The following is a 144179-nucleotide window of genomic DNA, read 5'->3' on the forward strand; positions in this document are numbered from 1 at the left end:
ACACTCATAGGACATTATGTTATACAATACATGCATTTTTAGTTCCATCAAGTTCATATTTATATTCAAAAACAGCATTTACAGTCGCGGTGAAATTCAGAATTTTTTTTGGCTCAAATGCTCCCAGTGAATCCAGCGTTACAAATCACGGAATTACTATTCGAAAACATTGGTAAATTATAATATTGTCATTCAAAGAATAATATATTATCATCTCGTAATTGCTACCGAATGGCCAGATCTCAAAATAACTTTACTGGGAAATTACATTTTGCAATAAACGGGGTACTATGCTAATAACAACATGCTAGGCTATACAGTTAGCAGCATCTAATATCATAATAACATTGTAAATATCCCCTTACCTTTGATTATCTCCATCAGAAGGCACTGCCAGGAATCCCAGGTCCAGAACAAATGTGGTTTCTTTTGACAAAGTTCATCATTTATGTCCAAATAACACCATGTAGTTAGCGTTCAGTAGGCTCCCACAAAACGTGGTGGGTGGGGGTGTAAAATCACGCCGAAAAGCTAAAAAAACCTAGTAAATAATCTATTTACGTTCGTTCAAACATGTCAAACGTTGTTTAGCATCAATCTTTTGGTCCATTTTTAACGTGAAACATTAGTAAACATCAGTAATATTTTCACACGACCTATTCTTTGTCTAGAAAAACGATTATGACAAATGCACTCTTCTCAGATTTATGCGCGGGCGCAAAAAAATGAAGTGACGACATGTCAACTTCCCTGCATTCTAATTTGCTCCCTGTTAATCATAGACGCTTCAAACAACTTTATAAAGATCGTTGACATCTAGTGGAAGCCGTAGGAGTTGCGAAATGAATCCTTTCTCACTGTGGTATCTATAAAACAATGACACTAAATAGTACAGTCACAAAATTCACATTTTTTTTAAATCTATTTTTCACAGGTTTTTGCCTGCAATATGAGTTTTGTTATACTTACAGACACCATTCAAACTGTTTTAGAAAATTCAGAGTGTTTTCTATCCAAATCTGGTAATAATATGCATATCCTAGCTTCTGAGTTGGTGTAGGTGGCAGTTAAAAATGGGCACATATTTTTTCCAAAATTCTCAATACTGCCCCCGTAGCCCGTAGAGGTTTTAACCTGTTAGGGCTAGGGGGCAGTATTTACACGGCCGGATAAAAAACGTACCCGATTTAATCTGGTTACTACTCCTACCCAGTAACTAGAATATGCATATAATTATTGGCTATGGATAGAAAACACCCTAGAGTTTCTAAAACTGTTTGAATGGTGTCTGTGAGTATAACAGAACTCATATGGCAGGCAAAAACCTGAGAAGATTCCTTAAAGGAAGTGCCCTCTCTGACAAGATCTTGTTCTTCTTGTCTCTGTTTATTGAAGACTGAGGATCTTTGCTGTAACGTGACACTTCCTACGGCTCCCATAGGCTCTCAGAGCCCGGGAAAAAGCTGAATGATGTCATTCCAGCCCCAGGCTGAAACACATTTGCGCTTTTGGCAAGTGGCCGATAAGAGGATAATGGGCTTAGACGCGTGCACGAGTCGATCCCGTGCTTCATTTTCTTTCGTCTATTTACCTAAACGCAGATTCCCGGTCGGAATATTATCGCTTTTTTACGAGAAAAATGGCATAAAAATTGATTTTAAACAGCGGTTGACATGCTTCAAAGTACGGTAATGGAATATTTAGAATTTTTTTGTCACGAAATGCACCGTGCTCGTAACCCTTATTTACCATTCGGATAGTGTCTTGAACGCACGAACAAAACGCCGCTGTTTGAACATAACTATGGATTATTTGGGACCAAACCAACATTTGTTATTGAAATAGAAGTCCTGGGAGTGCATTCTGACGAAGAACACCAAAGGTAATCAAACTTTTCTAATAGTAAATCGGAGTTTGACGAAGGCTAAACTTGCTGGGTGTCTAAATAGCTAGCCCTGTGATGCCGGGCTATCTACTTAGAATATTGCAAAATGTGCTTTCACCGAAAAGCTATTTTAAAATCGGACATATCGAGTGCATAGAGGAGTTCTGTATCTATAATTCTTAAAATAATTGTTATGCTTTTTGTGAACATTTATCGTGAGTAATTTAGTAAATTGTGAGTAAATTCGCCGGAAGTTTGCGGGGGGTATGCTAGTTCTGAACGTCACATGCCAATGTAAAAAGCTGGTTTTTGATATAAATATGAACTTGATTGAACAAAACATGCATGTATTGTATAACATAATGTCCTAGGTGTGTCATCTGATGAAGATCATCAAAGGTTAGTGCTGCATTTAGCTGTCTTCTGGGTTTTTGTGACATTATATGCTAGCTTGAAAAATGGGTGTCTGATTATTTCTGGCTGGGTACTCTGCTGACATAATCTAATGTTTTGCTTTCGTTGTAAAGCCTTTTTGAAATCGGACAGTGTGGTTAGATTAACGAGAGTCTTGTCTTTAAAACATTGAACCACTGTAGTTTACATCAATTATAATTTCTAAAGTGGAAGTTGGAAAAGTTATATTTGAATGTTTCAGTGAATGGTTAGTGAGGGAGGCCCTGCTCTCTCACTTCCCCAGTTGTTTAGTTCATTTTCATTCCAATCTCCTTTGCATTAGCGTAGCCTCTCAACTATGTGTCTGTCTATCCCTGTTCTCTCTTCTCTGCACAGGCGATACAAAAGCTTCACACCGCGTGGCCGCTGCCACTCTAACCTGGTGGTCCCAGCGCGCACGACCCATGTGGAGTTCCAGGTCTCCGGCAGCCTCTGGAACTGCCGGTCTGCGGCCAACAAGGCAGAGTTCATCTCAGCCTATGCTACCCTCCAGTCCCTCAACTTCTTGGCGCTACAGGAAACATTGATTACCACAGAAAAAACTGCTACTCCTACTGCTCTCTCCTCGTCTGACCACATGTTCTCGCATACCCCGAGGGCATCTGGTCAGCGGGGTGGTGGCACTGGAATCCTCATCTCTCCCAAGTGGACATTCTCCCTGACCCATGTGTCTATCTCCTCCTTTGAATTCCATGCTGTCACAGTCACTAGCCCATTCAAGCTTAACATCCTAATCATTTATCGCCCTCCAGGTTCCCTTGGAGAGTTCATCAATGAGCTTGACGCCTTGATAAGTTCCTTTCCTGAGGATGGCTCACCCCTCACAGTTCTGGGTGACTTTAACCTCCCTACTTCTACCTTTGACTCATTTCTCTCTGCCTCCTCCTTTCCACTCCTTTCCTTTTTTGACCTCACCCTCTCACCGTCCCCCCCTACTCACAAGGCAGGCAATACGCTTGACCTCATCTTTACTAGATGCTGTTCTTCTACTAATCTCACTGCAACTCCCCTCCAAGTCTCCAACCACTACCATATATCCTTTTCCATCTCGCTCTCCTCCAACACTACTCACTCTGCCCCTACTCAGATGGTATTGCGCCGTCGCAACCTTCGCTCTCTCTCTCCTGCTACTCTCTCCTCTTCCATCCTATCATCTCTTCCCTCTGCTCAATCCTTCTCCAACCAATCTCCTGATTCTGCCTCCTCAACCCTCCTCTCCTCCCTTTCTGCATCCTTTGACTCTCTATGTCCCCTATCCTCCCGGCCGGCTCGATCCTCCCCTCCTGCTCCGTGGCTTGACGACTCATTGCGAGCTCACAGAACAGGGCTCCGGGCAGCCGAGCGGAAATGGAGGAAAGTAGCCTCCCTGCGGACCTGGCATCTTTTCACTCCCTCCTCTCTACATTTTCTTCCTCTGTTTCTGCTGCTAAAGCCACTTCCTACCACTTTAAATTCCAAGCATCTGCCTCTAACCCTAGGAAGTTCTTTGCCACCATCTCGTCCCTCCTGAATCCTCCTCCCCCTCCCCCCTCCCTCTCTGCGGATGACTTCGTCAACCATCTTGAAAAAAAGGTTGACGACATCCGATCCTCGTTTGTTAAGTCAAACGACCCAGCTGGTCCTGCTCACATTGCTCTACCCTATGCTTTGACCTCTTTCTCCCCTCTCTCTCCAGATGAAATCTTGCGACTTGTGACAGCCGGCCGCCCAACAACCTGCCCGCTTGACCCTATCCCCTCCTCTCTTCTCCAGACCATTTCCGGAGACCTTCTCCCTTACCTCACCTCGCTCATCAACTCATCCTTGACTGCTGGCTACGTCCCTTCCGTCTTCAAGAGAGCGAGAGTTGCACCCCTTCTCAAAAAACCTACACTTGATCCATCCGATGTCAACAACTACAGACCAGTATCCCTTCTTTCTTTTCTCTCCAAAACTCTTGAGCGTGCCGTCCTTGGCCAGCTCTCTTGATATCTCTCTCAGAATTACCTTCTTGATCCAAATCAGTCAGGTTTCAAGACTGGTCATTCAACTAAGACTGCTCTTCTCTGTGTCACGGAGGCTCTCCGCACTGCTAAAGCTAACTCTCTCTCCTCTGCTCTCATCCTTCTAGACCTATCTGCTGCCTTTGATACTGTGAGCCATCAGATCCTCCTCTCCACCCTCTCCGAGTTGGGCATCTCCGGCGCTGCTCACTCTTGGATTGCGTCCTACCTGACAGGTCGCTCCTACCAGGTGGCGTGGCGAGAATCCGTCTCCGCACCACGTGCTCTCACCACTGGTGTCCCCCAGGGCTCAGTTCTAGGCCCTCTCCTATTCTCACTATACACCAAGTCACTTGGCTCTGTCATATCCTCAGATGGTCTCTCCTATCATTGCTACGCAGACGACACACAATTCATCTTCTCCTTTCCCCCTTCTGATAACCAGGTGGCGAATCGCATCTCTGCATGTCTGGCAGACATATCATTGTGGATGACGGATCACCACCTCAAGCTGAACCTCGGCAAGACGGAGCTGCTCTTCCTCCCGTGGAAGGACTGCCTATTCCATGATCTCACCATCACGGTTGACAACTCCCTTGTGTCCTCCTCCCAGTGCTGAGAGCCTTGGCATGACCCTGGACAACACCCTGTCATTCTCCGCTAACATCAAAGTGGTGACCCGATCCTGTAGGTTCATGCTCTACAACATTCACAGAGTACGACCCTGCCTCACACAGGAAGCGGCGCAGGTCCTAATCCAGGCACTTGTCATCTCCCGTCTGGATTACTGCAACTCGCTGTTGGCGGGGCTCCCTGCCTGTGCCATTAACTTCTTGGGGCCATGTGGGACGTTAGCGTGCCACCCGTGGCGCACCCTATCAACAGCAGGTGCATTTCAAGAGCGGCAAATTTGAAACCAAATAAATGTCAAAATTCAAGTTTTTCAAACATACAACTATCTGGCACCCTTTGAAAGATAAACATCTCCTTAATCTAACCACGTTTTCCCATTTCAAAAAGGTTTTACGGCGAAAGCATAAAGTTAGGTTATGTTAGGAGAGTACATTGACAATAGCTGTGTGTATTGTATTGTCAATTCAAAGACAGGCGTCACCAAAACCATAAAATCAGCTAAAATTATGCACTAACCTTTTACAATCTCCATCAGATGACACTCCTAGGACATTATGTTAGACAATGCATGCATTTTTAGTTCTATCAAGTTCATATTTATATCTAAAAACAGTGTTTTACTATGGCGTTGATGTTCAGGAAATCGTTTCCCTCCAATACCGGCAGTCAAGTCATCACAACAAAATAATTAATTAATATTAGAAAACATTGGTAAAATATTATATTGTCATTCAAAGAATTATAGATTTCCATCTCTTGAACGCAATGGACTTGCCAGATTTAAAATTAACCTTACTGGGAAATCACACTTTGCAATAATCTGAGCACTGCGCCCAGAAAAATACGCACTGCGATACAGACTAACCGCCATGTTGGAGAGATCTAAAATCGAAAATACTATGTAAATAATCCATTACCTTTGATTCTCTTCATCAGATGTCACTTCCAAAGAATCCCAGGTCCATAACGAATGTAGTTTTGTTCAAAAAAGCTCATCATTTATGTCCAAAAACCTCCGTGTTGTAGCAAATGATCTAAGCCAGCCGGACTTCACTTCACTTCAAGAACGGAAAAAATATATTTTCGTTCGTTCAAACATGTCAAACGTTGTATCGCATAAATCATTAGGGCCTTTTTTAACCAGAACATGAATAAAATTCAAGGCGGACCATTGGGTTCTCTTTTAAAACGTTTCGGAATGAGAGTACCCACCATCAACTCGCGCGCCAGGTGTCTAATGGGCCACCGCCGTTCCAACGCTCTTCTTCAGTCAGATCTCACTGTAGAAGACAAAACACTTTGTAAAGGCTGGGGACATCTTGTGGAAGCAATAGGAAGTGCCAAAATATTCCTCCTTCCCTTTGTTTTTCAATGGTATAGGCTTAAAGTCAATTCAACACATCAGGTATCCACTTCCTGTCAGAATCTGTCTCAGGGTTTTGCCTGCCATATGAGTTCTGTTATACTCACAGACACCATTCAAACAGTTTTTGAAACTTTAGGGTGTTTTCTATCCATATATAATAAGTATATGCATATTGTAGTTACTGGGTAGGATTAGTAACCAGATTAAATCGGGTACATTTTTTTATCCAGCCGTGAAAATACTGCCCCCTATACCCTAACAGGTTAAACCCCTACAACTCATCCAGAACGCCGCAGCCCATCTGGTGTTCAACCTTCCCAAGTTCTCTCACGTCACCCCGCTCCTCCGCACACTCCACTGGCTTCCAGTTGAAGCTCGCATCTGCTACAAGACCATGGTGCTTGCCTACAGAGCTGTGAGGGGAACGGCACCTCCGTACCTTCAGGCTCTGATCAGGTCCTACACCCAAACAAGGGCACTGCGTTCATCCACCTCTGGCCTGCTGGCCCCCCTTCCTCTGCGGAAGCACAGTTCCCGCTCAGCCCAGTCAAAACTGTAAATGTAATCTCTTACACTCCCTGGGGAGTTCTTTGTCTCTGCATCTCTTTTATCTTTTAGGCTCTTCTCACAGACACCCTGAACTCACACAATTCTCAGACAATTTCTTTATAAGAGGCAGAGAGATTAGAAAAGTACTGTGGAACAATATTAAAGCTCATAATGTGTATATATATTGTTAATCTGTAGTCAAATGTAAGGAGGGAGGGGTCTTATAACCCCTCCCCTTCTATTAATACAACATAAGCATAATCAATTATTATAATACATCAAACATTTGGTACAGCCCCTATCATGACCCCAAGGTGAACCCCCGACATAGATGTAGCCCATCATGCAAATGTTTCCTATTAGCAGGACAAAATACTTTTTATAGCTCGGCTACTATTGTGAAAATCCCTCAACTTGCAATGTATTCAATGCTTAAGTACTCTAACGTGTTACATTTCTAACTCAAAACAGCAGTACAGTATTTCTTCATCAACATCTTTATGCTTTTGTTTATAAAATAACGAGAAAGATATTGAAATGCGCTTGTTTATTTCAACTACATTTTAGTCGCACTTTCACCCAAATCCACGACCACAGGTAAAACCTTGCTGAGATGATCAATGTATTTGTTGCTGTTGTATTCTTCAACTTCTCTAGCCAAAACATCTTGATGGCCTTGACCAGAGTTATGGATTAATGTTTTCAGTTGACGCCAAACAAGTTTGATCGGGTTTAAATCAGGAGAACTACATGTAGAGATTAAAAATATATTTTTTAGATATACTGTAGGTCTACTGTAGGTATTGTAGGTCTTTTATTTTATTTTTTTACCTTTATTTTATCTATTTACTCTGCTGGCGTCTTGACCCAGTTTATGCCATCATTTGCAATGCCAACCCGGGCGGCAGTTTGTTTTGGGTCATTGTCTCCATTTGGAGAAGAAAAAAATACATTTTGCCTAACAGCCAACATTAGGTGCAATAATAGAACATGCAAATATACATGTAAATAGGCCTAAACGAAACAAAATATTGCAATAATCCGATGTGGTCCCAGAAACACCTCTCTGACATAGGGTCCAGCATATCTGTTGATGATTTCTTCCTCAAAGAAATCTCGAGCAATGATAACTGAAAAAGGAGGCAAGAGTGAATTATTGTGGTACACAACAGTCCGTGAGGTGTAGGCTACAATATTTTATGTACCTTTTGCTTTGTAAATAGCCAAACTTACCATCAAAAATCAAATATGGGCCTGGTCCCTGGAGAGAACTTGCCCCCCATATATGAAGTTTGAGCGGATGCTTGGGACTCGGCTTGCTTGATCTGTTTTCTGTAGCAATTTTGAACAAATTACTCAAGGGCCACGGTTGATTCGTCTGTGAAGATGACGTCTTTGAATGTCTTGCCAGCTTTGATCCATGCCTGGGCCTGAAGGACACAAAGTTCTTCGTCAGACAAATCATTGGGTCGAAACTACAGAACAGGACAAAACAAGAGAACACACATGGTTAAAGTTCTGAGAATTAAAAAAAAAGATAGTGTACACAAACACATGTTCAAATGTTTGGGGTCACTTAAATGTCCTTGTTTTTGAAAAAAATGGTGTCCATTAAAATAACATCAAATTGATCAGAAATACAGTGTAGACATTGTTAATGTTGTAAATGGTTATTGTAGCTGGAAACAGCTGACTTTTAATGGAATATCTACATAGGCGTACAGAGGCCCATTATCAGCAACCATCACTCCTGTGTTCCAATGGATTTTAAAAGGCTAATTGAATTGATCAATAGAAAACCCTTTTGCAATTACGTTAGCACAGCTGAAAACTGTTGTTCTGATTAAAGACGCAATAAAACTGACTTTCTTTAGACTAGTTGAGTATTTGGAGCATCAGCATTTGTGGGTTCGATTACAGGCTCAAAATGGCCAGAAACAAATACCTTTCTTCTGAAACTCGTCAGTCTAATCTTGTTCTGAGAAATTAAGACTACTTACTCCATGTGAGAAATTGCCAAGAAACTGAAGATCTCGTACAACGCTGTGTACTACTCCCGTCACAGAACAGCGCAAACTGGCTCTAACCAGAATAGAAAGAATGGGTGGCCCCGGTGCACAGCTGAATAAGAGGACAAGTACATTAATGTGTCTAGTTTGAGAACAGACGCCTCACAAATCCTCAACTGGTAGCTTCATTAAATAGTACCCGCAAAACATCAGTCTCAAAGTCAACAGTGAAGAGGCGACTCCAGGATGCTGGCCTTCTAGGCATATAGTATTTCTTCATCAGCATCTTTAAGCTTTCATTAATAAAATAATGATGAACATCAGCATTTTGGAAGAGTATTTTTATCTAGTAATGGATCCATTATTATTTTGGCCTTTATTCAGATTACAATCGCTCACTGTCGTTTAAGAGACTAGTCAGACTATCCACTATAAATCAAATTGGGGAGTGGATATTTACTGCTAAGCTTTTAGGTAACACTGAAACTCTATGTTTGTGTAGCTGTGGATGCATGGGCTTGGTCTCATGAGTAGAAGGTATTGACGTAGGCAGTGACATCACTAAGGCTGGACATCGTGTTTAATAAAATAACTTGGACCCTTGACTATTTTGCAGAACCTACTCAGAAACATGTGTTATGTTCCTGTTGTCAACTTCTGTCTGCAATTGCATTAATAAAGGTTTTTGAATGATTTAATTAAAGATATTGTCATAATGATAATTTCCCCAATGAGCCAATGATTGACAAGGAACAAGGAAACGAACCCCAACACCTGCTACGATAGTACAGAACACTTGTGAAAAACAAATATTTGAAAACCTGCTTTCAAAATGCCTCCAGTTGTCCATCACTACTGTAAATAAAAACACAGCATCTTGTTTACATTCTTTACTGTCAGCTCAATGTCACAAATAATTGTATCTACCTTTCCAATTACGTTTAGAGTTTGGGATTTACAAATGTGCTATTTTCATTATTAGTTACATTGTTTTAGTTTGAACGTGCAGACTTTTTTCTTTAACCCTCCTGTTGTGTTTGTCTTATGTTAATTAACTGTGTCCCCGGTCCAAAATGACCACCCCATTATAGCTGATTATAAATACATATATTATCACCTAATGTGTTACATCTTTTTATCAATTTAAGTTCTTGTGAACATTACAAGTTTTTAACTTATATTTACTATTTATGGCCTGTAGGACTCATTGACCTGAGCTCATACAACTCGTTTTTGAGATTAAAAAAAGCATAATGTATGGATTATTTTGACTATACTAAATACTCAAATGAAACATATTGTGCCATTTATCACAGACTATTTTGTGTCAAAGTTTAACAAGGACTTTGTCCTCACCAGTGTCATGATCAAAGATGTGATCAAGAGCCTCAAATACAGAATATTGTTTGGTCATTGTGCTGCTGTAGAATTAATTGTGAGCAAGGCCTCAAAAAAGCTTTATATACCAGAGCTGCAAGAAGTTCTATATATTATTGAAACAATGTTGTGATTGTTTGTGAGAATGCCAACAGGTGTGGTTCCCGTGGGGGAAAGATTCTATTGGGGAAAGGTCCGGGGGTTGCCATGGAAGCAAAGAAGGGGAGTGAGGTGTGTGTGTATGTGCTCAAACACACATGCATGTGGGGGTCTGGGAGAGGAAGTGTGTCCATCTGATGAATAGGCATGTGCCTGAACTCAATGTTATACACTAATTGTAGTCTCACCCATTAATTTCTAATGACCAGTCATTTTTGACCGGGAACACCACAGGAGTACAAAAGTTAAATAAAACACCCAAAATGTTATGAAAATCATCAAAATATATTTGGTGTGTTCAGATGCCCTGTGTGGACAAAGTCATGGAACCTTATGACAATCAGATTAAATGAACTACATTTTTCAGCGCTAACTTGTAAATCGGTCCAATTCGACCGGAACACAGCAGGAGGGTTAAATTATTTTATATAGCTCTCGGCTACGAAGAAATAGACTCCAATTAAGCCCTCTTGTTGTTTGTAAAGTCAAATTAAAATGAAGATTATTGTTGAAATGAATTGCTTGACTGGTGTAGGTTTTCTCAATCTGTTGGTGTGCAACAATTGCATAACAAGTTAGCTATATTTTCAGCACCAGCCACTGTTCACCTCCTATTGAGTACGCTGCGGTTGCTGGCAGTTGTTTTTAAAATGTAACTTTTTTTAAACTAAGCAAGACATGTAAGAACAAATTCTTATTTACAATCACGGCCTACCCCGGCCAAACCTGGCTACGCTGGGCCAATTGTGCACAGCCTTATGGCACTCCCAATCACGGCTGGATGTGAAACAGTCTGTATTCGAACCAGGGACTGTAGTACCGAGATGTAGTGCCTTAGACCGCTGGGCCATTCAGGAGCCATGACCAATATATACTGCTCAAAAAAATAAAGGGAACACTTAAACAACACATCCTAGATCTGAATGAAAGAAATAATTTTATTAAATACTTTTTTCTTTACATAGTTGAATGTGCTGACAACAAAATCACACAAAAATAATCAATGGAAATCCAATTTATCAACCCATGGAGGTCTGGATTTGGAGTCACACTCAAAATTAAAGTGGAAAACCACACTACAGGCTGATCCAACTTTGATGTAATGTCCTTAAAACAAGTCAAAATGAGGCTCAGTAGTGTGTGTGGCCTCCACGTGCCTGTATGACCTCCCTACAATGCCTGGGCATGCTCCTGATGAGGTGGCAAATGGTCTCCTGAGGGATCTCCTCCCAGACCTGGACTAAAGCATCCGCCAACTCCTGGACAGTCTGTGGTGCAACGTGGCGTTGGTGGATGGAGCGAGACATGATGTCCCAGATGTGCTCAATTGGATTCAGGTCTGGGGAATGGGCGGGCCAGTCCATAGGATCAATGCCTTCCTCTTGCAGGAACTGCTGACACACTCCAGCAACATGAGGTCTAGCATTGTCTTGCATTAGGAGGAACACAGGGCCAACCGCACCAGCATATGGTCTCACAAGGGGTCTGAGGATCTCATCTCGGTACCTAATGGCAGTCAGGCTACCTCTGGCGAGCACATGGAGGGCTGTGCGGCCCCCCAAAGAAATGCCACCCCACACCATGACTGACCCACCGCCAAACCGGTCATGCTGGAGGATGTTGCAGGCAGCAGAACGTTCTCCACGGCATCTCCGGACTCTGTCACGTCTGTCACGTGTGCTCAGTGTGAACCTGCTTTCATCTGTGAAGAGCACAGGGCGCCAGTGGCGAATTTGCCAATCTTGGTGTTCTCTGGCAAATGCCAAACGTCCTGCACGGTGTTGGGCTGTAAGCACAACCCCCACCTGTGGACGTCAGGCCCTCATACCACCCTCATGGAGTCTGTTTCTGACCGTTTGAGCAGACACATGCACATTTGTGGCCTGCTGGAGGTCATTTTGCAGGGCTCTGGCAGTGCTTCTCCTGCTCCTCCTTGCACAAAGGCGGAGGTAGCGGTCCTGCTGCTGGGTTGTTGTCTCCTGATGTACTGGCCTGTCTCCTGGTAGCGCCTCCATGCTCTGGACACTACGCTGACAGACACAGCAAACCTTCTTGCCACAGCTCGCATTGATGTGCCATCCTGGATGAGCTGCACTACCTGAGCCACTTGTGTGGGTTGTAGACTCCGTCTCATGCTACCACACGAGTGAAAGCACCGCTAGCATTCAAAAGTGACCAAAACATCAGCCAGGAAGCATAGGAACTGAGAAGTGGTCTGTGGTCCCCACCTGCAGAACCACTCCTTTATTGGGGGTGTCTTGCTAATTGCCTATAATTTCCACCTGTTGTCTATTCCATTTGCACAACAGCATGTGAAATGTATTGTCAATCAGTGTTGCTTCCTAATTGGACAGTTTGATTTCACAGAAGTGTGATTGACTTGGAGTTACATTGTGTTGTTTATGTGTTCCCTTTATTTTTTTGAGCAGTATATATATATATATATATTTTCTCTTTTTCTGAACATCAACCATGTGTAGGTGGATACGTGTGTAGGTAGATGTGGAAAGGTAGATACAAATGATTTGTTGCAAGTTGGGGGGTTCACACCTAGCTCAAGTTGGGGAGGGGGGGGGGGGGTTTACACCTAACTCAGCTATTAGACAATTCTTTAGTAAAGGTTGAATATTCTTTTGTTCAGCTAATAGCCCATCCCACTACGGTTGTGAAAAACTAATGATAATACTTTTTTCCCCTTTCCACATGTTAAAGATTCCAATGGATAAAGTGTTTTTAGCCACAAATGGCCCCAACCCCAATTAATACATTTGGGCACAGTCGATAGCGTGCTGGACTTCGGGCTAGAATGTTGAGTGTTCAAAACCTGCTCCCTGCTTGTTTCATTACATTATTATACCGGTCTCAGAGCAAATAGCCTGGATTTTTACTCCCATCTCGTTCCTCGCCCTCTTCCATGCGTCATTCTCCACCTGAGTGGCTCGCTTGTGGGCATGCTGGCAGGATATGGCAGAATCTTCAGTTGTGCGTCAAGAATTCATCATAGCAAATTTGTATGAAGGTCTGGTTATTCACAGGCAAATAGTAATATGCTCTAAACCGCTCAGGTGACAAACTTTGCTTCCCTGTTTTCAATCGTCCACATGGCTGGGAGAACCTCCTCAGATTAATGCAGATGAAGGGAGTTAGATATGCACAGGAAGTGTAGTGTACTGTTTTTTTCTGTGTATATGAATTACATATCAGTCTTTACTTAAATCAAGTTTCTAGTCTATTTCATTGTTACAATGTGTAATCATTGATGTCCCAGGAGCAGGAGTGGTAAACACTGTTGAAGTGTATAACTGTAATACATACATGCAGTCACAGCATCATTTAAATAATGGAGTTTGATACACCTGGTATTGGATATGACTGAAAAACAACTTCCTAAATAGCGATTTTCGTAAATTAACTTTATGACAAAAAAACTGGCACAATTGTTTGTCTCTACATGAACTAACAAATTCCTCTCAATTGAACATTTTTGCTTGACTCGTTATGACGTTATAATTACTTGCATTTGCTTCCACTGTAATGTTTTGTCAGCCATGAGGACAGCATAGATGAACTGTCTTGTTTCTTAACAATCAAATTTAGGAACAGTGAATGCATTTTGACATCACGTGCATAAAAAAACTCACGCTGGTGTGACCGTTAGAGATATTTGGAACTCACACGTGAAAAGGTTAAAATTGTCTCGGAACAGTTGTGTTTTGTATCTTCTCTCTTTATCTGTCTCTATCTAATACTTATCATTCACTGAATTGTTGTCAAAGCAGGTTACTATTTCTACATATTGTGTCAGGCCTATTCTGTACTAAATCTTATTGAGAAAGGTTATCTACATTTTGAAATAGTCTCTGAATAGTTGTTTGCATTTTTACAAAGGTAAGAATCGTTGTCAATCAAATAGCCTACTTTGTGTGGGTTTTGAAATAATTTCAGAATACTGTCCTCTGGTCACATTTTGGCATTTTTTTTAAATTTGGTACATTTTGAGAGAGTAATTTAGTCAAATGTACTACAATTTAAATACTCCAGTGTTTTTTGTTGTGTTGAGTGTTAATCGTTTTTTTTTTAAGTGAGTGTCTTTACACAATGGAAGACAAGATGAGTGTTATTCCTATTGACATGAATGTAGTGTCATATCAAAAAAGAGATTGTGCTCTTTGGTAAATTAGCTTTATCTGGAAAATTACCAGTAATCTACAGCAGCATTCTAGAATTATTTTGGGGTCTAAAAGGGTTAACACACCATGACTTATGACCGTCATGACTATATTACCCAAATTGCCATTCCAAACCAGGCAGTCTTTGTGAGTGTGCCAGAAGGAGCAACTGTCCACATAGATTGATCTAGCTTTTTACCACCTCTCCGAGGACAGACTGGACACTGAGATCAATATTCCTGATTCCTTTGCAAAATGCACTCATGTATCTAAACAACAAACTTGTATGCCATCTGTAAATACGAATACAATTGTTAAATAATGAGCCGTTGGTTTAGCCACAGAAAAATACAGGTACTTTCCCGCTAGCAATGATTGGCTGAGATTATGAATGGGCTGGACATGCCGATAGATGAGTTCGGATTGGTTTGCCATGCAGGATGCGACTGTCTATATCATGAGCTGCTAAGTATGTGTGGATAATCCTGTCTACCACAACTTTTTTTTGAAAGATATCATGAAGAACTGAAAAAGTTTTGCAATTTCTCTCCACATTGCTGCCCTGAAGTGAATAGCGCTATCAACAAAGATCAGTGGGAAAACATTATGATGGTCTACTTTCTGGAGGGTGATTGTGCCATGCTGACTCTGAAAATGAATCAGACAATGAGGAAATCCCTGCTTTAAGTAAAACATTTTAATTGAACCAGCCATTGTAGAGTCTTCTGATAGCAATGATGTGGAAGAAATGGTGTTGTTGTCATGGAAGAAGTTTACCGAGTTTTGAAATCAGTGTACTGCCCAGTGGAAGCAGAGAGATGACTGCCAAATGTGGAGAGAGTCCAAAAAGAGAACACATAAATAAGGCTGTTGTATAAAATACCTGTCTTCATATTACATCTTCCAACTAAGGGCATCCATGGCATCCATGAGAGAGGAAGAAGCGTTCATACATGTATACAGGTAAGATTCTACATTTCCAGATATTATACGTTTCACATTTTTTTCATTGCAAGTTAAAACGTACTGTTAGCTAGCTAACGTTAGCTGGCTGGCTTGCTAGCTAACGTTAAGTGTATGATCTGTGTAGGAACTCTAGAAAGAGGCCCGAGTTCCTGAGTTGGAATTCCTCAATTTCTTTTCTTTGAGTTCCCAGTTGTTTTGAACGCGGCATTAGTGTTGGGATTATGGTTCATTGTTTAGCTAGCTAGCTAGCTAACAGCTTGTAGCCCCACTTGGCCAGGTTGGCTTTGATATACTGTTCAAGCTGGTCCTGGCCTTGGATGCCACCATATGCTCATCGATGCAGATCTTCTGTGATGGCTGATATTAGGCCTGGCACACAGTGATGAGCTGGTGAAGGAGGGGTACCTTTCTTCTGATCATTCTCTACGTCTTGCTGTGGGTTACTCATGTGTAGGCTCCACAGGATGTTTAGGAACCTGTACGAGGGCAAGATGGAGGGAGGGAACTGGAAGCGGTAAAACCGAGAGTCGAGAGGTGTTCTAAAACATTCAGTATCTGGATAATATGTGTGAAATGCTTGATAATGTATATGATAGAGAAGTATATTTTCTGGGTGATTTAAATATTGACTGGCTATCATCAAGCTGCCCACTCAAGAAAAAATGTCAAACTATAACCAGTGCTTGCAACCTGGTTCAGGATGTCAGTCAAACTACCAGGGGAGTTACAAACAGCAAAGGAATTAAATCATCAACATGTATTGGTCACATCTTTACGCTGCAGAAATTTGCATTAAAGCAGTATCCACATCCATGTAGTGATGTAGTGATCACAATATAATAGCCATATCTATTGGTCGGCAGGTAGCTTAGTGGTTAGAGCGATGGACTAGTAACCGGAAGGTTACAAGATCGAATCCCCAAGCCGACAAGGTTAAAATCTGTCATTCTGCCACTGTTCCTAGGCCGACATTGAAAATAAGAATTTGTTCTTAACTGACTTGCCTAGTTAAATAAAGGTAGGAAAATCAAAGTTCCAAAGTCTGGGCCTAATATAGTGTATGAGAGGTCATACAATAAGTTTAGTAGTGATTCATATGTTAATGATGTAAAGAATATTTGCTGATCTGTCGTGTGTAATGAGCAACCAGATGCTGCACTTGACACATTTAGGAAATTGCTTTTCCCGTTACTAATAAGCACGCACCCATTAAGAAAATTACTGTAAAAACTGTTAAATCCCCTTGGATTGATGAGGAATTTAACAATTGTATGGTTGAGAGGGATGAGGCAAAAGGTATGGCAAATACGTCTGGCAGCCCAATTGATTGGTACACGTACTGCAAATTAAGAAATCATGTGACTAAACTAAATAAAAATAAACTATACTATTGTCGGGGTAGATTCCTTGTTCCTTGTCATTCATTGGCTTATTGGTGAAATCAGCAATCAGACAATAACTTCTTTAAGTAAATCAATCAAACCTTTACTAGTACAATTGCAGGCAGAAGTTGACAATGGAAACACAGCACGTATGTTTCAGAGTAAGTTCTGCAAAATAAAACAGGTCAAAGTTGCTTTAATATACTTGCAGTCAACCCCTAGTGGCGTAACTGCCTATGTCAACACCTTCTACTCATGAGACCAAGCCAATGCATATACAGTTATACAAACTTGCAGGAGAAAACAATACTCCAGTGTTTTCTAAGGGCTCAGCAGTAATTTTCCATTCACGTGTGGCTTACAGTGGTGTGTCTGACTTACAGTGGTGTGTCTGTCTCTTATCTATTTACTCCCCTGCAGGGATCTGTGTCTATGTATCTCTTTTAGCCTTGAGGCGCTTTCTCACAACATCCTGTTTTGACTGCAATGGCTCACACATCTGCTCAGACCATTTCTTATAAGAGGCAGAGACTAGAAAAGAACTGTGGAACAGTATTAAAACTTATAATGCATATATTGCTAATCTGTGGTCCAGGACCCTTTAAATGTAGTTGGGGAGGGTCTTATAGCCCTTCCCCTTCTATTAATACAACATAAGCATAATCAATTATTATAATACATCAAATATTTGGTGCAGCCCCTATCATGACCCCAAGGTGACCCCCATCATTCCCCCCTTTGAGACTAAATAGTCTCACAGTTTAAATCATAATATTCTCCTCTGAAATCAAACAGATTTGGCAAATCCCCCGGATCCATTTGATCCCAGGGATGGCCTGCTAAAGGGAGAAACAACTCCTGAGATTCCTGGAATGCTGGTGGGGTGGGGTGAGTCTGTCTATATTCCCATTCCTCCTGAGTCCTGGGAAGAACCTCACGAGTTGGAAAGACAATGGGATTAAGAGAAACCAGACATGTACCTGTCTCACCTTCAGCATGATTTGTATCAGCTTCCACCAACACCATCACTCCAGCATGTTCAAGAGCAGTTAGTCCTTTTCTTACAAATATAAACAGTAGGCAAAATCACCAAACCTCCTAGGAGTAAACAATGAAAACAAAATTAACATAACTTTCCCCATTACATTTCCAAATTTAGCATTAAACCAGTTACCAATTTTGTCAAAGACAGATTTTTAGAGAGTTTTACTAAGATCAGCAATCTTATCAATTATCACAGTCATATTCTCAGAGGAGTCAGGGAGGAGCAAAAAATACAATTTTCATGATCAATAATACCTAGTACGTTACAGTGTCCTCCTTCCTTCGCCAAAAGATAATCTAAAGCCTGTAAAGAGTAGGTTAAATTGTTTACCCACTTTTCCAGGACAGCCACACCCCAGGAGGGTATGACTGACATACCAAAAATCTCACCCGGGTGTAGGACATGACCATAGGCTTCCTGGTTGTCTGGGATGAGTCATTTGGCGCGCTTCAGTTCCCCAGAGTTGGTTTGACCTGTCTCGTTGAAAAGATCGGTGACCAGAATTCTTAACATGTACATTTCTGTTCTCCCAAAACAACAACACCTCCCCCCATCCAGGAGGTAAAGTGAGGTACCCCTTGTCACTGCATACCATCACCCATCCAAAAGGTGCACCCATGCCTTCCTCTAACCCGGAGAGGTTTACACCTGTCACCTGTTGCTATAAGTCTAACACACTAAAATCCCTTTAGCATAGTTTCTGCTATCACTATACTCTTCTCTCAGTTGACCCATATATACACGACAAGCTCTAGTATCGCCCATATCTTCCTTCCCATCATTACAAAGACAAAGGGCAGGGGTTGACTTCGGGCTTAGGGAGGTCAGTATGGGATTGATGCTCAAGCTTCCATTTCCTAACAATTCTATCCACGGGTGCCTGCTGGGATAATTACGCCGTACAGAATGGGTAGTTCTTACCGTGAAGACTGACTCACGGATTACAATCAAGGATTACTGCCCCTTTATTTAGCCCTCAGTAGCCTCAGTCTTCAGGCAGTATTGGTTTTGTTTACGTACAGTACGCTTCTCCTGTTTTGTTTATCTGCTTATTCTCATTATTAAACTCACCTTCTGATTGTGCCCACATTTTTAGACAGTTGTAGACAAATCAAAAGACACATTGTGATCAGATCATCCTGCCCACCTCCAGAGGTAGTCAGACACGCATTGTGTCTGGATATCTTACGTGTAGACAGATCTGGACATAGAAACCATTTGAACCATCATTATTCCACCCTCTAAAATCATTGACTGATTACATCAAAATAAATATTATTTTGATTTAATATCTGGGAAATTATTTGAGTAAAGGAAGGAACCAGAAAATCTTTTCACAATGCAGACAGTGGATGGATAACAGACATTAAAATACCATGTGTAGATACATTTCTGTAAATATGGGCAAAATCAGTGTAGACAAGCTCAGGACCAAGGACCCATGTTAGAAAGGGGCTAAAATGGAGCAATAATAAATAATAATAATAAACACTTCACTTTGATTGACATCTCCAGATGTCTTTATTATTCCCATGATGTTAGTCCAGACACGCCGATGCCAGAAACTGATTGCCTCGCACTTTGCACACTTTGGCTGATGCAGCAATCTGGTGCGTTGCGCTTGTTTGCTTGCCAGCCACCTGGGTCAAAGACGCATAATCAACCGCTTTGTCAATCACTTCTCAAACAGCCTTTAGACTAGAAGTGTCAGTGGGAGTAGGATACACACGTGCTGGCTGTATCTTGGACAGAAACACTTCACTGCCTTCTCACATCACACGGAGTTGCTTATTGACAAGGAAATGTAATTCAGTGAGTGGGTTGGGATTCATTGGACACTGCACATCAAAACAGAGGTCTTATGCATTATGTAGGTTAAGCGTGGCTACTCATCTTGTGTAGTTATAAGTTAGCAACGGTTTTTAACATGCTCCACCATTTGTGGTGGACTCTGGGGGTACTGTTGCAGCAGAGCTATGAGTAATCCATATGATAGGGCTCAAACAAGGTAGTGACACAGTAGACAACATTGATGTACTCAAGATGTAGAAAGATGAAAACTTGGTGTACAGTAAGTGGGCAAACCAGACTGCCCTGGCTGGTACTCGAAATACCTAAATTAATTGGCACATGGTAACAATCCAAGACGGCTCCAGATACAGTATGTATCAGCAAACCTAATAATATGCCTTTAACAAACTTCCGCAAGTCACTGGTTAGTCAGAAATTAGAATAGATGGGCAATGCCAGGCCAGTTGACTTGTCACTAAGGCCTATATGGATGAAAGAATAAAGAGACGTTGCATGTGCTGAACCTAACTGGGAATGCACTGAACATTGTTAGGAGCTATCCTTGGTCCTAATCCTGATGCACTACTGCAGCTTCTTCAGGTGCTGAAGTTGTTTTCCGTCATTCATATTGCGTCAGCTAAAAAGCCACTCGAGCAGGCCTGCACTCAGGAAGAGGAATAAAGAAAAGAACAATGAAGAAAGACTTAAAGAAAAAGGAAGCATTTACAGAAAATGATTTGTAGTCCAAAGTTTCCATGTCCACCTTATAAAACGTCCTATTCTGCCTGATGCAAGGCTTTTTCAGCAAGTTGAAGTGAGCTGCCGTGGCCCACGTCCCTGCGGTATAAGGATTGATACTAGCGCAGAACTGCAGAAGTACGGAAACAAAATACTCTGATAAGACTTTCATTTTCTCAAAAGTACATTTGATCTCTGTCACTTCATTAAGAGTAACATTTGATATATAGTATGTGTGTGCTGTATTATATACTGTTACACTGGTATGCACAATATCCTGTTGGCAGCAGATGTACATTTTAAGCTTGATCAATGACCTAGACTAGAGAAAGAGGCCTGAGGAGAAACAGAAAGATAGAAGGCTTCCAGGATACATAGGACCAAATAAACCTTCACCCAAACTACAAATTCACCAGCATCCAAGCAGCCTCCTTCCAATCTCATGCCTTTCTCACCAGAGTGTGAAACGCATACAAGTGCGTAGGTGCTAATCAAGAGCCACTCCTAGCACTAGCATTCTTTATTCCCCACCATAAAAACGTTTCAGGAGTTATGTTCATAGAGTGTCTTAAAATGGCGTAACTCAGCAGCAGTATCAAGGATTAAAGTCGGCCCTAGGAGACACCTGCAGAAGATTGATCAATACAATTAGATTGCCTGTCTAGAATTGATGGGCCAATAACCCAGGAAAAGCAAAGCCCTACAGTAGACCTTAAACACACTAAACATATGTTCAGAAGAGTGCATGTGGTTGTTCAGGTGTTACATCAAGAAAAAAGTTGACAACTCTTCCTCTTAGGTATCGCTATTAGGGTTCACTTAGATCTGACAATTGGCAACAGATTATGGATTCAGCATTAGAAGAACTTGGCTACTGTTGGGCACTGATAATTGATTTGGCGACAGTACCGTGGCAACTTTGAAGAGTCTCAAATGTAAAATATATTTTGATTTGTGTAACACTTTTTTTGTCACTTCATGATTACATGCGTGTTATTTCATAGCTTTGACGTCTTCACTATTCTAAAATGTAGAAAATAGTAAAAATAAATAAAAACCCTTGAATGAGTAGGTGTGTCCAAACTTTTGACTGGTACTGTATATCAGATCACACAATTGACAGCGCATGTCAGAGTAAAAACCAAGCCATGAGGTTGAAGGAATTTTCCATAGAGCTCCGAGACAGGATTGTGTCAAGGCACAGATCTGGAGAAGGGTACCAATCAATGTCTGCAGCATTGAAGGTCCCCAAGAAAACATTCTTAAATGGAAGAAGTTTGGAACCACCAAGACACTTCCTAGAGCTTGCCGCCCGACCAAACTGAGCAATTGGGAGAGAAGAGCCTCTGTTAGGGAGGTGACCAAGAACCCGATGGGATTGTGTCAAGGCACTCTGACGGAGCTCCAGAGTTCCTCTGTGGAGATGGGAGAACCTTCCAGAAGGACAACCATCTCTGCAGCACTCCATCAATCAGGCCTTTATGGTAGAGTGGCCAAACGGAATCCACTCCTCCATAGAAGGCACATGACAGCCCACTTGGAGTTTGCCAAAGCCACCTAGATGAGTCTCAGACCATGAGAAACAAGATTCTCTGGTCTGATGAAACCAAGATTGAGCTCTTTGGCCTGAATGCCAAGCGCCACGCCTGGAGGAAACCTTGCACCATCCCTACGGTGAAGCATGGCGTGGCAGCATCATGCTGTGGGATGTTTTTCAGTGACGAAGATGAACAGAGCAAAGTACAGAGAGATCCTTGATGAAAACCTGCTCCAGAGTGCTCAGGACCTCAGACTGGGGTGATGGTTCCCCTTCCAACAGCACACAGCCAAGACAACGCAGGAGTGTCTTCGGGGAAAGTCTCTGAATGTCCTTGAGTGGCCCAGCCAAAGCCCGGTCTTGAACCCGATTGAACATCTCAGGAGAGACCTGAAAATAACTATGCAGCAACGCTCCCAATCCAACCTGACAAGTGTTTGAGACGATCTGAAGAGAACGGGAGAAACTCCCCAAAAACACGTGTGCCAAGCTTGTAGCGTCATACCCAAGAAGACTTTAGGCTGTAATCACTGCCAAATGTGCTTTAACAAAGTACTGAGTAAAGGGTCTGAATACTTATGTAAATGTTATCTTTCTGTTCTGTTTCTGTTTTTGCTTTGTCATTATGGGGTATTGTGTGTAGATTGATGAGGGAAAAAAACGAATCAATTTTAAAATCAGGCTGTAACGTAACAAAATGTGGGAAAAAATCAAGGGGTCTGAATACTTTCCAAATGCACTGTATTATTATTAGTGTATTGACATATACAATTCATCGTGTACCCATGAATATTCAATGTTATAGAGCCATATTAACGGACTAGCCATGTGATCAATATATATATTTTACATGGGGACCAATATCTTGGACTATATAAATAATGCCTTTGCTCTGAGTGTCTCAGGTCTCTTTGAAGTTATGCTCAATACAACAACTATGAACCCCCTCCATAATGTTAAAATGTGTGTTATGACTCATTGGGTTTTCACTAATGTGCTTTCAAGTTGAAGTGGGTATTCTATTTGTAACATACTGTCATGTGAAAGAGATACATCTTACAATAGTTGAAATCATCAGAGATTCAATTTAATATAATCTATCACATATATCATATATTTTAACGGTTATTCCTTGGAAAGGGAGATTTTGAACAAGGCAACAGAAGGCAGTGTGGTTGCAGAGGTGCTGCTGATTGAAACATAAGGATCGATAAAGGTCATTCCTGTATCATCCCTAAAAAGATCACCCTTTACTGTATCATGTCACAAAAACATCTGGGAGATTATAGCTAGACCCAGTATTTAGATAACAGGTTAATAAAGTATTCCACTGAAAAAAATATTGTATATTGTCTTTAGACCAATAAGAAATAGTATTTTTCAATGAATTAATCAAATAAACTAGTTGGGGATACGGTCACTAAAACCATCTGTACCTACTCCTGTACCTACTCTTCAAACTATGACAAAGTGATATTTCACAATAATACCAATTGATTTCTTAGATGTAGTTATTAGATGTTTGGCTGAAGAGGTCTATGTGGTAGCGTGTCCCTTAAAAATAGTTTGGAATCAAACATGAGACAAATGAATGCAATACAGAAATCATTAATTTGCAAGTAAGTTGATTTACTTTAAGGTGAATGAGCAATAACTAACATTCATTAAAAAAAACTATTCTTATGCTCTGAAGAAAATGTGCAAACAAAGCATTAAATGAAGCTTAATCATGCTCTCTGATGCTGGGAAAATATACAGTTAAAAATATATACACATCTAAAAGTAGCAGTATTACTTACTCAGTGTGGACATTAGCAAGAGTTGCTTGTATAATTTAGTGCATGCATAAGCAATTTCATGCAAAGACTACTGCTATACATTTCATCATGGTGATCAATTTTCTGAATCTACATCAGTGGATTCGACGAGGAAATCTGCTTGGTGGAGCATAAGCCAAAATGTGCACAGGCACAAGCTGTGATGTCACAGAAAAAAACAGAAGTGGATAGGGCAGATCCAAACACACCATTTATGGTGCTCATATAAAGACGTCCCCCATGTATTACCTTTTTAATGTCTTTGATGTGTAGCTTTTTACATAGACCCTGTGTTCGTCTATAGGAATGTTTATTGACGTTTGGCAGTCTGAATGTGGTCCCCCGTAAGGCCTTGACCACCCACAGTGGCAGTGGCCGGAGATGAGGTGAGAGGGGTTGTTGGACACTCTGGGGGGCTATGTCGTCACGCTATGATGTCACTACTCTTCCAAAATCAGTACAACCAGAGGGAGAGCGGAGAATCACACAGTCCCAACCTTCCAAAATCACTGGGCGATGTCACTTAATTTCTTGTATAATTCTAATGGGTCCCTTTAATGCTTTTTGGCAGGTATACACACACCTCTAGTCCTGGATGCATATAAGGCTCTATTTTCGGCTGGCGCTAGACAAGTGTCAAACGCACGTTAGTTTGCAATTTCCTCATGTAAAAACTGGCGCACTGGCATTTTCCAACCCTAACGCAAGGTTTACCTGTCTAACATCAGCTCGCTTGCGAGGAGGTGGAAAAGTGACAATTTCATGCAGCGCTAAGGGGAAGTTTTAAGACCCACAAAAAGCAGGTCTTAACGGTAACGCAGTTGATAATGGGATGCATTTTGAGAGAGGAAGCACAGCCTATCCAGCCATGCCACACAGTGAACTTGGAAGGAGAGATCTGCCTTTAGTGCCAGTGAATCTCGCATTTAGTTTAATTTGTTCATTTAAAAAAAAAATTGTAATAAAACCAAGCTAGCCTACCCTCCCATCACCAAGGCTGGTTTAGCAGCATTGCATAGGTGTGTCTTTTTATCCTGACCATTAGCCAAAAGTAGCCTATATATAAAGGGATTTTAAATGGTCTAGTGAGAGTGCTTTGAAATATTTGAGTTTTTTGCACTATGGAATCACATATGGAATCATGTAGTAACCAAAAAAGTGTTAATCAAATCAAAATGTATTTATTATTTGAAATTCTTCAAATAGCCACCCTTTGCCTTGATGACATCTTTGCACACTCTTGGCATTCTGTCAACCAGCTTCATGAGGTAGTCACCTGGAATGCATTTCAATTAACAGGTGTGCCTTCTTAAAAGTACATTTCTGGAATTTCTTTCCTTCTTAATGCATTTGAGCAAATCAGTTGTGTTGTGACAAGGAGGGGGGGATACAGAAGATAGCCCTATTTGGTAAAAGACAAAGTCCATATTACGGCAAGAACAGCTCAAAAAAGCAAAAGAGAAATGACAGTCCATCATTACTTTAAGACATGAAGGTCAGTCAATACGGAAAATGTCAATAACTTGCAGTCGCAAAAACCATCAAGCGCTATGATGAAACTGGCTCTCATGAGGACTGCCACGGGAATGGAATACCCAGAGTTAACTCTGCTGCAGAGGATAAATTCATTAGAGTTACCAGCCTCAAAAATTCCAGCCCAAATATATGCTCCACAGAGTTGAAGTAACAGACACATCTCAACAGCAACTGTTCAGAGGAGACTGTGAATCAGGCCTTCATGGTAGAATTGCTGCAAAGAAACTACTAAAGGACACCAATAATAAGAAGAGACTTGCTTAGGCCAAGAAACACGAGCAATGGACCTTAGACCGGTGGAAATTTGTCCAAATTGGAGATTTTTGGTTCCAACCACCGTGTCTTTGTGAGACGCAGTGTTGGTGAACGGATGATCTCCGCATGTGTATCTCCCACCGTAAAGCATTGAGGATGAGGTGTTATGGTGTGGGGGTGCTTTGCTGGTGACACTGTCTGGGATTTATTTTGAATTCAAGGTACACAGCATTCTGCAGCAATACGCCATCCCATCTGGTTTGGGCTTAGTGGGACTATCATTTGTTTATCAACAGGACAATGACCCAACACACCTCCGGGCTGTGTAAGGGATAGTTTACCAAGGAGAGTAATGCATCAGATGACCTGGCCTCCACAATCACCCGAACTCAACCCAATTGAGATGGTTTGGGATGAGTGCTCAGCATATATGGAAACTCCTTCAAGACTGTTGGAAAAACATTCCAGGTGAAGCAGGTTGAGATAATGCCAAGAGTGTGCAAAGCTGTCATCAAGGCAAAGGGTGGCTATTTGAAGAATCTCAAATAGAAAATATATTTTGATTTGTTTAACACTTTTTTGGTTACTATATGATTCCATATCTGTTATTGTTATTTCATAGTTTTGATGTCTTCACTATTATTCTACAATGTATAAAATAGTAAAAACAAAGAAAAACGTTTGAATGAGTAGGTGTAGTAAAACGTTTGACCGGTAGTGTATACTTGCAAAATGTTGTTACAGAATCACTATTGTTAAATCGGGATTATTTTATCATAGTAGAAGTTTAAATACCATGACAACCAAGAGTTGTTAAACTGGAATTATTAATGATGTAAATCTGTAAATGGAGCTGCTCTATTGAGATGATCAGTCCTGGACAACTAATACCAGTTAATTTGGGATTATAAATCTACATGCATTGATAGCTCTAATTAACTAAACTGTATCTAATTAGGGATTATGACAGGTACTGCTGTTTGTTTCATGGTTCCATGTATTAAAATACTCTGCCTGGTGTGGAATGTTTTGAACTATTTGAAAGTGGACCCCTATACGGTAGTTCTGAAAAGTACAAAGAAGCCAGAGATGTAAACACTGCCCGTTAACTAGCTCTGGTTACTGAGTAGTAATCCATGTTCGATCTATTGTGTGATTCACAGGGTTTGTCATCATTTCACTGCTTAACAAACGTACTTGCATCTAGCTACACAAGTTAATTTCAACGTCTGCCCAAGGCGAACTTCCTTAAAGTATGCTGCAGAACCAGGTAAAAATGTAATTACATGTGCAGTTCATACATTTATATAATACTATATAATAATCCATTTGATTAATATAATTTTTCAAAAAAATAATTAACAAGAAATCCATACAAAGTGCTTTTCAATCCATTTCTAAATAACTATATAATAAAGTGGACAGTGACAGACTGTCAGATATGGCAGCTTTCAATCATCTGGGGCCAATGAAAAGCTAGAGGTGCTTTTCAAAAGTCTCTCCTAAAGAGGAGATCTAGTTCGATGTTTGAGACACCTTAGAGCTGCACTATAGAGAACGTTTTTGGGTCCCCGAGGATATTTCACTTGGGTTTCTGGGTGGTTCGTGTCGAATTGATGGGGATCTTTCGGGATGGCAGCAACTTCTTTTCCGGAGGTTTTTTCCCATTGGCAGAGGATTTCTCTGCTACGCCCATCTCCGATCCGGATGACTTGGACTTGGCGGAGGACAGTATGGAGTGCTTGGCTGGGGTCAACGTCTTGGAGGATTCCTTGTCTTTGGCTGTGGGCGTGTTCATCTGGGCCTTTGGGTTCCCCTGCTGGGCCCTCTTGGTTGCTCCATCGCCCGCCCCCTCTCCAGTCCCCCTCCCAGGCCCCTCCTCCAGGCTGCCTTTAGCCTCACCTGTCCCTGCTTTGGCTGTTGTGGTGGGTTTCCCCCTGTCCGTGGACTTGCGTGTCTCTTTCTGCCTCAGGGCACTCTTGAAGAAGTTGACCCCCTTTTCCTCAGTCTTGCTGTTCCTTTGAGATCCCCTGGAGGGCTCTGCTGCTGGTGCCACGCCCAAACTGGATGATCGCAGGCTGGTCATGGAGGAGATACTGCTGGTGCTCCTCCCTCCAGCCCTGCACTCCGGCCCTTGCCCCGCCCTGCTTTCGCCCCGGCCAGCGACACCTCGCTCCCCTCCCCGGGACACACCACTTGCTGTGGAGGAGGAACCGCCGTTGTTCAACCCTCTCTCTGACACTGAGGTATTCCGTGAAGTCTCCCGGCTGGCGCTCCTCTCGGCTGCTCTGGTTCTCACTGATGCAGAGCTCCTCTCCGCCGTCCCTCTGGGCGACGTCTTCCTCAGCGTGTGTGCCGAGCAACTGTGGGACCCAGGGGAGCCGCCCTTCGTTTGTTTTGCGGTTTCGGGGTGCAACGTCTCTGGGGTCTGCAAGGGCTCCTTTTTGGAGGGGGTGGCTGTTTTGGCGGAGGAGGTCTTGCTGGTTTTGGTGACTGCATCCTCGCTTTTTTCTTTGGGGTCGGATGCTGTGGCCGCCATGCTCTTGGCTTGGGTTCGAGAAGGCGACGATGCGTGGGTAGCAGAGGAGGTGTGGGATGGGGTAGGTGAGGGGGTGGACGGTTCTTCGGGCTCTTCTCGGTCTCAACAGTTTTGGCAGAGCTTCTCCTGGCCCCAGTGCCCTCCCCTCCCCCCACTACTCGTTGTTTGGGCTCCTTAGTGACCGCTCCTTGACCCGGGTTGCCTGGCTCCACGATCGTGGACCTGTTGTTGTTACCCCCTGCCAGGCTGGAGCTCCTCGGCTTAGCCTGGGGAACAGGCTTGGAGAGCACCTGCTCCAGGAGCCTTTTAGCCCCTGCATTACCCTCCACCACCACTAGGGGTGTCTTACCTCCGAACTTTACCTCGGGTTTCGTAGAGCCGCTGAAGCAGGAGGTGGAGACCTTGTCATCAGCTGCCTCGCCTATCCTCTCCAGGGTGGGCGAGGAGGAGTGAGAATCCAGGGAGAAGTGCGAGGGCAAGTTGGAACGCAGATGGAGCTTGGCTGAGAGGGACCAGGAGGGCTTGGAGCTGTTCTCACTGATGGCCAGAGGGCTGGCCATGTTGGAGCGCAAAGAGAAGGTCTGTCTCTGGATGCTCCGCATCGCCGGGCGGGTGGTGAAGCCTCCTCGAACAGAAGAGGAAAGAGAGATAAAACTAAAGCGCTGGTACTAGACTGAGTGGACTCAGAACCTGCATGTTCATCACCTCCTTTATCAGCAGGTTTTAAGCTAGTAAAGGCTGATATTAAAGAATTATATTAAAGAATTATACATTTTTTTTCTGCTATTCAAAAATGACTGAAAGTAAGTTACTGTATAAATAGGGCCTACACCATCATCATGTTGATATACAGTGCATTTGGAAAGTATTCAGACCCCTTGACTTTTTCCACATTTTCTTTTGTTACAGCCTTGTTCTAAAATTGATTAAATTAATTGTTTTATTCATCAATCAGCACGCAGTACTCCATAATGACCAAGCAAAACAGGTTTGGAGATTTTTTAGCAAATTTATAAATAAATAAAATAATTAATACCTTATTTACGTAAGTATTCAGACCCTTTGCAATGAAAATCTAATTTGAGCTCAGGTGCATCCTGTTTCATTGATCATCCAACTTGATTGGAGTCCAATTTAATTTATTGAACATGACTGAAAAGGCACGCACCTGTCTGTATAAGATCCCACAGTTGACAGTGCATGTAAGAGCAAAAACCAAGCCATGAGGTCGAAGGAATTGTCCGTAGAGCGCCGAGATAGGATTGTGTCGAGGCACAGATCTGGGGAAGGGTACCAAAAAATGTCTGCAGCATGAAGGTCCCCAAGAACACAGTTGCCTGCATCATTCTTAAATGGAAGAAGTTTGGAACCACCAAGACTCTTCCTAGAGCTGGCCGCCTGGCCAAACTGAGCAATTGGGGAAGAAGAGCCTTGGTCAGGGAGGTGACCAAGAACCAAGTGGTCACTCTGATAGAGCTCCAAAGTTCCTCTGTCGAGATGGGAGAATCTTCCAGGACAACCATCTCTGCAGCACTCCACCAATCAGGCCTTTATGGTAGAGTGGCCAGACAGAAGCTACTTGTCAGTAAAAGGTCCGCTTGAAGTTTGCAAAAGGCACCCAAAGACTCTCAGACCATGAGAAACAAGATTCTCTGGTCTGATGAAACCAAGATTGAACGCTTTTGCCTGAATGCCAAGCCTCACGTCTGGAGGAAACCTGGCACCATCCCTACGGTGAAGCATGGTGGTGGCAGCATCATGCTGTGGGGATGTTTTTCAGCGGAAGAGACTGGGAGACTCGTCAGGATCGAGGGAAAGATGAATGGAGCAAAGTACTGAGAGATCCTTGATGAAAACCTGCTCCCGAGTGCTCAGGACCTCAGACTGGGTCAACGGTTCACCTTCCAAAAGGACAACAACCCTAAGCACACAGCCAAGACAACGCAGGAGTGGCTTTGGGGCAAGTCTCAATGTCCTTGAGTGGCCCAGCCATATCCCGGACTTGAACCTCATCGAACATCTCTGGAGAGACCTGAAAATGGCTGTTCAGTGACACTCCATCCAAACTGACAGAGCTTGAGAGGATCTGTAGAGAAGAATGGGAGAAACTCCCCAAATACAGGTGTGCCAAGCTTATAGTGTCAAACCCAAGAAGACTCGAGGCTGTAATCACTGCCAAAGGTGCTTCACCAAAGTCCTGACTGTCTGAATACTTTTGTAAATGTGATATTTCCATTTTCTTACATTACAGCCTTATTCTAAAAATCCTCGCCAATCTACACACAATACCCCATAATGACAGAGCAAAACAGGATTTTAGAAATGTTTGCAATGTTTGAAATGTTTGCATATATATATATATATATTTTCAAACATTTCTAAAAACCTGTTTTTGCTCTGTCATTATGGGGCATTGTGTGTAGATTGGTGAGGATTTTTAGAATAAGGCTGTAATGTAACAAAATGAGGAAAAAGTCAACAGGTCTGAAAACTTTCTTAATGGACTGTTTTGTATAAATTTTACTGTGTTTGTGCAAACATACTTGATATCGCAGAAATGTAACATCTTGACAAATATGGATGAGTGGCTGTCTCTCACCGTCGTCTTCGCTGCGTTCTCCAGTGTACTCGGTCGACTCGGAGAGGGAGGCCAGCGAGGTGCGTCTGGATGAGCCGGAAGAGGCCTGGCTGGGAGGATGACTCCCCATCAGCCTGCTGATCCAGTGTTCACACAGAGACGAGCTGGTCGAACCTGGGAGGAGCCAACAAAGGGCATATATGTTTATCAGTATATATATACACACTAGGGCTGCACAGTTAATCGAATTCACATCGAAATTGCAATATTGACATGCACAATATCCATATCGCAAGAGATCCGTATCGTATCCAATATTTTGAAATGCCAATCAGCCGCATGTAACGTCCGTTTTTATAATTTACTCCGTTTGTCATGTCTTACTCTCTCCTCTCGCTGCTACTTCCCATGCACAAAGCCCTACCCCCTGCCACTCAAGCATGGCAATTCCTCCTCGTCGGTGTTAAATTCGCTATAAAGCTTGCATGCTGTTCTGTTAGGTTAGATTCGCTATAAAGCTTGCATGCTGTTCTGTTAGGTTAGATTCGCTATAAAGCTTGCATGCTGTTCTGTTAGGTCAAATGCAGCTAACAGATTCTTCCAAACAAGGACAATGCTGATTTCCACTTTTCTTTCTTAATATAACTCATTCTATTTCTATGCTTTCAGTCTTTTGACCTTTGGACCTTCATCGCAAGTCAGATCACAATAGCAATATTTGTTAAAAAAATATACTATTATATTTTTTGCCCATATCATGCAGTCCTAATATACACTATATAAATCATGTGTACACATATAGGTAACTGACAAAATAAAGGAAACACCAACAAAGTTTCTTAATAGGCGTTGGGCCACCACGAGCCGCCAGAACAACTTCAATGCACCTTGGCATAGATTCTACAAGTGTCTGGAACCTTATTGGAGGGATGCGATACCATTCTTCCATGAGAAGATTTGGTGTTTTGTTGATGGTGGTGGAAAACGCTGTCTCAGGCACCACTCCAGAATCTCCCATGAGTGTACAATTGGGTTGAGACCTGGAGACATACACACATTTTAAAACCCTTATGCTCCTTTGAGTCCTCTCTTACAAAGTCACTGAGATCTCTTCTTCTAGCCATGGTAGCCAAAATAATGGGCAACTGGGCATTTTTATACATGACCCTAAGCATGTTGGGATGTATTAATTGTTTAACCCTCCTGTTGTGTTTGTCTCATGTTAATTAACTGTGTCCCCGGTCCAAAGTGACCACCCCATTATAGCTGATTATAAATACATATATTAACACCTAATGTTGTGTTAGATCTTTTTATCAACTTAAGTTCTTGTGAACATTACAAGTTTTGAACTTCTATTTACTATTTATGGCCTGTAGGCCTCATTGACCTGTGCTCATACAACTCGTTTTTTAGATTAAAAAAAAGCATAATGAATGGATTATTTGACTATAACAAATACTCAGATAAAACATATTGTGCTATTTATCACAGACTACTTTGTGTCAAGGTTTAACAAGGACTCTCTCTTCCTCACCAGTGTCATGATGAAAGATATGATCAAGAGCCTCACATACAGTGTATCGTTTGGTCATTGTGCTGTCACAGAATGAATTGTGAGAAAGGCCTCAAAAAAGCTTTATACACCAGAGCTGCAAGAAAAGTTCTATATACTATTGAAACAATGTTGCGATTGTTTGTGAGGATGCCAACAGGTGTGGTTCCAGTGGGGGAAAGATTCACCTTAAGAGGGTGATTCTATTAGGGAAAGGTTCCCGTGGGGGTTGCCATGGAAGCCAAGAAGGGGAGTGAGGTGTGTGTGTGTGTGTGTATGTGCTCAAACACACATGCATGTGGGGGTCTGGGAGAGGAAGTGTACCCATCTGATGATTGGGCATGTGCCTGAACTAAATTTTATACATTAATTGTAGTCTCACCCATTAATTTCTAATGATTGGTCATTTTTGACCGGGAACACCACAGGTGTACAAAAGTTAAATAAAACACCCAAAATGTAATGAAAATCATCAACATGTATTTTGTGTGTTCAGATGCCCTGTGTGGACAAAGTCATGGAACCTTATGACAATCAGATTAAATGAAGTACATTTTCAGAGAGAAAACTAGTAAATCAATCCAATTTGACCGGAACACAGCAGGACGGGTAATTATCTCAGGAACCACACCCACACCTTTCAATATACTTTTTATCCCTCATTATTTTGGCAGTTACCTCTATGTACTGTATGTGTCTATGCTTAACTCATGTGTCTCAGTCAGGGAGGACATGAATTCTACAGGGAGATTGGATGTGAGATAAAAAAACAAATGAGACAGATATTCTACTACAGGGCTCCAGACTGCGACCATTTAGTCTCATTATACGACACTTTGACTTGGCGTTGCGAGTTTTTCAGTAGTGTATTACACTTCTTAATAAAGCACTGTGAATTACCATATGTGAATCGTTTCAGGAAACTAGGTGCATGTCACACATACCTACTTCACAGGAGAGGCATTTGAACGTAAACATGTATTTTTTATCAAAATGTGTTTTTTGGCAGAAACGCTTTTGGGAACACGTGAACTTTCATGTGCCTTAATAACAAACGTATATTCCATCCATAAATATGAATAAAACTGTTAAATTATGAGCCTAGTTGGTTTAGCCACGGAAAAAGTAAGGAACCTTCCCACTAGCCATGATTGGAAATAATCATGGCCTCTAAACCTTCAAGCTGCATACTGGACCCTATTCCAACTAAACTACTGAAAGAGCTGCTTTCTGTGCTTGGCCCTCCTATGTTAAACATAATAAACGGCTCTCTATCCACCGGATGTGTACCAAACTCCCTAAAAGTGGCAGTAATAAAGCCTCTCTTGAAAAAGCCAAGAAATTATAAAAAAAACTAATCGGCCTATATCGAATCTTCCATTCCTCTCAAAAATGTTAGAAAAAGTTGTTGCGCAGCAACTCACTGTCTTCCTGAAGACAAACAATGTATACGAAATGCTTCAGTCTGGTTTTAGACCCCATCATAGCACTGAGACTGCACTTGTGAAGGTGGTAAATGACCTTTTAATGATGTCAGACCGAGGCTCTGTGTCTGTCCTCGTGCTCCTAGATCTTAGTGCTGCTTTTGATACCATCGATCACCACATTCTTTTGGAGAGATTGGAAACCCAAATTGGTCTACATGGACAAGTTCTGGCCTGGTTTAGGTCTTATCTGTCGGAAAGATATCAATTTGTCTCTCTGAATGGTTTGTCCTCTGACAAATCAACTGTAAATGTCGGTGTTCCTCAAGGTTCCGTTTTAGGACCACTATTGTTTTCACTATATATTTTACCTCTTGGGGATGTCATTCGAAAACATAATGTTAAATTTCACTGCTATGCGGATGACACACAGCTGTACATTTCAATGAAACATTGTGAAGCCCCAAAATTGCCCTCACTAGAAGCCTGTGTCTCAGACATAAGGAAGTGGATGGCTGCAAACTTTCTACTCTTAAGCTCGGACAAAACAGAGATGCTTGTTCTAGGTCCCAAGAAACAAAGAGATCTTCTGTTGAATCTGACAATTAATCTGGATGGTTGTACAGTCGTCTCAAATAAAACTGTGAAGGACCTCGGCGTTACTCTGGACCCTGATCTCTCTTTTGAAGAACATATCAAGACTGTTTAAAGGACAGCTTTTTTCCATCTACGTAACATTGCAAAAATCAGAAACTCTCTGTCCAAAAATGACGCAGAAAAATGTATCCATGCCTTTGTTACTTCTAGGTTGGACTACTGCAATGCTCTACATTCCGGCTACCCGGATAAAGCACTAAATAAACTTCAGTTAGTGCTAAATACGGCTGCTAGAATCCTGACTAGAACCCAAAATTTGTATCATATTACTCCAGTGCTAGCTTCCCTACACTGGCTTCCTGTTAAGGCAAGGGCTGATTACATTGCATTACATGGTCTTGCTCCTACCCATCTTTCCGATTTGGTCCTGCCGTACATACCTACACGTACGCTATGGTCACAAGACGCGGGCCTCCTAATTGTTCCTAGAATTTATAAGCAAACAGCTGGAGGCAGGGCTTTCTCCTATAGAGCTCCATTTTTATGGAAAAGTCTGCCTACCCATGTGAGAGACGCAGACTCAGTCTCAACCTTTAAGTCTTTACTGAAGACATATCTCTTCAGTAGGTCCTATGATTAAGTGTAGTCTGGCCCAGAGGTGTGAAGGTGAACGGAAAGGCTGGAGCAACAAACCGCCCTTGCTGTCTCTGCCTGGCCGGTTTCCCCTCTTTCCACTGGGATTCTCTGCCTCTACCCCTATTACGGGGGCTGAGTCACTGGCTTGCTGGTGTTCTTCCATGCCGTCCCTGGGAGGGGTGCGTCACTTGAGTGGGTTGAGTCACTGACGTGGTCTTCCTGTCTGGGTTGGCGCCCCCCCTTGGGCTGTGCCGTGGCGGAGATCTTTGTGGGCTATACTCGGCCTTGTCCTGGGATGGTATGTTGGTGGTTGGAGATATTCCGCCAGTGGTGTGGAGGCTGTGCTTTGGCAAAGTGGGTGGGGTTATATCTTACCTGTTTGGCCCTGTCCGGGGGTTTCATCGGATGGGGCCACAGTGTCTCCTGACCCCTCCTGTCTCAGCCTCCAGTATTTTTGCTGCAGTAGTTTATGTGTCGGGGGGCTAGGGTCAGTCTGTCACATCTGGAGTATTTCTCTTGTCTTTTCCGGTGTCCTGTGTGAATTTAAATATGCTCTCTCTAATTCTCTCTTTCTTTCTTTCTTTCTTTCTTTCTCTCTCTCGGAGGACCTGAACCCTAGGACCATACCTCAGGACTACCTGGCTTGATGACTCCTTGCTGTCCCCAGTTCACCTGGCCATGCTGCTGCTCCAGTTCCAACGGTTCTGCCCGCAGCTATAGAACCCTGACCTGTTCACCGGACGTGCTACCTGTCCCAGACCTGCTGTCCCAGACCTGCTGGAACCCTGACCTATTCACCGGACGTGCTACCTGTCCCGGACCTGCTGTTTTCAACTCTCTAGAGACAGCAGGAGCGGTAGAGATACTCTCAAAGATCAGCTATGAAAAAGCCAACTGACACTTACTCTTGTGTTACTGACTTGTTGCACCCTCGACAACTACTATGAATATTATTATTTGACCATGCTGGTCATTTATGAACATTTGAACATCTAGGCCATGTGCTGTTATAATCTCCACCCGGCACAGCCAGAAGAGGACTGGCCACCCCTCATAGCCTGGTTCATCTCTAGGTTTCTTCCTAGGTTTTGGCCTTTCTAGGGAGTTTTTCCTAGCCACCGTGCTTCTACACCTGCATTGCTTGCTGTTTGGGGTTTTAGGCTGGGTTTCTGTACAGCACTTTGAGATATCAGATGATGTAAGAAGGGCTATATAATTACATTTGATTTGGTTTGATTTGATTGGCTGAGATAATGAATGGGCTGGACATGCCGGGAGATGAGTTCGGATTGGTCTGCCATGTAGCATGCTTCTGTCTATAACGTGAGCTGTTCAGTATGTGTTGATAGTCCATTCTACAGTGCTGTTTTTGAAAGATATAACGTTAGCCATCGAGAACTACGAAAGTTTTGGTACTTTTCTCAATAACATTGATGCCCTGAATTTAGCAGGTGCTATCAACAGATCAGTTGGAAAAAGTGATGAGCCACTTTCTGCACATGCCACGGTCAGTGTGAACCAGAGTGACTTGACACAACACTGTCCAAACAAGATGTAGCTACAAACAAAATGGAGTGAAATGGTTCCAGTCTGCCGTGAAGCATTCATCCAAGTATACGGGTAAGAGTCTAGCTATATTTTCAGATATAAGTCTCTAATTTTGTCAGAAAGTTATTTTTATTGCAAGCTAAAGCATACTGTTAGTTAGCTAGTGAACGTTAGCTTGCTGGCTCGCTAGCTAACGTTACGTGTATGATCTGTGTAGCAATATTATTCGAATCAGAAATCCATTTGCACTGCGTTATTGCCTAATGTTAGCTAGCTAACATTGAACCTAGTTTGTTAGCTTTAGCTTCCTGCAGATTCATATTACAGCTATGACAATGTTTGTATTGGTAGTAGTATGAGTTGGGATTATGCCGGTTCATTGTTTAGCTAGCTAGCTAAATGTCTAAACAAAAGACTGCACTTTGGCCGGTTTATTACATGAACATGTGTACATGTCTCGACAATAGAGACACATCCACTTAGATAGATGTGGCTAGGGGGGTGGTTATAGCATTTCTTTCACATGCCCCATCAATTTAGACAAGTGTGTCTGGTAAGCATCATCTAATAATTATAAAATATTTAAACAATATTATTATTTGGACACTTTCTGTTTTTGATATTGCTACTATGCAAGTAACCATTTCAGTGTACCGTTAAACACCTTCTGTATAAACTGCGCATGTGACAAATAAACATACATTTTATTTCATATACCGTGTGTTTACCATATGGGCTCACATGTGAATCCTTAAAGAGATGGGAGGGGCTAAGGCTTTAAGAGGGTGTGAATGATCCTGAATGGTTGTAGAGAAAGAAAAGCTCTCCAGTAGGTGTACCAAAACATTCAAGGGCCATTTTCTCAAATGTGGGGTTACAAGTTTATCAACTTTCAAAGCAGAATTTACTTTCCCATTGTTCCTCAACTGCAGTGTATGATATACCATTTTCTAGCTCTAAGTCTTTACTTTTATCCAATGTTAAAAACACAATTACAAAGTTTGCTACATAAGACTGAATCGAGGATGCTTACAAATGTTTTCTATTGCGTGGCGCCGTATTTTTGGGAGGGTGCGACCATATCATGGGCTGGTGCCACCATGGAAAAAGTTTGTCTGGAGCCATGTAGTATCCATCTATGACAATGTTGCATCTTGTTGTTTGTAAAACTTTGCAATCAATAGAATTGTGAATGAAATTGTTTTTTTTAACAAATGCATATTCTTACCTGCAACAGAGCTGTTAGCAGACCATGATGGGATGGTGGCCCGTCTTTGATAAAACAGTATGTAGGCGTTCTGCTTGCAGACTTCATCGTCAGATATGGCTTGGACATCACTGTCGTCAAAGCAGTACCACATTCCATCGATGGAATTTTTACAGTGAGCTGCAGAATAAGGATGGGATAAAGAGTCATTGGTCATGTTACCTAGATAATTCAGTGGATTTGAACTATTTGAGTTTCTAAAAAGAGCAGGGATATGGATGAGCCAATTGGAAGCTGGGGATGATTAGGTGGCCATGATTGGTAACCAGGGTTAACACTACGTTGACAATAAGTGCCATGGGATCTTTAGCGACCACTGAGAGTCAGGACACCCATTTAACATCCCATCCGAAAGACAGCACCATACACAGGGAAATGTCCCCAATCACTGCCCTGTGGAATTGGGATATCATCATTTTGGGGGGGAGAAGAGTGCCTCCAACTGACCCTCCAACACCACTGCCAGCAGCATCTGGTCTCCCATCCAGGGACCAACCAGGACCAACCCTGCTTAATATCAGAGGCAAGCCAGTAGTGGGATGAAGGGTGGTATGCTGCTTGTAACCCCATTGGGATTTGAGTCAGCAACCCTGTCAACAGCTATCCCTATTGCTGCCGGAACATATTAGAGTGTGTGTGCATATGTGTGTGTTGTTAGCTAACCTGTGTAATGACCTCCCGCCATTGTCCCGTGGTGGTTACACACAGCATACAGGTCATACAGGTAGTCCTCTGGGTCGCGGCCCATCCCGTAAGGTCGTCTCCATGGCGACCAGTGCGAGGGCAGGCTCCAGCTGCTCTGGCTCCGCTTGACCATATGGGGCGCCATGTCCATCCCGATCACAGGGAACTTCACCATGTTCTGCATCTTCATCCTCCGGTCCCCATCCTGAGAGGACACCATACACACACACAAGAGCAACAAATTGGATTATGTTGGTTAAGTGTGGAATGCTAACTATGCTAATGCAGATTGGTTGAGTTTGCAATGCTGACTGAGCTTGTAAGAATGAACAAATATTAGTGTTGACATACACTAGTAATAGGATTTATATAAGTGTACTTTGAATTAAAAACAATTTTTACTTGATTCCTTAGGGAATATAATGCTAACTGCACTTATACTGTACACTTTGATTAGGGCAGATTGACATTTACTAGGGGGGAGGAGCTGGTCAAACTCAAGGTGCCCCCTATAAAATATATGCAACACATTTTCCACCAAGAGGTTTCTGTGTCAAAACCAATAAAAAAAGCATACCGACTTTGGGCACTTCAATATCATGGTTTGCGTTTTCAACACCACAATAAATAGAAAATACATCCCTCCCTACCTTGTAGGCTTACCCAGTAACGAAGGCAATCTCTGAACGTCATTAAACTTTTTTGTGACAAATATCTCTTTCCATTCATCAATTGGCCGCTGCACAGTTTGGATAGATTGATTGATTTATCTGTCAGTTAAAAAATAACATATATACACACAAATATTTATTTAAGTGACCGGGTTGCACAATAAAGTCGAGGACTTATTTCCATTGTTGCCCCTATTTTTTTTTTTACATAAATACATAGATACAGATACATTACAGAGAGAGAAGAAAAACAATTCTCAACCTCCAGATGACTATGAAGAGAGAGTTCAATTCTTACAAGCTTGTTTGGCTGGTAGTTTATTCTTTAGATGTTTAGGGCTGCTGGTGAACCATGATGTGCAGGCATAATCAAAGTGACACTGGACTATCGCACTTGCCAGTCTTAAGGGTGTCTATAGCTAGGTTTCGATCCAATTGGCGACAGATTTTCATGTGAAAATTCAAAAATGTTCATAAAAAATTAAGCCATTTCACTGGACACAATGACAGGGAAGATTATAATTAATAGGACATTTGTGAAATTTTAAAAGGCCTATTGAATTAGGTGTCCACCGTATGATATTCATATTTTAATAAATATACATTACCGGTCAAAAGTTTCAGAATACCTATTCATTCAAGGGTTTTTAGTTATTTTACTAAAAACCATCAAGCGCTATGATGAAACTGGCTCTCATGAGGACCGCCACAGGAATGGAAGACCCAGAGTTACCTCTGCTGCAGAGGATAAATTCATTAGAGTTACCAGCCTCAGAAATTGCAGCCCAAATAAATGCTTCACAGACTTCAATTAACAGACACATCTTAACATCAACTGTTCAGAGGAGACTGCGTGAATCTGGCCTTCATGGTCATATTGCTGCAAAGAAACCACTACAAAAGGACACCAATAAAAAGAAGAGACTTGCTTTGGCCAAGAAACACGAACAATGGACATTAGACCGATGGAAATTTGTCCTTTGGTCTGGAGTCCAAATTGAGATTTTTTGTTCCAACCACCGTGTCTTTGTGAGACACGTGAGCTGTGGGTGAACAGATGATCTCCGCATGTGTATTTCCCACCGTAAAGCATGGAGGAGGAGGTGTTATGGTGTGGGGGTGCTTTGCTGGTGACACTGTCTGGGATATATTTATAATTCAAGGCACACTTAACCAGCATTCTGCAGCGATACACCATCCCATCTGGTTTGGGCTTAGTGGGACTATCATTTGTTTTTCAACAGGGCAATGAGCCAACACACCTCCAGGCTGTGTAAGGGCTATTTGACCAAGAAGGAGAGGGATGGAGTGCTGCATCAGATGACCTGGCCTCCACAATCCCCCGACCTCAACCAAATTGATATGGTTTGGGATGAGTCAGACCGGAGAGTGAAGGAAAAGCAGCCAACAAGAGCTCAGCCTATGTCAAATCAAAATCAAATCAAATTTTAGTTGTCACATGTGCCTTACCGTGAAATGCTTACTTACTTAACCAACAGTGCAGTTCAAGAAGAGTTTTGAAAATATTTACCAAATAAACTAAAGTAAAAAATAACACAATAAAATAACAACAACGAGGCTATAACAGGGGGTACCGGTACCGAGTCTATGTGCGGGGGTACAGGTTAGTGAAGGTAATTTGTACATGTAGGTAAGGGTGAAGTGACCATGCATAGATAGTAAACAGCGAGTAGCAACAGTGTACAAAACAAATGGGGGGGGGGGGGGGGGGTCATTGTAAATAGTCAGCTAGCCATTTGATTAATTGTTCAGCAGTCTTATGGCTTGGGGGTAGACGCTGTTAAGGAGCCTTTTGGTCCTAGACATGGCGCTCTGGTACCGCTTGCCGTGCAGTAGCAGAGAAAACAGTCTATGAATTGGGTGACTGGAGTGTCTGACCATTTTTGGACCTTTCCTCTGACACTGCCTATTATATAGGTCCTGGATCTGTCATAAGAAACTAGCTCCCTGGTATACAGAAAATACACGAGCTCTGAAGCAAGCTTCCAGAAAATTGGAACGGAAATGGCGCCACACTAAACTGGAAGTCTTCCGACTAGCTTGGAAAGACAGTACCGTGCAGTATCGAAGAGCCCTCACTGCTGCACGATCATCCTATTTTTCCAACTTAATTGAGGAAAATAAGAACAATCCGAAATTTCTTTTTGACACTGTCGCAAAGCTAACTAAAAAGCAGCATTCGCAAATGGAGGATGGCTTTCACTTCAGCAGTAATAAATTTATGAACTTTTTTGAGGAAAAGATCATGATCATTAGAAAGCAAATTACGGACTCCTCTTTAAATCTGGGTATTCCTCCAGGGCTTCATTGTCCAGAGTCTGCACAACTCTGCCAGGACCTTGGCTCAAGGGAGATACTAAAGTGTTTTAGTACTATATCTCTTGACACAATGATGAAAATAATCATGGCCTCCAAACCTTCAAGCTGCATACTGGACCCTATTCCAACTAAACTACTGAAAGAGCTGCTTCCTGTGCTTGGCCCTCCTATGTTGAACATAATAAACGGCTCTCTATCCACCGGATGTGTACCAAGCTCACTAAAAGTGGCAGTAATAAAGCCTCTCTTGAAAAAGCCGAATCTTGACCCAGAAATTATAAAAAACTATCGGCCTATATCGAATCTTCCATTCCTCTCAAAAATTTTAGAAAAAGTTGTTGCGCAGCAACTCACTGCCTTCCTGAAGACAAACAATGTATACGAAACGCTTCAGTCTGGTTTTAGACCCCATCATAGCACTGAGACTGCACTTGTGAAGGTGGTAAATGACCTTTTAATGACGTCAGACCGAGGCTCTGCATCTGTCCTCATGCTCCTAGATCTTAGTGCCGCTTTTGATACCATCGATCACCACATTCTTTTGGAGAGATTGGAAACCCAAATTGGTCTACATGGACAAGTTCTGGCCTGGTTTAGATCTTATCTGTCGGAAAGATATCAGTTTGTCTCTGTGAATGGTTCGTCCTCTGACAAATCAATTGTAAATTTCGGTGTTCCTCAAGGTTCCGTTCTAGGACCACTATTGTTTTCACTATATATTTTACCTCTTGGGGATGTCATTCGAAAACATAATGTTAAATTTCACTGCTATGCGGACGACACACAGCTGTACATTTCAATGAAACATGGTGAAGCCCCAAAATTGCTCTCGCTAGAAGCCTGTGTTTCAGACATAAGGAAGTGGATGGCTGCAAATTTTCTACTTTTAAACTCGGACAAAACAGAGATGCTTGTCCTAGGTCCCAAGAAACAAAGAGATCTTCTGTTGAATCTGACAATTAATCTGGATGGTTGTACAGTCGTCTCAAATAAAACTGTGAAGGACCTCGGCGTTACTCTGGACCCTGATCTCTCTTTTGAAGAACATATCAAGACTGCTTCAAGGACAGCTTTTTTCCATCTACGTAACATTGCAAAAATCAGAAACTTTCTGTCCAAAAATGACGCAGAAAAATTAATCCATGCTTTTGTTACTTCTAGGCTCGACTACTGCAATGCTCTACTTTCCGGCTACCCGGATAAAGCACTAAACAAACTTCAGTTAGTGCTAAATACGGCTGCTAGAATCCTGACTAGAACCAAAAAATGTGATCATATTACTCCAGTGCTAGCTTCCCTACACTGGCTTCCTGTTAAGGCAAGGGCTGATTTCAAGGTTTTACTGCTAACCTACAAAGCATTACATGGGCTTGCTCCTACCTATCTTTCCGACTTGGTCCTGCCGTACATACCTACACGTACGCTACGGTCACAAGACGCAGGCCTCCTAATTGTCCCTAGAATTTCTAAGCAAACGGCTGGAGGTAGGGCTTTCTCCTATAGAGCTCCATTTTTATGGAATGGTCTGCCTACCCATGTGAGAGACGCAGACTCAGTCTCAACCTTTAAGTCTTTACTGAAGACTTATCTCTTCAGTAGGTCCTATGATTAAGTATAGTCTGGCCCAGGAGTGTGAAGGTGAACGGAAAGGCTGGAGCAACGAACCGCCCTTGCTGTCTCTGCCTTGTCGGTTCCCCTCTTCCCACTGGGATTCTCTGCCTCTAACCCTTTTACAGGGGCTGAGTCACTGACTTACTGGTGTTCTTCCATGCCGTCCATGGGAGGGGTGCGTCACTTGAGTGGGTTGAGCCACTGACGTGGTCTTCCTGTCTGGGTTGGCGCCCCCCCCTTGGGTTGTGCCGTGGCGGACATCTTTGTGGGCTATACTCGGCCTTGTCTTCGGACGGTAAGTTGGTGGTTGTAGATATCCCTCTAGTGGTGTGGGGGCTGTGCTTTGGCAAAGTGGGTGGGGTTATATCCTGCCTGTTTGGCCCTGTCCGGGGGTATCATCGGATGGGGCCACAGTGTCTTCTGATCCCTCCTGTCTCAGCCTCCAGTATTTATGCTGCAGTAGTTTATGTGTCGGGGGGCTAGGGTCAGTCTGTTACATCTGGAGTATTCTCTTGTCTTATCCGGTGTCCTGTGTGAATGTAAATATGCTCTCTCTAATTCTCTCTTTGTTTCTTTCTTTCTCTCGGAGGACCTGAGCCCTAGGACTACCTGGCATGATGACTCCTTGCTGTCCCCAGTCCACCTGGCCATGCTGCTGCTCCAGTTTCAACTGTTCTGCCTGCGGCTACGGAACCCTGACCTGTTCACCGGACGTGCTTGTTGCACCCTCGACAATTACTATGATTATTATTATTTGACCATGCTGGTCATTTACGAACATTTTAACATCTTGACCATGTTCTGTTATAATATCCACCCGGCACAGCCAGAAGAGGACTGGCCACCCCTCATAGCCTGGTTCCTCTCTAGGTTTCTTCCTAGGTTTTTGGCCTTTCTCAGGAGTTTTTCCTAGGGAGTTTTTCCCAGCCACCGTGCTTCTTTCACATGCATTGCTTGCTGTTTGGGGTTTTAGGCTGGGTTTCTGTACAGCACTTTGAGATTTCAGCTGATGTACGAAGGGCTATATAAATAAATTTGATTTGATTTGATTTGATTTGGATGGCAGGAAGCTTGGCCCCAGTGATGTACTGGGCCATATGCACTACCCTCTGTAGTGACTTACGGTCAGAAGCCGAGCAGTTGCCATAGCAGGCGGTGATGCAACCGCTCAGTATGCTCTCGATGGTGCAGCTGTAGAACTTTTTGAGGATCTGGGGACCCATGCAAAATCTTTTCAGTCTCCTGAGGGGGAAAAGGTGTTGTCATGTCCTCTTCACAACTGTCTTGGTGAGTTTGGACCATGATAGTTCATTGGTGATGTGGACACATCTCAACTTGAAACTCTCAACCCGCTCCACTACAGCCGCGTCGATGTTCGGCCTTTTCCTGTAGTCCACGCTCAGCTCCTTTGTCTTGCTCACATTGAGGGAGAGGTTGTTGTCCTGGCACCACACTGCCAGGTCTCTGACCTCCTCCCTGTAGGCTGTCTCATCGTTGTCGGTGATCAGTCCTACCACTGCTGTGTTATCAGCAAACTTAATGATGGTATTGGAGTCGTGTTTCGCCATGCAGTCGTGGGTGAACAGAGAGTACAGTAGGTGACTAAGTACACACTCCTGAGGGGCCCCAGTGTTGAGGATCAGCGTGGCAGACGTGTTGTTACCTACCCTTACCACCTGGGGGTGGCCCTTCAGGAAGTCCAGGATCCAGTTTCAGAGGGAGGTGTTTAGTCCCAGGGTCCTTAACTTAGTGATGAACTTCGTGAGCACTATGGTGTTGAACGCTGAGCTGTAGTCAATGAACAGTATTCTCACATAGGTATTCCTTTTGTCCAGGTGGGAAAGGGCAGTGTAGAGTGCGATTGAGATTGCGTCATCTGTGGATCTGTTGGGACAGTATGCGAATTGGAGTGGGTCTAGGGTATCCGGGAGGATGCTGTTGATGTGAGCCATGACCAGCCTTTCAAAGCACTTCATGGCTACCGACGTGAGTGCTATGGGGCGGTAATAATTATAGGCAGATTACCTTCACTTCCTTGGGCACAGGGACTATGGTGGTCTGCTTCAAACATGTAGGTATTACAGACAGGTATTACAGGTCAGGGAGAGGTTGAAAATGTCAATGTAGACACTTGCCAGTTGGTCCGCGCATGCTTTGAGTACACGTCCTGGTAAGCCGTCTGGCCCCGCAGCTTTGTGAATGCTGACCTGTTTAACCTCTACGGGCTAGGGGGCAGCATTGAGAATTTTGGAAAAAATATGTGCCTATTTTTAACTGCCTCCTACACCAACTCAGAAGCTAGAATATGCATATTATTGTTCAGGTTTGGATAGAAAACACCCTAAAGTTTCTAAAACTGTTTGAATGGTGTCTGTGAGTATAACAGAACTCCTATGGCAGGCAAAAACCTGAGAAGGTTTCATGCAGGAAGTACCCTGTCTGACAAGGTGTTGTTGTTCTTGCTTCTGTTTATTGAAGAGTCAGGATCTTAGCTGTAACGTGACAATTCCTAGGGCTCCAATAGGCTCTCAGAACCCGGGAAAAACCTGAACGATGACGAGGCAGCCTCAGGCTGAAACACAGAATCCCCTTTTCCAAGTGTCCCATCAGAGGACAATAGAATTAGGCGCGTGCGTGATTCGACCCCGTGGAGTATTTACCTTTGGCTGTTTAGCTAATTGCAGATTCCCGGTCGGAATATTATCGCTTTTCTACGAGATAAATTGCATAAAAATTGATTTTAAACAGCGGTTGACATGCTTCGAAGTACGGTAATGGAATATTTAGAATTTTTTGGTCACGTTCTGCGCCATGCGCGCGACCGTGATTTAGCATTCTGATAGTGTCTAGAACGCACGAACAAAACGCCGCTGTTTGGATATAACTATGGATTATTTGGGACCAAACCTACATTTGTTATTGAAGTAGAAGTCCTGGGAGTGCATTCTGATGAAGAACAGGAAAGGTAAGACCATTTTTCTTATAGGAAATGTGATTTTGGTGAAGGCTAAACTTGCCGGGTGTCTAAATAGCTAGCCCGTGATGGCTGGGCTATGTACTTAGAATATTGCAAAATGTGCTTCATCCGAAAAGCTATTTTAAAATCGGAAATATCGAGTGCATAGAGGAGTAATGTATCTATAATTCTTAAAATAATTGTTATGCTTTTTGTGAACGTTTATCGTGAGTAATTTAGCAAATTGTTAGTAAATTCCCCGGAAGTTTGCGGGGGGTATGCTTTTTCTGAACGTCACATGCTAATGTAAAAAGCTGGTTTTTGATATAAATATGAACTTGATTGAACAGACATGCATGTATTGTATAACATAATGTCCTAGGTGTGTCATCTGATGAAGATCATAAAAGGTTAGTGCTGCATTTAGCTGTGGTTTTTGTTTTTGTGACATTATATGCTAGCTTGAAAAATGGGTGTCTGATTATTTCTGTCTGGGCACTCTGCTGACATAATCTAATGTTTTGCTTTCGTTGTAAAGCCTTTTTGAATTCGGACAGTGTGGTTAGATTAACGAGAGTCTTGTCTTTAAATAGCTGTAAAATAGTCATATGTTTGAGAAATTGAAGTAATAGTATTTCAAACGTTTTAAAAATCGCGCCACTGGATTCAACTGGCTGTTACGTAGGTGGGACGAATTCGTCCCGCCGGTCCCATAGAGGTTAAAGGTCTTGCTCACATCGGCTACCGAGAGCGTTATCACAAAGTCGTCCAGAACAGCTGGTACTCTCGTGCATGCTTCAGTGTTGCTTGCCTCGAAGCGAGCATTAAAGGCATTTAGCTTGTCTGGTAGACTCGCGTCACTGGTCAGCTCGCGTCTGGGTTTTGATGTGTGGAGTAAAGGTGGTCTAGAGTTTTTTTCCTCTGGTTGCACATGTGACATGCTGGTAAAAATCGGGTAAAACTGAATTTAAGTTTGCCTGCATTAAAGTCCCCGGCCACTAGGAGCGCCACTTCTGGATGAGCATTTTCTTATTTGCTTATGGCCTTATAGAGTTGGTTGAGTGAGTTCTTAGTGCCAGCATCGGTCTGTGGTGGTAAATAGAGGGCTACGAATAATATAGATGAGAACTCTTGGTAGGTAGTGTGGTCTATATCTTATCATAAGGTACAATACCTCAGGCGAGCAATACCTCGAGCTTTCTTTAATATTAGACATCGTGCACCAGCTGATATTGACAAATACTCATACACCCCCACCCCTCGTCTTACCAGACGTAGCTTCTCTGTTCTGCCGGTGCATGGAAAATCCCGCCAGCTCTATATTATCCGTGTCGTCGTTTAGCCACGACTCGGTGAAACATAAGATATTACAGTTTTTAATGTCCTGTTGGTAGGATAATCTTGATCATAGGTCAGCGATTTTATTTTCCAATGATTGCACGCTAGCCAATCGAACGGATGGCAGTGGAAGTTTACTCGCCCGCCTACGAATTCTCAGAAGGCAGCCCGACCTCCACCCCCTTTTTCTACATATTTTCATCACGCAAATGACGGGGGATTTGGGCCTGTTACAGGGAAAGCAGTATATCCTTCCCGTTAGACTCGTTAAAGAAAAATTATTCTTCCAGTTCGAGCTAAGTAATCGCTGTTCTGATGTCCAGAAGTTACTTTCGGTCATAAGAGATGGTAAAGGCAACATTATGTACAAAATAAGTAAAAAAGTAAGTTACAAACAACTCGAAAAAATGAACAAAATAGCAGTTGGTTAGGAGCACGTAAAATGTTGGCCATCCCCTCCGGCACCATTATACGAAAAGCCTCCTTCAAGGCTGTTGGAAAAGTATTCCAGGTGAAGCCTGTTGAGACAATGCAAAGATGTCATCAAGGCAAAGGGTGACTATTTGAAGAATCTCAAATATATTTTGATTTGTTTAACACTTTTTTGGTTACATGATTCCATATGTTATTTGATAGTTTTGATGTCTTCACTATTATTCAAATATGTAGAAAATTGTAAAAATAAAGAAAAACCCTTGAATGAGTAGGTGTTCTAAAACTTTTGACCGGTAATGTATATGTATAAAGGAAGAGAAGCTTATGCCTAACCCCAGAGAGATAGAGATATGATGGTGGCATGCTACGACTGCGTCTGCTACAGAGGTTTATACAGCCAGTGTGTCTAATCCTGAATGATAATTGGATTAAACTGCATTCCAGCAGTGTTTATTCCACAAGTTACCACTGGCTAAATCTATGACATTAAAATGCCTATTTACTCTGTTCCATCTGACTGCGCAATGCACTGTCTCATCAGCCCAGCCAGGCACATTATAAACTTGATCTCCACTATAAAAAGTGACATTATCTCATTTTTCTTTTAGACTAACAATTCATTTATTTTTCAGCGGAGATTATATAACCCTTGCTGTCTATCTCTCTGACATTTGCAACATTGTTTCAATATTCAAATTCAATCTCCAGATGTCCAATAGTAATGAACGTGTCGGGGCTTTTCCCAGCGAGTCGAAATCATGAATCAGCATAATTTGTATGGATATATACAAAGAAACATCAATAGAAAACAGATAAAAACGAAACAAAGTGCAGCTAGTTTGCTGTCTTTCTAGCTTCAGTTTGAAGTGATTGTGTTAGCTGTGTTGTTGGCTAGCTCCTCTGAACAACAGTGTCCTGACAAGTGAGCACATTTCCTATGCCAGGCGAAATCGCTCATCATTAGCTCATTGTTATGGATGTATCCAAATAAATGTCACTAGAATACAGCTTAAACAAACGCAAACGCAGCTACTTTGCTGTTATTCTAGCTGCACTGTTTGACGTGACTGTAAGTTAGCCGTAGTTGGCTAGCTAGCAAGCAAGGGATAAGAACGTTGCCAGCCGGTATGGCAATGGAACATTTAGAACGAACGACTGGGTCGTGTCCATAGATACAGAACAAAAAGACTGAATGATTTGGTCTCTGGCAACTCAACCAATAGAACGAACAACCATTTTTGTGGAAGGATGAAATAGTATGAATAAATTAATCAAAAGAACATATTTAATGAAAATATATAAATCAATATTTGAATATGTTGGTAACCCGTTGTATAAAAGCAATAATGCCCTCGAAGTCAGTGTTTGGAGGATATAGTGGCACGATTTGACAACACCCATGCCAATATATCCTCCAAACACCGGCTTCGAGGGCATTGTCACATAATTAGACGTACAAAAGTAGAGTTATTTGTAGATTTTCAACTCTAATATTTTGAATAAAGATAAGCATTATATTGTTAGACTACAGGAATAACTCTGGTAGGCCTGAAACATTCTTCCTCACCTCAAGTTCAACTGTCGGAATCAGTTGGAGAGCCGGGGCTCACTGCCTTCACATCATAGGCCTGCAGTAGCTAAAGCTTAATAACAGTCATACCATACCAAACCTTCACAAACGTTTCTAAACTTTATTATGGTACTATCCAAAGTAAGTCAAGCCACTGTTTATATGGAAAATACGAGCAGTAGTTGTACGAATGATGTTGATGTATAGTGCAGTGCCCTGTACCTGTCTGAAGCGTTTGAGGTGCAGTATGAGGATGTCAGGCAGGGTCCAGAGGCTCAACTTGATGCTGCCCTGCTGTAGCTGCTTGCAGTGTGGGCAGCGCCAGGCATCATCTGGAGCTAGCTGAAACACACAGAGCAGAGCTCTCAAACACACACACACACACACACACAAACATACATTAATGTGCGCGCACGCGCACGCACACGCGCACGCACACACACACCTGTTCCTCTCTGGTGTAGAGCTGAAAGCACTGGGCGAGGGAGCATGACTGAGGCTGCAGGTGTCCGTCTTTCTGTTGGCGTACACTCTCAGCATCTGGGATGTACTCATCCTCAGTGCGCTTGAACAGACTGTAGTCAGACACAACAAATAAACAGCACAAGTCAACACAGAGGTCACACAACAAGCTTTAAAGGAAACCATGAAAGCCATATTAAATTGTGCTGACAAACAGAAACAAGGAAAACTTCTGAGACCTGAGTCACAACAATAGCTTTGAATTTACATTCTCTTCAAACAGCAAAATAATTGTTCTTTAATTATGAATGTCTGCTAGTCATTGCTGAATGTGTGCACTGTATCAAGATGACAGAGGTGAGCATCTTTCCCTCTCAGCATAGTGGGTTTTGCCCAGGGGTTGGAACCGGTTCAGGGAACAGAACTGAAAACCGAAAAATATAGACATTTTTGGAGGAACAGAAACAGAACCTGGAACGAAAGTGATCTATACTGTTCCAGAACAGAGAAGAATGGATTAACTTTTCCAATGCTAGTTAAAGATACTAAGTATCACATTTCACATTGGAGTTATGAACTACAAAAAGGTAAGAAGTATTTTAAATGTTTTGTATTTTACCCCCTTTTCCTCCCCAATTTCAACCTTGTCTCATCGCTGCAACTCCCCAACAGGCTTGGGAGGCGAAGGTCGAGTCATGCGTCTTCCGAAACATAACCCGCCAAACCACGCTTCTTAATACCCGCCCGCTTAACCCGGAAGGCAGCCGCACCAATGTGTTGGAGGAAACACCGTTCACGTGACGACCGAGGTCAGCCTGCAGGCGCAAGGAGTTGCAAGCGCGTGATGAGCCAAGTAAAGCTCCCCCGGCCCAACCCTCCCCTAACCCAGACGATGCTGGGCAAATTGTGCGCTGCCCTATGGGCCTCCCGATCACAGCCGGTTGTGATACAGCACGGGATCGAACCCGGGTATGTAGTGATGCCTCTAGCACTGCGATGCAATGCCTTTGACCTCTGCGGCACTCGGGAGGCCCTGGTAAGAAGTATTTTTAATTCTGGTGCAGCTCTGCACAAACATTCAAAGTTCCTCCATAGAAGCCACTCCTCCGTAGGTAGCGTATAATTCTGTGGGCCTAATTCAAATAATGCATGTCATAACAAGATGCACAGCGCTTCAAGCCAACTGTCCTCCTCCACCCTCTCTCGCTCTCTCCCCACCCGCAAAATTTCTGTCACATCTCTCGCCCTACCTACACTTGTCTATCCATCGCACGAGTAAACAATTAGCTTGCCCTCTGCATAGCAAGCTGCTCTATTAGCACTGACCTGTGAAGTAATTTACTGAGCTAAATGTAAAAAAAAAAAGCGCTTTCACAGGTTAAAAAAATCTAACTTTATTTTGCTGGTCAGAACAGTTCAATGGAACACATTTTTGGGGGGGTTCTGTTCAGAACAAAACGATTGGGAAATTATTTTGGTTCCAACCTACGGTTTTTCCCCATTACACTTACTAGTCTTTTGTCTCTTTGTCCCACTCCACCACAATCTTGACATGTGGGGGGCCTCCCGGACCGCAAGATTTGTACGCTCTGCAGACAAACAGTGGATCAATAGGAAGTCAATGCAACATTATCTTTCAGCCCTATGACAGCTCAATGTGGAAAACAGGGCATGCAACGTATTGAACAACAACCCAGAAGGTTTAGAACATTTCAAAAACCATGGAAGGTTTGAACAAAAGGATAAACACACTGAAAGATGGAACACGTCATTGAATGTTTGACCACTAGGCTAACGGTAACATTTGCTAACAGTCCTCTATCTGTGAGAGACAAGGTCCCTCTGGTGGCATTGGGTGACATTACCTCTCCACAGAAGGGTGGCATAGTGGTTGCTCCTCTTGAGGTAAGAGATACGTTATTCCAACCACCCCCACTACACGCAAACTGAAGGGCCCAACCTGAAGGATGGCAATAAGTTTAGTTACACCTTTACATGTGTGTGTTGTGTTATGTGTGTGTGTGTGTGTGTGTGTGTGTGTCGAATGAGTGTCTGTGTGGATAGCCCGCACCTACCTGGACAAAGACCTCAGGATGCAAAAGGTGGAGCATCTTCTCCAGGATCTCCTTCTGCAGAACGTCCCAGGTGACCGTCCTTTCTAGATACAGCACAAAGGGATGACCAAACCTGGAATCGTCATAGACAAGGTAAAGAACAAGACTTTCCACATCTAACATAACTATATCAAATGAGTTTTAATCTACACTATATGAACATGTTGCTGAGATCTTATCATCCTGGTGCTATTTTGAATGTTGAATTTTGAAATCTTGAGGAGTTGCTTCGTGTACCTGCGTCCCTGCTGTCCAGAGCAAGCTCTATTACACACAAGCAAAATGATCTTGTCAGCCCCGCTGTTCTTACTGGGGCTCGGAGGGGGAATCACTGACTCTTCTATTTTTGTTGATACCTGTATGCTGTTGTTGTATGTCCCATACTTTATGTTGTTCTGGTTCAGATTAGCATGGGGACTTCCTGAAACACATTACAGTATAGAAATGTATACACAGCACTATATGAACAAACTTTGAGTTCTATATCGAACATATCTAAGCCTGGGTTAAAGTCACATCATCATAAAGTTTAATGACATCAAAGATCAAAGCCTGCTTCAGGTCATTGAAAGATGCAAATTTGTTGAATAAGGCTGTTAATCATTGCAATATGTCAGATTCTGGAATACGGACTCATATCCATATACCCACTTCTTATTGATCTCATTGAACATTTTCCAAAAGACACTGCATATGAATCAGTGAGGGTGAACATACATTATATTTACAAAAGTATGTGGACACCCCTTCAAATTAGTGAATTTTGCTTTTCCAGCCACAGCCGTTGCTGACAGGTGTATAAAATAGAGCACACAGCCATGCAATCTCCATAGACAAACATTGGCAGTAGAATGGCCTTACTGAAGAGCTCAGTGACTTTCAACGTGTCACCATCATAGGACCTTTCCAACAAGTCAGTTCTTCAAATTTCTGCCCTGCTAGAGCTGCCCCTGTGCTGTTATTGTGAAGTGGAAAAGTATCGGAGCAACAATGTCTCAGCCGCGAAGTGGTACGCCACACAAGCTCACAGAACAGGACCGCAGAGTGCTGAAATGCGTAGCGCGTAAAAATCTGTCCTCGGTCTGTACTCGGTTGCAACACTCACTACCGAGTTCCAAACTGCCTCTGGAAGCAACGTCCGCACAAGAACGCTTAGTCGGGAGCTTCATGAAATGGGTTTCCATGGCCGAGCAGCCACACAAAAGCCTAAGATCACCATGCGCAATGCCAATCATCGGTTCGAGTGGTGTAAAGCTTGCCATCATTGGATTCTGGAGCAGTGGAAAAGCGTTCTCTGGAGTGATGAATCACACTTCACCATCTGGCAGTCCGACAGAAGAATCTGGGTTTGGCAGACGCCAAGAGAACGCTACCTGCCCGAATGCATAGTGCAAACTGTAGAGTTTAGTGGAGGAATGATCTGGGGCCGTTTTTAATGGTTTGGGCTAGGCCCCTTAGTTTCAGTGAAGGGAATCTTAATACTACAGCATACAATGACATTCTGGATGATTCTGTGCTTCCAACTTTGTGGCAACAATTTGGGGAAGGCCCTTTCCTGTTTCAGCATCACCGTGCACAATGCGAGGTCCATACAGAAATGGTTTGTCGAGATCTGTGTGGAAGAACAGGACTGGCCTTCACAGAGCCCTGACCTCAACCCCATCAAACACCTTTGGGATGAATTGTAATGCCGACTGCGAGCCAGGCCTAATTGCCCAACATCAGTGCCCGACTTCACTAATGCGCTCGTGGCTGAATGGAAGCAAGCCCCCACAGCAATGTTCCAACATCTAGTGGAAAGCCTTCCCAGAAGAGTGGAGGCTGTTATAGCAGCAAAGGGGGTACTAACTCCATATTAATGCCCATGATTTTGGAATTAGATGCTCAACAAGCAGGTGTCCACATATTTTTGGTCATGTAGTATAGGTAATAACATCTGGATTAGACATGATTTCCAATGAAATCCTATGTTAATCTATTTGTAATCTAATCTACACTCTTAATACGGCATAGAGCTAATACGGCCCTAATACAACCCATAGCTAATCTGATTTACGTGGAATCAAAACCTGAAGTCATACCTCGCTTTGAGCGGATCTGCTCTGGTCTAAAGAGCTCAGGTGTTTCAAAGGCAAATATGGAGTCACTCTCTTGAATGATCTCAAGGTCGTCATCGTCATCACAAAAGGAGCGGTGAAAGCCATCTGAGTACATTTCAGTAAGGACAATCTGCACACACATATGGGTCATTAACAGGGTTAGGATTGATCTTATTCAATTCTATAAATACTTGGGCCTCTAGTAACTATATGAATAAATGTTTTTTTTGTTTGTTTGCTGTATTTTGCATACATGGCAGCTAAAACGTAATTGTGTATATAAAAGCACATAACAAACTACAACATATACAAAACAATAACATTTTAACACAGTACGGAAGTTAGGGAATAGAAAGATGAATGATGGATCAAGGATAGAAGCAGTTATGATGGCACTGTAAGCGGAGGAACTTCAGGCATAGATGGTCACAGAGTAGGGAGCCGGTCAGAGTCAGACAGTCAGGTCAGAGGCCTCTGCAGCGCACTTCACTGTCCCCAACGTCTGTGCTCCAGACTTTTTTAACATGGATATGAGGTGTGTGTGGATGACGCATATTAAATTCATATACATTGAAAAGTAAAGATTATTACACAGTAACTCAGGATTTGTACACAGTAGTGGACCATCTGAAATAGGATGAGCAAACAGTATCACATGATCTGAGCCTCCCATGACACTGGGGGATACCTCAACCACAAACAGTGAATTGTTTAAAACTAAGACAATCGATTTCTCTGTAATGACAAGGGCCTTTAGTCCCTATCATTGGCTGAACTTGCTTCAAAAACAAACACACATCCTACTTCAATAATGCATGAATATGACTACAACTTCAATTGTTCAAGTTTGGAATTGAATAGTGTTGACATTTCATTTTATGTTTCAGTCTGAATAGGGGTGAAGGTTGCTTTTTAGAAGGGTGGGCATTTTCATTCATTGCAGACTTGTCTCCGATCAGTTAATCTGTATACAAAATGTATAAACAGTTTGATTCTCAATTTCGAGGATATTGGACTTGGTACCTGTTCAGAGGGTATTTTGGTCTCCTGGGCCACAGCTTTTCTCAGTCCGGACACAGTGCTGGAGAGAGGCACCGCCACACCCACCGTCATACAGTGGGAACACTTTCCCTGGTACACTACCGTCACATACAGGGGCCTGGGAGGGACACACAGGACAATTGAGTTGTCTTCCTCAGGCTTTAAGGAACAACCATCTCATCCTGCATCTACATTGTTTGTGGTTTGTCTGTGGCATCCTTATGTATATCACTGCTAGGTTTGACACTCTTGTAAGTTGAGGTGAAATAAAGCAGAACAAGATCCAGTCTTTCTCCAATTTGTATTGGGGTATACCGCTCTCTGTGTATAAGACATTGCCTTACCAAGATATTAGATATCTTCTTACCGAGTGTGTGGTACAGGGATGGGCAGTGAGATGCAGAGGAAAGGGTCAAAGGTGTTGCTCTGTTTCTGGCAGTGAGGGCAAGTCAGGGAGGATCTGTTTGTGTGGAGACAAATAACATTTAACTTCAAACTGCATTTGACAACTGCATTGTCTCAATGTAAAAGCTATATCAACAACAAGTCCAACGTTAGTTGTCAAATTAGCATTAGAAAATTGTCTAGCTCACTTGCAGTTTACTGTACGTGTCTATCTATAGTAACTGTATTCTGTAAGAGTGCAGTGAGGTGTCAATCAGAAGATTATTTTGGAGAGTCACCTGTATTGAGCCTGAAATAGCTCTTGTATGAAGGAGCCGCAAGCAACTGGTAATGAGGATCCTTCAGGGACATTTTCATCCTCCAACAGAGGCTACAGAGACAGCAAGCAGACAGATGACACAGTCAGGAGAGACAACATACAGAAACACCTAAGTTAGTCAAGAGATAGATACCTAAGAGGCCACATTAATGCCCAAACAGAGTAACTGGAGTGTAAACAATACAACAAGGTAAACACAATCAGGTAATTGACAGTTAAGGGAGATACAACAACAAAAATGCAGTAAAGGGGGATACAGCTCAGACAATACAGTTGGGGGAGATACAATGCTGTCTGTTCAGAACAGAAAGGTACCAATCCACAGTCTACACTCTATGTAAAAAAAAGGGGCTATCTAGAACCTAAAATGGGTCTTCGGCTGTCCCCATAGGAAAACCCTTGAAGAATCCTTTGGTTCCAAGTATAATCATTTTGGGTTCCACGAAGAACCCTTTCCACGGAGGGTTCTACCTGGAACAAAAAATAGTTATCCTATGGTGACAGCCGAAGAATCCTTTTGGAACCCTTTTTTCTAAGAGTAGAAGCTTCATAACCAAAACAGTCAGGACATGAAGTGCAATTGGCAGCGATGCTACCAGACATGGCAATAGGGTATATCTAATATCATTCAACTGTCTGAGATATAATCCCCAGCTTGTAACTGATGGAATGAACAAAAGCGTGTCCCAAAAAAAGTTAGTTACCTTCCTGGGTGGTCTGCTGCTGGGCAGGACGATGTTGTTGAGGTCCTCGTGAACTCTGTCCAGGAGCCACAGGAGGAACTCCTGGGCATCATGCTGGGCATTGCCCCGGAACTGCAGGGCACTCTTCGACACAACGTTCTGGAGCACAAAAATTCAAAGATCAAATGGTAAGAGTTAAGGGTTACAAGTTAATATCAGACATGAAATCATTTTAGGTGGATTTAAAAAAAAATGTCTTCAAATGGATTTAAAAAAAAAATGTTTTACTTTATTTAACTAGGCATGTCAGTTAAGAACAAATTCTTATTTACAATGACAGCCTATCAAAAGGCCTCCTGCGGGGAAGGGGGCCTGGGATTAAAAATTAAAAATAAATACAATATACAATTAGGAAAAAACAAACATCACAACAAGAGAGACAACACAACACTACATAAAGAGAGACCTAAGACAACAACATAGCAAGGCAGCAACACATGACAACACAACATGGTAGCAACACAACATGATAGCAGCACAAAACATGGTACAAACATTATTGGGCACAGACAACAGCACAAAGGGCAAGAAGGTAGAGACAACAATACATCACACAAAGCAGCCACAACTGTCAGTAAGAGTGTCCATGATTGAGTCTTTGAATGAAGAGATTGAGATAAAACTGTCCAGTTTGAGTGTTTGTTGCAGCTCGTTCCAGTCGCTAGCTGAAGTGAACTGAAAAGAGGAGTGACCCAGAGATGTGTGTGCTTTGAGGACCTTAAACAGAATGTGACTGGCAGAACGGGTGTTGTATGTGGAGGATGAGGGCTGCAGTAGATATCTCAGACAGGGTGAGGCCTAAGAGAGTATTATAAATAAGCATCAACCAGTGGGTCTTGTGACGGGTATACAGAGATTACCAGTTTACAGAGGAGTATAGAGTGCAGTGATGTGTCCTTATAAGGAGCATTGGTGGCAAATCTGATGGTCGAATGGTAAAGAACATCTAGCCGCTCGAGAGCACCCTTACCTGCCGATGCCACCATGGCATTTTTTTGCCTTTACCTCCCTTATCTCACATCATTTGCTCACATTGTATATAGTCTTATTTTTTTCTACTGTATTTTTGACTGTATGTTGTTTACTCCATGTGTAACTCTGTGTTGTTGTATGTTGTCGAACTGCTTTGCTTTATCTTGGCCAGGTCGCAATTGTAAATGAGAACTTGTTCTCAACTTGCCTACCTGGTTAAATAAAGGTGAAATAAATAAATAAATAAAAAATAAATGATGTCTCCGTAATCTAGCATGGGTAGGATGGTCATCTGAATCAGGGTTAGTTTGGCAGCTGGGGTGAAAGAGGAGCGATTACAATAGAGGAAACCAGGTCTAGATTTAACTTTAGCCTGCAGCTTTGATATGTGCTGAGAGAAGGGCAGTGCACTGTCTAGCCATACTCCCAAGTACCTGCATGAGGTGACTACCTCAAGCTCTAAACCCTCAGAGGTAGTAATCACACCTGTGGGGAGAGGGGTATTCTTCTTACCAAACCACATTACTTTTGTTTTGGAGGTGTTCAGAACAAGGTTAAGGGTAGAGAAAGCTTGTTGGACACTCAGAAATCTTTGTTGTAGAGTGTTTAACACAAAATCCGGGGAGGGGCAAGCTGAGTATAACACTGTAGCATCTGCATATAAATGGATGAGAGAGCTTCCTACTGCCTGAGCTATGTTGTTGATGTAAATTGAGAAGAGCGTGGGGCCTAGGATCGAGCTTTGGTGTACTCCCTTGGTGACAGGCAGTGGCCTGTTTGCTAACTACCTCTTTGATAGAGGTAGTTAGCAAACCAGGCCAAAGACCCCTCAGAGACACCAATACTGCTTAGCCGGCCCACAAGAATGGAATGGTCTACCGTATCAAAAGCTTTGACCAAGTCAATAAAAATAGCAGCACAATATTGTTTAGAATCAAGGGCAATGGTGACATCATTGAGGACCTTTAAGGTTGCAGTGACACATCCATAACCTGAGCAGAAACCAGATTGCATACCCGGGAGAATACCATAGACATCAAGAAAGCCAGTCAGTTGATTATTGACAAGTTATTACAACACTTTTGATAAACAGGGCAAAATAGAAATCGGCCTATAACAGTTAGGATCAGCTTGATCTCCCCCTTTAAATAAAGGACAAACCGTGGCTGCCTTCCAAGCAATGGGAACCTCCCCAGAAAGGAGAGACAGGTTAAAAAGGTCAGAGATAGGCTTGGTGATGATAGGGGCAGCAACCTTAAAGAAGAAAGGGTCTAAACCATCTGACCCAGATGTTTTTTGGGGGTCAATTTTCAGGAGCTCCTCTAGCACCTCGGATCAGTGACTGCCTGCAGGGAGAAACTTTGTAGCGGGGCAGGGGAAAAAGAGGGAGAAGCTTCTAGTTGCATTAGAAGGGGTGGGAGATGAGGAAATGTTGAGTCAAATGAGTCAAATAGGAATCCTGACTTAATGAAGTGGTGATTAAAGAGCTCAGCCATGTGTTTCTTGTCAGTAACAACCACATCATCAACTTTAAGGGACATGAGCAGCTGTGAGGAGGAGGGTTTATTCTCCATGTCTTTAACCATTTTCCAGAACTTGTTTGGGTTAGACCCACAGAGAGAGAACTGCTCCTTAAAGTAACTAACTTTGGCCTTCCGGATAGCCTGAGTACACTTATTTCTAATTTTCCTGAATAATAGCCAGTCAGACTGAGTATGCGTGTGCCGAGCCTTTCGCCAAATGCAATTCTTGAGGTGGAGTAACTCTGCAAGATCACGGTCGAACCAGGGGCTGAACCGGTTTTTAATTCTCATTTTCTTTATTGTTTATTAACAATACCACTGAAAATATTAAAAAGAAGGTCCAAGCGTCTTCGACAGAGGGGATCAAGCTGATTCTATACTATTTTACAGAGGCCAGTTCATGAATGAAGGCTTGCTCATTAAAGTTTTTTAGCAAGTGTCTATGACAAATCAGGACAGTTCGTTTCACTGAGCAGCCATTACGAACACAGGCTGTAAAACAGTGATCACTAAGGTCATTACAGAAAACACCAGACTGATACCTATCAGGATTATTTGTGAGGAAAACATCAAGGAGAGTAGCCTTTTCTGGGTGTTTGGAGTCATACCTTGTGGGATTGGTAATAATCTGAGAAAGATTTAGGGAGTCCCATTGCTTTAGGGCATGGTCAGGTGGTTTAAGCATGTCCCAGTTTAGGTCACCAAGCAGGACAAATTCAGACTTCGTGTAAGGGGCCAGGAGAGTGTTTAGGGCAGGTAGGGTACAGGCTGGTGCTGATGCAGGATGATAGCACCCAGCAACAGTCAACCAAGAACTATTGAAAGTGTAATGCTTAAAACCAGCAAAGAATTGGGGCAAGCAACAGTAGACGGGCCAGGGTGTACATGCACATTCCCAGATATCATCAACAGTAATACAATCAAGGCATGGCATAGGACAGATAACTATATCTGAATGTGCATTAGATGGCAACAAGATCATATTGTACAGCAATTTCATCAGGTAACATGAATACAAAGCTGGCGAGAGGTGGTTAGGATAGGATGGGAGGCCAAAAGTCTGTGTAACCAATAGAGAGTCAGAGTCCAGAGTGTGGGAACAAACATAGTCTGTCTCACGGTTGGGTAAAGAATGTTTGTAGTCAAGAAAATATGCAGGAGTCATGAGGCAAATAGCAAAATAGAAAAATGCACAAGAAAAAAATTAACATATAATGACTTGGGGCTCGCCATTGTAAGTTCAGTCACTCGTCCCAACAGTGTGTGAGTGCTGGAGGCGAGCGAAAGCTCGGGAGAGAGGGGTGAGTGTGGTGGGGGTACCTGTACCAGACAGGGGGAGAGAGGCCAGGGCAGATGGTGAACAGATCGCCAGGTGGAATCCAAGCAGCAGTGCAGCAGGCAACAGGAGTAGGTGCCACACCCACTTGGGAGAAGCTTTTATTTCTGGAAGCAGATTTCTTGTAGAAATGCCAGTGAATGGTCTATGAACAGCAGGAGGGATCTTCAGAGGACGCTTCAAAGACTCCTGCCACTTGTTGGGCCTAAAGGCCTCGACACTGTTTACTTCACACCTTAGCGCTAATTGAATGTGTATCTGGTCTGTCCTTGCAAGCCTGGGAGCCTTAGCTCAACATTCATTCCCCATAAAATAAAATATATCATTGTAATGTACTTTATTTTTATTTTTGTATTTTTTTTTCTTGGCTTTCAAAATAGCATCAGACCAAACACTACTTACTCAGTTCCAGGTTGGATGGTGTCCTCAGATCTCTGCTGTTTGTTTGCTAGAGCACCCTCTGTATAGCTTGGAAAAATAAAACCTTGGAAGTAGTAATCTCTCCAGTTAATTTTGGTCAAAATTGCTGTAGAGTTGAAGCAAACCAAAATGCTGGTTGGAATTGGCAGTACGCAACATTGTGACGAGAAAAAAAACAACTCTGAAAATACTTGTAGAAAATTACACTTTAATAGCTAGGTGAGTGACAGATTTAGTCATTGGAGGACACCCCAGTGCGTAGTGACAGAGCCATCATTCCAGGCCAGCTGTAGTCACTAGCTATCAAATCTGACACAAGGTCAATGACGCAACCAGAAGACTGAGCATTGTTCCTCCCAGTAAATCCCAGAGGGAAACTCTTCTCATTTTCAAACCATTAGCACTGGAGCCCCCAGCACTGAAATGCAATGAAAGATCAAACACTCAACCCAAAGCCTCTGTGTGCATATTAAAGGGGAAATGTACAGTAGGTCTATGATGTGCACTGTATCATTGTATGCCACAGTAAATATCTATTCAGAAAAATAACAAAGTAAAATGGAGGTTGAGTGCTATGGAGTTCTGGTAAGCTTGTTTAACACATCTGCATAATCTGCCTATGGTATTTAAGTGTAGTGCAGTATAATACAGCCAGGGAAACTACTGATCACATGTACAGTGGGGGGAAAAAGTATTTGATCCCCTGCTGATTTTGTTCGTTTGCCCACTTTCAAAAAAATGATCAGTCTATAATTTTAATAGTAGGTTTATTTGAACAGTGAGAGACAGAATAACAACAAAAAAATCCAGAAAAACGCATGTCAAAAATGTTATAAAATTATTTGCATTTTAATGAGGGAAATAAGTATTTGACCCCTCTGCAAAACATGACTTAGTACTTGCCAAGAGTGTGCAAAGCTGCCATCAAGGCAAAGGGTGGCTACTTTGAAGAATCTCAAAAATAAAATACATTTTTATTTGCTAACACTTTTTTGGTTACTACATTATTGCATATGTGTTATTTCATAGTTTTGATGTCTTCACTATTATTCTACAATGCAGAAAATAGTAATAATAAAGAAAAACCTTTGAATGAGTAAGTGTGTCCAAACTTTTGACTGGTACTGTATGTTACAAATCAGCTTTTCTGTGTTGGAATGGTGTGGTCACTAGAAACAGCCTTCGATTTTGGACGTTTGAAAAGGTCCTGATGACGTCTATATATGCCTTCCTCGGTCACCCAACAAAAAACAGACACAGCACTGGGCAAAACTCAATGAGCCTCAGAGTCAGAGTGCACTGCTTAGCCCAATGTGCCATGGCAATTCACAATGCTCTAGCAAGCAGGGAGAGGACTTGATGATACTTGATGGAAACAGTGCATTTTTTAAAATTATTTTGTTATAGGCCTTCCACCACCCCTAGCCCTTAACTTAACCCCTCGGAATTAATACCTAACCTTAACCTTTTGAGTTGTTTCTGATTTAACCCTGTAACCACATGGAATTAACACCTCTAACCATGTAAATCTATGTTCATCCATAATAAGGCAAATTCTGAAGTGAAACTATGAGATCAGGGTGGTAGGTGTACCCCAACAAAAGAATAGTCTGGGCATATACCAGTCATTAAAAAATTCATGCAAGTAGACCACTGATTTGCCAGCTCATCCTGACATCATTCTCTATGAGGAAATGGCAAGCATTTCTAATATGGTCTGATTGAAATACAACTTTGAGGTGGAGTTTTTTCCCTCTCCAATTTATGCTTTGACCACAAATACAAGTATAGGATAATTCAACAACATTATTTGGGTAGAGTATGTGAGCGGAGATGAAGCGGAAAATGCCGAATTTGACTGGAGCGTGGAGCGAGATTCCCAAAGGCTGGAGTGTCGGCCTTCCTGTCCTCTCCAATTTTGCTCCAATATCGCTCCAGTAGTGCTCACTTAACAAGCTCAGGGCATGCCCACCCCAGCATGCATTTGTAGGCTACTTGTGTGCTGCTATAGCCCCTTGCTTTAGCTACTGTGAGGGAGTTTGCAAAAAAAAATGTTTTCACAGGTGCTAAATCAAGGTGACTTAGAAAGATGAGGCGCAAGAGAGGGAGTGTAGTGAGGATATTCTCCGCTGCTGGGTGGCTCTCCAGGCACCATCGCTTGAGTCTGAAGCCAGACTAGCCCAACTCATGTTTCTAAAAATGAATTCTAATAATGAATTCAAAAGCACTAAGTCATGTTTCATTTCATTTGTATTTAATTCTAAGTAAGTCACAGTCTATATGCGCAATTTATAGACTATAATGATTTGATACAACAAAATGTTGTTTAAATGCTGAGAGCTTTATGTCCTTACCAGCCTATTGTGTTGTACTCGCAAATGCTTCACAAATGTATTTATTTGTAGGCTATAGCCTTGAAATAATTGAAATACTATAGCCTAAATAAATCATTTTCGTTAGGCTCCCCTGTCTGGCTTCTGACCTATTTAGAGTGTTTTTATGCTGTTTAATTTGACATAGTCTATTTGAAACGATGTTTGCTTCTTACATTTTCATACTTTTCATTAAAATCTTCCACATGGTTTGGTTTCAATACTTAAAAAACAATTGGTAATTCCAGGTAGTCACAAAAATAGATGGGTGCTGGTTAAATTGTGATTTTAATGAATGGAGCGAACAAGGAGCGCCAGAGAGGTGCGCAAGCACTGCTCCATGAGCGATGAATGGCTCACAAGCTCTGTTTAGGTATGAGTTAACTTAATATGAACTTTTAAAAGTGAGATTTTCACTGGACAATTAATTTAAAACTGCAACATTTTCTCTTAGCCTCATTGCAAAATGTGTAGAGTAACAGGATATTTCCTTTAAAACGGCACTCATCTTCATGGCAAAACATGAAAAATAGCATGAGATGAACTATAAAACAACACATTTTTCTCTCTGCCCCATAGCAAAATATGTAGAATTGCAGGAAATTTGCTTTAAAACTGCAACAACCAAAAAATCTGGCTCATATCAAAATGTATAGAACAGCATTTTAAACAGCACATCTTTCTCTCTGTCCCATGCAAAATGTGTTGAAATGCAGGAAGTTAGCCATCCCCCCCCCACACACACACAAAAAAAATCTGGTTTCCACTCATCCTTCTACTTAATTATATTTTGCCCTGTTTATCAAAAGTGTTGGAAACATTTGTCAATAATCAACTGACTGGCTTTCTTGATGTCTATAGTATTCTCTCTGGTATGCAATCTGGTTTCCGCTCAGGTTATGGATGTGTCACTGCAACCTTAAAAGGTCCTCAATGATGTCACCATTTCCCTTGATTGTAAGCAATATTGTGCAGCTATTTTTTATTGACTTGGCCAAAGATTTTCATATGGTAGACCATTCCATTATTGTGGGCCAGTTAAGGAGTATTGGTGTCTCTGAGGGATTTTTGGCCTGGTTTGCTATCTACCTCTATCAAAGAGTGTAGTGTATCAGAACATCTGCTATCTCCGCCACTGCCTGTCACCAAGGGTGTACCCAAAGGCTCGATCCAAGGCCCCATGCTCTTCTCAATTTACATCAACAACATTGCTCAGGCAGTAGGAAGCTCTCTCATCGATTTATATGCAGATGATACAGTCTTATACTCGGCTGGCCCCTTCCCGGATTATGTGTTAACTTCTCTAGGGTAGGGGGCAGTATTTTGACGTCCGGATGAAAGGCGTGCCCAAATTAAACTGCCTGCTACTCAGGCTCAGAAGGTAGGATATGCAAATTATTAGTAGATTTGGACAGAAACACTCTGAAGTTTCTAAAACTGTTTGAATGATGTCTGTGAGTATAACAGAACTCATATGGCAGGCAAAAACCTGAGAAAATCCAACCATGAAGTGTGGAAATCTGAGGGTTGTAGTTTTTCAAGTGATTCCCTATCCAGTATACAGTGACTTAGGGTTCATTTTGCACTTCCTAAGGCTTCCACTAGATGTCAACAGTCTTTAGAACGTTGTTTCATGCTTTTACTGTGAATATGGAGCGAACAAGAGGGCCTGGAAGTTGATGAGTGAGAAAATAACATGAGCTCAGAGGTGCGCTCACGTGAGAGTTAGCTGTGTTCCTTTTCTTTTCTGAAGACATTGGAATTGTCCGGTTGGAATATTACTGAAGATTTATGTTAAAAACGTCCTAAAGATTGATGCTATACATCGTTTGACATATTTCTACGAATGTAAATATAACTTTTTTTTACTTTTCGTCGTGACATTTTCGCGGGCTTCCTGCATTTGGAGTAATGGATTGAAAGCGTTAACAAAAGGAGTTATTTGGACATAAATGATGGACTTTATCGAACAAAATAAACATTTATTGTGGACCTGGGATACCTGGGAGTGCATTCTGATGAAGATCATCAAAGGTAAGTGAATATTTATAATATTATTTCTGAGTTTTGTTGACTCCACAAAATGGCGGGTTTGGTTTCGTGTCTGAACGCTGTACTCAGATTATTGCAAAGTGTGCTTTCGCTGTAAAGTTTATTTTAAATCTGACACAGCGGTTGCATTAAGGAGAAGTGTATCTATAATTCTTTGAATAACAGTTTAATATTTTATCAACGTTTATGATGAGTATTTCTGTAAATTGATGTGCTCATTCACTGGAAGTTTTGGGAGGCAAAACATTTCTAAACATTACACGCCAATGTAAAATGCGGTTTTTGGATATAAATATGAACATTATCGAGCAAAACATACATGTATTGTGTAACATGAAGTCCTATGAGCGCCATCTGATGAAGATCATTAAAGGTTAGTGATTCATTTTAGCTGTATTTCAGTTTTTTGTGACGCTTCTCCTTGCTTGGAAAATGGCTGTGTGGTTTTTCTTGTTAGGTGCTGTCCTAACATAATCTAATGTTATGCTTTCTCCGTAAAGCCTTTTTGAAATCGGCTTATTTATAAAACCCTCTTAGGCCTCACTCCCCCCTATCTGAGATATCTACTGCAGCCCTCATCCTCCACATACAACACCTGTTCTGCCAGTCACATTCTGTTAAAGGTCCTCAAAGCACACACATCCCTGGGTCACTCGTCTTTTCAGTTTGCTGCAGCTAGCGACTGGAACGAGCTGCAACAAACACTCAAACTGGACAGCTTTATCTCAATCTTTTCATTCAATGACTCAATCATGGACACTCTTACTGACAGTTGTGGCTGCTTTGCGTGATGTATTGTTGTCTCTACCTTCTTGCCCTTTGCGCGGTTGTCTGTGCTATGTTTTGTGCTGCTACCATGTTGTGTTGCTACCACGTTGTTGTCATGTTGTGTTGCTGCCATGCTATGTTGTTGTCTTATGTCTCTCTTTATGTAGTGTTGTCTCCTTGTAGAGGTAGACCGATTATGATTTTTTTTAACGCCGATGCCGATTATTGGAGGACCCCAAAAACCCGCAACCGATTAATCGGCAGATTTTTTTATTTATTTGTAATAATGACAATTACAACAATTCTGAATGAACACTTATTTTAACTTAATATAATACATCAATAAAATCAATTTAGCCTCAAATAAATAATGAAACATGTTCAATTTGGTTTAACCTCTCTGGCGCATGTGGGACGAACTCGTCCCACCTACGTAACAGCCACTGAAATCCAGTGGCGCGATTTTTGAATCGTTAGAAATACTATTACTTCAATTTCTCAAACATATGACTATTTTACAGCTATTTAAAGACAAGAATCTCGTTAATCTAACCACACTGTCCGATTTCAAAAAGGCTTTACAACGAAAGCAAAACATTAGATTATGTCAGCAGAGTGCCCAGCCAGAAATAATCAGACACCCATTTTTCAAGCTAGCATATCATGTCACATAAACCCAAACCACAGCTAAATGCAGCACTAACCTTTTATGATCTTCATCAGATGACACACCTAGGACATTGTGTTATACAATACATGCATGTCTGTTCAATCAAGTTCATATTTATATCAAAAAACAGCTTTTTACATTAGCATGTGACGTTCAGAAAAAGCATAACCCCCGCAAACTTCCGGGGAATTTACTAACAGTTTGCTAAATTACTCACGATAAACGTTCACAAAAAGCATAACAATTATTTTAAGAATTATAGATACATTACTCCTCTATGCACTCGATATGTCCGATTTTAAAATAGCTTTTCGGATGAAGCACATTTTGCAATAATCTAAGTACATAGCCCGGCATCACAGGGCTAGCTATTTAGACACCCACCCAGGTCAGCCTCCACCAAAATCACATTTCCTATAAGAAAAATGTTCTTACATTGCTTGTTCTTCGTCAGAATACACTGCCAGGACTTCTACTTCAATAACAAATGTTGGTTTGGTCCCAAATAATCCATCGTTATATCCAAACAGCGACGTTTTGTTCGTGAGTTCTAGACACTATCAGAATGCTACAGCACGGTCTCGAGCATGGCGCATTGGCGTGACAAAAAATGTCTAAATATTCCATTACCGTACTTCGAAGCATGTCAACCGCTGTTTAAAACCAATTTTTATGCCATTTATCTCGTAGAAAAGTGATAATATTCCGACCGGGAATATGCATTGAGCCTAAACAGCCGAATAAAATTTCTCCTCAGGAGCGAATCGTGCACGCGCCTCATTCAAAGGTCCTCTGAGCCGCCACTTACCAAAGGCGATAATGTGTTTCAGCCTGAGGCTGCCTCGTCAACCTTCAGGTATTTCCCGGGTTCTGAGAGCCTATCGGAGCCCTGGGAATTGTCACGTTACAGCTAAGATCCTTACTTTTCAATAAACAGATGCAAGACGCACGACTCCTTGTCAGACAGGGTACTTCCTGCTTGAAACCTTGTCAGGTTTTTGCCTGCCATAGGAGTTCTGTTATACTCACAGACACCATTCAAACAGTTTTAGAAAATTCAGTGTTTTCTATCCAAACCTGAACAATAATATGCATATTCTAGCTTCTGAGTTGGTGTAGGAGGCAGTTAAAAATGGGCACATATTTTTTCCAAAATTCTCAATACTGCCCCCTATCATAATGCAAAAACAAAGTGTTGGAGAAGAAAGTAAAAGTGCAATATGTGCCATGTAAAAAAGCTAACATTTAAGTTCCTGCTCAGAACATGAGAACATATGAAAGCTGGTGGTTCCTTTTAACATGAGTCTTCAATATTCCCAGGTAAGATGTTTTAGGTTGTAGTTATTATAGGAATTATAGAACTATTTCTCTCTATATGATTTGTATTTCATATACCTTTGACTATTGGATGTTCTTATAGGCACTTTAGTATTGCCAGTGTAACAGTATAGCTTCCGTCCCTCTCCTCGCTCCTACCTGGGCTCAAACCAGGAACACATCGACAACAGCCACCCTCAAAGCAGCATTACCCATGCAGAGCAAGGGAAACAACTACTCCAAGTCGCAGAGCGAGTGACATTTGAAACGCTATAAGCGCGCACTCCGCTAACTAGCTAGCCATTTCACATTGGTTACACCAGCCTAATCTCGGGAGTTGATAGGCTTGAAGTCATAAACAGCACAATGCTTGAAGCATTGCGAAGAGCTGCTGGAAACGCACGAAAGTGCTGTTTGAATGAATGCTTACGAGCCTGCTGGTGTCTACCATCGCTCAGTCAGACTGCTCTATCAAATCATAGACTTAATTATAACATAATAACACACAGAAATATGAGCCTTTGGTCATTAAAATGGTCGAATCCGGAAACTATCATTTCAAAAACTAAATGTTTATTCTTTCAGTGAAATACGGAACCGTTCCGTATTTTATCTAACGGATGGCATCCCTAAGTCTAAATATTGCTGTTACATTGTACAACCTTCAATGTTATGTCATAATTATGTACAATTCTGGCAAATTAATTACGGCCTTTGTTAGGAATAAATGGACTTCACACAGTTCGCAATGAGCCAGGCGGCCCAAACTGCTGCATATACCCTGACTGCTTGCACGGAACGCAAGAGAAGTGGCACAATTTCCCTAGTTATAAGAAATTCATGTTAGCAGGCAATATTAACTGAATATGCAGGTTTAAAAATATATACTTGTGTATTGATTTTAAAGAAAGGCATTGATGTTTATGGTTAGGTACACATTTGTGCAACGACAGTGCTTTGTTCGTGAATGCGCTTGTTAAATCATCACCCGTTTGTCGAAGTAGGCTGTGATTCAACGAGAAATTAAACAGGCACCGCATCGATTATATGCAATGCAGGACACGCTAGATAAACTAGTAATATCATCAACCATGTGTAGTTAACTAGTGATTGTTAAGATTGATTTTTTTTATAAGATAAGTTTAATGCTAGCTAGCAACTTACCTTGGCTTCTTGCTGCCCTTGCGTAACAGGTAGTCAGCCTGCCCCGCAGGCTCCTCGTGTGGTGCAATGTAAGGCAGGTGGTTAGAGCGTTGGACTAGTAACCGGAAAGTATGAATAAATATATACACTGCTCAAAAAAATAAAGGGAACACTAAAATAACACATCCTAGATCTGAATGAACGAAATAATCTTATTAAATACTTTTATCTTTACATAGTTGAATGTGCTGACAACAAAATCACACAAAAATAATCAATGGAAATCCAATTTATCAACCCATGGAGGTCTGGATTTGGAGTCACACTCAAAATTAAAGTGGAAAACCACACTACAGGCTGATCCAACTTTCATGTAATGTCCTTAAAACAAGTCAAAATGAGGCTCAGTAGTGTGTGTGGCCTCCAAGTGCCTGTATGACCTCCCTACAACGCCTGGGCATGCTCCTGATGAGGTGGCGGCTGGTCTCCTGAGGGATCTCCTCCCAGACCTGGACTAAAGCATCCGCCAACTCCTGGACAGTCTGTGGTGCAACGTGGTGTTGGTGGATGGAGCGAGACATGATGTCCCAGATGTGCTCAATTGGATTCAGGTCTGGGGAACGGGCGGGCCAGTCCATAGCATCAATGCCTTCCTCTTGCAGGAACTGCTGACACACTCCAGCCACATGAGGTCTAGCATTGTCTTGCATTAGGAGGAACCCAGGGCCAACCGCACCAGCATATGGTCTCACAAGGGGTCTGAGGATCTCATCTCGGTACCTAATGGCAGTCAGGCTACCTCTGGCGAGCACATGGAGGGCTGTGCGGCCCCCCAAAGAAATGCCACCCCACACCATGACTGACCCACCGCCAAACCGGTCATGCTGGAGGATGTTGCAGGCAGCAGAACGTTCTCCACGGCGTCTCCAGACTGTCACGTCTGTCACATGTGCTCAGTGTGAACCTGCTTTCATCTGTGAAGAGCACAGGGCGCCAGTGGCGAATTTGCCAATCTTGGTGTTCTCTGGCAAATGCCAAACATCCTGCACGGTGTTGGGCTGTAAGCACAACCCCCACCTGTGGATGTCGGGCCCTCATACCACCCTCATGGAGTCTGTTTCTTACCGTTTGAGCAGACACATGCACATTTGTGGCCTGCTGAAGGTCATTTTGCAGGGCTCTGGCAGTGCTCCTCCTTGCACAAAGGCGGAGGTAGCGGTCCTGCTGCTGGGTTGTTGCCCTCCTACGGCCTCCTCCACGTCTCCTGATGTACTGGCCTGTCTCCTGGTAGCGCCTCCATGCTCTGAACACTACGCTGACAGACACAGCAAACCTTCTTGCCACAGCTCGCATTGATGTGTCATCCTGGATGAGCTGCACTACCTAAGCCACTTGTGTGGGTTGTAGACTCCGTCTCATGTTACCACTAGAGTGAAAGCACCGCCAGCATTCAAAAGTGACCAAAACATCAGCCAGGAAGCATAGGAACTGAGAAGTGGTCTGTGGTTACCACCTGCAGAACCACTCCTTTATTGGGGGTGTCTTGCTAATTGCCTATAATTTCCACCTGTTGTCGATTCCATTTGCACAACAGCATGTGAAATGTATTGTCAATCAGTGTTGCTTCCTAACTGGACAGTTTGATTTCACAGAAGTGTGATTGACTTGGAGTTACATTGTGTTGTTTAAGTGTTCCCTTTATTTTTTGGAGCAGTATATATATATATATTTGCTGAAACATTGAATTTGGTCTTACTGCTATTAGCCCATAGAAATGCACTGAATAACAGATTGATTCATACATGGTAAAACTGATGAAAAAATAAAATAACCTTTGTTTTGAAGTGTCTGTCCAATATTTAAGAGATATAAGATCAGGAAAAAACGTTTTTTACCCATATTTAACCCATTTTTTAGGCACTAAACTACTTCTATATATACACCTCAATAAATTGTTTTAACTGGTACCGGCTGTCACGTTTACTCCCGTTCCCCCTCTCCGATGCTCGACATCGCCAGTTGCCTCATTACGCACACATGCCACCCTCGCTACGCGCACCAGCGCCTCATGACACACCTGGACTCCATCACCTTCTTGATTACCTCCTGAAATCTGTCACTCCCCTTGGTTCTTTCCTCAGACATTATTGACTCGGTTTCTGTTTCATGTCTGTATGCTTTTCGTGTGTTGTACTATGTTCTAGTTATTATTACATTTGCACTCCCTGTACTTGCTTCCCGACTCCCAGCATACACGTTATACGGGCTACTTCAGGCAAGGCTTGTGGGTGTCCTAGAGCAAAACAACCAACATGTATATGGTTGTGAGAGACTCACCTTTCCATAGTAGTTTGTAGGCCAAACCTTTCGGATGCTAAAGCTATTTTTGTGAGAACGATTTTTGTGATGTCTCATTGTCTGACAAACACCGCTGTAGCTCTGCCACTTTTCACCCCAGATGCAGAAGGCCGATATCGGCAGATGTGGTGGATTGAAACGCAACCCATGCAAAACCAAATACACTACAGTGCATTAAAAAAGTATTCAGAACCCTTGACTAGTTCCAGATTTTGTTACGTTTTACAGCCTTATTCTAAAATTGATCAAATTATTTTTATCCTCAATCTGCACACAATTCCCCATAATGACAAAGCGAAAACAGGTTTAGAAATATTTGCAAATGTATTCAAAATAAAAACAGAAATACTTTATTTACGTAAGTATTTGACAGTTGACAGTGCATGTCAGAACAAAAACCAAGCCATGAGGTCGATGGAATTGTCCGTAGAGCTCCGAGACAGCATTGTGTCGAGACACAGATCTGTGTCGAGACACAGATCTGGGAAGAACAGTGGCCTCAATCATTCTTAAATGGAAGAAGTTTGGAACCACCAAGACTCTTCCTAGAGCTGGCCGCCCAGACAAACGGAGCAAAAAACCTGACACCATCCCAAGTTGAAGCACAGTGGTAGCAGCATCATGCTGTGGCGAAGTTTTTCAGTGGCAGGGACCGAGAGACTAGACCGAGAGACTAGGATCGGCGGAAAGATGAACAGAGCAAAGTACAGAGAGATCTCTAATGAAAACCTGCTCCAGAGCGCTCAGGACCTCAGACTGGGACAAAGGTTCACCTTCCAACAGAACAACAACCCTAAGCACACAGCCCAGACGACGCAGGAGTGGCTTTGGGACAAGTCTCTGAATGTCCTTGAGTGGCCCAGACAGAGCTCGGACTTGAACCCGATCAAACATCTCTGGAGAGACCTGAAAATATCTGTGCAGCGACGCTAACCATCCAACCTGACAGAGCTTGAGAAGATCTGCAGAGAATAATGGTAGAAACTCCTCAATTACAGATGTTCCAAGTGTAGCGTGGTTCGTTCTGTATTGTGTAATTTAATGAGGACACTGGCACAACTGGAGGTCTGCTTGTTGGATTTTTATTTGTCCTGCACACGAAGAGACAACGCACAATATGTTAGCCCTTGGTGCAGTCACAGCTCTCAGGCACCTCGCTAGCTGAAGGTCAGACAAGAGAGAACAACAGGAGGGTACAGAAATACAGATAACCCACGATGGACCAAACCAAAATATACAAAACTTGTACAATCAAGTGTATTTACAATATAGATATGAAAAAGTGTTTGTACACACAAAATAACATTTGCTACACAGCTGTAATTAAATATTAAAAAACACTGAATTATTATTATTATAAAATTATTAACATCCCCTCTTGACCTGGCCTATTTGAACTGATCCTTGTGTGCAATGTGGTGCATAATCTAGGGGATCAACATCACACTGCTACACAAGCTTGTAGGGTAATACCCAAGAAGACTCGAGGCCGTTATCGCTGCCAAAGGTGCTTCAACCAAGTACTGAGTAAAGGGTCTTGTCAATATAAAACACCATCTTTGATGAAAATACCCATTGGCAGTTCAAAGGTGCTAAAAACAACCTCTCACATGACATGGCTCTCAAACATTCTGAACACCTGTTTTATACTATGGCTTAAGCAATTAACTAATCAGGTAGACCTGTGAAGTGACCTGCGATGCAAAACTGTGTCAATACCAATGATGACAAGATAAAATATTATGGAGTTATGGAGATAAACTTATGGAGATAAAATGTAAATCAATCAATCAATCAATACAAAACATATAAACACACTTGCTTTTCATAAATAGCTTGCATATTTTAAAAGAGTCCAATGTCTCTAGTGAAGGAGCCTCTCCTTCCCAGATATGACCATGCCCCCACACTCCAGAGTGAATCAAGATTGAATAAGACAGTTTCTTCTCTGGCTGGCAACCAAGGGAGAAAAACTGACAGAAATAGAAACATCGTCAGGAATAAGCGGTGTGCTGCTGGATGGGCCTGTTCAATTCAATTCCCCTCCAATATTTACTTTAAACCGGTAAAGCAGGACATGTAGTTATAATACTGAAATAGACAAAAAGAACATCCCTGGTGCAAAGAAATAGAGGTTCACAGAGAAATCTTTAGTTGTGTGACTTTGACAGGCATGGTGGTGTAGAAAGCTGACCAGGCTAGCTGCTGGGACACAAGCTGGTAGGTTCAGATGCTGCTACACATTTCAATGTCCATCAAACACTCTACAGGAATACAATCTCTCTGCTCTTCAGAAAGTCAGAAAACTGTAGAAGCTTGACTTGACTGGGCGTGTTACCTTGGTGTGCTACCTTGTTCCAGAACTGCTGTTTGTTCACTTTGAAACTTTAATTGCCTAACTATGAAAAGCCAAATGACATTGACTCCTGAGGTGCTGAACTGTTGCCCCCTTTATAGCCACCATGGTTATTATTTGACCCTGCATCTATGAACGTCTGAAGTCTTGAAAACCACATGTACTCTTAAATCTCCACCCCTTACAGCCAGAAGAGGACTGGCCACCCCTCGGAGCCTGGTTCCTCTCTAGGTTCCTTCCTAGGTTCCTGCCTTCTAGGGAGTTTTTCCTAGCCACTGTGCTTCTGCATCTGTATTTCCTGCTCTTTGGAGTTTTAGGCTGGGCATGTAAAATGGGCTTCATATTATACATTTGATTGATTGATTGATTGATTGATTGATTGATTGATTGATTGATTGGCAAAAGTGTTTATGCCATTGTCAACTAAACCCTGTAAATCTGTCTGATTAAAAGAGATCCAACAGATAGGCGATGAGGGATTCAGATCAGAGATTTACTGCTGCTGAATCCATTCATCATATCTGCCACTGCTAGGCTACTTGGTGGTTGTTGCTAATTGATTTGATTAATCAAGAGAATGGTACATTAGGCTTTAGTTAAAAATTGACATGACACGATTACACATATTTAAATGATTTTCATTAATTAATGGAGTTATATAGATATCTGCAAACATAATCATAACTTTGATATAGGTTTACATGTAACTATTGATCACTTATTTATTAACAATTAATCATATTTTGGGTGGATCTTTCGTCTTTCATTCATCTTGTTGGCTAGGCCCTGTGGCTCTGATGGACATGTATCTACTTGACCTTCTCTAACACCTAGTCTACCTGCTCTAACACCCAGACTACCTGCTCTAACACCTAGTCTACCTGCTCTAACACCCAGCCTACCTGCTATAACACCTAGTCTACCTGCTCTAACACCCAGCCAACCTGCTCTAACACCCAGCCAACCTGCTCTAACACCCTGCCTACCTGCTCTAACACACCTACTTGCAGCTGCCATTATGTTTCTAATGATGTCACTTTGACTGCATCAATAGCAGACCTACAGTAGTTGTGTTGGCACTTTCAATCCCCACAGACAACCAATAGGGCTGGGCCTACAGTAAACTGTTTTCTGCAACAAAGTAAGACCATGAAAGAATGTACCCATGAAACATTGACACATCAGTTGCTATTTTGCGGTTATATTGTAATGCTTGGCAGGTGCATATTAGTCATGTGGCTGCATTGCAACAACCCATGCATGCCAACTATTTGATTGACTTTCCAGTGTGCGCTCTTTGCAGAGTTTCTAATACTGTCGGAGTTCATTCTTAATCACATTTCTATCAACAGGCAACAACCAAAAACAATGCAAATGATTCATAGTTGGCCGCGCATGTATCCACATACCTTGAAATCTTGACTGTGTTGTGGGTTGTACTCGAACGTCCACAGAGCACGGACGAGACCAGACAGTTGCTCTGTGACTTCACCAGACTCCTGCTGGTGTCCCTTTCTTTGGATACAAACACCGTTTGCTGAATTCGGTTTATTCGATTCAGTCGATTTGTCATTGGTGCTATGACAGCTGTCCTCTCCACGGTATTGTTCCAATGCAAGATATTCAGCAAAGAGTTCCGTGTTGCTCAGACATTGCAAGATAGCGTTCATGAAACAGGTGTTGCCATGATTCTTGAGTCCAGCAACTCCGGGGACCTTGTCCCCAAATAGGAACCCGCCACATTCACTGTCGTCGGAGGGGACAGAGCCGCCTGTGGTGGCCTGGATGAAACTTGCATCGTCCTTCTCTTCATCTTCATGCTCCTCGTTGCCGAAATGGGACAGAGTAGACAGAGTCCTGAGAACTCTGTTCATAAAGCTCCCCACAGAGCGCACAGAGCCCCTTCGGAAGAGCTTCTTGCTGAAGGATTTCTTCTCTTTAGTGTTAGCTTTTAACATGGTTGAAGGGCTGGGGTTTCTCAATATTTAAATCATATTAGAGAGAGAGAGAGAGAGAGAGAGAGAGCATCTCGACAACAATTGGATCGGTCTGTCTATTCCAATGACAAAAGCCAAACAGTGATAATTTGTGTTCCTCGCTGATGACAGTAGGCTATAAAACATTATTTTGGAGGACAAAGTGGAGCATTTGGGGGTCTTATCACCAGTAGCCTATAGCCAAAAACAAAAGACCCATGACATCTCACTTAAAACACTGCGTCGGTTTGCATAAATATTATCCATGGGAAGATGCAATCATGCCTAATGCCACTTTAAATAAAGGTAGCCTAGAAGGTCTCCATGCACGAGTTAATTTTCATAATCTCGTAGGCTATCAATTGTGTGTCATGTCATGCAGGTGTAACATTTAGGATGCCCCAAATGATGCGCGTCATTGGAGCATCAGCGGGTCATGATACTCTAACATCAACAGCAATAAATCAACCCATAATTTGGGACCACAGTGTACCGAGCGGTGCTCCTCGTGTTTTTAAACCACAGCTCCACCCATATAGCCTTATCCTTTTCTCGCATCTTCAGATAAAAAAATATTCCACGATATTACCCGAAACTGCTGATGTTTAAAGACCGCTGGATGTCCTCACTAAATCGCACATACCATGGAAGTGTTTACAGAAGCTCTCTCAAACTGAGAAGCACCCAGAAAGAAGCCCGAAGGGAAGTATAGTCCACCGCTCCCTCCAGTCAGGAGAATACTATCCATCGTATATATACCGTAAAATGAACATGCTTCGGTACCTCCGTCGCCAAGTTTGAAGTAGTGTCTCGTCCTGTGATGTCTTATTTTTCTCCTAATTCATCGCAAGGCGGCTTCTCCTGTCTTCGTCATGTGGAGTCATCGATACTGTAGGCAGGGCGGTGACGACTGACGTCACTGCCAAACACTGATCCATGTTGGAGGAGAGGAGAGTAGGCAGCGGCATGTCAGGCTGGCGAATTCTACTCACTATGCCGACCGGGGTCTGTCTCACCCGGCTCTCCTGCTGTAGACCAGAATGTTCCACTAAAAATCAGGCAGGAGAAAGGGGATACCTAGTGAGTTGTACAACTGAATGCATTCTACTGAAATGTGTCTTCAGCATTTAACCTAACCCCTCTGAACCAAAGAGGTGCGGAATGCTGCCTTAATCGACATCCACGGCGCCCGAGGAACAGTGGACCAACTGCCTTGCTCAGGGACAGAACAACAGATTTTTACCTTGTCAGCTCGGGGATTCGATCCGACACCCTTTCGGTTACTGGCCCAACGCTCCGACCCACCAGGCTAACTGCCGACAGTGATAAACAACTGGGTTTAAGTGATAAAAAAAACGCCAATTTGGAAAGATACTGAGATATTTTGGTGCCCAGAAAATTCTGATCCATACTACAGTTTGCCTATCCTACAACTGTGTTTTAATCATTACAGTATGTTATGTAATACTTCTCTGAGAGGAACCTTCATAATGTTTGCAAACAAAATGGATTGTGGGAGCAGCATCCTCAGTTAACCCTTAACACTCGTGGGAATTTTCCTATATGCATATGGACAAAGTTATTTTAGTAAAATTAAAAACAATTTAGTAAACTGAAAGAAAATATTTGAAAAACAAACTATACTGAAACTCCACTGAACAAAAATATAAGCGAAACATGTAAAGTGTTGGTCCCATGTTTCATGAGCTGAAATAAAACATCCCAGAAATTGTCCATATGCACAAAAAGCTTATTTGGCTCAAATTTTGTGCACAAATTTGTTTACATCCCAGTTAGTGAGCATTTCTCCTTCGCCAAGATAATCCATCCACCTGACAGGTGTGGCATATCAAGAAGCTGATTAAACAGCATGATTATCACACAGGTGCACCTTGTGTTGGGGACAATAAAAGGCCACTCTAAAATGTGCAGTTGTCACACAACACAATGCCACATATGTCTCACGTGTTGAGGGAGCGTGCAATTGGCATGCTGACTACCGGAATGTCCACCATAGCTGTTGCATGTTTATTTCTTGACCATAAGCCGAGGCTTAGAGAATTTGGCAGTACATCCAACGGGCCTCACAACCACAGACCACGTGTAACCATGCCAGCCCAGGACCTCCACATCCGGATTCTTCACGTGCAGGATCATCCAAAACCAGCCACCCGGAGATAGCTGATGAAACTGTGGGTTTGCACAACTGAAGAATTTCTGCTGTTAGAAACCGTCTCAGGGAAGCTCAGCTGTGTGCTCGTCATCCTCACCAGGGTCTTGACCTGACTGCATTTTGGCGTCGTAACTGACTTCTGTGGGCAAATGCTCACCTTCAATGGCTGCTGGCACCCTGGAGAAGTGTGCTCTTCACAGACGAATCCCGGTTTCAACTGTCCCGGGCAGATGGCGCCGTGTGGGCGAGCGGTTTTCTATTGTCAACGTTGTGAACAGAGTGGCCCATGGTGGCGGTGGGGTTATGGTATGGGCAGTCATAAGCTACGGACAATGAGCATGATTGCATTTTATTGATGGCAATTTTAATGCACAAAGCTACCGTGATGAGATCTTGAGGCCCATTGTCGTGCCATTCATCCATCTCCATCACCTCATGTTTCAGAATGATAATGCACGGGCCGTGTTGCAAGAACTGTACACAATTCCTGGAAGCTGAAAATGTCCGAGTTCTTCCATGGCCTACATACTCACCAGCCATGTCACCCATTGAGCATGTTTGGGATGCTGTGTATCGAGAAGTACAACAGTGTGTTCCAGTTCCCGCCAATATTCAGCAACTTCGCACAGCCATTGAAGAGGACTGGGACAACATTCCACAGACCACAATCAACAACCTGAACAACTCTATGCGAAGGAGATGTGTCGGCTGCATGAGGCAAATGGTGGTCACAGCAGATACTGATTATGTTTCTGATCCCCGTTTTGAGTACATTGCTGGAAAGGACAAAAGCAAATGTATTGTAGTGTCAGAAGATGGTAGCGTGTGGAAAACCCAACCAATCTCAAAGTTCATCTGAACAGAGCCCACAAAGAATCATACAAACAATTTCAGGATAAAGACAAGGTGAGACAGCCAACAGGTATTAGTAGCTGCATGTCAACGGCAATCAGTAGCTTCAAGTCAGGACAACCAACTTTAGCAGTTTGCATGAAAAGAGCAGAAACATGAAAACCTAATTCAAATGAGTTTAACAAAAGAGAAGAAGCACTGGTAAATTCATTCATCCAGTTTGGCAAGTCCACGAGACTTTGCGCTGAGCCAGCCTTCAGAAAATTCAACCAAACGCTTGATCCCAAATGTAGAACTCCTGGCTATGCTAGAGTAAAATAGTTGACTGCTTTGCAAATGGATAAAGCAACCTAGAAAGATAAGGAGATTCTGAGAGGCATGGAAAATAACCCTGTTTGTTTATGGATGGATTGACCGCTTCATTTATGGAGATATCAGCTTGGTTCTATCACCCCCTCCTCCAACAAGGCACAGCATGTGTTGCTCAACCTCCATCGGATTAAGCGTCCACACACCATAGAGGTAATTGACCACACATTGGACGCATGGGATATACCATGGAAACAATCCTACTCGTCGTAACTGACAACAGGGCGAACATTGTCAAGACTATCAAGCTATTACAGAACAGGGATGAGAATACCTATGTGATAAACAACTACGAGAGCTGGCCATAGCTTTGAACTGCGTGGCAGAAATATCTGAATCTGAGTCTGACACTGACAATTAACTTTTCAGATTCATGTCACATTAAGATTAATTTATAACTTTAACCTAACCAAATCTATTACCTGACCCATCACCTTATGTATTAGTCCCATGCATAAGACTACTTTCTGTCCCTAACACAAACGAAAACTGAAACTAAATAATATAAAAACGTTGACACTGTATATGACCTGAGTGTTATGAATTGGAAATGTGAAGTGCACATTTGTATTCATGGTTGTTTTGCGCAACAATACGTTTTTCACATTTTTGTTGCCTGAGTGAGGGAAATGCTGTAAATTAAGAAGACTCGGTGTATTTTGAAAGATGAGTGTGGAGCGATTTCAGTGCCAACATCAATTGTATTGTAACGACCCTGGGTTTATAAGCGCGGATATCGACTCTGCCGCTTGAGCACGCTTTTGCGGCACAGTCGATAGCGCGCTGGACTTCGGGCTAGGTGTCAGAAGTGGGATCGGACCTTGCATCCACGACAGTGCGTGTGGTTGGCCGGTGAGCGCGTTCCTATAAGACGTTGAGTCGCAAGCCAGCGTGAGGACGCGCTCTTTCAAATGAAGGAGTAGTGTAACGACCCTGGGTTTATAAGGGCCGGTATCGACTCTTCCGCTTTGAGCATGCTTTTGCGGCACAGTCGATAGCGCCCTAGACTTCTGGCTAGAAGGTCGAGGGTTCGAGTCCTGCCCCCTGCCTGTTTCATCACAGTATTTTATCATTTTCAATGTAATATTTTTCAAGGTTTAATGCACACATTGAATCCTTTAAGTCATAAATTAAAACATTTCAATTGAATTGAATATTCAAATTCAATATTTATATATTCCGTTTCAATAGGGTAGGTATTGCATTTATCCTCTATGTTTCAACGTTTACAAACCATCACTTTAAGTTAATCAAAGTTTCATATAATCATTTCTCAGATGCATTCAGATTCAGTTTTCAAATTCAGTTCTCTAAATTCCAGATTCAAAACCAGAGACAACATCCTGGTACCTTTAGCTTTCAGGAATGGGGTCATAATAGCTCATAGACAAAACGTTTCAACTGCTAGGGCCAAATGCATGGGAAGAAAATAAATGTAACATGCACATTGGTTTGAGAAACCGGCAGAAGTTTCTGTTTACCACAGTGAGCCTTTTATTCTATCTGTTCTCTTCTACCTTTCCTGGCTGGCAAAGTACCAGGATGTTATCTCTGATTTTGAATCTGGAATTTAGAGAACTGAATTTGAAAACTGAACCTGAATGCGCCAGAAGTTGAATATATTCAACTTTGATTAACTTGAAGTGATAGTTTGTACATGTTGATACATAGACAGATGCAATATCTACCATATTGAAACTGAATATATTAAATCAAATGTTATTTGTCACATGCGCCGAATACAACAGGTGTTCACCTTACAGTGAAATGCTTACTTACAAGCCCTTAACCAACAATGTCGTTTTAAGAAAATAACCCCTCAAAAAAAGTAAGAGATAAGAATAACAAATAATTAAAGAGCAGCAGTAAATAACAATAGCGGGGCTATATACAGGGGGTATTGGTAAAGAGTAAATGTCAATGTGTGGGGGCACCGGTGTTGAGGTAATTGAGGTCATATGTACATGTTGGTAGAGTTCTTAAAGTTACTATGCATAGATAATAACAGAGAGTAGCAGCAGCATTCCGGGGGGGGGGGGGGGGGCAATGCAAATAGTCTGGGTAACCATTTGATTAGCTGTTCAGGAGTCTTATGGCTTGGGGGTAGGAGCCTCTTGGACCTAGACTTGGTGCTCCGGTACCGTTTGCCGTGCGATAGCAGGGAGAACAGTCTATGACTAGGGTGGCTGGAGTCTTTGACCATTTTTAGGACCTTCCTCTGACACCGCCTTGTATAGAGGTCCTGGACGGCAGGAAGCTTGGCCCCCGGTGATGTAATGGGCCGTACGCGCTACCCTCTGTAGTACCTTGCGGTCGGAGGCCGAACAGTTGCCATACCAGGCAGTGATGCAACCCGTCAGGATGCTCTCGATGTTGCAGCTGTAAAACCTTTTGAGGATCTGAGGACCCATGCCAAATCTTTTCAGTCTCCTGAGGCAGAATAGGTTTTGTCGTGCCCTCTTCACGGCTCCCTAGCTTGGTGATGAGCTTTGAGGGCACTCTGGTGTTGAACGCTGAGCTGTAGTCAATGAACAGCATTCTCTCATAGGTGTTCCTTTTGTCCAGGTATGAAAGGGCAGTGTGGAGTGCAATAGAGATTGCATCATCTGTGGATCTGTTGGTGCGGTATGCAAATTGGAGTAGGTCTAGGGTTTCTGGGATAATGGTGTGGATGTGAGGCATGACCAGCCTTTTAAAGCATTTCATGGCTACAGACTTGAGTGGTACAGGTCGGTAGTCATTTAGGCAGGTTACCTTAGTGTTCTTGGGCATAGGGACTATGGTGGTTGGCTTAAAACATGTTGGTATTACAGAATCAGACAGGGAGAGGTTGAAAATGTCAGTGAAGACACTTGCCAGTTGGTCAGTGCATGCTCAGAGTACACATCCTGGTAATCCGTCTGGCCTTGCAGCCTTGTGAATGTTGACCTGTTTGAAAGTCTTACATCGGCTGCAGAGAGCGTGACCACACAGTCATCCGGAACAGCTGATGTTCTCATGCATGTTTCAGTGTTACTTGCCTCGAAGCGAGCATAGAAGTTATTTAGGTCGTCTGGTAGGCTCGTGTCACTGGGCAGCTTTCGGTTGTGCTTCCCTTTGTAGTCTGTAATAGTTTGCAACCCCTGCCATGTCCGACGAGCGTCGGCACCGGTGTAGTACGATTCGATCTTCGTCCTGTACTGAAGCTTTGCCTGTTTGATGGTTCGTCGGAGGGCATAGCGGGATTTCTTATAAGCTTCCAGGTTAGAGTCCCTCTCCTTGAAAGCGGCAGCTCTAGCCTTTAGCTCAGTGCGAATGTTGCCTGTAATCCATGACTTCTGGTTGGGGTATGAACGTACAGTCACTGTGGGGACAACGTCCTCATTGCACTTATTGATAAAGCCAGTGACTGATGTGGTGTACTCCTCAATGCCATCGGAAGAATCCCGGAACATATTCCAGTCTGTAGCAAAGCAGTCCTGTAGTTAAGGATCTGCATCATCTGACCACTTTTTTATAGATCGAGTCACTGGTGCTTCCTGCTTTCATTTTTGCTTGTAAGCAGGAATCAGGAGGATAGAATTATGGCCAGATTTACCAAATGGAGGGCGAGGGAGAGCTTTGTACACATCTCTGTGTGTGATGTAATGTGGTCTAGATTTTTTTCCTCTGGTTGCCCATTTAGCATGCCGATAGAAATGAGGTAAAACTGATTTACGTTTCCCTGCATTAAAGTCCCTGCCACTGGGAGCGCCCCCTCTGGATGATCATTTTCCTGTTTGGTTATGGCGGTATACAGCTCATTGAGTGCGGTTTTAGTGCCAGCATCGTTCTGTGGTGGTATGTAGACAGCTACCAAAAATACAGATGAAAACTCTCTAGGTAGATTGTGTGGTCTACAGCTTATCATGAGATACTCTACCTCAGGCGAGCAAAACCTCTAGACTTCCTTAGATATCGTGCACCAGCTGTTGCTCACATATATGCATAGGCCCCCGTCCCGTGTCTTACCAGAGACTGCTGTTCTATCCTGCCGATAGAGTGTATAACCCACCAGCTATATGTTCTTAATGTCGTCGTTCAGCCACAACTCTGTGAAACATAAGATATTAGAGTTTTTAATGTCCTGTTGGTAGGATATACGTGCTTTCAGCTTGTCCCATTTATTTTCCAGAGATTGAACATTAGCTAGCAGGACGGAAGGCAAGGGCAGATTAGCCACTCGTCACCTGATCCTCACAAGGCACCCAGATCTTTTTCCACAAAATCTCTGTTCACTCCTCCAGCGAATCACGGGGATCTGGGCCTGGTTGGGTGTCTGTAGTAGTATATCCCTCCCGTCCGACTCATTGAAGAAGAACTCTTTGTCCAGTTTGAGGTGAGCAATCGCAGTTCTGATGTCCAGAAGCTATTTTCGGTCATAAGAGACAGTAGCAGCAACATTATGTACAAAACAAGTTACGAAACAACGCAAAACAACCAAAATAGCATGGTTGGTTTAGAGCCGATAAGACGGCATCCCTCCCCCCGGCACAATCGTATATACACTGAGTGCACAAAATATCAAGGATACCTGCTCTTTCCATGACATAGACTGACCAGGTGAATCCAGGTGAAAGCTATGATCCCTTGTTGATGTCACTTGTTAAATCCACTTCAATCAGTGTAGATGAAGGGGAGGAGACCAGTGGAGGCTCCTCAGAGGAGGAAGGAGAGGACCATGCTCCTCATTGAAATTTCAGAAAAATAAAGTGAAACATTAAAAAGTTTTCCTTTTTAGATAAAACTATACTAAATATATTCATATGTCACCAAATAATTGGTTAATATACACTGTTTTGCTATGAAGGTCTACAGTAACTTCAACAGCACTGTCTGGGCTAGCACCATGGTGTAGCCAGAGGACAGCTAGCTTCCGTCCTCCTTTGGCTACAATTACTTCAATACAAAACCTAGGAGGCTCGTAGGTCTCACCCCTTTTCATAGACATACATGGTAATCATCATCACTGCTGGAGTACGTCCTCCAACCAATCAAAGCTTTTGCAGTATGAACAGACATGTTGTCCATCCAATCATAGAATTAGGATCAGAGAATGAACCTACTGTGTTGTATTGGGATTGTGCCACAGAGCATTGTGTTGTGTTACGACGCTTGGTGACATTGATGGATAGAGATTAAGAGTGAAGAGTGATAGGTGAGCATTTTTTGGATATTATTCAATTCAAATTAGTTTTTTCAAATTACAGGAGACGGAAGAGGTATATTATAAATTGTTTTCTTGGATTTTGAGCCACACGGTCCCGTGTGGCTCAGTTGGTAGAGCATGGTGTTTGCAACGCCAGGGTTGTGGGTTCGATTCCCACAGGGGGCCAGTACGGAGAAAAAATTTATGAAATGTATTCACTACTCTTACATTCTTCCCTCGGGTGTAGCTTGTCTGAGGAGGAGACATAAATGCCTGGGCCTAAACACACAAGGTAAACCAGATGAAAGGGGAAGAAATGTGGGGTGTAATGAGCGAAAATAACCAGACCACAACCAGAACTCAATGTTAGCCCTCAGGGGGTGTTTAGTAAAGTAATTAAACAAACAATATAAAACACCAATAAAGAATCAGTAAAAAAACAACAACCAGAGAAGGGAATGTTTGGGATCGGGGTCCAATTAATGAAAATAAACAAAAGGTCCCTCCACTTCTACACACCTAATCCTTCCTAACACACTCTAAACCCTATCCCACTGTCCTACCTGGTTCCAAGAAAATACAAGGGTGACACCTGCCCGGCTAACCTAGTGTATAAAACAATGAGTTATCTCCGTGGGAATGTACACCCATGGGCAGATCTACCTTCTCCAGGACCTAGGTAGGGTGGAGTACATCAGGAGGACAGGCTGAAACACAAACAAAGATAAATTAAAACAACAAATCATCAACTAGCCAAAAAACAAGTGCCCCCTCTCTCCTCTTCTATCCTCTCGTCAATCAGCTACAGCTGCCAGGACTCCGGACCGAAGCCATCGTCAGCCGGAACTCAGTACACCTGTAATGCCTAGGACACAAACACACTAACATGGGAAAATGGGGAGCAAGAAAAACGTGTCGCTCGGGATAAGAGCGTCTGCTAAATGACTAAAATGTAAATGTAAAAATGTTTATTTTTGTGTCCAGTTAGTGCAATTTATTTAAATTTGCCTTACTAACTTCAGTAGTTAGCTAGCTACCGGCGAGAGTGTGCAGTTTTCTCCGCCAGAATGGTAGTATGGCCAAAGCTGACGAAAATGTTGTGGACTTTTTGTTGAAGAACCCCTTTCATTCTCTGGGGTACACGGAAAAGGTGTGAATTAAAAGTGAGGGTCGACCTCTGCCTGAGATCAGTTCTATGAAGAAGGATGAAAAGGTGAGGGTGTTCAACACAAACTGGTATCAAAAGTATAGCTGGTTAACAGGGAGCCTTTCATCAAGCCGCCTGTATTGCTGGCGTTGCCTGCTTTTTGGAAAGTCTGAGCCTTGGTCGAAAGGTGGGTGCAGTGACTCGAAGAACATCGATCATTCAGCTCAACGACAAAACCAAGCAGGGAGCATATACATGCCCACATCAGATTCAAGCTTCTGGGAAAAAGCTGCATCGATTATGGCGAACATCTGCGTGTTCAAACTGCGCAACACAACATGAAAGTAAGAAGAAACAGGGATGTTCTCAAGCGGCTTATTAACACCACTGCGTTTTTGGGCATGAAAGAATTTGCTTTTAGGAGTACTAGACAAGAGGGAAAGTTCCGCCAACAAGGTCAACTACAAGGAGCTTGCAGAAGTATTTACACGTTACGATACTTTACAAGCTGAACATATTGAACTTTCGACTGTCTTTTCTGGGATGTCGAAAACAATTCTGAATGATTTGATATCTTCCATCGCATCATCCATTAAATGTTAGATTAAAGAGAGAAGTTGACGCTGCGCATTTTTTGTGTGCGGTCAAGTAGGCTTGCACTTTCCTCCAGTATTTATTTGGCAAAGATAACACAACCACTCTAGACAGACACAAGCAAAAACTCATGAAATAAATGTTGCAGCAGCCTAGGCTACACCTAAACATTAGAGATCTGACATGCTGTATGGGATGAAAACAAGACTATTTTTCAGTCTGATCAACTGTAGGCTACTAATAAGAGCAGCTGCATACAGACTATGTTCTCTGTCCATCTGGTCAACTGTAGGCTACTAATAAGAGCAGCTGCATACAGCCTATGTGCCCTGTCCATCTGGTCAACTGTAGGCTACTAATAAGAGCAGCTGCATACAGCCTATGTGCCCTGTCCATTTGGTCAACTGTAAGCTACTAATAAGAGCAGCTGCATACAGCCTATGTGCCCTGTCCATTTGGTCAACTGTAGGCTACTAATAAGAGCAGCTGCATACAGCCTATGTGCCCTGTCCATCTGGTCAACTGTAGGCTACTAATAAGAGCAGCTGCATACAGCCTATGTGCTCTGTCCATCTGGTCAGGGTAACTAATTGGTAACGCTATGTATTTATGGTCCATTTGTCAGGAGAAAATGTGAATGTGATCAAATCTAGATGATATTCTAAACTGGGCTGGCTAGGCTGTCTATATGTTTTTAATCCAAAATTATTGACTGGAATTAATCACCATAATAATGATGACAGATACATTTTTTTATAAGGCCTACAGTTGCATAGGCCTGCATGATGCAAACATGCATAAAGCAAGCTCAGCCCTGTGAGTTACAGTGAGGGAAAAAAGTATTTGATCCCCTGCTGATTTTGTACGTTTGCCCACTTACAAAGAAATGAACAGTCTATAATTTTAATAGTAGGTTTATTTGAACAGTGAGAGACAGAATAACAATAAAAAAATCCAGAAAAACGCATGTCAAAAATGTTATAAAAGGATTTGCATTTTAATGAGGGAAATAAGTATTTGACCCCTCTGCAAAACATGACTTAGTACTTACCCTTGTTGGCAATCACAGAGGTCAGACGTTTCTTGTAGTTGGCCACCAGGTTTGCACACATCTGAGGAGAGATTTTGTCCCACTCCTCTTTGCAGATCTTCTCCAAGTCACTAAGGTTTTGAGGCTGACGTTTGGCAACTCGAACCTTCAGCTCTCTCCACAGATTTTCTATGGGATTAAGGTCTGGAGACTGGCTAGGCCACTCCAGGACCTTAATGTGCTTCTTCTTGAGCCACTCCTTTGTTACCTTGGCCGTGTGTTTTGGGTCATTGTCATGCTGGAATACCCATCCACGACCCATTTTCAATGTCCTGGCTGAGGAAAGGAGGTTCTCACCCAAGATTTTACGGTACACAGCAAAAATTGGAGTGTTGAAATTTTAGGGTTAAACATTTCCGAGTTGATTTTCACTCCCAGAGTGTAATTTTAACACATTCTGATTTAAATGGTGTTCAGTGTTGGAGTTATTTGACAGAGTTGATCCGGTCAGTGTTAACCCAACTCCGCAGAGATGTAATTAAGCTCCGCCCATGCATTTCACTTCGTCGGTTGGAGACAGAGGAGACAAGTCGGCGCCATTTTCTCCCTCCCATGCAGTACTACACGGTAAGTGCAATTAACTCAAACTTACTGAAACAATTATAAATTGATGCTGAGAATTTCAGTATGAACAATGAAACATCTACAGAGAATATATGCCTAACAAAACCGTGTTTGTTGCCAGGTCTGAGCAGCAAATTTGTCCTGGTGATTAGCTAGCTAGAAGTGTATGGTAAGCTAGCTAACAGTTTGTTACTTAAACCGTCTCCAACTTTATCAATGATGATTTATTGGAAGGAAAAACAAAGCGTTATGTTTTTTTACTGTATAAAATCTTGTTTGAGGCAGGAGCTAACGTCTTTTCCCCCCCTTCACCAGTTAATTGTACTGAAATTACTAAGTTAAAGCTAAAGTACAAAATTAGCAGAAAATCGGGCTGTGACTGATATTAAACATTTATTAAACATTTAAGTGCTTCATTAAATACTGATGAGTCAATGCATAAGCAGCATTTTAATATCTCAGTCACAGCGCGATTTTCTGGAAATTAGTACTTTTTCCAACAGTGCAGGTCACAGAATCTGATGGGTCACCAAAAATGGTGTAACACTGTCGACTTAGCTTTAATCTTTATCGTTCTTCCTTTAAATGTTTATTTACTTTGTCAAACTTCCTTGCACGTCTCAGTCAAAATGCTGGTCCAGGTGAAGTACAGCCAACAGCAGAAATATGTGAAGCTGGATGAGGATGAAGGACGGTTTGACTTTATGCAATTCCATGAAAACGGTTAGCATGGCTTTAAAAACTCGTTGTGCAAGCTCCTTAATGTTGTCGATTCTGATTTTCTTTACATGCCTTTATCAGACTCTTTTATACGGTAAATGGGGTTAAATTGCTAATCATTTTCAGTTCTGTAATGTGTGCTTCATAGAGTGTAAAGTATTAATATACACCAAAACAGTCACGAAAAAAAGCCAATCATCAATTTGGACTTAAGAGGGAATGGGTTATGTGAGGGAAAATGCTCTAGGTCTATTTAAGGGTTATACAGTGTGTATTCAACGTGAAGAGTTATTGGCTGTGAGGCAAGAAACAGTGCTGACTTCAAAGGCACATTCAGTTTGACCTTACTATCTTTTCCAGTCATTGAGAGATTTTGCCTGCCACCTGATGCAAACGTTATATACAAGGATGCAACAGGGACAGAAGTTGATGCAGAAATATTCAGCGACCTCGTTGGACAAGGCAATGTGGTGCTGACACTATTCTCAGATCAGGGTGAGATATCAAGGCAGGTATAATAAAGAACTTTACACCTTACATAATATAATAATTTTCATTTTTTCTATTCCTTTAGAATTCTCTGATTTCTCCTTGTCTTCTGCTTCTGAGCCGTCTGACTCAAGCTTCAGCTCAAGTGCATCAACTATAATCCTAGATGATGTCCCTAGCAAGAGACAAAGAATTGAGGATACACATGATGCTGTGTCTGCTGAACAGGTTTCTTAATGCTTTCACATTTTTTCACTCTGAGTCTCTAGAAAAGCTATTTATCACCATGTTTTGTATTGTAATGTTTTTGTTTTGTATTAGTTGATTGAAGCTGTGCTAAGAGGCAAGTCTGGGGGTGAAGAAGTACTACAGGAGTACCAAACAACAGAAACCCTAACAGATGCTGCAAGAAGAAAAATGGTTAACATCCTGGTGGCTTACATGATTGACAATCATGGGTATGTTTGTTTCACATTGTTTTTATTTGTACCAGATAACTGCATGGCCATTGCATAAATGTACTAATTTAATATCTCCTCTCAGGCACCGCCCCACTAAAGCAATCAGAGAAGATTATGCGCGTGGGATAGTGATGTTGTTCCCTTCCCTCAAGGATCCATACTCCAAGAAGGGCTATGTAATAGGCATTATTATTGTTAACTCTCATGTCATGTTGTGACACAAAACTGTGTGGATGACATTGATATTTGAATTCCGTGAGATTTCTCATGAGCCTGGTATGACAACGCATTTATTTTCTTTTTTTCCATTTCAGGAACACTTCCATGATGCTGCAAGCAGCACAGGATACATTTCTGGCATCTGAAAACAGTCCAGAGGAAGATTCGTCGAGGATCTGCACTGCTACCAAATAGCCCAATTGACTTTTCTCCAGGGGGCCCAAATTTCCAAAGGACTGTTAATGTTGAAAGGCAGCTTGATGGTGATGCTTGCCAAGAGGCCATGTCTTTGCTCAACCATACCACAGACAATTCCCTGATTTTTCCAGAAGATGAGAGAGACCTTTCAGCACCGTCAGAAGCTCGTTAATGACCCAGGCAGAAGTGTTGATATCCTCTCCAGCTTCCCAAGATTCCTGGATACAAAAGGATTGGTAAGTTTGGGATGAGATGTTTAGAATGGCTTGAAATTTGAAAGTATTTCCTGAAGTAGTAGTAGATGAATATCTTCTTTCTTAAAGGTGGACCAAGACTTCACTCTCCTATTTGATGGCGACACATCCTCCAGGCTTCTTCAGAAATGGGATTTGTTCTTCAAGCCAAATGTCATAAAAGAGGCTAAGCGGCTCACCTCAACACCAGAGTTGCGTCGCTTGGTGCAGTCAGCAGAAAGTCCCCCAGAAAGTGATCTTGATGAGCCAACAAGTGAGTTTTTTTTTTTATTTTAATAAATTTGCTATAATTGCAGTTAAATTATAACTGCAATAATATTTCATTTGTTTATTCTGTGTATCTCTGAACGTTGATCTGATTTTTGGGATAAATGTGACTAATAGATGGATGACTGTTTAAAACGTTCTCACAATGCCTCCCTGTTCTCATTCAAACTTTAAAAGTATTACATTTGAAGAGTTTTCAGTTAATTCTTGTGACTCTTTGTCCTCAGCCTACGACCAAGAAATGGCTTCCCTGTTGTTGCTGTTACATCTCCTTCCACCACCTCCAGGGGGACTGATGTCTCCAAACATTAGTGCATGTGATGCAGTTGAGACTTGTCTTTCATAAGGTAATTATATTATTAACGTGATTATAATAATTTGTCACGTCACCTTCTTAGCCACATATGTAAATGAGGGTTGTTAAAAAGTGGATGGAATTGTAATTAAGTCTTCATTCCCATCTTGCACTAGCCAATGAAAGCTGTTTGAATAATCCCTTCTATAATGTAGTTTTCTCTGGCTGCACATTATTCTTGTCTAATTTTCAGTTTTCTGATCTCAACCCTAGTCATGCTGCAGTTTGGAGGAGCATCTCCGCAACCAGCAGGATCGGCAGCCGTACCTCCTCGCTGTTGGGCGTCAGAAGAGCAAGATTGAGAGCTTCTACATCACAATGGATAAGCGTCTCATCCCATTTAAGGCAAACCGTTTAATTCATTGAAGTATTTCCATGTTTGTAATAACTATTCATTTGATATCATGCATGATCTTCTTGAGGGTGTGGTTCAGTATGAGATCAAATTGCTTTTTGGATATCTCACGCAACACTATGTCAGAACAGGACTTGCTTTCCAGGATTTATTGTTTTGATTATGGATTTTTAGAATGAAAAAATCTTCCTACAAAGATTATTTTGGAGAGTTTTGGCATTGGTTTGAATTCTATTCAGACATTGTCTTGTGAAAAACATCCCACTGTTTGACATTATTCCTGCAGGAAACAAAAACTGGAATTTGTTACTGTTGTTACTTCAAATAATGAACAGTTTTTTCACCTTCTCTCACTCTAGGTATGACAATATATTTAAAGCATTTGATTGTTGACCACCACAAACTATTTAAGCACTTGTATCCACATAGAAACTTGATACCTAAGCATAATTTTATGATCCATTACCCATCTTCTATAAGGAAAATTGGCCCCTTATTATATACGTGGTGTTTGAGACCAAACACAAGCTGTTTAAAGATTGTTTTAAAAATTTCAAAAACATAACCAAATCGCTTGCTAAAAAGCATCAGATGGCCATTGCTTATCACTGGGAAACCTTCACCCTCAAACAAAATGAGTATGGGCCAATTAAATCTTTTCTCTTCAGAGATGAGAATGTCGTCAACAATGAAATGCTTGAAACTATCTTGTCAAAAGATGTTTTCTCAACTAGTTGGGTTAAAGTTGATGGTGTAGAATATAAAGCTGGACTAGTTATTTGCAGTGCAATGGAAGAAGACATGCCAGTCTTTTGTCAAATAAGTGATGTACTTTTGGTTGAAGATCTTTTTTTTTTTTTGACAAACAAGCTATTTACAGAGAATTTTGATGACCATCATCATGCATTCAGAGTATTACGAAGTGTGGAAAGATGTCTACTAAAAATGTCTGAGCTTAAATTTCATAAACCGTTTGATATTCAAAGCTCATACAATGTTTCAGATGAAAGTATGTACATTATACCTTCATTCACAATGTTTTAATTCAACTGACTGCAAGGGAGAAGGCACAAATAAATGTTTTTGACAATGATTGTTTATTGTGATTCATTATTATTATTATTATTATAAGTATATATTTAATTAAATAATATTGAATAAATTAACAATTAATTTTAGCATTTTTTCAGTGTAGATAATTGACACTTTAGGGAGTGAAATTAACACTACCCAAATAGTTAATAAAAATTAACACTACCCAAATAGTTAATAAAAATGAACTCGGAGCAGTGTTACTTTAACTCTGTTTTGCGAGTTAAAGAAGGAACTCTGGCAGAGTGTTAAATGTTTAACTATTTTGAAAGTGTTAATTTAACTCTGGAGAGTGTGGACCTATATAAACCCTCAAAAAGTGTTGAAATCAACTCTGTGGGAGTTAATTCAACACTGGACTTTTTGCTGTGTACATGGCCCCGTCCATCGTCCCTTTGATGCGGTGAAGTTGTCCTGTCCCCTTAGCAGACAAACACCCCTAAAGCATAATGTTTCCACCTCCATGTTTAACGGTGGAGATGGTGTTCTTGGGGTCATAGGCAGCATTCCTCCTCCTCCAAACACGGTGAGTTGAGTTGATGTCAAAGAGATCCATTTTGGTCTCATCTGACCACAACACTTTCACCAGTTGTCCTCTGAGTCATTCAGATGTTCATTGGCAAACTTCAGACGGGCATGTATATGTATTCTTGAGCAGGGAGACCTTGCGGGCGCTGCAGGATTTCAGTCCTTCACGGCGTAGTGTGTTACCAATTGTTTTCTTGGTAACTATGGTCCCAGCTGCCTTGAGATTATTGACAAGATCCTCCCGTGTAGTTCTGGGCTGATTCCTCACCGTTCTCATGATCATTGCAACTCCACGAGGTGAGATCTTGCATGGAGCCCCAGGCCGAGGGATATTGACAGTTCTTTTGTGTTTCTTTCATTTGCGAATAATCGCACCAAATGTTGTCACCTTCTCACCAAGCTGCTTGGCGATGGTCTTGTAGCTCATTCCAGCCTTGTGTAGGTATACAATCTTGTCCGTGACATCCTTGGAGAGCTCTTTGGTCTTGGCCATGGTGGAGAGTTTGGAATCTGATGGATTGCTTCTGTGGACAGGTGTCTTTTTTACAGGTAACAAGCTGCGGTTAGAAGCACTCCCTTTAAGAGTGTGCACCTAATCTCAGCTCATTACCTGTATAAAAGACACCTGGGAGCCAGAAATCTTTCTGATTGAGAGGGGGTCAAATACTTATTTCCCTCATTAAAATGCAAATTAATTTATAACATTTTGGACATGCGTTTTTCTGGATATTTTTGTTGTTATTCTGTCTCTTACTGTTCAAATAAACCTACCATTAAAATGATAGACTGATCCATTCTTTGTCAGTGGGCAAACGTACAAAATCAGCAGGGGATAAAATACTTTTCCCCCCACTGTATATTGTCTATAAGTTGTTGTCTGTGTGTCTGGGTAGAGGAAATTCCCCTCCTAATCTAGTCAAAATATAATTGATATGAAGAAATATAAGGTAGCTGCAGTTTGACTAATAATTATTCTTTGCCGATTTTTGAAACACACTTTGTGGTCTCCGTGCCTTTACCGTGGGTCTTCCATCCTCCTCAATTTTTCAATTCACCAAAATCAACTGGAAGAGACGGTTTAAAGAAGGTTTTTTAATCCATGAACGGGGTATGATAATAGGTGCCAGGCACACCGGTTTGTGTCAAGAACTGCAACGCTGCTGGGTTTTTCACGCTCAACAGTCTCCTGTGTGTATCAAGATTTTTTACATTTTTTATTTTTTTATTTCACCATTATTTAACCAGGTAGGCTAGTTGAGAACAAGTTCTCATTTGCAACTGCGAAATGGCCAAGATAAAGCGTAGCAATTCGACACACAACAACACAGAGTTACACATGGAATAAACAAAAAATACAGTCAATAATACAGTAGAACAAAGGAAAACAAAAGTCTATATACAGTGACTGCAAATGAGGTAAGTTAAGGCAATAAATAGGCCATGGTGGCGAAGTAATTACAATATAGCAATTAAACACTGGAATGGTAGATGTGCAGAAGATGAATGTGCAAGTAGAGATACTGGGGTGCGAAGGAGCAAGATAAATAAATAAATACAGTATGGGGATGAGGTAGGTTGATAGATGGGCTGTTTACAGATGGGCTATGTACAGGTGCAGTGATCTGTGAGCTGCTCTGACAGCTGGTGCTTAAAGCTAGTGAGGGAGATATGAGTCTCCAGCTTCAGAGATTCTTGCAGTTCGTTCCAGTCATTGGCAGCAGAGAACTGGAAGGAAAGGCGGCCAAATGAGGAATTGGCTTTGGGGGTGACCAGTGAGATATACCTGCTGGAGCGCATGCTACGAGTGGGTGCTGCTATGGTGACCAGTGAGCTGAGATAAGGCAGGGCTTTACCTAGCAGAGACTTGTAGATAACCTGTAGCCAGTGGGTTTGGCGACGAGTATGAAGCGAGGGCCAACCAACGAGAGCGTACAGGTCGCAATGGTGGGTAGTGTATGGGGCTTTGGTGACAAAACGGATGGCACTGTGATAGACTGCATCCAGTTTGTTGAGTAGAGTGTTGGAGGCTATTTTATAGATGACATCACCGAAGTCGAGGATCGGTAGGAGTGTCAGTTTTACGAGGGTGTGTTTGGCAGCATGAGTGAAGGATGCTTTGTTGCGATATAGGAAGCCGATTCTAGATTTAATTTTGGATTGGTGATGCTTAATGTGAGTCTGGAAGGAGAGTTTACAGTCTAACCAGACACCCAGGTATTTGTAGTTGTCCACGTATTCTAAGTCAGAGCCGTCCAGAGTAGTGATGCTGGACGGGCGAGTAGGTGCGGGCAGTGATCGATTGAATAGCATGCATTTAGTTTTACCTGCGTTTAAGAGCAGTTGGAGGCCACGGAAGGAGAGTTGTATGGCATTGAAGCTCGTCTGGAGGTTAGTTAACACAGTGTCCAAAGAGGGGCCAGAAGTATACAGAATGGTGTCGTCTGCATAGAGGTGGATCAGAGAATCAACAGCAGCAAGAGCAACATCATTGATGTATACAGAGAAGAGTCGGCCCGAGAATTGAACCCGGTGTCACACCCATAGAGACTGCCAGATGGCCGGACAACAGGCCCTCTGATTTGACACACTGAACTCTATCAGAGAAGTAGTTGGTAAACCAGACGAGGCAATCATTTGAGAAACCAAGGCTGTTAGACAAGAATGGTCCACCACCCAAAGGACATCCAGCCAACTTGACACAACTGTGGGAGGCATTGGAGTCAACATGGGCCAGCATCCTTTTGGAACAGTTTTGACACCTTGTAGAGTGTTCACACTAGAGGTTGACCGATTCATCGGAATGGCCGATTAATTAGGGCCGATTTCAAGTTATAACAATCGGTAATCGGTATTTTTGGACACCAATTTGCCATTTAAAAAAAAAATGTACACCTTTATTTAAATATCAATGCCTTTCTTTAAAATCAATACACAAGTATATATTTTTAAACCTGCATATTTAGTTAATATTGCCTGCTAACATGAATTTCTTATAACTAGGGAAGTGACGTTGTGTCACTTCTCTTCCGTTCCGTGCAAGCAGTCAGGGTATATACAGCAGTTTGCGCCGACTGGTCCATTGCGAACTGTGTGAAGTCCATTTATTCCTAACAAAGGCCGTAATTAATTTGCCAGAATTGTACATAATTATAACATAACATTGATGGTTGTGCAATGTAACCGGAATATTTAGACTTAGGGATGCTACCCGTTAGATCAAATACAGAACGGTTCCGTATTTCACTGAAATAATAAACGTTTCGTTTTCGAAATTATCGTTTCCGGATTCGACCATATTAATGACCAAAGGCTTGTATTTCTGTGTGTTATTATGTTATAATTAAGTCTATGATTTGATATTTGATAGAGCAGTCAGACTGAGCGATGGTAGGCAGCGGCAGGCTCGTAAGCATTCATTCAAACAGCACCTTCGTGCGTTTGCTAGCAGCTCTTCGCAATTCTTCAAGCATTGTGCTGTTTATGACTTCACCCCCCGAGATTAGGCTGGTTTAACCAATGTGAAATGGCTAGCTAGTTAGCGGGGTGCGCGCTAATAGTGTTTCAAACATCACTCGCTGAGACTTGGGAGTGGTTGTTCCCCTTGCTCTACATGGGTAACGCTAAATACAAATCGTATAGAGAGAAATAGTCCTATAATAACTACAACCTAAAACTTCTTACCGGGGAATATTGAAGACTCATGTTAAAAGGAACCACCAGCTTTCATATGTTCTCATGTTCTGAGCAAGGAACTTAAACGTTAGCCTTCTTACATGGCACATAATGCACTTTTACTTTCTTCTCCAACACTTTGTTTTTGCATTATTTAAACCAAATTGAACATGTTTCATTATTTATTTGATGCTAAATTGATAGTATTTATGCATTATATTATTATATTAAGTTAAAATAAGTGTTCATTCAGTATTGTTGTAATTGTCATTATTACAAATAAATAAAAACTAAATAAAAACGAACTTTATCCGCAACGTTAGCCCTTTCACCTATCCAGCTGTTCCATTCTCTGTGTAGCCTGCTGCTACAGAAAACTGACAAATTAAAGGAGACACTTACATAAAGTGTCTTAATAGGGTGTTGGGCCACCAAGAGCCACCAGAACAGCTTCAATTCACCTTGGCATAGATTCTACAATTGTCTGGAACTACCTGTGTGGAAGCACCCCATGCTTTCAATAAACACAACATGTAAAGTGTTGATCCCAGAATTTTTCCATACCCACAAAATACTTATTTCTCTCAAATTTTGTTCACAAATTTGTTTATATCCCTGTTAGTAAGCATTTCTCCTTCGCCAAGATAATCCATCCACCTGACAGGTGTGGAATATCAAGAAGCTGATTAAATAGCAAGATCATTATACAAAATGTGCACAATGCCACAGATGTCTCAAGATGATGGAGCGTGCAATTGCAATGCTGACTGCAGGTATGTCCACCAGAGCTGTTTGCAGATAATTTAATTTGAATTTCTCTACCATAAGCTGCCTCCAACGTCCTTTTTTAAAATTTGGCAGTATGTCCAATCGGCCTTACAAACGCAGACCACGTGTATGGTATAGTGTGGGCGAGCGGTTTGCTGATGTCAACGTTGTGAACAGAGTGCCCTATGTTAGCGGTGGGATTATGGTATGGGAAGGCATAAGCTATGGACAACGAACACAATTGCATTTTATCAATGTCAATTTGAATGCAGAGGTACCGTGATGGGATCCTGAGGCCCATTGTCATGCCATTCATCTGCCACCATCACCTCATGTTTCAACATAACGCACGGCACCATGTCGCAAGGATCTATACACAATTCCTGGAAGCTGATAATGTCCCAGTTCTTCCATGGCCTGCATATGCACCAGACATGTCACCCATTGAGCATGTTTGGGATGCTCTGGATCGACGTGTATGACAGCGTGTTCCAGTTCCCGCCAATATCCAGCAACTTCGCGCAGCCATTGAAGAGTGGGACAACATTCCACAGGCCACAATCAACAGCCTTATCAACGCTATGTGAAGGAGAAGTCATGCAGCATGAGACAAATGGTGGTCACACCAGATACTGACTGGTTTTCTGATCCACGCCCCTAACTTCTTAAAATATCTGTCCCAGTCATGTGAAATCCATAGATTAGGGGCTAATACATTTATTTCAACTGATTGACTTCCTTACATGAACTGTCACTCAGTAAAATCTTTGAAATTGTTGCATGTTGCGTTCATATTTTTGTTCAGTATACTTTGTACCCCTCATTTACTCAAGTGTTTCCTTCACATTGGAATGGACAGAGGTATTGCTCGAGTCGCACATTTTTTTTTATATAATGTTGCGGATAAAGTTCGGAATAACAGTTTCATGTGTACAACATCTAACAACCTGCATCACTAAACAGAGCTTTGCTGTTTCGAAAAGGACGTATTTGGGTCTTTTTTTGTTGTTGCCTTTGTTCATATTTTTTCAGGGCCCCATACTACACAAGTTAAATCACAAAAGAGGTGTCTGAACCCTTCTATAACATGACATTAACATCACACATAGAGATTTGGTTCTAAAAATAAAAAAGGTATCTTTTCAATCAGACATTTAATTTGAATCTTCAATTAACTTCATTATCAAAGAGTTGAAGAAAAAGAGGCCAGACGTTTATTAAATTAGTGGACAGATTCCAGTACATTACAAATAAGCAAAACCATTTCTACCCTGATTTCCAGAAATTAGCCATAATAGAAAGCAATATAAAAAAAGACAACATAAACAGTATGATGCCAAAGCAGTTTAAATATTTGATAACCAGATGTTGCTTATAGCCATTTCATGATGGAAATATCCCTAAATGGAGACTTCAGGTTTCTGCCATACCAGGGGTCCCGACTCCAGATTCTAGTTATCATATCTACAGAAAGGGAAACAGATTGTTTATGTGATTGTTACATTACATAAATCCATATTTATACTTAGTATAATGTTTGTCATTTGATTGTTTTTCATCTACATTCTTTGACACGGGATTAGTTTTTTTAGTCAGGTGTAAACACAAGATATGTCTGACCAACACAGGTCAGGAAGGAAACAACGTATTTGTGTTAGGGTGAGAGAACTCTGGGCCCTATATTTCTAATGTTTGACTTATGTGACAGGGACAGTGCACATTAAATCAACATTTCCGTGTTCATATAAATGTCAATGTGCCAGAGTTAGCAAAAGAGCAAATTCTTGTCCATAGTCCATTACCTGTTTAGAGTGTGACCGTGGTCAGTGGTCCAGCCCCCTCAGGGCAGCGATGGTGGACACCAGTCTACGGGGTAGCAGTTTGGCTGTCAGTCTGTACTCCTCTGGCTTGGCCCTCAGCAGGGTCACTATCTGCTGCAGGGTCCTGGAGGGCTGCAAGCCCAAAGCATCCATCACGTTGCTCAGATAGTCTGTGGGGAGTTAGAAGAAGACCAACACTGTTACAGACACACTAAAAACACAGTATGGACATACTAGTGCCTTCAGAAAGTATTAACAGCAACTCCAGTGTAGATTTGGCCTTGTGTTTTAAGGTTATTGTTCTGCTGAAAGGTGAATTCATCACCGAGTGTCTGGTGGAAAGCAGACTGAACCAGGTTTCTTCTAGGATTTTGCCTGTGCTTAGTGCCATTCCCTATCTTTTTTATACTGAAAAACTACCCAGTCCTTAACGATTACAAGCATACCCATAACATGACGCAGCCACCACTATGCTTGAAAATATGTTGAGTGATACTCAGTAATGTGTTGTATTGGATTTGCCCCAAACATAACACTTTGTATTGACAAAAAGTTAGATTTGCCAAAAATGTTTAAGTTTCACTTTAATGCCTTGTTGCAAACAGGATGCATGTTTTGGAATATTTGTATTCTGTACAGGCATCCTTATTTTCACTCTGTCAATTAGGTTAGTATTTTGGAGTAACTACAATGTTGTTGATCCATCCTCAGTTTCCTCTTATCACAGCCATTAAACTCTAACTATTCTAAAGTCAGCATTGGCCTCATGGTGAAATCCCTGAGCAGTTTCTTTCCTCACCAGCAACTGAGTTAGGAAGGATGCCTGTATCTTTGTAGTGACTGAGTGTATTGATACACAATCCAAAGTGTAATTAATAACTTCACCATGCTCAAAGGGATATTCAATGTCTGTTTTTTGTTGTTGTACACATCTACCATTAGGTGCCCTTCTTTGCGAAGCATTGGAAAACCTCCCTGGTCTTTGGGGTTGAATCTGTGTTTGAAATTCTCTGCATGACTGAGGAACCTTACATACCTTGTGTGGGGTACAGAAAAAAATTATGTTAAACACTATGATCGCACAAAAAATGAGTCCATGCAACTTATTATGTGACTTGTTAAAAAGATCGGACCCTTTTTTTCAATTTTCGCCGAAAATGACATGCCCAAATCTAACTGCCTGTAGCTCAGGACCTGAGGCAAAGGATATGCATATTCTTGATACCATTTGAAAGAAAACACTTTGAAGTTTGTGGAAATGCGAAATTAATGTACATTAGGTAAAAGATAATACAAAGAAAAAAACAATGTTTTTTTTTGTTTTACTTTATCTTATATGACTTAGGAATCTAGGTGCAATTTATATTTTGGCCACCAGATGGCAGCAGTGTATGTAAAAACTTTTAGACTGATCAATGAACCATTGCATTTATGTTCAAAATGTATCAAGACTGCCCAAATGTGCCTAATTTGTTTATTAATAAACTTTGTTAAAAAATGTGCACTCTCCTCAAACAACAGCATGGTATTCTTTCACTGCAATAGCTACTGTAAATTGGACTGCGCAGTTAGATTAACAAGAATTTAAGCTTTCTGCCAATATCAGATATGTCTATGTCCTGGGAAATGTTCTTGTTACTTACAACCTCACACACTGCTCTTAAGCACATTTTTACTCCTGAACTTATTTAGGGCACATTTTTAATCCTGAACTTATTTAGGTTTGCCATAACAAAGGGGTTGCATTCGTATTGATTCAAGACATTTCAGATTGTAATTTTTAATTAATTTGTAAAAATGTCCCAAAACATAATTCCACTGACATTATGGGGCATTGTGTGCAGGCCAGTGACAAACAAAATCTCAATTTAATCTATTTTAAAATTGAGGCTGTAACACATTTTTTTGAAAAAAGTAAAGTTGTGACTACTTTGAAGGCACTGTATATTATTACCTATTAATTACTACATTACTACTATATAATTACCAATTCATCTCTTGTGGAGACGTAACATAAATGGTATCGTAGCGTCTGTCAACAGATGATTGTGGGATGTGACGACAACGAGGAACAGTTTGCAGATTTCTTTTCCGGTGCTCGCATCTTTCGAATTTCTGAAAGGGAGGGGAACATCCTATAGACTTGAAGGGGGGTGGAGACTTCACAAGTCATGTTCGTACCTTTCTCTAACATGTCCCCCCTGAACTTAATCGAGCATATGATGCAATTACGCAACAGTTTAGTTGTGAGTTTCCGAGAATACAAATAGACGTAGAGTGTACCTGCAAAGCTTACTGATAAACTTATTGATGCTTTGGCAAGTAGGACATTGGAATACTTGATGATGCTCGATTACTAGCAACATCAGTGTAGTTACAAATAACTTCATACTTACAACCAATGTGTGTATAAGTATGTATTGCTTCTTGGTTTACGTTAAATCGTCTGAAAATGTTATGAGTCTAGATAAAAACCCACAGCCAACTTCAGATGATCAAACAGCACACAAGAAGCAATGACATACTTATAAACATGTTTGCTCCATGTACAACATAGTTCCCTAGTTCTAGATCTATCAAGCACATTTTGTAGGTAAGTGACGGTGGTCAGGTACCAATGTCGGTGGCCAGCTGTTTGGTAGAGTGGGCCGTGAGCTCTGGGATGAGCAGGATGGCGTCACAGTACGTCTGCATCGTCGCCCTGGCGATAGAGCCCAGCCAGTAGTCTGCCGTGTTGTCCAGCTCCGGAAGGTCATCACCTCAAATCAAATGTTATTTGTCACATGAGTCGAATACAACAGGTTTACAGTGAAATGCTTACTGGAGGATCAAGTTTTGAAATCAGTGGAATTTGAGTATGATAGTTAAAGAGATTGAGAAAACACCTGTCTCCGGATTACATCTTCATACTAAGAGAAACCGTGGTATGGCATTCCTGACAGGGAAACGCATCCATCATGCATGATGATGTATACAGGTAAGATAGCTAGCTACAGATGTTACACATTTATATTTTGACAGAAAGTGGTTTTATTTCAAGCTAAAGTGTACTGTTAGCTAGCTAGCTAACGTTAGCTGGCTGGCTCCTTAGCTGACGTTATTATTCGTATCCCAGAGCCGTTTGCCTTTCTAGTTAGAGCCTAATGTTCGCTAGCTAACATTGAACCTGGTTGGTTAGCTCCCAGCAGTGTGGCATCTTTGGCACTGTGTTCATTGTTGTTTCAATAGCTAACGTTAGCTGGCTGGCTCGTTATGTGACGTGTACAGCACCCATTGAATATGGCCGGTGTCAGTAAACGTCTGCAAAAAAGCATAATGAAATTGTTGCCAGCAGAGCTGGTTAGGCTGTTTTCATGTTATCCAGAGGTAAACAAATAATCGGCCATAGCGTCAACTGTGCGCTCTGAACGCTCCGAGAGTGAAACGAGATGGGTGGTGCTAAAGTTTAAAAGTGTGTGAATGATGCTGAATGGGTGTAGACAAAGAAGCTCTTCTCTAGACACCAAAGCATTCAAAAGGCAATTTTCTCAAAAGGGAGTTTACAAGTTGATCAACTTTCAAAGCAGAATTACTTTCCTATTATTCCTCAAATGCAGTGTATGATATACCATTTTCTAGCTCCGAGTCTCTACTTTTATCCAATGTAGAAAACACAATTTGAAAGACAGATGGAGGGAGAAACCGAGGGAGAGAGAAGAGGAGAGACAGTCACCTTGCTCAGGAGGGAAGGGCAGTTTGCCTGCATGCAGAGCCAATTCCAGTGCCGGGTCCTCTTGCGTCACAAAGGGCTCCAAGTGGAGCGGCAGAGACATGATGTACTGTCCTATCTGTCAGGGAGAAACACAGGCAGTTAGCCACCTTAACACACTCATGTCTGCTAGCCTGAACATTCATGGTACTATAGTAACACTAACTGTGAACATTTCCAATAGAAAAACACAGTATAGTTTTCTAAAGACAGGCTATGTATTACATAATACTATCGTGACATGACAATCATTAATCTGATTACTTATTTATTGTATCAACTAACTATGTTCAATTGTTACTCGATTAAATTAATCAATGAACTCATTAGGAATTTGGGGCACCACGGGAAAAGTTGTTTAACGAGTTACTATCTCCCGACTTAAACTAAAGATGTATAGATATCTCTTACATCAATAACAGTCACTTATTAATCATTATTACCTCAGTCTCATTCTGAACATCGCATAATCCTTGGATCTGCAAGAACCCTAGCCCTTCTGAATATCCAGTATTTGATTTAATCATTTATTTATTTACTAATTAAATAACACAGAATACACATAAATGAGATAAAAGTCCCTAGAGGACTGACAAGATATGACAGCTTGTTACACATATGGAGAGGGAGGGGTACACTTGGATACATTTGGAAGCTACACTCACAGAAATATTAATACTTAGCACCCTAACCACCGCTCATTCGGATTAGAAATGCAATATATATTTACACATAGCTGTCCCTGATCGTCATCTATCCATTGAAACCAATCGATCCGTCTATGGGTAGTGGCTATAGGTAAGGCTATGGTGGTCCACCAGAGGTCACAATGTCCATCTTTGTAGAGCTTCTCTGGTAGTGGAGTGCTTGTTAGACAGATACTTCAGATGTACCAATGGTCTGTGGGGATTCTCCTTCCCAACTTGTGTCTTTAGTCAAAGTTCTTAGAGCACTTTTACATGCACAGCTGCAGACTGTGAATGTTTCTGGTCTCCTAGGTGAGGTTATCTTCTCTTCTAGTGTTGAGGTTGAGAGCTCCAGATTCTCACCATTTCAACGTGTAGACTAACGTCTCACGTCTTTTGTTATCAATGGTTGATTATTCAGGGTACAGCACCCGACCACTTTACACGCCAGTAGTAACCCTGCAATGTACGGGTCTCACCACGCTGTCTGGTCTTGTAGTTTTAACCATTAGTAATGTTCAGCTCACGCTGTCCGTCAGGCTGGTCTTCTAGTGGTCTCAAGGTTGATTATTCAGGTTCAGGCTCCCGACCACTTTACACGTCAGCAGCAACTAGGCATGTTTTGGTCTGCTATGTTAATTCTTAGTGAGTCCTTTGAACACTCTGATCAGAAAGGCGGTTCCATCACACTGACATGCTCTTCTGACCTCATTAGGGGCGTGGCTTAGTGTGCAAGGGACATGAAAACCATTCTCATTAGAAGATTAAAATCACATTTCTATCTTTTCAGAAATAGTTTCATCGTTCTTCATTTTGTATAAACATCCTATTGGATGGAAACTTTACAGCTAGAATGTGTTTACTTCCTAAGTTACAGTATTTCCGTTATATAGTTTTTAATGACATCACAAAATGAGAAGCAACATGACAGAATTATTCTTTAAATCCCCACAGACCATTCCTATCTTATGAATATTGTTCCAAAGTTCATTCTCTTGGAGAAAAAAAAGGTTTTGGCGGCAAAAGTCTCTGGAACAAAGAGATTTTTGCCTCCCCATACTAGAGAGCCAGAGGGAGAGTTTGTGCCAACTATTTATGACCAGCTATTAAGTCATAAAACCGGCCCAACTCCCCCCTCTCCTATTCTGTGGGGGGGGGGGTCTAGCTATCTGTCACCTGTGATCCTCATCAAGGCGAGAGAGTCATAACAATACATATAAAAAATTACTTGAATTAGCCTGTAGATGTTGAGCCCATAGCAGGAAAAACTTACATTGGTGATGTACTCCTGTGGGGACAAGCTGAAGGTAGGCAGGTCTTCAGCATAGCTCTCTCCAAAGCCTCCTGCATCTCGGCTCTGATAACAGCCATGGTACAAGATGGAACATACAGTGGCAAGAAAAAGTATGTGAACCCTTTGGAATTACCTGGAGTTCTGCATAAATTTGATCTGATCTTCATCTAAGTCACAACAATAGACAAACACAGTGTGCTTAAACTAATAACACACAAATTATTGTATTTTTCTTGTCTATATTGAGTACATCATTTAAACATTCACAGTTTAGGTTGGAAAAAGTATGTGAACCCCTAGGCGAATCATTTCTCCAAAAGCTAATTGGAGTCAGGAGTCAACTAACCTGGAGTCGAATCAATGACACGAGATTAGAGATTTTGGTTAGAGCTGGCCTGCCCCATAAAAAAAACTCACAAAATGTCAGTTTGCTATTCACAAGAAGCATTGCCTGATGTGAACCATGCCTCGAACAAAAGAGATCTCAGAAGACATAAGATTAAGAATTGTTGCCTTGCATGAAGCTGGAAAGGGTAACTAAAGTATCTTTAAAAGTCAGTTCACGGTAAGACAAATTGTCTATAAATGGAGAAATTTCAGCACTGTTGCTACTCTCGCTAGGAGTGGCCGACCTGCAAAGATGACTGCTCAAAGAGGTTAAGAAGAATCCTAGTGTCAGCTGAAGACTTACAGAAATCTCTGGGAAGATGCTAACATCTCTGTTGACGAGTGTACAATACGTAACACACTGAACAAGAATGGTGTTCATGGAAGGACACCATGGAAGAAGCCACTGCTGTCCAAAAAAAAAAAAACATTGCTGCACATCAGAAGTTTGCAAAATAACACCTGGATGTTCCGAAATATTCTGTGGATAGATGAAACTAAAGTTGTGTTGTTTGGAAGGAACACAGAACGGCACACCAACATCAAAACCTCATCCCAAATGTAAACTATGGTGGAGGGACAGCCTGCAATGGAAAAATGAATTCCCAAGTTTATCACAACATTTTGCAGGAGAATGTAAGGCTCTGTCCACCAATTGATGCACAACAGAAGTTAGGTGATGCAACAGGACAACAACCCAAAAGACAGAAGTAAATCAACAGAATGGCTTGAACAGAAGAAAATACGCCTTCTGGAGTGGCCCAGTCAGTCCTGACCTCAACCCGATTTACATGCTGTGGCATGACTTCGAGCGGTTCACACCAGACATCCCAGGAATATTGCTGAACTGAAACAGATTTGTAAAGAGGAATGGTCCAAAATGCCTCCTTACCGTTGTGCAGGTCTGATCTGCAACTACAGAAAACGTTTGGTTAAGGTTATTGCTGCCAAAGGACGGTCAACCTGTTGTTAAATCCAAGGGTTCACATACTTTTTCCAACCTGCACTGTGAATGTTTACACGGTGTGTTCAATAAAGACATGCACAATTATAATAGTTTGTGTGTTATTAGTTTAAGCAGATTGTGTTTGTCTATTGTTGTGACTTAGATGAAGATCAGATAAAATGTTATGACCAATTTATGCAGAAATCCAGGTAATTCTAAAGGGTTCACATACTTTTTCTTCCCACTGCAGAAGCCATACATTTACATACAGAAACAAGACTCACTCTGACTGCACACACACTCACACACTAGTACACGCTAGAGAACAACCGATAATCGTCCGAGCCGATACTAGCTTTGCCGATAGTCCCTCTACATAGCAAAGCTGCTGCTATGCCAGCCACCACTCACTGCTTGAGCCACAAGCACTGCACAATGCCAAGGACTGTCAAGCTGGGAAAATCAGCAGCCGCAAGCTAGCCTCTCTAGGGTAGGTGGGACGAAATCGTCCCACCTACTCAACAGCCAGTGGAATCCCGTGGCGCGTTATTCAAATACCTTAGAAATGCTATTACTTCAATTTCTCAAACATATGACTATTTTACACCATTTTAAAGACAAGACTCTCGTTAACCTGTTAGGGATAGGGGGCAGTATTTTCACGGCCGGATAAAAAACGTACCCGATTTAATCTGATTATTACTCCTGCCCAGAAACTAGAAACGCCCGACGCGTTTCGTGACAAAAAAATTCAAAATATTCCATTACTGTACTTCGAAGCATGTCAACCGCTGTCTAAAATCAATTTTTATGCCATTTTTCTCGTAAAAAAGCGATAATATTCCAACCGGGAAACCCTGTTTACGTTCAAAGAGAGAGAAAATAAAAACATGGGGTCGCCTTGTGCACGCGCCTCAGTCTCATTGTCCTCTGATAGACCACTTACCAAAGGCGCTAATGTTTTTCAGCCAGGGGCTGCAAAGACATCATTCAGCTTTTTCCCGCCTTCTGAGAGCCTATGGGAGCCGTAGGAAGTGTCACGTTACAGCATAGATCCTAAGTTTTCAATAAAGAGAGTCAAGAAGCCCAAGAAATTGTCAGACAGGCCACTTCCTGTAAGGAATCTTCTCCGGTTTTTGCCTGCCATATGAGTTCTGTTATACTCACAGACACCATTCAAACAGTTTTAGAAACTTTAGGGTGTTTTCTATCCAAAGCCAATAATTATATGCATATTCTAGTTTCTGGGCAGTAGTAATAACCAGATTAAATCGGGTACGTTTTTTATCCGGCCGTGTAAATACTGCCCCCTATCCCTAACAGGCTAGCTCATTCTCCAACAGAAAGGTGCAGTATTGAGAAATGGATGAATTGACAGTGACCAAAACCAAACTCCTGTTGCAAATATTAGTTTAGTTATTTCACTAATAATAAGGCTTGTGTCGATGTGCCCGGAAATGCATGCAATAAGCAAGCTAGCTAAGCAGATAGTTTTGGTAAAGTAGTATAGCTATGTGGACACCTGCTGGCTGAACATCTCATTCCAAAATCATGGGCATTAACAACAAGTTAAGCTTTATTTTGATGTATTGCACTTGTGATTGCATGAAAGTTTAATATTTATAGTAATTTAATTTGAATTTGGCGCTCTGCCATTTCACCGGATGTTGGCCAGGTGGGACGCTACCGTCCCACGTATCCATAAGAAGTTTTTAAGGCAGTAAATAGGCCATGATGGCGAAGTAATTACAATATACCAATTAAACACTGGAATGGTAGATGTGCAGAAGATGAATGTGCAAGTAGAGATACTGGGGTGCAAAGGAGCAAGATGAATAAATAAATACAGCATGGGGAAGAGGTAGATAGATGGGATGTTTACAGATGGGCTATGTACAGGTGCAGTGATCTGTGAGCTGCTCTGACAGCTGGTGCTTAAAGCTAGTGAGGGAGATACGAATCTCCAGCTTCAGTGATTTTTGCAGTTCATTCCAGTCATTGGCAGCAGAAAACTGGAAGGAAAGGCGACCAAAGCAGGAATTGGCTTTGGGGGTGACCAGTGAGATATACCTGCTGGAGCGCATGCTACGAGTGGGTGCTGCTATGGTGACCAGTGAGCTGAGAAGGCGGGGCTTTACCTAGCAGAGACTTGTAGATAACCTGTAGCCAGTGGGTTTGGCGATGAGTATGAAGCGAGGGCCAACCAATGAGAGCGTACAGGTCGCAGTGGTGGTAATGTATGGGGCTTTGGTGACAAAACAGTTGGCACTGTGATAGACTGCATACAATTTGTTGAGTAGAGTGTTGGAGGCTATTTTATAGATGACATCGCCGAAGTCGAGGATCGGTAGGATGGTCAGTTTTACGAGGGTATGTTTGGCAGCATGAGTGAAGGATGCTTTGTTGCGATATAGGAAGCCGATTCTAGATTTAATTTTGGATTGGAGATGCTTAATGTGAGTCTGGAAAGAGAGTTTACAGTCTAACCAGACACCCAGGTATTTGTAGTTGTCCACGAATTCTAAGTCAGAGCCGTCCAGAGTAGTGATGCTGGACGGGCGAGTAGGTGCGGGCAGTGATCGATTGAATAGCATGCATTTAGTTTTACTAGCATTTAAGAGCAGTTGGAGGCCACGAAAGGAGAGTTGTATGGCATTGAAGCTCGTCTGGAGGTTAGTTAATATGGAGTTAGTCCCCCCTTTGCTGCAAACAGCCTCCACTCTTCTGGGAAGGCATTCCACTAGCTGTTGGAACAATGCTGCGGGGACTTGCTTCCAGTTAGCCATCAGAGCATTAGTGAGGTCGGGCACCGATGTTGGGCGATTAGGCCTGGCTCGCAGTCGGCATTCCAATTCTTCCCAAAGGTGTTCGATGGGGTTTAGGTCAGGGCTCTGTGCAGGCCAGTCAAGTTCTTCCACACCGATCTCAGCAAACACTTTCTGTATGGACTTCGCTTTGTGCATGGGGGCATTGTCATGCTGAAAAAGAGCCTTCCCCAAACTGTTGCCACAAAGTTTGAAGCACAGAATTGTCTCGAATGTCACGCTGTAGGGTTAAGATTTCCCTTCACTGGAACTAAGGGGCCTAGCCCGAACCATGAAAAACAGCCCCAGACCATTATTCCTCCTCTACCAAACTTTGCAGTTGCCACTTTTAGGGCTGTGGCGGTCACGAAATTTAATCAGCCGGCGATTGTCAAGCAAATAACTGTTGGTCTCACGGTAATTGACCATTAATTAACGAACACATTTAGCATCTCCTGGGTTCCACACATAGCCTACAAGCCATTTAAAAAGTCTAATAAATCCATGTAATATAGCCTACACCTTAATAAATAAATACATTATTTATTTTAGATGGGTCTAAAGAAGCATGATATGAAGAAAATGTAGCCTATTTCAGAAGAATAGCATACTCTCAGTTAGTATGTTAGGTCCTGATGTGGCTATGCCAAATGGCTGTCGGCTACACTAGTTTATTTAGCAGACAAGATTTGCTTATAATTAATTACGTGACATTATTTTATAGTGTGAAGAATACAATTGATCAAAGCTGAATAAAATATCAAATATTTTCTCCAAACGATTTGACGGAGTGCGCACATGTTGGTGTTGAGCGGTGTTGAGCGGTTAAAAAGAAATAGGTACTGCTATATGCTTAATTTAGAGTTATTAATGTAACTTTAGTTGTTCTACAAACATGGGGCTATATGTTTTGAGTTTTAATACATTGTAAGGCTGCATGAGACTAATGATGATTTGAAAAAAAGTTGCTTGAAAGGCATGAGCTCTGTTTAGTTTTTTTGCCCAGACCTGTACACACTCCATCAGTCTCTCACACACAATTTGACAAGCACTTGATAATGCCTCGAATTTCACTGCAGCATCCCCTTTGTGTCTATAATCCACCCTAAATAAATCCATGTCTTTTGTGGCCCGGAGTTCTGCGTTGTGCCCTTCTCTCTAAGTGTGCTGCGCAATCTGAATCGTCTCGGCTCTCTGTCACTGATTGACGCAACTGCGCGTGTCCTTATCCAATTCCGAGGTGCATATTGAAGATATTCATCTTTTAGTCTCTGCTAGGTAAAGCTCGGCCTTATCTCAGCTCACTGGTCACCATAACAACACCCACACATAGCACGTGCTCCAGCAGGTATATCTCACTGGTCATCCCCAAAGCCAACACCTCTTTGGCCGCCTTTCCTTCCAGTTCTCTGCTGCCAATGACTGGAATGAATTGCAAAAATCACTGAAGCTGGAGACTTATATTTCCCTCACTCACTTTAAGCATCAGCTATCTGAGCAGCTTACTGATCGCTGCAGCTGTACACAGCCTATCTGTAAAATAGCCCATCCAACTACCTACCTCATCCCCATATTGTTTTTATTAACTTTTTTTTGCACACCAGTATTTCTTCTTGCACATCACCATCTGCACATCTATCACTCCAGTGTTAATTTGCTAAATTGTAATTACTTCGCTACTATTGGTCTATTTATTGCCTTACCTCCTTAATCCATTTGCACACACTGTATATAGATTTTTTTGATTGTGTTATTGACTGTACTTTTGTTTCTCTCATGTGTAACTCTGTTGTTTTTTGTTGCACTGCTTTGCTTTATATTGGCCAGGTCGCAGTTGTAAATGATAACTTGTTCTCAACTGGCCTACCTGGTTAAATAAAAAAAAAATTGGAAGAACTGTCCACATTTACTTTTCATCAGCCAACAAGATGAGTAGGCCTAACGAACAGCAAAAGCACTAGCCTATGTCAATCTACTATCCTCCATAATACAAAAGTCGACCTATTCTATTCTGTGCAAGAAATAAATATTCCAAACATAGTCTGAGACAGTTTAGGGATGCGATAGATCCTAAATTAATACAAACACTAGCATAAAAAAAAAGGTTTATGCAATGTGGCTGACGCAACAGATCAGAATGTTTAGCTTAAAATGTTGATAGCCTAATAGTTTATTTCTTCACATTATAAGCGCAGCAATGCGCACATGGTAGTAGGTTATAAGCGACAATGTTCCATTAGTGGAAAACACCATTATCAAAAGTGACCGCAAATGCAATTATGCATGTAATGCTTTTATTATAAAGGTGCATCTTTATGGTGAAAACAATCTTTCCCAAACTTGAATCTCACGTGCTGCTTATATATGCCAGTACATGCAGACCAGACCACTCGTGCGCATGTTGATTTTGCCCATCCATACCAGACGCGATCAGGACATGCAGGTTGAAATATCAAAACGAACTCTGAACCAAATATATTCATTTGGGGACAGGTCGATACGCAAACATTTATGGCAATTTAGCTAGCTAGCTAATTTGTCCTAGGATATAAACATCGGGTTGTTATTTTACCTGAAATGCACCAGCTCCTCTCTGTGTACATTTATTTTGCAACGCTCACGCACGCGTTGCGAGAAATGTGGTCAGCATGTTAGGCTCTACACCCCTTGTAAAGCGGATTAATGTGCTTCATTTTAGGAAGTTATTTGGCCACTTTAGTTGTAATACAAACCTTATTAAAACATATAGGCCTATGGGCTAGGCAACATGAGGTGTGTGACTATGATTCGAACAAGTCGCAAAAAAAAGGCATTGTTTATATTGCTGGGCATCATTCACGTGATAGGCTATTGTCCTGTTGTAAATATATATTTTTTGCCATCCCTCGCTCTCCTTGTTAGATATTAAAACACATGTATGGCTTGGTAGCGAATGTCATGGCCATTGAGCTAGTTTTCATAGTAGCAGTAAACAGGACAAAGTGATTTGAGCGATGGAGAGAGATGTGAGGAGATGCGAAAGGAAGGGAAGTTAAGGCCTCGCATTATCCAATCGTAGCAGTAGAAACAAGTTGACATAGTTGAACTAGCCAATTGAGTTGTTTAAAATGTAGTCCTGGCAGCGGAGTTGTTTAGACAGCTGAAAAAATATATTTTCCAGATCACAAAAAAAAAAAAAAAAATTATATATATATTTATTAGTTTCATAAGCATCCGTGATCACAAATCGTGACGTTACGTTGGGCCCATTTGCATTGAATAGATGTTATTTTATATTCTCAAACTAACAGCAGTGCATATATGATGTCCTTCCATACAGGCATGACATGCTGGAGTGATCAGTAGGCCAATATAAGCCCCAAGTGGAAGGCAAACACATTGTTTGTCATCTGTAGCACCATAGACTTCACTGATGAGCCAAAACAAGCTCAATAACTCAATGCATGCACACACTTCTATTGAATATGCATTCACCTGTATTGTGAATAGGCCTATGCAATCTTAATTTACCTAGTTGATAAAGAGATTTACCATTCAAATACAATTACTACCATTATATTGTTATGTAGTTAGATTGTTTTTACCAGTCACATTTATAGTTTGATGAAAAAATGTATGCATTAATGCATCTAATGGAAATTTTGTCCAACATTTATTCAAATGTAATGATATTCAATATCGGCCATCGGCCTCCTTGACCCCCAAAAATTGGCATCGGCCCTAAAAAAAATCCACTGGTCATTCTCTAATAAACACACACTACAACACACACACACACTCACCTCCATTGTGGAGACCAGGCACAGTTGATGTTTGATCTGCAGGAAGACAGAGTCGAAAGCCAGCTGATTGGCCTGCTGGTTGAGACGGGTCAGAGCCACTCGGGGCTCAGCCAGAAGACTGGAGTTACCTGTCCCCTTCTCCTACAAAGCAATGGCAACTTGAACATGCCAGACCTCACAACAGACCTAACTCCCTAAAAATATACTCACACTTAATTGCATTACAAGGCTTTAATGAAGCAAAAATGACAGTCATTAACATCAAGACTATATTTTCTCCCTGATTGTACCCATTCTAAAAAACTAAACACAGACACAAATTAAAGTTAACAGTGCCGAGTCATCTCCATTTTCCGTCAGCATCACCATCCATACCTTGAGGGAGTAGAGGACCTCCATCAGGCTGTTGTACTCTGCCATGTTGCCCCTCTGCAGGTAGTTGTACTCCTGCCAGGGGTTCCTGCCGCTGGTCTTCCTCTCCGTGGAGCTGGCCTCCTGGATGCCCGCCAGGCTCAGAGGGCTGTATGACTCAGACAGGTACTTGCCTGCCGTGGCCAGGATCCTATAGGATCATAATGTAAGGTGTGTTGAGACCCATGTACTATATAATGCACATTTAAATAAAATGTACTTTAGTAAACTTCACCTATAGGACATGGCAAGAGAATGGGGGAAGTAAGAATGGATATCAGTCAGGGAGTCAGGTAGCTACGGACTAGGGGCTGGGGGTTGATTTGGAATTCAGCAATTGTGATGGTGTTGGTCTTACTTGTTTGACAGCTGCTGCTCATAGGCACCACACTGTCTCAGCAACTCCCCACAGGTGGCAATGATTCTGCAATGCAGAGGAAACATGGGGAATTAAAAAAAGTTAAATACAGTTCATGCACAACTATATCCTTTTCATACTACTGAGCCAAGCCCAGCCGAGCTGTACTGCACTGGCCTGGTTACACATTAACCATGGTTGTTGGAACCGTCCTGAAATTACAATGGGCAAAGGAAAATATCAGAGTCAGCAGAGTTTGATTTCGGTTTGCACAAAACCCACCTGACAGAGTTCTGGAAGGCGGTCCAGTCCTCTTGGAACACAGCAGCACTGGGCGTGTCTTCCAACCTGCACTTCTTCCTGATTGACTGCAGAGTGGTGGAGAAGTCTGACACATACCTGTGGAAAATATGGCCAAGACACATATGTGAGGGCAATGAGGGCAAAGTCAACAGGAATATTCACATTTACTGTGTAGTATATACAGTGGGGTCTGAAATAATTAACACCGATGATAAAGACGAGCAATAATGACTGAATAAAATAAATAATATGAATGAGTTATTGTATGCACATTTTGGGGGTGAAATTATATTATTTTATACTAATTGATCACCTTTACTCCACACACAGAAACGCATACAATGCTCTCCCTCGCCCTCCCTTTGACCATAACTCTATCCTCCCGATTCCTGCTGACAAGCAAAAACTCAAAACAGGAAGTACCAGTGTAAGGGAAATTTTAATGTTTGTGCTTTTCTTAAACTAATTTCTGTGTTCTATTCATGTGCTGTTCTATAAAACATTTTCTGTGTTCATGCAAGTGGTTGACTGAACAAATCCTCCTCTTATCAGTAGCTGCAATTTGGCAGTACGCCCAGACCTTGTTTTGAGAACAAACTAAATATATCTCAGTCTCAGCTTAGAGAGAAGCCTCGTGAGGTGTTGGTCTGTCACATGTTATGAAACAGTATTGGTCGGTCACATGAATAAAACAAAAGCAGTAATGATGAATTAATCATGCTAAATCACACAAATATAATTTGTCTGTGTATAACCGTACATAAAACAACTGCTGGGTCTGCCCAGGGAGAGCTCCTGATTGACATGTGTACTATGGTGAATTCAGTTGGTTGGAACCTCTCCAGCTCGCTGACAATACACAATGATTCAATTAAGATTTACTGAGTGTCCCTGTGTAAGAATTTCCATGACAATTTGGCGTCAACGAACAGCATGATTGATTCTGCCTGCGGAGCTTTCCAGTGAGGGTCTGCGAGGAAAACCGGTGGCGCATTTTATGAAGCGTGAGGGAAATTCCCGTCTGACCAAAAGAGGACGAGGACCCGTCCAGACCAGACCCTTAATGTGAGCTGCCCAGGAGGAGACACATCATCCATGAACAATTGAGGGACGGCAACTGATTTCAGTAAGTCAATTTAAATGAATCTGTATAAAAATATATTTTTTTTATAAAAACACCAGCTCGCTGACAATAAACAATGATTCATTTAAGATTTACTGAGTGTCCATGTGTAAGAATTTCCACGACACGCTTAATAAGGAAGTGGTCCAATGAAGCGGATGCTAAGCTACCGGACTGTTTCGCATGCACATACTGGAATAAGTTCCAGGATTAATGCGATAACATACACTACATGGCCATGCAATCTCCATAGACAAATAATTTCAGTAGAATATTCTTACTGAAGAGTTCAGTGACTTTCAACGTGGCACCGCCATAGGATGCCACCTTTCCAACAAGTCAGTTTGTCAAATTTCTGCCCTGCTAGAGCTGCCCCGCTCAACTGTAAGTGTTGTTGAGAAGTGGCAACGTGTAGGAGCAACAACGGCTCAGCCACAAAGCTCACAGAATGGTACCGCCATGTGCAACTCATAAAAAATAAATAAAATAAAAAATAAATAATCACCTGTCCTCAGTTCCAACACTCACTACCGAGTTCCAAACTGCCTCTGAAAGCAATGTCAGAACAAGAACTGTTTGTCGGTAGCTTCATGAAATGGGTTTCCATGGCCAAGCCTAAGACCACCATGCTCTAGGAGTGGTGTAAAGCTCACCGACATTGGACTCTGGCATTCCAATGGACGAGCTGGACATATGGCAGTCCAATTGACGAATCTGGGTTTGGCGGATGCCAAGAGAACGCTACTTGCCCGAATGCATAGTGCCAACTGTAACGTTTGGTGGAAGAGGAATAATGGTCTGGGTGTCACGTCCTGACCAGTAAAAAGGGTCATTTGGCATAGTAGTATGGTCAGGGCGTGGCAGGGTTTTTTTTTGTGTGGTTTGGGGTTGTTGTTGTTCTAGGGGAATTTGTTCTAGTTTTCTAATGTTTGGCCGAGTATGGTTTCCAATCAGAGGCAGGTGTCTTTCGTTGTCTCTGATTGGAAGCCATACTTAGGCAGCCTGTTTTCCTTTGGGTTTTGTGGGTGGTTGTTTTCCGTTTAGTTGTTGTTACCTGACGGAACTGTTGGTCGTTTGATATTTTGTATTTGAAGTGTTTTCATGAAAAGGAAGAATGAGCACTATACACGCTGCGCCTTGGTCTAATCCTTTCGACACCTGTGACAGAACCACCCACCATAAGAAGACCAAGCAGCGTGGGAGGAGGCATTTGGAGTCATGGACCTGGGAGGAGATACTAGATGGGGCAGGACAGTGGACAAAGCCGGGAGAGTATCGCCGCCCGCCGGAGGAGATAGAGTCAGCGAGGGCGGAACAGCGATACTGGGAGGAACGGCTGGGACGGCAAGAAAAGGCTGAGAAGCAGCCCCCCCAAACCGGAGCCAGTCATGGAGTCAAGCACGGAGCTTGATGCGAGATTCCAGAGGGAGGTACTGGCGGAGGGGGCACGACAGAGCAGGCGTGCAGAGGGGCAAGCGATGCATTACGGGGTGATGCGCACGCACAGTCCGGTGAAGTCGGTACGGGCTCCTCAATGTTGTTGTGCGAGAGTTGGCCGGCAGCCAGGGAGAAGTGCACCGGCACAACGTATCTGGTCTCCAGTGCGTCTCCTCGGCCCAGCTTACCCTGCGCCTGCTCTACGCACGGCAGCCCTCATTCTCCAGCACAGCCCAGTTTGCCCTGTGCCAGTGCCGTGCTACAGTGACCATCCAGCCAGGACGGGGTGTGCCAGCCCTAAGCTCCAGACCTCCGGTGCGCCTCCACGGCCCAGTGTGCCCCGTGCCTGCTCTGCGCACCCAGTCTCCTGTAAGTCTCCCCACTCTCCAGTGACGCCCCTCAGCCCGGGGCCTCCAGCGACGCCCCTCAGCCCGGGGCCTACAGCAACGCCCCTCAGCCTGTGACACTGGGGTTGTTTTTCATGGTTTGAGCTTGGCCCCTTAGTTCCAAGGAAAGGAAATCTTAACGCAGCAGCATACAATGACATTCTAGACAATTCTGTGCTTCCAACTTTGTGGCAACAGTTTGGGGAATGCCATTTCCTGTTTCAGCATGACAATGCACAAATCGAGGTCTATACAGAAAGGGTTTGTCGAGATTGGTGTGGAAGAACTTGACTGGCCTGCACAGAGCCCTGACCTCAACCCCATCGAACGCCAACTTCGAGCCAGGCCTAATCGCCCAACATCAGTGCCCGACCTCGCTAATGCTCATGTGGTTGAATGGAAGAAAGCCCTCGCAGCAATATTCCTACATCTGGCGGAAAGCCTTCCCAGAAGACTGATACAGTCCCCAGTCATTGGCTTCATTAATAAGTGCATCAATGACGTTGTCCCCACAGTGCCCTGTGGCCGGCTCTGATGCTCGTCAGATGTGGCAGGGCTTGCAAACTATCACTGAATACAAACAGAAACCCAGCCAAGAGCTGCCCAGTGATGTGAGCCTACCACACGAGCCAATGTACTTCTATACATGCTTCAAGGCAAGTAACATTGAACCATGTGTGAGAGCACCAGCTGTTATGGATGACTGTATGATAACTCTCTCCGTTACCGATCTAAGTAAGACCTTTAAACAGGTTAACATTCTAAAGGCTGCAGAGCCATACAGATTACCAGGACACATACTCAGAGCACACGCTGACCAGCTGGCAAGTATCTTCACTGGCATTTTCAACCTCTCTCTGACCGAGTCTGTAATACCTACATGTTTCAAGCAAACCATCATAGTCCCTGTACCTAAGAATGCCAGCGCCTCCCAGGGGTGCGTGCTTAGTCCATTCTTGTTCACCCACGACTCCAACACCATCATTGAATTTGCAGACGATACGGCGGTGGCAGGCCTGATCACCGACGACGCTCAGACAGCCTACGGGGAGGAGGTCAGAGACCTGGCAGTGTAATGCCAGGACGACAACCTCTCCCTCACCATGGGCAAGACAAACAAGCTTATTGTGGACTGTAATGGAGCAGGGCAAGAGCTTCAAGTTCCTCTGTGTCTACGTCACTAAGGACCTATCATGGTCCAAAAACACCAACACAGTCGTGAAGAGGGCACGACAACGCCTTTTCCCACTCAGGAAACTGAACAAATTTGGCATGGCCCTCAGATCCTCAAAAAGTTATACAGCTGCACTATAGAGATCATCTTGACTGGGTGCATCACTGCTTGGTATGGCAATTGCTTGGCATCCAACTTTAAGAACCCCAAGGTGCTACAGAGGGAAGTACGTACGGCCCAGTACATCACTGGAGCCGAACTCCCTGACATCCAGGACCTCTATACCAGGCTGTGTCAGGAAGGCCCTAAACATTGTCAAAGACTCCTACCACCCAAATCACAGATTGTTCGCTCTGCTACCACACTACAAGCAGTACTAGAGCGCCAAGTCTGAAGGCACCTGAACAGCTTCTACAGCCAAGCCTGCTGAAGAGATAATCAAATGGCTACCTGGACAATTTGCTTTGACCCTTGTCTTATTTATCTTAAATCGTTTTGCACCGACTCGCTTGCACTGGCTCTATGCACACCCACTAAACTCTACCCACACTCACATATACTACCTTGACACTCCAGCACACACACACTGCTGCTACTCTGTTTATTATACACTGCTCAAAAAAATAAAGGGAACACTAAAATAACACATCCTAAATCTGAATGAATGAAATAATCTTATTAAACACTTTTTTCTTTACATAGTTGAATGTGCTGACAACAAAATCACACAAAAATAATCAATGGAAATCCAATTTATCAACCCATGAAGGTCTGGATTTGGAGTCACACTCAAAATTAAAAGTGGAAAACCACACTACAGGCTGATCCAACTTTGATGTAATGTCCTTAAAACAAGTCAAAATGAGGCTCAGTAGTGTGTGTGGCCTCCACGTGCCTGTATGACCTCCCTACAACACCTGGGCATGCTCCTGATGAGGTGGCGCATGGTCTCCTGAGGGATCTCCTCCCAGACCTGGACTAAAGCATCTGCCAACTCCTGGACAGTCTGTGGTGCAACGTGGCGTTGGTGGATGGAGCGAGACATGATGTCCCAGATGTGCTCAATTGGATTCAGGTCTGGGGAACGGGCGGGCCAGTCCATAGCATCAATGCCTTCCTCTTGCAGGAACTGCTGACACACTCCAGCCACATGAGGTTTAGCATTATCTTGCATTAGGAGGAACCCAGGGCCAACCGCACCAGCATATGTTCTCACAAGGGGTCTGAGGATCTCATCTCGGTACCTAATGGCAGTCAGGCTACCTCTGGCAAGCACATGGAGGGCTGTGCGGCCCCCCAAAGAAATGACTGACCCACCGCCAAACCGGTCATGCTGGAGGATGTTGCAGGCAGCAGAACGTTCTCCACGGCTGTGCTCAGTGTGAACCTGCTTTCATCTGTGAAGAGCACAGGGCACCAGTGGCGAATTTGCCAATCTTTGTGTTCTCTGGCAAATGCCAAACGTCCTGCACGGTGTTGGGCTGTAAGCACAACCCCCACCTGTGGACGTCGGGCCCTCATACCACCCTCATGGAGTCTGTTTCTGACCGTTTGAGCAGACACATGCACATTTGTGGCCTGCTGGAGGTCATTTTGCAGGGCTCTGGCAGTGCTCCTCCTGCTCCTCCTTGCACAAAGGCGGAGGTAGCGGTCCTGCTGCTGGGTTGTTGCCCTCCTACGGCCTCCTCCACGTCTCCTGATGTACTGGCCTGTCTCCTGGTAGCGCCTCCATGCTCTGGACACTACGCTGACAGACACAGCAAACCTTCTTGCCACAGCTCACATTGATGTGCCATCCTGGATGAGCTGCACTACCTGAGTCACTTGTGTGGGTTGTAGACTCCGTCTCATGTTACCACTAGAGTGAACGCACCGCCAGCATTCAAAAGTGACCAAAACATCAGCCAGGAAGCATAGGAACTGAGAAGTGGTCTGTGGTTACCACCTGCAGAACCACTCCTTTATTGGGGGTGTCTTGCTAATTGCCTATAATTTCCACCTGTTGTCTATTCCATTTGCACAACAGCATGTGAAATTTATTGTCAATCAGTGTTGCTTCCTAAGTGACAGTTTGATTTCACAGAAGTGTGATTGACTTGGAGTTACATTGTGTTGTTTAAGTGTTCCCTTTATTTTTTTGAGCAGTATATATCCTGAATGCCTGGTCTCTTTTACCCCTACCCACATGTACAGTTGAAGTCGGAAGTTTACAGACACTTAGGTTGGAGTCATTAAGACTTGTTTTTCAACCAATCCACAAATTTCTTGTAAACAAACTATAGTTTTGGCAAGTCGGTTAGGACATCTAATGTGCATGACAAGTAATATTTCAAACAATTGTTTTCAGACAGATTATTTCACTGTATCACAATTCCAGTGGGTCAGAAGTTTACATACACTAAGTTGACTGTGCCTTTAAACAGCTTGGAAAATTCCAGAAAATTATGTCATGACTTAAGAAGCTTCTGATGGGCTAATTGACATCATTTGAGTCAATTGGAGGTGTACCTGTGGATGTATTTCAAGGCCTACCTTCAAACTCAGTGCCTCTTTGCTTGACATCATGGGAAAATCAAAAGAAATCAGCCAAGACCTCAGAAAAAAAATTGTACACCTCCACAACTCTGGTTCATCCTTGGGAGCAATTTTCAAACGCCTGAAGGTACCACGTTCATCTGTAGAAACAATAGTACGCAAGTATAAACACCATGTGACCATGCAGCCGTCATAGCGCTCAGGAAGGAGACGCGTTCTGTCTCCTAGAGATGAACGTACTTTGGTGCGAAAAGTGCAAATCAATCTCAGAACAACAGCAAAGGACCTTGTGAAGATACTGGAGGAAACAGGTACTAAAGTATCTATATCCACAGTAAAACAAGTCCTATACTGACATAACCTGAAAGGCCACTCAGCAAGGAAGAAACCACTGCTCCAAAACCGCCATAAAAACGCCAGACTATGGTTTGCAACTGCACATGGGGACAAAGATTGTACTTTTTGGGCAAATGTCCTCTGGTCTGATGAAACAAATAGATAACTGTTTGGCCATAATGACCATCATTATGTTTGGAGGAAAAAGGGGGAGGCTTGCAAGCCGAAGAACACCATCCCAACCGTGAAGCACGGGGGTGGCAGCATCATGTTGTGGGGGTGCTTTGCTGCAGGAGGGACTGGTGCACCTCACAAAATAGATGGCATGATGAGGAAGGGAAATGCTGTGGATATATTGAAGCAACATCTCAAGACAACAGTCAGGAAGTTAAAGCTTGGTCGCAAATGGGTCTTCCAAATGGACAATGACCCCAAGCATACTTCCTAAGTTGTGACAAAATGGCTTAAGGACAACAAAGTCAAGGTATTGGAGTGGCTATCACAAAGCCCAGACCTCAATCCCATGGAACATTTGTGAGCAGAACTGAAAAAGCGTGTGCGAGCAAGGAGGCCTACAAACCTGACTCAGTTACACCAGCTGTCAGGAGGAATGGGCCAAAATTCACCCAACTTAATGTTGTTAAACAATTTAGGCAATGCTACCAAATACTAATTGAGTGTATGTAAAATTCTGACCCACTGGGAATGTGATGAAAGACATAAAAGCTGAAATAAATAATTCCCTCTATTATTCTGACATTTCAAATTCTTAAAATATAGAGGTGATCCTAACTGACCTAAGACAGGGAATTTTTACTAGGTTTAAAATGTCAGGAATTGTGAAAAACTGATTTTAAATATATTTGGCTAAGGTGTATGTAAACTTCTGACTTCAACTGTACATACTGTATTCCTCAACTACCTTGATCCTCTGCACATTAACTTGGTACTGATACTACTTCTATATAGCCTCATGATAGTTAAAAAGTAAGTACAATATTTGCTAAAGAAAAGGTAACAAAATAAAAACTCGACTTTGGGAATTGGCTCATAAGTAAGCATTTCATTGTAAAGTCTACACCTGTTGTATTCAACACGTGACCACAACAGTTCACCTGACAAGAATGAATCCAGACATTACACTGTTGATTTTATGTGAATTTTACATTTACTGTACTTTTCGCAGCATTTGTTGATAACAAATTATGAAAATATCATGTTACAGAATATATCCAGGGTAAGAACATTCCAAGAAAATAGGGCTGGGACGATATCAGTAACGCGGCAAGGAAACAAAACATGAAGCAGATTTAAGTTCTTTAGGAAAACAGCCCTACTGTTGGACACTAACGTCATTATGTTGTCATCCAGAGTCACATTTATTTATTTTCGAAGCTATAGCATACAATATTTTACATACAGCAGGTTTTTAAAGGACCAAAAGAGTTTGGCCTGATTTGTGTTTTCATTTTTGTCAAAAACATTTCAAGGATGGTATGAAGGTATGAAAATCTGGATACCGCCCAACCCTATACAGACACACACGGTCAGATGGCGAGCAGTTGCCATTAAAAGGCTGTGATGCAACCGGTCAGGATGCTCTCAATGGCCCAGACCATTTCTGGAGACCTTCTCCCTTGCCTCACCTCGCTCATCAACTCATCCTTGACTGCTGGCTACGTCCCTTCCGTCTTCAAGAGAGCGAGAGTTGCACCCCTTCTCAAAAAACCTACACTCGATCCCTCCGATGTCAACAACTACAGACCAGTATCCCTTCTTTCTTTCCTCTCCAAAACTCTTGAGCGTGTCGTCCTTGGCCAGCTCTCTTGCTATCTCTCAGAATGACCTTCTTGATCCAAATCAGTCAGGATTCAAGACTGGTCATTCAACTGAGACTGCTCTTCTCTGTGTCACGGAGGCTCTCCGCACTGCTAAAGCTAACTCTCTCCCCTCTGCTCTCATCCTTCTAGACCCATCTGCTGCCTTTGACACTGTGAACAATCAGATCCTCCTCTCCACCCTCTCCGAGTTGGGCATCTCCGGCGCGGCTCACTCTTGGATTGCGTCCTACCTGACAGGTCGCTCCTACCAGGTGGCGTGGCGAGAATCCGTCTCCTCACCACGTGCTCTCACCACTGGTGTCCCCCAGGGCTTAGTTCTAGGCCCTCTCCTATTCTCGCTATACACCAAGTCACTTGGCTCTGTCATATCCTCACACGGTCTCTCCTGTCATTGCTACGCAGACACACAATTAGTCTTCTCCTTTCCCCCTTCTGATAACCAGGTGGCGAATCGCATCTCTGCATGTCTGGCAGACATATCAGTGTGGATGACGGATCACCACCTCAAGCTGAACCTCGGCAAGACGGAGCTGCTCTTCCTCCCGGGGAAGGACTGCCCGTTCCATGATCTCGCCATCACGGTTGACAACTCCATTGTGTCCTCCTCCCAGAGTGCTAAGAGCCTTGGCGTGACCCTGGACAACACCCTGTCGTTCTCCGCTAACATCAAGGCGGTGACCCGATCCTGTAGGTTCATGCTCTACAACATTCGCAGAGTACGACCCTGCCTCACACAGGAAGCGGCGCAGGTCCTAATCCAGGCACTTGTCATCTCCCGCCTGGATTACTGCAACTCGCTGTTGGCTGGGCTCCCTGCCTGTGCCATTAAACCCCTACAACTCATCCAGAACGCCGCAGCCCGTCTGGTGTTCAACCTTCCCAAGTTCTCTCACGTCACCCCGCTCCTCCGCTCTCTCCACTGGCTTCCAGTTGAAGCTCGCATCTGCTACAAGACCATGATGCTTGCCTACGGAGCTGTGAGGGGAACGGCACCTCCGTACCTTCAGACTCTGATCAGTCCCTACACCCAAAGAAGGGCACTGCGTTCATCCACCTCTGGCCTGCTCGCCTCCCTACCTCTGCTGAAGCACAGTTCCCGCTCAGCCCAGTCCAAACTGTTCGCTGCTCTGGCACCCCAATGGTGGAACAAGCTCCCTCACGACGCCAAGACAGCGGAGTCAATCACCACCTTCCGGAGACACCTGAAACCCCACCTCTTTGAAGGAATACCTGGGATAGGATTAAGTAATCCTAACCCCCCCGACCCTCCCCCCAAAAAGATAGTACATCTATTGGAAAGTGGTTGTTCCACTGGATATCATAAGGTGAATGCACCAATTTGTAAGTCGCTCTGGATAAGAGGGTCTGCTAAATGACGTAAATATAAATGTGGTGCAGCTGTAGAACTTTATGAGGATCTGGGGACCCATGCCAAGTCTCCTGAGGGGGAAAAGGTGTTGTCGTGCCTCTCTTCACGACTGTCTTGGTGTTTGGACCATGATAGTTTGTTGGTGATGTGGACACCAAGGAACTTGAATCTCTCGTTCCGCTCCACTACAGCCCCGTCAATGTTAATGGGGGCCTGCCTGGCCCTCCTTTTCCTGTAGTCCACAATCATCTCCTTTGTCTTGCTCTTGTATGGGAGAGGTTGTTGTCCTGGCACCACACTGCCAGGTCTCTGACCTCCTCCCTATAGGCTGTCTTATCATTGTCGGTTATCAGGCCTACCACGTGTCATCAGCAAACAATGATGTGTTGGAGTCGTGCTTGGCCACGCAGTCGTGGGTGAACAGGGAGTACAGGAAGGGACTAAGCACACACCCCTGAGAGGCCCCGGTGTTGAGGATCAGCATGGCAGATGTGTTGTTGCCTACCCTTACCACCTGTGGGCAGCCAATCAGGAAGTCCAGGATCCAGTTGGAGAGGGAAGTGTTTAGTCTCAGGGTCCTTAGCTTAGTGATGAGCTTTGTGAGCACTATGGTGTTGAACGCTGAGCTGTAGTCAATAACCAGCATTCTCACATAGGTGTTCCTTTTGTCCAGGTGGGAAAGGGGAGTGTGGAGATTGAGTCATCTGTGGATCTGTTGAGGCGGTATGCGATTTGGAATGGGTCTAGGGTTTCCAGGATGATGGTGTTAATGTGAGCCATGACCAGCCTTTCAAAGAACTTCATGGCTACCGACGTGAGTGCTACGGGGCGGTAGTCATTTAGGCAGGTTACCTTGGCGTTCTTGGGCACAGGGACTAAGGTGGTCTGCTTGAAACATGTGGGTATTACAGATTTGGTCAGGGAGAGGTGCTTTTTTAAGCTCTCCTACTTGTGCCATTGAGGAACTATAGCAAGCACACTTGTAGGTATTTTGTTTTGCACACAACCCTGCATCCCCGCCATCACACAATTACTGTTGTTCTTTACGCAATCCAGAAATGGTCCATTATAAATCATAATCTGGGTCAGGTGGGCATGATTTGAAAGGTTATTATACTGCCAACATAACTAGCTAAGTTATAAAATACAATCTTACAGTGTTAGGCTTTGACAAGGCAATTCATACAGCGCTGTGCAGAGCATGTCTGACGTCATGTATAGCATGCAACTGTACAGCCACTGCCCAAAACTGCCATTTTCAACTCATGTGTATGAGTATAAAGGGTAAAACAAAATATCTTTCACTGAGCAATTGTATTAGTATAAAATCATTTCTTAATTTTTTAAAGCATACAACATAGCTCAGTAATTAAATTATGTTGGTTATACAGTCATTATTACTCATCTTTATCAAGGGTGTCAATAACTCGGACCCCACTGTAAGTGTTTGTACTTTGTAGCTGTGTACTGTGTAGCTGTGTAGTGTAATTAAGTGTGTGCAAGTATGAACTGTAGTGTATACATACAAGTATGAACTGTAGTGTATACATACATGTATGAACTGTAGTGTATAATTACTTGGTGAAGAGGGCTTTGAGGGCCTTGAGGAGGCCACACACGGCCAGGCCGTCGGTCAATTTGGCACAGCGGTCCACAGCAACACTGGCCAGGCCAAACAGCTTCCCCACTGAGTGACTCAGCTCCTCCACACAGTCGATCACCTCCCCACGCTCCTGATAGAGGGAGGGTGATAAGGAGAAAGAGGTAGAGGGAGAGAGAGGAGAGAAAGTGTAATGAAGAGAGAAGGAAAGAGGTACACAGTCAATGGTCACATGGTCCTTTCCACCTGCCTACCCAGGTATGACACTAAAATATGAAATGACCATTGTATCAGGGTTGGGGTGTGTGTGTGTGTGTGTGTGTGTGTGTGTGTGTGTGTGTGTGTGTGTGTGTGTGTGTGTGTGTGTATGTGTGTGTCTGTATAGGGTTGGGCGGTATCCAGATTTTCATACCACCCTTGTGCCATACCGGGGTATATGGTATTACCAGCACTGCACACAAAAAAAGCCTAATGAACGTTATCAGAATGCAAACAAAACACTAACAAGTACCTGCATCACCACCTGGTATGGCAACTGCTCTGCATACAACCGTAAGGCACTACAGAAGGTAGTGCATCATATAGCCCAGTACATCACTGGGACTAAGCTTCCTGCCATCCAGGACCTATATACACTAGGTGGTATCAGAGGAAGGCCCGAAAAATTGTCAAAGACTCCAGTCAACCAACTCAGACTGTTCTCTCATGGCAAGCGGTACCGGAGCGCCAAGTCTAGGTCCAAAGGCTCCTTAACAGTTTCTACCACCAAGCCATAAGACTGCTGAACAATTATTTGCATTGACACACTCCCCCCCTTTGTTTTTACACTGCTGCTACTCGCCGTTTAATATCTATGCATAGTCACTTTAACCCTACCTACTTGTACAAATTACCTTCACTAACCTGTACCCCTGCACATTGACTCAGTACCGGTACCCCCTGTATATAGCCTCATTATGTTAAAAATAAATAAATAAATAAATAAATAAATAAATATATATATATATATATATATATATATAACTTTAGTTTGTTTTGTAAATATTTTCTTAACTATTTTCTTAAAACTGCATTGTTGGTTAAGGGCTTGAAAGTAAGCATTTCACGGTAAGGTCTACACCGGTTGTATTCGGCACGTGACCAATAAAATCTGATTTGAAATTCCCATTGCAGTTGCTAGCTAAATGCTAACGAGTGAAAGCGAACAAACTAATTGCAAGGACAGACAACCCAGCTCATAAAGTAATACCTCAAAAGTCTAAAAACAGTTTGCTGCACACACAAAACAAATATTAGACACCAGGGATCTTGATCCAGGAGGGGATTCTATGCTGAGGATACTGAGATAACTAGCAAGTTAGCAAAGAATACACAACTGGAGAGTATTAAGCACATTTAACTTATTAATATAAGATACTATATCTAGCTGGTAAACATTTAGTAGTGTGTAAACTTGATCACCTCCGCCATGCTGCACAGTAACTCTCGTTGTGCACTAGCTGTAAAAAAACAACATTTGTTTTGGGAAATTACCAGCAAGCTGCAAAATTATGTAACAGGTGAAATGAAGAACGCAATCTGCTTTATCTTGTAACCTAATGCACAAGTTGATTGCAGGTATTTACTTACAAGTCTAAATAAAAATTAAAATGTAATAAAACACTTAAGAAAATACGTTTCTACGGTATTGAAAATCATACCGTGGGTATTTCAAAATACCCCGGCATACGGTAGATACAGTGTACCGCCCAACCCTATGTTGGTACGTACAGTAAGGTCCCAAATTATTGGCACCCTTGATAAATACTGCATAAAACCTAGGTGGGACCAAGTCACTATTATTTGAGTCACAAGCATATTTATGGAAATCAACTCTCCCTGTTCGCTAGCTCACCCGACCTGTGCTGATTGGCAGTTTGCTAGTCCAATCAGAGGGCCGAGTGTGCGTTTCACTACCCAATCTGTTCCACTGTATATTTTTTTGCAAATGCGATGCCTAAAATATGGTAGTGAATCTTTGATGTTATGGGGCTATTTTGCATCCACTGGACCTGGGGCCCTTATTAAGGTCAACGGAATCATGAACTTGACCTAGTACCAGGACATTTTAGATAACCTGGTTGCCTCTGCCAGGAGGCTGAAACTTGGCCGCAAGATAATAACCCCAAGCACAAAATCCACGAAGAAATGTTTAATTAACCACAAAATAAACAGTTCGCAATGGCCATTTCAATCTCCGGACTTGAACCCCATTAAAAAAACCTGTGGTTTGAATTAAAGAGGGCAGTCATAAGCGCAGACGAAGGATATCAACGATCTGGAAAGATTCTGTATGGCGGAATTGTCTAAGATCCCTCCCAATGTGTTCTCCAATCTCATAAAACATTTTACAAAAAGGCTCAGTGTCTTTATTGTCGCAAGGTGAGGTATTGAAAACAAGAGGGACAATAATTTGGTCCCCATCCTTTTGAGAGAAAAAAAATATTAGTTGTTAAACAAAATATATATATATATATATATATATATATATATATATATATATATTTTTTTTTTTTTTCAATTGTTTTAGTATAAAATACAAATGTTCAAATTGTTTTGAGCATACAATACATCTCAGTAATTGTATTATTTATTTTATAGCCTTTTTGCTCATCTTTATCAAGGGTGCCAATCATTTCGGACCTGACTGTACGTGTGTCTCTCACCAGGGGCATGGCGCTGATCTGGATGAGGAGGTGGGACTTCTCCAGGTCTCCATACTGCAGCTGGTAGGGTTTGTAGGGGTCGTACAGGGAACTGACCAGCTCATTCACCTTCAGCAAGTTGTTCTCACCTGAGAGGTACAACCACAATGTAAGTCTACAGTACCTTGAGGTCTGAACAGTGAGCACTGAACTTTCCCCCCCAAATCGCTCATTTAACATCAATCCTAAGGAAAAGTTTGAATTTCGTGGGTGGAGCTAAAGTCAGGATTCATCCTTTTACATCATTATAATTCATTAGTCATTATAAACATGTAATGAGCAGATCTTTCAAATACTTGAGCTGCATTTACTTTAGTTTCCCTACTATAATTATGTTACCTATGGAATAGTCCCGAAAGTGCAAACGTCAAGCCAAATCAAGGGCACCTTAACATCTATGGGAAATGTGGGACGTGAGCGTCCCACTCTATTCAACAGCCAGTGGAAGACCGTGGCGCGAAATACAAAAACCTTAAAAATGCTATAACTTCAATTTCTCAAACATATGACTATTTTACACCATTTGAAAGATAAGACTCTCGTTAATCCAACCACATTGTCCGATTTCAAAAAGGCTTTACAGCGAAAACAAAACATTAGATTATGTCAGGAGAGTACCTGGCTAGAAATAATCACACAGACATTTTTCAAGCTAGCATATAATGTCACAAAAACCAAAACCACAGCTAAATGCAGCACTAACCTTTGATGATCTTCATCAGATGACACTCCTAGGACATTATGTTATACAATACATGCATGTTTTGTTCAATCAAGTTCATATTTATATCAAAAACCAGCTTTTTACATTAGCATGTGATGTTCATAACTAGCATACCCACCAAAGACTTCCGGTGAATTTACTAAATTACTCATGATAAACGTTAAAAAAAATACATAACAATTATAGATACAGAACTCTTTTATGCAATCGCGGTGTCAGATTTTAAAATAGCTTTTCGGCAAAAGCACATTTTGCAATATTCTGAGTACATAGCTCGGCCATCACGGCTAACTATTCAGACACCCGCCAACGTCGAGGCTCAGTAAACTCAGAATTACTATTAGAAAAATTGGATTACCTTTGCTGTTCTTCGTCAGAATGCACTCCCAGGACTTCTACTTCAACAACAAATGTTGTTTTGGTTCCAAATAATCCATAGTTATGTGCAAATATCTCCGTTTTGTTCGTGCGTTCAGGTCACTATCCAAACGGTAATGCGCGAGCGCATTTCGTGACAAAAATTCTAAATGTTCCTTTACTGTACTTAGAAGCATGTCAAACACTGTTTAAAATCAATTTTTATGCGATTTTTCTCGTAAAATAGCGATAATATTCCAACCGGACAACGTTGTATTCATTCAAGAGGGAAAGAAAAAAATGGTGATCTCTCGTGAACGAGCATTTCCATTCCCTTTGTCCTCAGGCAGACCACTGACAAACAGAGCTCCTATACTTTGCCCAGAGACAGGTAACGCCCCAATCCACTTTCTGGCGGCTTTAGAGAGCCAATGGAAGCCTTAGAAAGTGCAACATAACCCCACGGATACTGTAGTTTCGATAGACAAGCAAAAGCCGAACTACAAAATCGCAGACAGGGCACTTCCTGCTTGTAATCTTCTCAGGTTTTTACCTGCCATATGAGTTCTGTTATAGTCACAGACACCATTCAAACAGTTTTAGAAACGTTAGTGTGTTTTCTATCCAAATCTACTAATAATATGCATATTCTCGTTTCTGGAAAAGAGTAGTAACCAGTTTAAATCGGGTACGTTTTTTATCCGGCCGTGAAAATACCTCCCCCTAGCCCCAACAGGTTAAATACTTTCAAGTATTTGACATGTATTTTACCCAGATATTTTATCAATACAATATTAACATCTATATCATCACTCTCACTGTTGACAACTGATTAAGGATGAAAATAAGCTGTCTAGCTAAATCCAGCACTATTTCGCACCTCAGCATTGACTGACTTGTTCATTAATATGCACTGTCCCTGTTAAAGACAAATGATAGGCCTAAAACTACATAGGAGTAGTAGCAGGTGAACCGACCCAGGTGTGGCAGCATAGCTTGCTCCAGGCTCCTGCCGAAGGTGGCAGCGGTGTGGTGGAGCTCCAGTAAGGTGTCCATCCGCTGCTCCTGGGGGGTGCGCTCCATGGCCGTGCTCAGACACACAGGGATGGAGGGCACCATGGCCCCCAGGGTCTGGATCAGCAGCACCGTCACCACCTCGTACGGGTTCTTAAATACCTGGTGGGGGGGAGGGTAGATGATACACAGTCAATTGGGGACATGGGGTTAGGCTGTAGATTGCAAAATAAACATGGATATAGTGTATCCTTGAAGCTCTGCTGACATGTTCGTTAAAGCAAAAGGCAAATGTGTGTTATTGTACAGCCTACCAGCGTAAGTTATGCTATGAAAATGGTGTATAATTTATGGTATGAGTGTGTGAGGATACCTAGGGTGTGTGTTGCTGTACTTAGTGTGAGGATACTTAGCTGTGCGTTTTACAGTGAGACGAAGTGTGTGAAAGATGCCTTGTTGTGCGTGTTACGGTATGAGACAGCGTCTGTGTGAGCATACCTGGCTGCTCCACTGTAGCTGTGAGTGCCAGGTGGAGAGCAGGGTGTCGTAGAGTTCAGCCAGCTGCTGGTTCAGACTCAGCTCACTCTGAGACAGATCCTGCCACACACTCACCAGCTGACCCTGGAAACAAACACACACTCCTACAGATAAACCCCGTAAGACCCTAGCAATTACAGTCCCTCCAGGATTACGCAATTCCGCGATCGTATAATTCATGCAAAAATCAACCAAACCATGCAAAATATGAAAGAGCTCGTAATTTTGACCAATCACGCACTTTTACTGCAAAGAAGGTCAGATCAAAAGAGAGTTCGCAATTTCGACCACTGTTACCGCAGAAAACAGCCCCATCAAACCACTCCTCAAATTTTTTGCCCTGCCAGTGTGTGAATCTGATGGTTGATAACTGACAGATTACAACTGACAGGCAGAACAATGAACAGGAATCCATTTCATTTATCAAGAAAAGTTACAGCTAAAGTGGGGGGCAAATTGTTTCACACTCCATGCAACGCTGTGTTGGAACACAAGAGAAAGTCATGCAAAGCATGTGAAAACTATGTCCGAACAGCCACCACAGCAGCGGCAGATCACCATGACTGAAGACTGAAGTGATGTGCAGCTTGCGATTTATTCATTACTTTTGAATGACCCATTTTACTGACTCGAGAATCATTATTCCTTTTGTTTGAACTGCCGGCCGCAATGAAGGATCGATTGATTTACGCTCCTCCGGCTCAGCGGCTCCAGAACTGTCTATCATGTGTTCACGCAAGAAAATAGATCATGCTGCAGGCAGCATAGAGACGGAGACTATTCGGCTTAAAATACTAGAACTGAGCACATACGACTTTTTAATTGCTTTATATGAAATGAACATGATCAAAACATAAATCTGTAATGCCGCCGTAAAATTAAGCATTTTTGGCCGCAGATATCACAACAACAAAAAACCATTGAGAAATCCTGGGGGGACTGATTAAATGAATCAGTGATAAATGCAATACATACCTTATGACACTTGTAGTAGTAGGCAAGGAGCTGGGGCATTCTGTCTATCTCTGTGAAGACTTTCACAAACAGCTTGGCTTGGTCTACAGGGAAGAAAAGCATGAAGAGGAGAAATAGGAGTTTAGAAATAATATAAATACTGGATTCAGATGAAGGCAAACACTTAATTTCAACAGTATTCAGTCAACAGTTTAATCAGCAATTACTTAGGAGACCAATGTATATGAAAACCACCATAGACCTTGGCATGGTCTGAACAGGATGTCTAAACTAATGCGGATTCAATATTCAAACTCTCAATCCCATCCTTTACAAAACAGTATCTTACCTACAGACATGGAATTGAAGGTGGCTACTATCTGGGGGCTGGCCAGGGCCTCCAGCCTGTTCTTCAGAGCCTCCAGGTAGACACATTTCTCAGAGTAGTCTGGTGTATCCACCAGCATGGCTAGGCTGTTCTGCATGGCGGTGAGCTTAGAGGAGATCACTGTCAAATCCTGGGGAACAAGGGAGCGCTGGAGGTTTAGGTTAAAACAAAATGACTAAGCACACGCACAAGACTATACACAAAGTCTACAAAACATTAAGAATGCCTTCCTAATATTGTGTCGTTCCCCCCCTCCACCCACCCTCAGAACAGCCTCAATTCGTCGGGGCATGTACTCTACAAGGTGTGGAAAGCGTTCCATAGGGATGCTGGCCCATGTTGACTCCAATGCTTCCCACAGTTGTGTCAAGCTGGCTGGATGTCCTTTGGGTGGTGGACCATTCTTGATACACACGGGAAACTGTTGAGTGTGAAAAACCCAGCAGCCTTGCAGGTCTTGACAAACCGGTGCGCCTGGCACCCACTACCATACCCCGTTCAAAGGAACTTAAATATTTTGTCTTAGCCATTCACCATGTGAACAGCACACATACACAAGCCACGTCTCAATTGCCCAATGCTTAAAAATCCTTCTTTAACCCATATCCTCCCCTTCATCTACACTGATTGAAGTGGATTTAACAAGTGACATCAATAAGGGATCATAGCTTTTACCTGGATTCACCTGGTCAGTATATGTCAAGGAAAGAGCAGGTGTCCCTCACACATACACATGACACTGACACAAAACCCAGATCCATTCACATACGCACGCACATATGACAACACAAACACACATGCATACCGATACAAGTCCACACCCACTGTATTCGGTGCATGCGACAAATACCATTTTATTTTAAATTAAAATCAGTAGACCCTATGGCTTCCCATAAATGTGGGATCCCTACCCTGACTCTATACCACCGAACATAAATATGTAGTTCTGCCTTTTGAGGGGTTAGAATTTTGGGATCTCTCATACTATTAAAGAACACCAAAAAGGCAGGATGTGTAGTGCTCTTTGTAGAACAAGAATAATATTGTCATAAATAAAATGTGCCCAATTATTTTATTGTACCCCTATAAAATAATCATTCTGAATCCTAAATGTATGAAATCTGTACAAAGAGTGAATCGCCAGTGTTCTATATCACAGGATAGGAGAGCAAAAGTTTTAGAGGTAGTTTGACGCCACCTGGGTCTTGAAGGTCTCCTCAATGTCTGCACTGAGCGTGCTCCATTTGTCTGCTTCCTGTAGTGCATCGGCAGCCAGGTGCATGCGAGACTTGACCTGATCAAGCTCCACCAAGACCTGCAGCACAGAATCAAGAATAGTAAAACATACAATTCATATTTTGCACATTGTGAGCTTGTTATACTATTTGGATAGTATGATATCCTGTCCAGGTGCTAGATCGTAGAGTATTATGTGCCTGTGGCCATGAACGGACTGTGCTGCATCTGTGTTATGGGTCTTTGCTTAGTACAAGTCCCTTCACCCAGTCTGTCTGTGTATTTGTAAAATTCAGTGGGAAGAAAAAGTATGGTGACCCCTTTAGAATTACCTGCATTTCTGCATAAATTGGTCAGAACATTTTCTCTGATCTTCATCTAAGTCACAACAATAGACAAACACAGACTGCTTAAACTAATAACAAACAAACAGTTATAATTGTGCATGTCTTTATTGAACACACCGTGTAAACATTCACAGTGCAGGTTGGAAAAAGTATGTGAACCCTTGGATTTAACAACAGGTTGACCCTCCTTTGGCAGCAATAACCTTAACCAAACGTTTTCTGTAGTTGCAGATCAGACCTGCACAACGGTAAGGAGGAATTTTGGACCATTCCTCTTTACAAAACTGTTTCAGTTCAGCAATATTCTTGGGATGTCTGGTGTGAACCGCTCGAAGTCATGCCACAGCATCTCAATCGGGTTGAGGTCAGGACTGACTGGGCCACTCCAGAAGGCGTATTTTCTTCTGTTCAAGCCATTCTGTTGTTGATTTACTTCTGTCTTATGGGTTGTTGTCCTGTTGCATCACCTAACTTCTGTTGTGCTTCAAATGTCAGACAAGATAGCCTTACATTCTCCTGCAAAATGTCTTGATAAACTTGGGAATTCATTTTTCCGTCGATGATAGCAAGCTGTCCAGGCCCTGAGGCAGCAAAGCAGCCCTAAACCATGATGCTCCCTCCACCATAGTTTACAGTGGGATTTTTATTTTATATTTTTTTATTTTACCTTTATTTAACTAGGCAAGTCACTTAAGAACAAATTCTTATTTTCAATGACGGCCTAGGAACAGTGGGTTAACTGCCTTGTTCAGGGGCAGAACGACAGATTTTTACCTTGTCAGCTCGGGGATTCGATCTTGCAACCATCCGGTTACTAGTCCAACACACTAACCACTAGGCTACCGGGATGAGGTTTTGATGTTGGTGTGCTGTGCCTTTTTTTCCTCCACACAGTGTTGTGTGTTCCTTCCAAACTCCACAACTGTAGGTTCATCTGTCCACAGCATATTTTGCCAGTAACGCTGGTTAACATCCAGGTAATCCTATGTTTGGACAGCAGTGGCTTCGTCCATGGTGTCCTCCCATGAACACCATTCTTGTTCAGTGTTTTACGTATTGTAGATTCGAGATGTTAGCATCTTCCAGAGATTTCTGTAAGTCTTTAGCTGACACACTAGGATTCTTCTTAACCTCATTGAGCAGTCATCACCGCAGGACGGCAACTCCTAGGGAGATTCGCAACAGTACTGAAATTTCTCCATTTATAGACAATTTGTCTTACCGTGAACTGACTTTTAGAGATACTTTAGTTACCCTTTCCAGCTTCATGCAAGGCAACAATTCTTAATCTTATGTCTTCTGAGATCTCTTTTGTTCGAGGCATGGTTCACATCAGGCAATGCTTCTTGTGAATAGCAAACTGACATTTTGTGAGTGTTTTTTTATAGGGCAGGGCAGCTCTAACCAAAATCTCCAATCTCGTCTCATTGATTCGACTCCAGGTTAGTTGACTCCTGACTCCAATTAGCTTTTGGAGAAGTCATTAGCCTAGGGGTTCACATACTTTTTCCAACCTACACTGTGAATGTTAAAATTATGTATTTTTCTTGTCTATATTGAATACAATCATGTGTGTGTTATTAATTTAACCACATTGCGTTTGTCTATTGTTGCGACTTAAATGAAGATCAGATCAAATTTGATGTAAAATTTAGGCAGAACTCCAGGTAATTCCAAAGGGTTCACATATTTTTTCTTGCCACTGTAAATAACCTCTATACCTGCATGGACTGTACAGTGTCCTGCTCAAACTTCCTAATGTCCTCCTTGACCAGGACCATCTGCTCCTTCAGGAACGACGCCTCCTGCTTAAGAGCCTCCACATCCCGCAGCACTCTGGGCATGTTCTGCAGGGCCTGGTTACTACTATCTGAAATATAATTCAAAAACGAAATTAATTTGTGCCAAGGACTGGGCCCTGGTCAAATGTTTTCTGTTGTGTCCGTAAATAGTCAGAGAAGCTGGCGACATGGCATTGGTACCACAACACAACTGCCAGTGCCAAGTCAGATGGAAGAGGTAGATCTGCACTGACTGAGATAAAGGAATTACATTTAATTAGTTAAGAATATGTATCCTATGACTCTTGGTTCTTCCAGTTCAGTTAACAACTGAACCTGGAATACTTTACTTCCTTAATAGCTTTGTGGAACAGGCAGCAATACAATAACATGAAACACAATAATTAGAGTATGTCTAGGCAGGGCAAATCCGTTTTGGTGACTTCTAGTATGTCATCAAAATAAATCAATCACTTCCCGTTTTTGGACTCATACAGCAGTTGTTGCCTCATGAAGTACAATACCATTGGAAATTAATGTTGAAAGTTCCATTTAAATTCCTAAAACTTAAGTTGAAAATGGTGTCGCTGCTTCCTGTTGACAAGACATTGAAAAATAGCCCGATGTCACAGTTTTAAAATGTCCAAATCAATATGCAAAAACATTTTGTGATATTGAAAACCTAAAAATAAAATGTACTATCTAGACATACACAACCGTTCAAAAGTTTGGGGCCAGAATCCCATTCAAAAGAAGGCCAGCATCCCGGAGTCGCCTCTTCACTGTTGATGTTGAGACTGGTGTTTTGCAGGTACTATTTAATGAAGGTCTGTTTCTCAAACTAGACACACTAACGTACTTGCCCTCTTGCTCAGTTGTGCCTCCCACTCCTCTTTCGATTCTGGTTAGTGCCAGTTTGTGCTGTTCTCTGAAGGGAGTAGTACACAGCGTTGTACGAGATCTTCAGTTTCTTGGCAAATACTCGCATGGAATAGCCTTCATTTCTCAGAACAAGAACAGATCAACGAGTTTCAGAAGGAAGTTCTTTGTGTCTGGCCATTTTGAGCCTGTAAATCGGACCCACAAATGCTGATGCTTCTTTCATCAGAAGAACAGTTGTCAGCTGTGCTAACATAATTGCAAAATGGTTTTCTAATGATCAATTAGCCTTTTAAAATGATAGACTTGAATTAGCTAACACAACGTGCCATTGGAACACAGGAGTGATGGTTGCTGATAATGGACCTCTGTACGCCTATGCAGATATTCCATTAATAAAAAAATCTGCCGTTTCCAACTACAATAGTTATTTACAACGTCTACACTGTATTGCTGATCCTTTTGATGTTATTTTAAAATGGACCAAAAAAAAGTGCTTTCTTTCAAAAACAAGGACATTTCTAAGCAACCCCAAACTTTTGAACGGTAGTGTACATGCGCAACAACAGTAATCATATTACTTTAATGGCAGCACCTTAAACTGAACATGCACAAATGGCAATAAATCACACAATCGGTTGGGGGGATATGCGCTGTTGAAACTACCACAACAACTCAAAAAACACATAGCAACTGGAGATATTTTTACATCACTGGTTAGAGGACAACCTGTAGAACACAGTCAGCTCCATTTTGGAACGTTGAATTTTGATATTGGAGAAAGGCAACACTTCTGTAAATCAGTCATCGATTGTCACATTGAAATCAATTGCGTGAGAGGGGGAGATGAGGTTGCACGTCCTGTTAAAACTAACACAGCTCAAAAACCACACGGAATCTGGGAATAATGTGTGCACCACTGATTAGAGAACAATTTGTAGAAGACAGCTAACTACATATTGAAGTGTTGCATTTTGATTTAAGTGGGTTGCTAACATAACGTAAGTGTAACACTTTTTGTGTGATATCACGCTGAAATCAATAGAACAGGTGGGTAAACGATTGAACAGTTTAAACAGTGCTACACCCAAAAGGCCACATGGAAGAACCTATACATGGTTGGTTAGATGAATGGCAGATGTTGATTTCAGAAGGCTGCCACCACGGAAAAGGTAAGAAACCACTTTCAGTAAGTTATCCTCAACGAATCATGACCCACCATAAGATATCAACAGTGACAACGGTTGGCTGCTATTTAAGTCATAAACTGATTTGACAGTCAACTATTGGTGTGGCCAGTGACTTTTATAGAGACCATCCTGAATTCTCCATGCCATTTCAGAAAGAAAATTATACCTGCGTTCTAAGTCCTGCGACCCCAGCCCGTATGACAAAAATCAAGAGTACAAAAGATATTGATCTGTTTTAAGCAACTGACTGTGTAATTTTGTTGACTTTTAAACATCACCAATCTGAGGTAAAAACTTTGTGCAATTCCCCCCAATTTGATGTGGTAAAAACATCTGCTTGTGATTTTACCAAGTTACAGTTCATATAAGGAAATCAGTCAATTGAAATTAATTAATTAGGCCCTAATCTATGGATTTCACATGACTGGGAATACAGATGTACAGATACCTTAAAAAAAAGGTAGGGGCGTGGATCAGAAAACCAGTCAGTATTTGGTGTGACCGCCATTTGCCTCATGCAGCACGACACATCTCCACCGCAAAGAGTTGATCAGGCTGTTGATTGTGGCCTGTGGAATGTTGTCCCACTCCTCTTCAATGGCTGTGTGAACTTGGAACCTGGATATTGGCGGGAACTGGAAGACGCTGTCGTACACGTTGATCCAGTTCATCCCAAACATGCTCAATGGGTGACATGTCTGGTGAGTATGCAGGCCATGGAAGAACTGGGACATTTTCAGCATCCAGGAATTGTGTACAGATCCTTGCAAAATGGGGCTGTGTATTATCATGCTGAAACATGAGGTGATGGCAGCAGATGAATGGCACAACAATGGGCCTCAGGATCTCGTCACGGTATCTCTGTGCATTCAAATTGCCATCGATAAAATGCAAATTGTGCTCGTTGTCCGTAGCTTATGCCTGCCCATACCATAACCCAGGGATGTAAACAAATTTGTGGACAACATTTGAGAGAAATAAGATTTACATGTTGCTTTATTATTTTGTTCAGCATACGCAGGGCCGGTCCTAGCCAACCAAGGTTAGACCAAAAACTAACATCCATGGATGTGGGAAATCAAGGCTGGTCCGGACTACATACATTTTTTTTAAAAAGACATCCAAAAGGCGTCAGTGTCGGTCCGTGCTTACTAAGATACAGCCTACAGTGTCAGCTGAAATTACATTTTAGGAATGCCCATCTATGTTGTAGGCCTACCGTTTGTAAAACACCCCAAAAAAGGCAGGTCCAGACAGGACCCAAAAAAAAACGTCAGCCCGTTCTTACTGGGATGTAGCCTACCATGTCTGCCTGCAATATCATTTTTGGAATGCCCATCCATGTGGTAGGCTCACTGTTTGTAAATCAGGCCGTTGCATTGGCTTTATTAGTCCTGATTCCTGTGACTAATCAATGTGGCTATTTAAGATCTGAATATCTGCTACCCAACTTTTTCAGGAGTTATCCTGAGCCTATTTGCAATGTGTTTACACAGTGGGAAATACAGAAGTATTCGCTTTTTTTGCTATGAGCAGCTCTTAAAATTTTTTACTGATACAGACTTGAAACTACTGATCATGACAATTAACCCACGGGAGGAATCTCCTGGACAGCAGTTGTGAGTAGCCTGATTGTCCATTCCATATTGTCCATTTTACTTGTTTATTAACATGTCAGCACATTTTTTATTTGACTTGGCACCATTTAGGTTAGGCTATTCAATCTGATTAACCAACATGATGTAAAAAGTTTCCATCTTATTACATTTTATACAGAAAAGGCCACATACTCTTTCTACCATATGCTATATCTGCTACATGATTTATGTTAGATTTTTGTTTCCCTGCCTTTGGGCACCAGTTATCACATGGCGGTATCAGCACTCACCAAAAATGTGCAAATGACACTGGTTGAGAGAAATTGTCCTTGTTTTGGGCAGAATTGTGTGAGGTTGCATGCGTTGTTGGAGGTGTATCTTGTTCAGTTTCTCTGCTGCCCTCATCAATCTGCTGCCATAGATGGCAGCCTAATCCTGCCTAATGAGCAGTCCAACCCCGAGTATATGTCCCGTCACAGTGTGAAACACTTTTCACGCCACTTCGATTCAGCTATGACAGGAAGTGACTTTTTCCACGGCAGATTAGGGGAATTAGCTAGGATGTTAGGAAAAGTGTTAACGAAAATGAACCGTTAACCTGCTACGAAAATCACTTCCGGTCGTAGCTGTATCGAAGTGGCATGAACGGAGTATGTCCCACGTCACAGTTAACCCATAGGTTAAAAAGTTAGTTAAACAAATCTTTGGTTACCCTCTATTGCATTGTTAACTTCCTGAATGAACACCTGCAGTTTCATGACCAGCGTCGCCGCGTGCGCATCTGCCTTCCCAGGCGCATCCTTCTGCATCTTGAAGGCCCCATTCACCCAGTCCTTCACATCGAAATCATCGTCCAGAAATTTTGAGAAGTCCATTTTGCTGTCCGAAAAACTTCAGATAGCTGGTGAATTAGGTCATGAGAACCCAACGCTCTGTGTGGGGATTAAAACAAATTGGACATTGACAGCTTCGTTAACTACCAATAACATTCACTATATGGCTCATATATTTATCAAATAGTAGCTACATGTATATTACAAGTAACACTCACCATTTCACTTCTGAATGTGACATGCACATAGACTTCAAATGCAGGTAAACGTTAGCCAAGTCCGGGTGATGTAGATCTGCTTCTTTTCATTTGAAACAATCTAATATCTCCCCATTACAGGTTTAGAAACGAACAGAAAATAAACAGCCCATGAGAATGAAATGACCATAATAACTAAATAGAGTTCGAGCAAAGCAACTGCCTCCTCCAGAGCTAATTTGAATGGACTAAATCATCTAAAAAATGATATCGGATTTTCAGTTTTGATGACAGTAAGTTCCGGTTTGAGCTCACTCTATGACCTTCCCCTAGAAGCAAATGAGGATAAATGGTTCCTATATCGCGTGCCCATTGCAATGATCTCTGCTCGACAATGTATCAAGATTATATAAAATATTTTATAAAATATTAATTCAAAGCATCCGTGAGGTTAACCTTCACTATCAATTATAACATGTGTAGATTAAAATAAAGTACTGAGGAACGAATTTATTTGTGTTACACTCGAAGTCCCTTAAAAACCAAATCCTGCTTCATGGTGGCCTTTTTTGATGAGGTTTAACAGCAGCTGCCATCCAACTGGACTGGAGTATAATTCCCTTATACTTTGCTCGTAAAAAGTAAAATAAATAAACAAATACCCTACCATTTTACCCTAAATTTGTTAAAAACACAACAGCCTGAAAGGGCAGGACACCATCACTCAAGACACCCTGTAACTCTTCTGATGTCAAATCTTGTACACCCAAATACTTATCTGCAGCTGCCACCACAACCTCTATTTTCTGCAACTTATGTTCCATCCCTGCAGTACAGTTGATAACCATGAATGGTAAAAATCACTCGTTGGCCTATCCCTCTGTGTTGATACAGATCTACTACTCACACGAATCCTCTCAGGATCCCTTCACCATGGCTGCCGTTTTTCGGGCTCCTAACCAATTGTGCTATTTTGTGTGTTTTTTCACATTGTTTGTAATATTTTTTTTTTACATAATGTTGATTCTACCATCTCTTATGACCGAAAAGAGCTTCTGGATATCAGAACTACGATTACTCACCTCGAACTGGACAAACATTTTTTCTTTGAGTCGGACACGAAGGATATAATGTTGCTCCCAGATAAGGCCCAAATCCCCGTCATTCACATTAAGAAAATAAGGAAATACAGGGGGCGGAGATCAGGGTGCCTTCTGAGAATTTGTTGGCGATTGGATAACCCGCCTCTACCATCCGTTTTATTAGCCAACATGCAATCACTGGAGAATAAACTGGATGAGCTTCATTTGAGACTATCCTGCCAACGGGACATAAAAACGGTAATATCTTATGTTTCACCGAGGCGTGGCTGAACGACGACACGGATGATGTACAGTTGGCTGGGTTATCCGTGCATCGGTAGGATAGGTCAGCTACATCTGGTAAAACGAGGAGTGGGGGTGTGTGTCTGTTTGTCAGTAACAGCTGTTGCGCGATGTCTAATATTAAGGTAGTCACGAGGTATTGCTCGCCTGAAGTAGAGTTCCTCATGAAAAGCTGTGGACCACACTATCTACCAAGAGAGTTTATCTATATTTTTTTGTTGCAGTCTATTTACCACCACAAACCGACGCTGGCACTAAGACTACACTCAACTAGCTGTTTAAGGCCATAAGAAAACAAGAAAATGCTCATCCAGAAGCGGCGCTCCTAGTGGTTGGGGACTTTAATGCAGGCAAACTTAAATCCATTTTACCTCATTTCTACCAGCATGTCAGATGTGCAACTTGAGACCACCTTTACTCCACACACAGAGATGCATACAAAGCTCTCCCTCACCCTCCATTTGGCAAATCTGACAATAATTCTGACCTCCTGATTTCTACTTACAAGCAAAAACTAAAGCAGGAAGTACCAGTTACTCGCTCAATACGGAAGTGGACAGATGGCATGGATCCCACGCTAAAGGACTGTTTTGCTAGAACAGACTGGAATATGTTCCGGGATTAATCCAATGGCAATGAGGAGTATACCACCTCAGTCACCGGCTTCATCAATAAGTGCATCGACGACGTTGTCCCCACAGAGACCGTACGTACATATCCCAACCAGAAGCAAAGGATTACAGGCAACATCCGCACCGAGCTAAAGGCTAGAGCTGCCGCTTTCACGGAGCAGGATACTAATCAGTACTCTTATAAGAAATCTATGCCCTCAGATGAACCATCAAACAGGCAAAGCATCAATACAGGAAGGACTAAGATTGAATCCTACTACACTGGCTCTGATGCTCGTCGGATGTAGCAGGGCTTGCAAACTATTACGGACTACAAAGGGAAACCCAGCCGTGAGCTGCCCAGTGATGCGAGCCTACCAGAAGGGCTAAATGCCTTTTATGCTTGCTTCAAGACAAGCAACACTGAAACAAGCATGAGAGCTCCAGCTGTTCTGGACGACTGTGTGATCATGCTCTCCGTAGCCGATGTGAGCAAGACCTTTAAACAGGTAAATAATCTCAAGGCCGCAGGGCCAGACGGATTACCAGGACGTGTACTCAGAGCATGTGGGGACAAACTGGCAAGTGTCTTCACTGACATTTTCAACATCTCCCTAACCAAATCTGTAATACCTAAATGTTTCAAGCAGACCACCATAGTCCCTGTCCCCAAGAAAGCGAAGGTAACCTGCCTAAATGACTACCGCCCCATAGCACTCACGTTAGTAGCCACAAAGTGCTTTGTAAGGCTGGTCATGGCTCACATCAACACCATCATCCTGTAAACCCTAGACCCACTCCAATTTGCATACCGCCCCAACAGATCCACAGATGAAGCAATCTCAATCGCACTCCCCAACTGGCGGCCACCCAAAGCCCCCCAAATTAATTATGAATATTTTTGTTCATTCAAAAAAATTATATATATATGTTTTATCTTGGACCTGAGATGCAAAAAGTCCCAAATGCAATATCCCAAGAGGGAAGTGACCTTACCTAAATAATGCAAAAGTTACAATTTAACTTTATTCATGAGGAGAGAGAACTAATAAAGCAGTCAGCGGACCATTTTTTTAGGCGCTGAAATGTAAAGCTGCAACTGTAGCGCAATCAAAAGGAGGTGAACATCACCTGGTGCTGAAAATATAGCTAACTTATTATGCAAGTGGCGCCAAGCAACAGATGGAGAAAAACTTCAGCACAATGTCAGGGCACTATGAGTGCTTGGTGATGCCTTTTGCATTAGCCAATGCTCTGTCTGTGTACCAGGTATTCGTGAATGAGGTGTTCCGGGACATGCTTGGGCGTCCGGTGGTCGTGTATATCGACGACATTCTGATCTACTCGGCCACCTTGGAGGAGCACATCGCCCATGACCGGGTAGTCCTGGGATGCCTCCTGGAGAACCGACTGTACGTGAAAGTGGAGAAGCGCCAGTTCCATCAGGCCGCCGTCTCCTTTTTGGGAGTAGTTATGGAAGAGAGGAAGGTTGATGCAGTCATGTCATGGCCGGTCCCAACCACCATAAAGGGACCACAATGTTTTTTGGGGTTTGCCAACTTCTACCGCCGTTTCATCAAACACTTCAGCTCCATCACCTCTCCCCTCACCTCTCTCCTCAAAGGTGGCCCCCGTAAGTTGGTGTGGAGTCCTGCAGCCGATGAGGCCTTCCGCCTACTGAAACACCCAGAACAACGCTGCCCTTTGTGGTGGAGGTGGACACCTCAGAAGTGGCCGTGGGGGCTGTCTTGTCACAACATCAAGGTAATCCACAAAATTTTTATCCAGGTGCATACTATTCTAAAAAACTGTCTCCTGCATGAAGGAACTATGACGTCGGCAACCAGTAGCTCCTGGGGAAGAAGTTAGCATTAGAGGATTGAAGA

General features: G+C 42.4%; 2 protein-coding genes and 1 pseudogene across 12 annotated transcripts; 1 reads left to right on the forward strand and 2 right to left on the reverse strand.

The window, feature by feature from the left end:
- Window positions 1-26576: 26576 nt before the first annotated feature.
- LOC115200783 (ubiquitin carboxyl-terminal hydrolase 31-like) lies at window positions 26577-75826 on the reverse strand (annotated as a pseudogene).
- An 11759-nt stretch (window positions 75827-87585) lies between these two features.
- Window positions 87586-92211, forward strand: LOC115200965 (uncharacterized). 10 transcript variants are annotated; one of them, XM_029764129.1, is made up of 10 exons: window positions 87586-87803; window positions 88425-88523; window positions 88881-89015; window positions 89095-89237; window positions 89331-89467; window positions 89553-89646; window positions 89785-90123; window positions 90211-90394; window positions 90636-90755; window positions 90977-92211. In XM_029764129.1, exons 1-7 carry the CDS (start codon window positions 87728-87730, stop codon window positions 89833-89835), a joined length of 735 nt encoding a protein of 244 aa, XP_029619989.1. In that variant the 5' UTR covers window positions 87586-87727; the 3' UTR covers window positions 89836-90123; window positions 90211-90394; window positions 90636-90755; window positions 90977-92211. The 10 variants fall into 10 exon arrangements, 2 of the variants coding, with proteins under 2 accessions (XP_029619989.1, XP_029619988.1); XR_003879643.1 differs by adding an exon at window positions 87922-87969 and having other exon boundaries at window positions 87596-87803; window positions 88425-89015; XR_003879642.1 differs by having other exon boundaries at window positions 87592-87803; window positions 87922-89015.
- Window positions 92212-98369: 6158 nt separating this feature from the next.
- On the reverse strand, window positions 98370-140622 carry LOC115200966 (conserved oligomeric Golgi complex subunit 7). 2 transcript variants are annotated; one of them, XM_029764131.1, is made up of 19 exons: window positions 140319-140620; window positions 139980-140199; window positions 135541-135689; window positions 133435-133551; window positions 132198-132366; window positions 131870-131952; window positions 130856-130978; window positions 130321-130519; window positions 128224-128351; window positions 125497-125651; window positions 113697-113813; window positions 113415-113480; window positions 113021-113207; window positions 112646-112786; window positions 104706-104789; window positions 102711-102825; window positions 101614-101757; window positions 98981-99168; window positions 98370-98642 (listed from the first exon to the last, which is right to left on the reverse strand). In XM_029764131.1, exons 2-18 carry the CDS (start codon window positions 140140-140142, stop codon window positions 99002-99004), a joined length of 2307 nt encoding a protein of 768 aa, XP_029619991.1. In that variant the 5' UTR covers window positions 140143-140199; window positions 140319-140620; the 3' UTR covers window positions 98370-98642; window positions 98981-99001. The 2 variants fall into 2 exon arrangements, with proteins under 2 accessions (XP_029619991.1, XP_029619992.1); XM_029764132.1 differs by lacking the exon at window positions 98370-98642 and adding an exon at window positions 100986-101113 and having other exon boundaries at window positions 99040-99168; window positions 140319-140622.
- Window positions 140623-144179: the final 3557 nt, after the last annotated feature.

This window comes from Salmo trutta, chromosome 10 (genome assembly GCF_901001165.1).
Source record: "Salmo trutta chromosome 10, fSalTru1.1, whole genome shotgun sequence".
In the NCBI taxonomy this organism is placed as follows: Eukaryota; Metazoa; Chordata; class Actinopteri; order Salmoniformes; family Salmonidae; genus Salmo; species Salmo trutta.

What these genes read in the sequence shown, in the direction of transcription:
- LOC115200966 (XM_029764131.1), bottom strand. Translation starts at nt 140,142, where the DNA reads ATGGACTTCTCAAAATTTCTGGACGATGATTTCGATGTGAAGGACTGG. An exon ending in AGGAGACCTTCAAGACCCAG is followed by an intron (nt 132,367 to 133,434) that starts GTGGCGTCAAAC and finishes CTTGTTCCCCAG; the next exon opens with GATTTGACAGTGATCTCCTC. An exon ending in ACTACTACAAGTGTCATAAG is followed by an intron (nt 130,979 to 131,869) that starts GTATGTATTGCA and finishes GTTTGTTTCCAG; the next exon opens with GGTCAGCTGGTGAGTGTGTG.
- LOC115200965 (XM_029764128.1), top strand. Translation starts at nt 88,322, where the DNA reads ATGGGTCACCAAAAATGGTGTAACACTGTCGACTTAGCTTTAATCTTT. An exon ending in GACACTATTCTCAGATCAGG is followed by an intron (nt 89,016 to 89,094) that starts GTGAGATATCAA and finishes CTATTCCTTTAG; the next exon opens with AATTCTCTGATTTCTCCTTG. An exon ending in CATACTCCAAGAAGGGCTAT is followed by an intron (nt 89,647 to 89,784) that starts GTAATAGGCATT and finishes TTTCCATTTCAG; the next exon opens with GAACACTTCCATGATGCTGC.